This window comes from Pinus tabuliformis, chromosome 6, assembly GCF_031772625.1.
Source record: "Pinus tabuliformis cultivar Carrire ecotype Pingquan chromosome 6, CPIR1, whole genome shotgun sequence".
NCBI classification, from domain to species: Eukaryota; Viridiplantae; Streptophyta; class Pinopsida; order Pinales; family Pinaceae; genus Pinus; species Pinus tabuliformis.
The window spans coordinates 2065045397-2065189575 of record NC_142292.1 but is presented as its reverse complement, the minus strand read 5'-3'; the positions used below and the strand labels follow the sequence as shown (position 1 = coordinate 2065189575).

The 144179-nt window shown below is 37.8% G+C and overlaps 1 pseudogene; it reads left to right on the top strand.

Annotated features, from left to right (window-relative positions):
* The first annotated feature begins 45460 nt into the window (after positions 1 to 45460).
* On the top strand, positions 45461 to 129798 carry LOC149267507 (ribulose bisphosphate carboxylase/oxygenase activase 2, chloroplastic-like; annotated as a pseudogene).
* The last annotated feature ends 14381 nt before the right edge of the window (positions 129799 to 144179 follow it).

Below are 144179 nucleotides of genomic sequence, written 5' to 3'. Positions count from 1 at the left end.
ATGGTGTATCCCTTCTTTTCTCAAACCAACACCATAGGAATTTAATGTGAGCATATTTTAAACTACTAAAATAAGCACGAGGAGCTTCCATATTTCTTGCTCTATCCTCTTCTTGACACACACAACACTCAATCAATGTTGATGCAAAAACTCAACCCTTCGAGCTACCATAATAATTTTCTAATCTCTTTATATTACAACTATTGTACACTCTTATGGTAAATGTTACTAGAATCTCTTAGCTCCCCCAAGCTTCTAGAATCTTCCTGGAATAGTAATGTTCAATTATGTAAAAACTTATGCATGGTGCCATCCAAAATTAAGAAAATAAAAAGTTAAAGAAGGAAACGCCGCCAAGAGAAAAAGTTTTTCTAAGTATTCCTTTTCTTCTTTTGGTATCTTTGGAAAATTACCAAACACTCATGCAACTATAAGAAATAGACACTTTGAATTAGGTCATGAGGAGATGGAAATATCGAGAAGCCTAGACTGAAACACGTTGCAAAGAAGCATTAGTGTCATTGTCAGTGAACTTTCACCGATGGAATGGCCATTTATAAAATTAGCATTTTTTTTTTCGTTTTAAAATGATTTGGCATATGACTTGGATATTTTTTTATTGTTCAATCTACCATTAATAATTAAAATTTGTTGAGAATGATATTGTTGAATTATGTTATGCTCTGATGGGGACTAATAAAAAATATCACTTTTTCTGATCTCTGACATAATGTATTTGAGAAACCATGTACGTGGTGAAACTAGCCAACCCAGCAAAATCAATGACCAAAGTTAATGATTGATATTGTATTTGCTTCATCGCATCTCTATTTTTTGTATATTCCTCCACATTACGTGCCAACATGCCTTTGCTTTCATTTTGACTCGGTCACATTCCAACCATATTGCTTGTTAATAATTGTTCCCGTGAAAATGACAAAAAAATCATTGTGATTATTGTTGGCGATGTCATGCCTTCCTATGTTGTTATGCCATCTTCTCCCCATAAGTCAAATGGTAAGCACATTTTGTATACAAATGTTTTTGGCTCTGTATTGTAATGTAGTGAAGCACAAAGTTTGATATTTTTGTCAATCTTGATTTCTCATCTATTCAGAGTGGGACACACTATTTTAGACTAAAAATTTAAGATGTTATTCCTGAATTTAAAAAAGTATTTTTGTAGTGTGTTTTTGGAAAATAAACTTTTAATTTAATGTTGAAGTTTACTTGGTCTTTAACAAAATTTTCTTCTTTAAAACGAGAATAAAAATCCATGCATACCCTCTCCTCCCCTTGGTTATTTAAATACCTGGGTAGAGCACTAGCAATGCGAGGCATAACAGTGTCACTGTTAGTGTCAAGTCACAACACTCACCAATGGAAAGATAATTTACAAAAATAGTCATTTTTTAATTTAAAATGATTTGTTAGGTACTGACAAATAAGAAAATAAAAATGTACTCCACCAAGGCTATTATGGCCCACAAATATGTAACTAGGCCAACTAGAAAATGAGAAATTATTTTTTCGAAAATTGTAAAAAAAATTTAATAGTTGAAGAAAAAGCTTAGGAAAAAAACACAAAAAATAACTTGATTATCTACATGAAAATATTTGAAATTAATAGAGGGTCATTGACCTTTAACCATGAGGCAAAAGATCTTCACTGAAATAATAAATTCTTTAATTTAGAATATTATTAACTTGTTCACCTAGGTTGAGCATAAAGCGATCATCCGTCTTCGATATTTTCCTATTCTCTAGTCGAGGTGGAATAAGTATACGTTGTAGGTACGCTAATGAAAAATGCTTTCTTTAAAATCATTCTCTCCCTTTTAAACAGTTCTTTCACTAAGTTTGTCTTTCAAAATGTTTAAAATAGTTGGAAATAGGGTCAAGTCCCCATAAATGAGCGAAGCCATACGTAATCCCTTTTTACATAATAACTCTCTTATGATCCATTAAGCCTTCAACTTCATAATTTTTATGTATTCTATGCACAAAAAATTAAAATGACAATTCAACTTAAATATAATTTGTAATACTACAATTTATTTATAATTTAAAGTGTCCATAATTGCTTTGACATTAATCCAATTCAATGTAATTTTAATGACATAATCTCATAGACCTTTTTTCACAACCTAAATAAAATAAAAAACAAAAAAACTTGTGAGGCATTAAACCTTGCACTACTTAACTTTTACGTATAATCTATGAAAATATACATTTTTTAGTAAATTATATATTAATTGTGTGAAATATTAATTGTCAATTCAATTCAAATTTATATATTAATGGTGTAAAAGCTCAATTGCCATTCAATTCAAATAGTTTTTAAATTTTTGATGCTATTAATCCTTTGTGGTTGCTATATGTTACTCAGCGATTTATTCCATGCCCATTATTTTAGGAGAGGTGGGGAGAGAAGGAACACAATCTTGCTATAATGTGTATGCATTTGGAACCCATATTGATCCACCTTTTCAAATACATGTTGTTCATTTGATTATATGCACGTTTATTTGTTTCAATTGACATTACACCACATGTTTATTTATTTCAATTGAAATTGCATGTATCTGACAACATTCCACCCTAGAGTTACCACCACTTCCTGCATATACTTATCCAAGTCAAGGTTCAACTCACGCTCTCAAGAAGTACATAAGAAAAATCTATGGTATTTTTACTCACATACTTAATTTATGGGTGGACGAAGGATACTATATTCATCCAAGTAACTAGGATATGAATAAAGGCAAATAATCTAACCAATAATTATTCCCATATTATTGCACAAGTTCTTCCATTTTGGTGGGTGGAGGAATAAGTGGATGAGGAAATTTGAGTGTAGCCTTCCCATGCATCTTTGTAAGTGGGTGGAGGGAGTAATTGAGAAATTAATCCACTACCAAAGTGTAAAAAAAGGGAGGGTCCATGCCGCTTTGTTTCTTAATCAATTAATCTGGTGCGTTGAGAATCCTAGAATGCCTATTGACGTTGCCTACATGAGATAAATTCTCAGGGTTTGATGGGTAGAGTTGGTTGAACTTCCATCATTACTTTTTGAGAGCGACCTCATTAGTAGCTTAAAACAAACCACTCCATTCTTTGTTTGGGTTGATGTATAATGTTTGTTCAAAGGAGAAAAAATGAATAGAGGCCTCCATAAAGTTTTCAAAGAATGGGTTGATCAATTCTCCTTCATAAATAGAGTTTTTGAATGCACTTTGAATGAGAAGGCCTTTCGGTGCTCAACTCGAGTCTTAAATTTTATCACTCTGGTGACTTATTTATGGTGCTTTGGGTTAACCAATTTCACTTGATCCTCGAATGATTTATTTTTTTCCTTTATTGTATTCCTCTCTAGCATAAAATATACAAATGATGTAAACCCAAGAATTTTAGCTATTGTTGCATTGTTCAAGGGATCAACCAACTCCATGGCTTGATCTAGCTTATAGCACAGTCCCATTTATCAACCAATCAATAAAGTATGGAATAAATCTATCTAAGGAAGGGAAGATGGATTATTATGGAAAGGATCTCAAGGTAATATTTTTACCCCATGTATTGAGATTTGTTTGCACTGTTTTCTTTCTTAGCATGCATATAGTTATTTATTGCTTATGTTATCATGGTGGCTCCTAGGGTATTTGTTGTTGAGTCAATATATGTTGTTGACTTGGGATCAACAAACGCTTACTCAAGCTATTGATTTAGGTAAGTAAATCATGCATACATTCCTTTATAATAATTGATGAAAAAGAATCAAACACTTGGGTGGTTACTTCATAGCATAATATATTCATTGTAGGAAGTGAAGACAGAAAGAATAAAAATATTGTCTTACAATTGTGTTAGAACCGGTTTTACCTAGAAATTGTCTAGGTCTCATGCAAAACACAATACATTAAATTGGATTGAGATGTAGACCTCACCAATAGCTTGGAATTGGTTTTGCCTATAAATGGTCTAGCTCTCCATTCCCATGCTTCTAGCTTGAAATCATGGGAGTAGGTAGATCAAGATGAGAGAAAGGCATGCCAAGTAAAATGAAGGTGGAGAACCAAGGTCATTCCAAGTGGAGTGAAGAATAAACTACACTAAATGCAGTGAATAATTTCATTCAAACTTAGGTTATCCATATGTTATATGCATATTTAAACATTTTAATATTTAGAATTATTGTTACTTTAAAATTATTATAAATCTACTTTGTGATCTATAATAGAAATTTATATCTCCATTTACTAAGTTTTAAATCAGTTCATCTCATTTCTCAATATGTACTCAAATAAAATTTCAAAGTTTTCATTAGCTAAAAAAAATTGTTGTAAATATTTAATACATCATGAAACTTGATTTCATAAATAATATTTCATTTATAATAAAATCAAGAACCCATAAAATTATCTACCAAGGCTAACCCAACCAAAAAAAACTACTAATAATATCATGTAATAAATTACTAATAATCTGGTGTCATAAACAACAGAGACTAACTAGTTGCAGTAGAGAAGAAAACAAAGCATTATATAATAGTTAACTCGAAAATATAATAGCAATGAAACATTATATAATACTTAACTGAAAAATATAATAACAACAAATATGTTTGTTTATTGTCCATTTTTACACAATACGCATGGTCTATATTGAAGTTCAGCTTGAATAATTTTGAGTTTTAAATAAATGGGTGGACATGAATTTATTTCAATATAATATTCTTCGGTCTAATATATTATCCAAAGGATGATATGAAAAGTATGTGATAGGGTTTTCAGTTTTAAATCAAAGAAAATCAAAGAATAACATATTTAATTTTAAAAACCTTGAGGAATTTTGATTTTTAAATAAATCAGTGGACAAAATATGATTTCAAGATAATATTCTTTTTTTAATATACCATCTAAGCCATGATATGAAAAGCATGTGAAATGGTTTTTAATTTAAAATCAAAGAATAACATATTTAATTTAAAAAACTTTGAGGAATTTTTTATTTTTAAATAAATGAGTGAGAGGATTTGATTTCAATCTCCGTCCAGTGAGTGGTTCATTGGGTTTTAAGGAAAGAATAATGAATAAAGAATGTAGAATAGAAGATTATTAACTATAAAGTAGAATAGCTCCGAGAAAATTGATGAATTTAAGAAAATCAAGGTGCCTAGATGTGACAGAAATCGATGCAAAAACACGTACAGCGTTTGACATCTCATTTGCTCATTACACGAAATAGTGAAATTTAGATGATTTTTTGTGTTTCTTTTGTCATTCCATTTTTATGCAAATTTTAGGGTGCCAACTTTTTAAATGGTTAAATTTTAACTTTCTTTCATCTATTTTATATTTTGAATCCCCCTCCTAACTCTAATAAATTTTGTTTTCATTATTTTGACATCGTTCAATTTCAGTGAGTGGATCACAAGTAACCCTTATATATGGAAGATAGTGGGATATGCCAAAATAGTGTTATTTGACAATTGTTTTACATGCAAATATTGAAATTATAGTGTAAAGTATTACTGCTCATTCTATTTTTATGATCCTTGCGATAATTAATTAAAATATTTATTATGATAATAAAGAATAAAATATTTATTAAAACAAAAATCACCTTGATCTAGCTTGCTGCACAGTCCCATTGATCAACCAATCAATAAAGTAGGGAATAAATCTATGTAGGGAAGGAGAGACGGAATATTAGGGAAAGGATCTCAAGGTAATATTTTTACCCACATATTGAGATTGTTTTTGCAATATTTGCTTTCTTAGCATGTGTATCACTATTTATTGCTTATGCTATCATGGTGGCTCTTCGAATGGCTATTGTTGACTCAATATATCTTGTTGGATGGGACAAAAAATTCTTATTAAATCTATTGATTTAGGTAAGTAAATCATGCTTACATACCTTTCCAATAATTGATTAAAAATAACTAAGCACTTGGGTGGTTACTTCATAGCATAATATATTCAATGTAGGAAGTGAAACTAGAAAGAATAAAAATATTGTCTTAAAATTGTGTTAGAACCAGTTTTACCTAGAAATTGTCTAGGTCTCATGCAAATCAAAATACATTAAATGGGATTCATATGTAGGCCTCACCAATATCTTGGTATTGGTTTTTCCTAGAAATGGTGTATCTCTCCATTCCCATGTTTCTAGTTTGAAATCATGGGAGTAGGTAGACCGAGATGAGAGAAATTCATGCCAAGTAAAATGAATGTGGAGAACCAAGGTCATTCCAAGTAGAGAAAAGAATAAACTACACTAAATGTAATGAATAATTTAATTCAAACTTAGGCTATCCATATGTTATTTGCATATTGAAACATTTTAATGTTTAGAATTAATGTTACTTTAAAATTAGTATAGATGTACTTTTTGATATATAATATAAATTTATATATATATTTGCTAAGTTTTAAATCACTTCATCTTGTCAAGCCAGGAAGTAACTCCTCAAAGAAAATTATGATTTTTCATTAAGACTGGTCATAGATATATACATGGAGGGAAAGACTCTTAGGCTTCATCTCCAAATGTCTCTTCATATTCCAATTCTCCTTATATTCAATATACATTATTTTACATGGATTACCTAATCCCAAAGATTAGGTGTCAACATTCCCCCCCTAATCTAAAGCGATGTTGGTGAGTCCAAGCATTGTTATGAATCTTTCGAACTTTTCTCTTCCAAGAGCTTTGGTGAAGATGTCTACAATCTACCCATTTGTGCAACAACGGCATAGGGGAATTATCTTGGCCTTAACATGATGTCAAATCAGATGGTATGTTGTATTGATATGCTTTATTTGATCATGGAACTTTGGGCTTTGGCCAACTTTATTGCAGAAGTGTTGTCAATGATGAGAGGAGTTGAACGCACTTGATTTTCCTACAAATATTCCAGAATTTTCCTGAGCCACACAATTTCCTTTGTTGCTTCAGCTGCTGCCACATACTCTGCCTCAATTGTGGAATCTACTAGAACTTATTGTTTGTGTGACCTCCAGGAGATAGCTTTTGATCCAAGACTAATAGCATAACCTAAAGTAGATACCTTGGTTTCTTTATCTCCATCAAGGTTTGAATCAGAGTATCCAATCAAGTTGAAGTCATTGACCTCTGTATACTTAAGTCCAAAGCCTTGAGTTCCCTTCAAGTACTTTAGAAACCATTTCGCAGTAGATCAATGTCCCTCACAAGGTTTTTTCATAAACATGGAGAGGATTTCAACAACAAATGAGATGTCTAGTATGGTAGTAGTCAGGTAGATGAGACTTCCTACAAGTTGTCTATACTTCGTTGCATCCTCAAATTATTTTCCTTCAGTGCATGTGAGGTTTTAGTTATGTTCCATTGGAGTATTCAAAGGATTTCACTCAGCCATGCCAAAATTGTTCAACATATCTCCAATGTACTTCTTTTGAGAGAGGAATACAACCTTCAGATGTTGAGTTACTTCAATACCAAGAGAGTAGTGAACACACACCAAGTCTGTCATTTCAAAACATTTCCTCAATTCCTTCCTTATGGATGCAATATAGCTCTCATTTTTACCTGTCATCGAAAGATCATCTACATACCATTTAATAGTCCGATGCACAGTCTCGTGTTTTGTTTCATGCAGACATGCAACCAGTGTCTGGAGAGTGAGGGAGTGGTATCAAGAGTCAAGTGGCATGGGAGATTGGTATATGAGGGAGGTGGTTTGAAGGGCCACAGTCACGCCATATCAAACAACACAACACAGTAATACCATTCTATGGTGTGATACCATTCAAAACAACACAATCACATTAACCATATCAATACCACTTTCCTTCAATGAAATACAACGCAACACAGTCACGACAACAAGTGGTCAATATAAGTAAATGTTGAGTTATAAGACACAGTTTAGAATGCAGACACAATCATTGAAAAAATCGGCATACCGTTCACGCAGGAGAGGTTTCCTTTGGATTTAATGCACCTTTATTCAATTGTTCTCATTGTAACAAACCTCCTAAGCATACCTAGGAATTTAGCCCCTATGACGCATTAATTTAGCTAAGTTCTAAGTAGTTAGAGGTAGGGAATCATGGATTAAGATCGAAGATGTATGAGAGATAGATCTAAAATAGAAGCCTAAGTTTTGGGTCGTAGCATAGGTAGAGGCTCTTCAGCTGAGTGCGCAGAGGCCTAGAAGTCTGCAACTGAGTGCGCGGACCCCTGCCGCTAAGTGCGCAGAGGCCTATAAGTCTGCAACTGAGTGTGCGAACCCCTGCCGCTAAGTGCGCAAGGTGAGTCGAGTCTATAATTATCTGGAATTATCAATAAAGAATAGTATTCTATCATTTCTGCGTCTTTATTTCCTGTTTATGCATCTGAGATATTGGTGTTAGGATATTCCGACACATAGGATATAGTTAAGTTCAACTTGGTCTAGTATAGAGTTAGGTTAGAGTTAGGTAAAGTGTGTTTCTTTACCGTTGTACATTTTGTAACTTACAATCCGACGGTCACGATATGTAGTGATCCGACGGTTCACTCTCACCTCGGTATTACCGACACTTGATCCGTGGCTTGACACCCGATTGGTCCATGAGTTCTATTTAAAGCGCATGGAGGGTCATTGTTCGGAAAATCCGTGCATGAGAGAAGCTTATGTAAATTTTCATTCTTTGATTAATAAATTGTCTGTAGTACCCACGTTGGGACAGGACGTGGACTGTTTCCCTCCTTGCACTCTGAGGGTTTTAACCACGTCAAAAATACTGGTGTATTGATTTGAGATCTGGTTGTGAGCGGTGTCCTTTTGGTATTCTTTCTGTGGAACTTACCCTGTAAATTCCTACATGGTATCAGAGCTATTTGAGGGCCGCGTCCGTTGGTGATCCAAATCTGAAGCCGGTAGAACTGCATGCGGCTGTCGTTTCCTAGATCTGCTGTTTCTGACTGCTTTCGGGCCGAGAGGACTGCTCTGTTGCGTTCGGAGCATCTGTTCCAGTGAGGAACCCCTTTCGTTTCACGCGAAAAGGTTTCCGGTAGCCCTAGCTGCGTCATTTTTCAGATCGGGAGGTATACAGTGTTTTTTTTGTAGTTTACTGTTATTTTCTCTCTGCTTACTTCGGTCTCAGTTTATTTAGCCTTTTTTTTAACTGGATCTATACCTTTCATTTCTGCGTATGCTCTTTGCCCTGCGACTCTGTGCGATCTGGGCAAATCAGAAACAGAAAGGAAGGATTTTTCTCATGCGTATGCTCTTTTCCCTGCACCTTAGTGTGATCTCGGAAAATCAAAAACATTGAGAAAAATATTTAGTTTTTCGGCTAAAGCTAACTTTGAGATTTTTTTTTAAATTTCTAGTTTTTTGGCTAAAGCTAACTTCGAGCCGCAAGGTTCGTTTTTCTTTGCATATTCGTGTTGGGTTTTGTGTTTTGTGTTTTGTAGGGAAAAAGAGCTTTCTCAAGGCAAGCACGCAAACCGAGCGCCCCCCCCCCCTCTCTCTCTCTCTCTCTCTCTCTCTCTCTCTCTCAAATTTTTTGTATAGATCAATTGGTTCAAAGCTATTTTAAGAGAGTAGAGGTCTTGGGTTCAAGTCTCCATTTTGTGGGGGCGGATTTTTTCATTCCCGCACATTCGCGCACTTTGCCGGCTACTTCAACAATTATTTTTCAAAAAGCCATAACTTCTTCATCCGGAAGCCTTTTTCAGAGCCGTTTTTTTTAAAACCGCCTATTTTTTCGAGATCTATCCATTGGAACACCTACTTTCAGCATCTTCAGCTTCAGTTTTTTTTAAAAATGGAAAGTCCATGCCAAGTCATTCTTGACAGCACTAACTACTTCCAATGGGTAGCCTACATCGAAGATTTACTTAGAAGTAAAGGTCTCTTCAGAATAGCCACAGACCAAGAGAAGAAACCAAAAGATGAAGACAAGGCGGAAAAATGGGAAAATAGACAAGATCAAGCACGTGGTTTGATAGGGATGTCTATTTCTCCTGATCTTAGATTCCACATTGCGGAACTTGAGACTCCTCATGAAGCATTAGAAAAACTTGCTAAAGTTTTTGGGATTAAAAATGAAATTAGAGCCCATCAACTTGAAAATGAGCTGCTTACTTTGGATCCTAATAATTTTTCTTGCATTGAAGATTTCTTGTCCAAATTCAAGAACCTTAGATATCTCTTGGAAGGTGTTAAAGTTAAGAAAGACGATGGTAACCTTATTTATTCCATCCTTACTAAGTTGGGACCAGCCTACTCTGTATTTGTTTCCACTTTCCATTCTACAAGGGAAGCTTTCATTTGTCAAGGACAAGACTACAAGCCCCCTTCCTTTGACTCCTTTTGTGATTCCTTAATAAGAGAACAAGAAAAACTCTTACACCTTGGTCTTCTTAATCTTGGAAACTCTTCCACGAAAGCGTTAGCCGCCCAGCAGCAACCAAATTCAAAGAATCCTAAGAAGTCATATCCTCAAAAGAATGGTCCTAAACCATTTCAGCCTCAAAATGAAAGATCATTTCAGCAAAATGATAAGACCAATAAAAACAAATGGAAGAAGACTGATAGACATTGTAACTTTTGTAATCGAGATGGCCACTTAGAATCTAAATGCTTTAAGAAGATGGAAGCCTTGGAAGCCGCAATGAAGAAACATAACATCCATGTGGAGCCTACTTCAACTTCAACTTCCGGAATGGCACTTTCTGCATGTCATTGTCAATCATCTCAGTCTGGTTATGCATTAAATGTATCTTCTTCTTCTTCTCATTCTCATGAGTGGCTCATTGATTCTGGAGCCTCTTGTCACATGGCCAAAAACCAAGCCATGTTTTCTTCTTTAAATGATTGTAACACCAAAAATATATATATTGGTGATGATAGATCTCTTAATGTTGTAGGGACTGGAACTGTTCATCTAGACAATGGTCAGTTTAATGATGTATTATGTGTTCCAACCTTATCCTGCAACCTTCTATCTGTCTATCAGATAACTCATTCAGGTGAAGGTAAAATTGTTGAATTTTCACCTCATGATGTTGTAATCAAGGATCTAAAAGATCCTAAACAGATTCTAGCTACTGGTCTTGCTGATGATTCCAAAAGGTTGTATAAGTTTCACAACTTTGGGTCATCCAATCTTCCCTCAGTATTTGTTGCTCATAATGATGAAGTGAGCAAACTTTGGCATGAGCGATTTGGTCACTTAAACTATCGCTCCCTTCAGCATCTATGTAAAGAAAATATGGTGACAGGTCTTCCTATGGTATCTTGCAGAGATGGTGTTTGTTCCGGATGTGTACTCGGAAAACATCATCGGGACAGTTTTGACAAACGTGCCTCTTGGCACGCCTCAGCCCCTTTACAGCTTGTGCACAGTGATTTATGTGGTCCTCTTCCTGTTGCTTCATTCTCTGGCTGCAAGTACTTCTTAACTTTCATTGATGATTTCTCCAGACGCACTTGGGTATACTTCTTAAAACTCAAGAGCGAAGTATTTACCACTTTTTTGGCCTTCAAAGCATTTGTTGAAAAACAATCTGGACATCAAATTCTTAAGCTAAGAACTGATAATGGTGGAGAATATGTTAAAAACACATTCATCAACTTTTGCACCGAAAATGGAATTCAAATGCAACATACTGTTCCATACACTCCACAACAAAATGGTGTAGCTGAAAGGAAAAATCGCACCTTAAAGGAAATGGCTAATTGTATGCTGCAATCTAAAGGACTCAGTCTTAGTTTTTGGGCCGAAGCAATTAATTGTGCAAATTATATAATCAATCGCACTCCTACTAAGGTTCTAGAGAATATCACTCCAGAAGAAGCTTGGAGTTCCATTAAACCAGATGTAAGTCACTTTCGTGTGTTTGGAAGTGAAGCATGGGCCCATATTCCAGATGAAAAGCATAAAGCTTTAGAACCTAAAAGTGAGAAATGTACTTTTGTTGGATATTCTGAAGATGTAAAAGGTTATAGACTTATTCCATTTAAGTCCAAAAATGTTATCATTAGAAGAGATGTAAAATTTGATGAAAATAAATCGGCCTGCGAGCCTAGTCCGGCGGATGTGCCACCTCTTCCTATCTCTTCTATCTTTGAAAACATTTCTTCTTCAGATGATGAAAGCGAGGATGATAATCCTCCCCCACCTTCTCAGGATCCTCAACTTCCAAGATGGGTCCGTGCTACTCGGGATGCAGCAGGTGATCTTGCCGGTGATCCTACAGATCAGCGACGTACACGTTCTCAGTTTGAAAGAGCCTCTTCTTTACTGGCTCAAGCTCCAGTAAATCATGATCCTGACACTTTTGCAGAAGCTTCAGGCCATCCACATTGGGAAGCAGCTATGAATGAAGAATATCATTCATTGATGACAAATGATACATGGGATCTTGTTCCTCTACCAAAGGGACGCAAACTTGTTAGATGTAAATGGGTTTACAGAACCAAGTATGGACCAGATGGGAAAGTTGATAAACATAAAGCTCATCTCGTTGCTAAGGGCTTTTCACAGGTTGAAGGCATTGACTACACTGAAACCTTTTCCCTGTTGCCAAAATGAACTCTATCCCCCTTGTTCTTTCCCTTGCTGCCTCTTTAAAATGGGAAGTCCATCAGATGGATGTTAAATCTGCCTTCTTGCATGGGGACTTGCAGGAAGAAATCTATATGGAACAACCCATTGGCTTCATACAAACAGACTCCAGCCTTGTTTGTCGACTTAAGAAATCCCTTTATGGCCTCAAGCAAGCTCCTCGGGCTTGGTATGCCAAAATGGATAGCTTTCTTTTAGAATCTGGCTTTTCTAGGTGTCATTCTGACAATACTGTCTACACCAAGAAAGAGGGCAACTCTCTTATCATCCTTGTTCTTTATGTTGATGATCTTATTCTTACTGGTAGTGATCCCAACCTTATAAACCATGTGAAGTCCAGCCTTAAAAAGAAATTTGAAATGACAGACTTAGGACATTTACACTATTTTCTCGGTCTTCAAGTCTTGCAATCCAAGAGGGTATTTTCCTTTCCCAGTCCAAGTATGCTTGTGATATTCTTCGTCATTTTCACATGGAAGACTGTAAGCCAGCCCCTTCTCCCTTTCAGTCTGGAGTCAAACTTTCAGTCTCTTGTACCTCTCCTGAAGTTGATGCTACCTTATACCGTCAACTTGTCGGAAAACTCTGTATTTAACCCATACTCGTCCTGATCTTTCCTTTGTTGTTGGCCTTGTTGCGCGTTTTATGCAAAACCCCCGTGAAAGTCATTGGAAAGCAGCTAAAAGAATACTTCGTTATGTTCGAGGTACAGTACAGTTTGGGATTCATTACAGTGCCAAAGCAGCTCCTCTGTTAGTTGGTTTCACTGATTCTGATTGGGCTGGTGACCCTGATGATCGGAAGTCTACTGCCGGTTATGTCTTCACTCTTGGTTCAGGACCTATTACATGGGCTTGTAAGAAACAGGCTGCCATTTCTCTTTCGTCAGCAGAAGCAGAGTATCGTGGTGCCGTGGAAGCTAGTAAGGAAGCCTTGTGGCTTCGTCAGATCCTATCAGAGTTTGGCTTTGAGCAGCAGCATTCAACCACACTTTGGTGTGATAATCAAAGTGCCATTCAGCTATGCAAAGATCCAGTCCAGCATCAGCGCAGCAAACACATTGAACTACACATGCACTTCATCAGAAAGCTCATTCATGACCATGTTCTTGAAGTGCAATATTGTCCAACAGATGATCAGGTTGCAGACATCTTCACAAAGGCTCTCACAGAGGCGAAGTTCACTAAACTTCGATATATGCTTGGAGTTCAGGAAGTTGTCACTAAGGGGGGATAGGCTCTAGTGCCTCCTTCCTTCTCCTATTGTGTCATATTTGTAAATCCTTCAATCCTATCCCAAGTTGTTCTTAAGGGGGGATGTTAGGATATTCCGACACATAGGATATAGTTAAGTTCAACTTGGTCTAGTATAGAGTTAGGTTAGAGTTAGGTAAAGTGTGTTTCTTTACCGTTGTACATTTTGTAACTTACAATCCGACGGTCACGATATGTAGTGATCCGACGGTTCACTCTCACCTCGGTATTACCGACACTTGATCCGTGGCTTGACACCCGATTGGTCCATGAGTTCTATTTAAAGCGCATGGAGGGTCATTGTTCGGAAAATCCGTGCATGAGAGAAGCTTATGTAAATTTTCATTCTTTGATTAATAAATTGCCTGTAGTACCCACGTTGGGACAGGCCGTGGACTGTTTCCCTCCTTGCACTCTGAGGGTTTTAACCACGTCAAAAATACTGGTGTATTGATTTGAGATCTGGTTGTGAGCGGTGTCCTTTTGGTATTCTTTCTGTGGAACTTACCCTGTAAATTCCTACAATTGGGTATGAATTTCACTTCTAATTCTTATATGATGCGTGAATGTGTATAATTGTATTGGTTAAATGAATGCAACTAAGAACATCTATTTACGCAAAGCTAAATAAGATCTATTAACAAAATATGTAAGTTACATAGCCTAGTTTTGGAGATATCGCAGATCACTGCCCTAGCAACGTGAAAGGACTTCCGACCCTGGTTGGGGCTGCGCGAAAGCTAATTGTATCATTTTGCATAGGTACTGAAGGGTAGAGCAGAGGGATAAGCAACCTGCGCGAAGGCAGGTATAGTTGGAACAAACCAACATCATAACCATCTTAAGGGTGTGGAAACTTGGTTCCAGCATCCCCTCATACTGCTTCGGGTGAGACTTCAGACCGTGCTCCGTGGGTTGATGTCGAAAGTGCTAGTAGTGTAGGGATTTGTTTGGCTAACTAACGTTGAACCTGGGTCAGGCCCCCTCAAGCCAACAAATGGTTCTGTTGCCAGAAGAAGAATGCCACCGCAAGTTTCAATGACCATAGATTGAGAACCCTGATATAACCACGTCGGTGAAAAATAAATAGGTGAACATTGGTAAGGAGGCAAAACCCAAATTTGCGAAAATCGCGGACTACTGGGATGACGAGATTGTGGATAAGGTCGTTGAATTACTCCGGGAATATCAGCACTTATTCCTGACCAAGTTTACGGATTTGAAAGGAATAATCGGAGATCTAGGAGTAATGAAGATCACATTAAAGCTCGACACGAAGCCAGTTAAGAAGAGGCCTTACCACTTAAATCCGAAATACAAGGAAAAGGTCTGTGTAGAACTAGACAAAATGCTCGTAGCAGGCATCATTGAGCCTGTGGAAGAATCTGATTGGGTAAGTCCGATGGTGGTGCAAGAGAAGAAGCAGAAGGATGAGATAAGGATATGCGTGGATCTCAGAAAATTGAATGATGAAGTGTTGGACAATATAGGTGGTTAGGAAGCATATTCTTTCACAGATGGGTTCTCGGGGTACCATCAAATCAAAATCGTGCCAAAGGACAGGAGCAAGACAACCTTCGTGACTAAATGGGGTTGCTTTCAATATACTATCATGCTGTTTGGATTGAAGAATGCGCATGCTATCTTTTTGCGTGTGGTTGTTGCAGCATTCAAGGAATATATTCATAAGCTCCTAAAGGTCTATTTCAATGACTGGACTGTATTTAGGCTGGTTAAGCGCCATGTAGCGAGCTTGTGCTTGATGTTGGATACCTGTCAAAGATACCAAATCGCACTCAACCTCAAGAAGTATCTATTTCTCATTCCCTTTGGGAACCTATTGGGGCATGTAGTTTGCAGACAAGGGTTGATGGTAGACCCCATGAAGATCACGGTGATTCTCAACTTCGAAGGGCTGAGGAGTGTGAAAAAGCTACGCGCTACTCTTGGTCACACGGGATATTACCGAAATTTTATCAAGGGCTATGCCCAAATCACTACGCCGATGGAAAAATTTGTAGAAGAAGGATGTCACGTTCTGCTAGAATGATGACTGTAAAAAGATATTGGATATATTGAAAGAAAAGATGGTTACTGCACTGATTCTTATCTTCCCGAACTAGAAGAAAGAGTTTCATGTACATGTCGACACGTCGTGTATAGAGCTGGGTTCAGTACTAACACATGATGGTGGAGAAGGCTAAGATCACCCTATCGCATTCGTAAGTCACAGATTATCCAATGCAGAGAAGAACTATTCCACCACTGAGCGCGAGGGGATAGCTATGGTATATTTGCTACAGTAATATCGACACTACTTGCTAGGAGGCCACTTTAAGATGTATACAGATCACTCTGCGCTAAAGTACCTGGTCAATAAGCCTGTGTTGGGGGCACGAATTTGTAGATGGCTCTTATTATTCTAGGAGTATGATTTTGAATTTGTTGTAAAGCCTGGATGATTGAATGCGGGACCAGATCACCTGTCATGCATCAAGACAGGGGAAGAACCTACTAGTTTGGAGGAAGCATTACCTGACGCGCAGCTCTTTGCTGTGCGCATTGCGGATGGACATTTAGAGGATATAGTACACTTTATAACAACTGGAACTGCGCCGAAAGGATACTCTATCCAGCAAAAGAAGGAATTAGTGGTGCGCGTGGCAGATTTCTCTGGCATTACTGGGCATATATACAAGATGGGGAATGATGAGATATCGCAAAGGTATGTACCTGAGTTTGAACAAAGCAGCATCCTCGCAGATGCTCATGGGGGTGCCACAGGAGGACATTATGCAGGAAGAGCAACCGCGTAGAAGATTCTACGCGCAGGGTTGTGGTGGCCTTCATCAGGATTCAAAAGCATATTGCAAGGCATGTGATGTATGTTAATGAACAGGCCAACCATCGCGGAGGGATGAAATTCCTTTGAATCCACAAATGACGTTGCAACCTTTCAAAAAGTGGGAAATAGATTTTGTAGGACCTATTAAACCTCAAGGAAAGATAGACGCGGGGTATATTATCACTGTGACGAAATATTTGACTCATTGGCCAGAAGCGAAGTCAGTGAATGATTGCACGGGCGCAACTGCCGCAAAGTTTCTATCTGAACATGTACTGACCTAATTTGGAAGTCCGAGGATCTTGATGAGTGATCGTGGTATGCACTTTCTGAATGAGATGATCAGCGCAGTAATGGAGGAATTTCAAGTGTATCATAAAAAGAGCACACCTTATCACCCGAGGCTAATAGAACAGTGGAAGCGTTCAACTAAGTGCTTGAAAATGCGCTGACTAAGGTATGCAATGCTCAGTGAAGTGATTGGGACCTGGGCATACCTGCAGTTTTATGGGATTATTGGACAACATGCAAGAAGCTAACGGGACAGACACCTTTTAGGCTTGTCTATGGAGTGGAGGTCGTAATGCCTATGGAATACATCGTGCCTAGTTTGCACATAGAAACGCTCACAGGTATGACTCATCGCGGAGCCCTGGAAGAGAGGCTCGCAGCTGGATGAGCTCGAAGAAGAACAATTTTTGGTAGGATTTCACCAGTAGTTCCAAAGGCAGCGTGAAAAGGCATGGCACGACTGACATCAAGTTGCGTACATTCAAGGCAAACGATCTGGTTTTCTTGTATGATTGTAAGTTTGACCAATTCCCTGGAAAGTTCAAGATGCAATGGTTAGGGTCGTATATTATTAAGGAGATTACTGACGGAGGTGTAGTACAGTTGCTCAAGTTAAATGGAGAACCCTTCCCAGGAAAGGTGAATGGCAGTCGCTTGAAGCCATACACCGGCGATCCAGCAATGTGACTATATGAAAGTGCCACAGTCTTAGCACTCCATGTAGGTGAAAGGAGGTGCAAGACTATAAATTACACTGCCCAGGAGCTGCGCGATGTCAGGACTTTGGGAAGCAGTGAAGTTCCATAAGGTCCGTGATAGCACGAAGACAGCTGCGCTAGCACGCAGGTCTATTGGAAAGTGACCGGTAAAGTCACTATTCATGATTTGATGGTTGGTTTTAGGCCAAATGGAGCGGGCGTCAGGCATTTAAGGCAAACTTTATGGGTTAGATTCTTGAAATAATTTTCGCCAATCTAGCATTAATGGGTCGAATGTGGGGGGAACGGTCGAATTTAAATTCAAAAGGCCCTATAAATTACAAGTGGTTGTCCAGCAAAAAACACTTGGTAATTTGAGAATTGAGTTGTTGCGCACTCAAGTATTCATGAACCGAAACTTATTCGAGACTCTAAAAGTGAATTCATTGTTTGAGTAACTATCAAAGACACTGAAAGAATTTTGGAATAGAGTTATGTCAGCACCAAAAGAAGCCATGGACATAGGAGTAGTGATAGCCGAGGAAGCCGCGCAGGAAATTGCGGAAGTAGAAGCGCTAGAGAGCGCTGCAGCGATAGTTGAGGTCCCTAAATCACCTAGAACACTGAGACCTAGGAAGCATAAGCATGTTATGATCCCGATGTGCATCTCGCCCAAAATTCCATAGAGGACCAAACTCACATTACAGGAAAAGGGGAAGGGCATCGATCTAGAGGACGAAGAGGAAGAAGAATTTGAAGAAATCCTCGTAGATGAGGAGGATGTAGAGATGGAAGTTGAAACCCAGGGCGCGGACCCTATTACCTGGTTACTTTAATATCTTCCTCTATGCAAGGGTAAAGCCAAGGTGCTGAAGGATATAGATGAGAGCAAGAGCTCTCCACAAACTTCGCTACTCCCAGATGATATTATTTTTGAGGGACCGCACTTGAGACGGGTTCCTGTGTTGAAATTTGAAGATTGGGACCTCGCAAGCCACTAGAAGTTCCCGCATTTAGAGACTGATAAGCTAATGCACCAGAGGATCAACGCGATTGTTGGAACAATTAAATTGGAGCCGCGAACATGGCTCAAAGGTGTAGAGAAAGCCGAGTTGCTTAACTTGCTCTGGGTGCCACATTATCATCGCGCCCTAGTGATCGTCTTTATCATCAGGTAGTTGCTCTGCTTGGTACATGAAGGGTGCTTATGGCTAGAGGAGCCCATCCCTATCACAAACCATCCGATTCACTGGATTACATGGATACCTTACTCAGGAGAGGATCCAGCCAACATTTCAGAGGGAAAAGGTGGCAAGTTGGCCCTCGCGGAAGTAATGAAGAAGAAGTTCAAACTAGAGAAGAAGAAGTGAGGGTATGCCATCTCCAGCATTAACAACCCTACAATCAAGGTTGTGACAGAAATATTGGCAAGGAAGGTGATGCGGAAGTGTCGCGCAGATGAGGTGCCCGCACTAGTGGTTTCACTAGAGGCCCATGCGCAGAAGGAGTCCAGTTCAACTGGGCGAACAATCTATGCGGTGAGTTCCTTGCGAACTATCACGAGGCACAGGAGCAGGACAAAACGTTCATTACGCGTGGATCCTGTTAACAATTGTATTGGTGACATGGGAGTTTCCCGAAGATAGTTAATTCCCTTCGGCTGTGCTGGAACTTCCAGAGGCAGTGAAGTACGCTTCGCTATGGGTGACCAAGGACACGCAGGGTATCAGAGAAAGTAATATTTTCTGGGTGCTAATGGAGATGAATATCTAGATGGCGATCAATCACAAGCCGTAGTTATCACCCACAGTCTATGCTAGTTTATAGAGCTTTGCAGAGTTCAAAGCAGATTTCTGTTGGGACTCAGAATTGACCTATTTTGACCTTATCTTTTTGCCATAATATTATCCTTTTGCAGTCATAGGTTGAAAGCTTTTGATTTTATAATGACTTAATTACCCCAAGGTACGAAGTAACTTCCCGCATATCTATGTTTAATTGTTCATTGCATATTCGTGAGTATCTTTATATTTATCCTTGGAAAAGCTGACTAAATTGTCAAGTAATTGTCTTAAGCTTGCAGGAATTATAATGTATAGTTGTTGTAACACCAGAAACAGCAACTACGCAGTTGCTGCAACACCAGAAACGGCAACTACGCAGTTGCTGCAACACCAGAAACGGCAACTACGCAGTTGCTACAACACCAGAAGCAGCAACTCCGCAGTTGCTACAGTCAGCAACAACAATCATCTAAAGCAAGCTATTTTGCAACAGCTGCGAATAACAGACGGCAACTATCTAAAGAACTCTGACGCGGCATAATCAAGCAGATGTCTAAAGCGGGTAGAACACAGTCACCATTGCCTAAATCAGGAACAGCATGGGGAAACGGCAAAGGAATGCGAAGATCCCGAGAAGACGGTCGAAGTCAGTTACCAGCTGTGTAACAGCCAGAACCCAAGAAAGAACATATTATTATATTGTTGTAACAGCGTTCTGTAATTCTTATTTTTGATAGAATGGGTTAACTGAATGAACTGTAATCATCTATTGTAATAGATGTCTCCTCTATAAAGAGGAGACATCTACATGAGAAGGGGAGTCAGTCTATAGTCAGTCTGTAAGTGAGATTTTGAGAGACATCAGCAAGTCTGAACTTTATTGTACTTGAATCCTTTTGGCAGATGAATATAAAATTGTTTTGAGTACTTAATCCAGTCTTCGTGTTCCGGGGAATCTTGTGAGAGGGACTGGGCCCACCTTCCTCACAAGATTCACCCATTTACTTTTCTGTCAAGTGTGTAAGTGTGTAATAGTTTCTTTCTGCTGGTACTCTGTTTGGATTCTGTAGCATTACCTCTGGTATTTCTGTTTTGCTAGTACTCTGTTTCATTAATTGCTTGAAGTTGTTTCTCACCGGTGAATTAGAGTGCAGTGTGTATTAGCAATCTGATTACAGGGGCAGGTGCTGAACGTCCCCACCTGGAGGATAGGGTCCTGATCCTCTGCCAACAGAGCATCCATCACTTTGCTTTTCAGATTTGTAGTTTTAATTAATTACTTTCATTTTAACAGTACTGTGATGACTTAGCGTAAGAATTACGTATACTACAGCTTTTCAATGCTTTTAGAATTTAAGTACATACAGTACGCAGTAGCCTTTGGAATAAAAAGACTTTCCCTGGTTGACAATTAATGTGGTACTTGATTGTTTAATTCATAAACAATTCAACTAGCCAACATTTTGGCGCCGTTGCCGGGGAAGGCAACTAAATATTTCTAAAAGCATTAATGGTTTCTTCGTGAAAATAACAGGTGCATGAGAGGACGCAAGAAACCTAATTTCGCAGGCAGCAGGGGAGGAAGAAAGAATTTTATTGACGAGATCATCTCAAAGGCCGAAACATCACAGAGGACGAGTTCCCGGAGACCGCAAATCCAATACTCCTCACAGACGGACCAACAGACGGAGGAAGTACTGGGACCTGAAAGGAAGCTGGAAGCACCAGAATACACTGAGGAACCGGTGGAAGAACCTGAAGATACAGAAGACAAACTAAGTGATTCAGGAAAGAGACCAATGGAGGATAACAGAACAGAAGGAAGAGGGGAAAATTCGCTCTCTACCCTGGAATTTCCTATTGGGGAGCTCCCGAGAGGAACGACCCCTATGAAGAATATTCCACTCTCAGCATTACCCAACTTCCATGGGTTATCCTCTGAGGACCCAGACGAATTCCTCTTTGAATTCGACATACTATGCAGAAGTTATGATTATGTGAATCCTAATCAGAAACTTAAATTGTTTCCAGCAACACTAAAAGGGAATGCGCTGAGGTGGTTCATGAGCTTAGGAGCTCAGGTAATCACCACCTGGGACCAGATGAAAGAAGGATTCTTGGCCAAATATCAAGACTATTGCCGAACGAGAGAAAGGAAGGAAGAACTGTTCAAAATGGTTCAGAAGGAAGACGAGAGCTTAGAAGATTTTGTGGAAAGACTGCAGTATAATCTGCAGAGGTCTGACCATCCTAATATGAGTAAAGACATTCTAAAGACCATATTGCTGAAAGGGGTAAGAGATGACTGCTTGGACATGCTGAACATGCTAGGAAAAGGGGACATTTCCAAAGAATCATTTGATGAAATCATCAATCTCTGCATGAGATGCTCAAGAGGAGCAGGCAGCAGATCAAAGAGCAGAGATAATGTGTATTCAAGAGTTCAGAAGTCAGCCAGTGGAGGAGCAACAAGAGCCGAAATAGGTAACTTATTAGAAGAATTTAAAACTGAGATGCTAAGCTCTTTTGCTTCACAAATCGATGCTCTGCAGCTTAAGAAGAAACAGGCGGAAGCAGAAGCTGCTCTAGCTATCTTTTGTTCCAAATGCAGAGAAAATCACCCACTTAGGGAATGCCCACTGGATAACATACCTATCTGCACAATCTGCGAGAAGGACCATGAAACGCAGCAATGCCCCTCTCTGCCTAGAATCAAAGCAGCACTGCAGTCAACTGAGGAAGAGGCTGAAGCAGTGTACCTGATGACACAGAGGAGGCAATGGCCACAAAGACAAGGTATGAGCTCTAATACAACATTCAATCGTTGGAATAATAATCCTCCTTTTTACCCACCCATGAACCAAATGCAGTACCCACCCTATAATACAATGAACTTTCCACCTATGCAGCAACCAAATCTTCCTTTTCATGATCCTACTATATGGAATCCTTGGGCTCCCCAACAACCATATTTCAATCAATGGAATCCAAATTGGGCAGCCCAACAGATGCCATTTCCTCAACAACAACAGTCTCTTTCCCTACCATCTAATACTCCTCCAAATAATCAGGCAATTAGACCGCAGCTGCCTGTACAACCTAACCCTAATCCAAATAATAATAAAGCCCTGCAAGTAATTGACATTCACAATCAACCTGTCTCTCCCCTGCAATGTAACGATATCCATCTTCGCTCTGGGAGAATTGTTGAACCCATTATAGATGATATCACTGACTCTGACAAAGAAGAAGTTAGAAAAGAAAAATCACCTAACAACAATGCTGAAACAGCAGAATCAGCACCTAATAATAATGATCAAACGATAGATCCACCCTTTCCTGAACGACTAGCTCTCACGAAAACACTTGAGCAACCTACCTTTAACCTTTTAGGAGAGTTACAGAATTTGTATGTTAAAATCCCATTACTGCAAGCATTAAGAGATGTGCCTATTTATGCTAGAACCATTAGAGACATTTGTATAAAGAAACCAGGAAGAAAGGCTAAGGATCCCCTCACAGTTCATGTGATGGGAGAATTAACTGCCTTAATGACCGAAAAAGATTATCCTGTGAAGTATGGTGACCATGGTCACCCTACAGTAACAGTCCAGGTCGGAAAAACCTTTATCTCTAAAGTTCTAGTAGACTTAGGAGCTGCAATAAATATTATGACACTCGAAACAGCACAACTGCTTCAGTCGAAAAACTTAATTAGGGAAACTCCAACAATCTTAGAGTTGGCTGACCAATCTACAATTAAACCTGAGGGGGTCATTGAAGATATTATAATTTCTGTAGAATCCTGGAACTACCCGGCAGAATTTGTGGTGCTACAAACTAAAACAAAGTTGGGGGGTCATCTGTTGATTCTAGGGAGACCTTGGCTGGCTACAGCAGATGCTTTCATCAGTTGTAGATCAGGATCAATGACCATCTCCAATGGGCAGGAAACTAAACAGCTCACCCTCTATCCTCATGCCACACCCATGATTAATAGTGACAATTCTGTATGGGTAGACTATGAGGATGAAGAAACCCAACCAATACTGACTATTGGACAAGCCTTGACTTTTAAGGACTCCACCGAAGATGAACTAATCAGCAGCTTTATTTCTGAACCCTCTTCGGTTAACCCTGAAACATATAACCACTTCACTGCAATCTTAGAATCTGAATCCCAACAGAATATGAAAGATGAAAACTTATGCCAGACAGCATTAGGCAGCCCTTCCAAGAGCACAACAATTGAAATTGAACCTGGTAAAACACTAAATATAAATCCTGACTTGGCTGATAATGAAAGACAGCAATTAATAAAGTTACTCCAAGCAAATAAAGAGGCATTTGCATGGGACTACACAGACATGAAAGGGATCTCCCCTGAACTATGCACTCACCGTATTTATATTAAGGAGGGATCCTGGCCAGTCTGTCAACCCCAGCAAAGAATGAACCCCAATCTTAGAGAAATTGTGAAGGAGGAACTCCAAAAACTCTTAAATGCAGGATTTATATATCCAATATCTGATAGTGAGTGGGTTTCCCCACTTGTAATTGTACCGAAGAAGAATGGGAAATGGCGAGTATGTGTGGACTATAGATCATTGAATAAAGCCACCCAAAAAGACCATTTCCCTTTACCTTTTATTGATCAGGTATTGGATAATTTAGCAGGTAAGAAATTCTTCTCATTCTTGGATGGGTTTAGTGGATACAATCAGATTAGGATTGCACCCCAGGACCAGGACAAAACCACATTTACTAGCCCATGGGGAACCTTTGCTTACAGAGTACTTCCATTTGGGCTATGCAACGCTCCAGCAACATTCCAAAGAGCGGTGATAGGAATCTTTTCTGATATGTTAAATGATTCATTAGAAATATTCATGGACGACTTTACTCCTTATGGAGTGACCTTTGAGGATGCACTGCAAAACCTTGAAAAAGTACTTAAGCGGTGTATAGAAGCACACCTTGCCTTAAGCACTGAAAAATGCCATATGATGATGAATCAAGGAGTTGTATTAGGTCATTTCATTTCATTTTTAGGAATTCAAGTCGATCCAGCTAAAATTCAGGTGATTCAGAACCTTCCTATCCCCAAAACACAAACTGAGGTGAGAAGTTTTTTAGGACATGCCGGATATTATAGAAGATTCATTAAGGATTTTTCTAAAATAGCTTCTCCTCTGTTTGTGTTGTTAATGAAAAATGTTGAATTCAAGTGGACTGATGATTGCGAAAATGCATTCAATAAACTTAAACATCAGTTGTCCGCAGCTCCCATTTTGAGAGGACCTGATTGGGCATTACCCTTTCATATCTCCTCTGATGCCTCAGATACGGCAATTGGAGTTGTCCTGGGTCAGGAAGAAAACAATCTCCCCTATGCCATCTATTTCATTAGCAAAAACATGACACCAGCTGAGCTAAATTATACAGTGACTGAGAAGGAATTTTTAGCAGTTATTTATGCTATTAATAAATTTCGGCATTATATTACTGGCTATACTACTTTTGTGCATACTGATCACTCGGCCATTAAGTATTTAATGAATAAATCAATTACAAATGCCCGAGTCACCAGGTGGTTATTACTATTACAAGAATTTGATATCACAATTGTAGATAGGCCAGGAAAAGAAAATGTAGTTGCTGATTTCCTTTCTCGTTTAAAAACTGATGAAAATGCTCCAGTAGATGATTCTTTTCCTGATGAGTATTTATTTGCAGTATCTGCTCACTCACCTTGGTATGCAGACATTGCCAATTATCTAGTTGCAGGAAAATTACCATCACACCTATCACACAGGGAAAGAAGAAAGATCATCCAGCAAAGTGCTAGGTACAGCTGGATAAGCGGGTGTCTGTTCCACACAGGAATAGATCAAGAAATCTGGAGATGCATTGGGGAAGATGAAATTTATGATGTACTAAAAGCTTGTCACGATGGCCCTTGTGGAGGACATTTTGCAGACAAAAGAACAGCACACAAGGTACTTAGAATGGGTTATTATTGGCCATCACTTTTTAAAGATGCTAGAAAATATGTGAAGGCTTGCGACAGCTGTCAAAGAATGGGTCAGCCTAACCATAGGGATGAAATGCCACTTAACCCCCAGGTAACTCTTGAACCTTTTGAGAAATGGGCATTAGATTTTATAGGTCCCATTAATCCTCCATCTAATCAAAGAGTCTACATATTAGTATGCACGGATTATATGACTAAATGGGTAGAGGCCAAAGCACTCATTAAAGCTAATGAAGAAGCAGTACTAACATTCTTATTTGAAGAAATCTTTGTTAGATTTGGACTACCCAGAGAATTAGTCACTGATGGAGGACCTCCTTTTAATTCTCATGGCTTCAAAGACACGCTCCAAAAATATCATATTAAGCACAAAATGACTACACCATACCACCCCCAAGCAAATGGGCAGGTGGAAAGTACCAACAAGGTCATAGAAGCCATCTTAACAAAAACAATAAAGGAGAATAGAAGGGACTGGTTTCAAAGGTTGCCCGAGGCTCTATGGGCCTATAGAACCACTTGGAGGAATACAACAGGCTTTTCACCCTATGAATTAGTTTATGGAAAGAATGCTATTTTCCCTGTAGAGTTTGAGATTAAAACCTTAAGAACTGCCTTAGCTGTTAACCTTGATTTAACTGATGCACAGACAGCCAGGTTGCAGCAGCTTCAGGAATTGGATGAGAAAAGACTGGATGTCGTCCATCAAACAACTATGATACAGCAACAAAGAAGCAGATGGCATGACAGAACCATCAAGCAAAAGCAGTTCCAGAAAGGTAACTGGGCTTTACTTTATGATTCCCGTTTCGAGAATTTTCAAGGGAAGCTAAGAACAAGGTGGTTGGGGCCGTATGAAGTGGATGTTGTTTTTCCAAATGGAACAGTCAGACTTTTAACAATTGATGGGGACAGAACACCACTGTTAGTGAATGGCTACCGACTTCGGTTATATCAGCGGCCGGTTTCCAAAGAAGATTTTAAAGCCACTTGCATGGCAATAAAACAGTATTCTTTTCCAGGGGAACTTGTTGTCCCTCAAAGCACTTGAATTTTTATTATTTATGTAATTTTCTTAGGTTAGATATTCTTGTTTTTTTTAGAAACTAATAAATCCTGCCAAGGATTGCGATATTATATTTCAGTATTTTGCAGATTTTAGCCTGGGAAGTAGCTGAGAACAAAAGATTCAAAGGAATTACTGTGCGGACTCGGAATTCCCGTTGCTGCAACACCATCTCCCGTTGCTGCAACACCATTCCCCGTTGCTGCAACACCATTCCCCGTTGCTGCAACACCACTCCCTGTTGCTGCAACACCATTTCCCGTTGCTGCAACACCATTCCCCGTTGCTGCAACACCACTCCTGTTGCTGCAACACCATTTCCTGTTGCTCCAACTCCATTTCTGTTGCTGCAACACCAGTTCCATTACTCCAGCACATTCCCCGTTTTCACAAACGTCTTTTTCCCGATGATAGAACAGCAATTTTCCGTTGCTGCAACACCAATCCCGGTGCCACAACATTGCTTCCCGATCACGAAATATCCTTCCCAGCAAAATTCCCTCATGTACGAAAACGCCAGTCTTACCACTTCAGCCCCAAGGAACGAATCTTGATAAAATATACCACTTCTTGTGATGATTACAGCACCCTACTATCACTTCCCGTCATTATCATTACAAATCGCCCATATTCCCATACTTTCAGATCCGCGGTAATCATTATGATCCAGCAGAAGACAAGATAAGACTTTTTGACGCAGCAATCAAAAAGGTAAAATACGAAGGTACGCACGTTTATGTATGAGCATTAAATAATAGATAATGCGGAGAAGTTGATAGGACCATCAAATGATTGCATTTCCAATCATATCATTTACACGTAGGAGGGGGGGATTACCAAAGCAACTCTCATAATGACATACTACGCCAACTGCCGCCACCCTTAATTCTCCCGGTAATATGTAAAAGCCACCCTATCACGGCATGTTACCATTTGCGATGTTTTACTCTGAATTGAAATCGGAAGCTCGGCTCTGAACTCTGAAATTCACTGAAACAACAGCCATGGGAGGAACCCTCATTACACATGAACCTGGCACGACAGCAGTCCTGGAACTCTTTCCGGAAATTTATCAAATCTTCTTGCAAGCAGGATGGATAGAGTACTTCAGGAGACTTCCGGACTTTGACGAGCAGCAAGTCCTGGAATTCGCATGCAACTTAACAGAAGGATTCTCTGTCGTCCAGGGAGTTCAAATTCCAGTCACGGAGGAAATCATAGCCGAAGTTACCGGACTACCAGCCAATGGCACACGGTGGTTCAGCAGAAAGCACCTGATTCTGAATGCGCAGCAGGATTTTCTCCGACCAGGCGAGCAAGTAGAGACCAAGGGCAGAGGCGTAGCACTTCGGTCGTTACCTCAACCATGGCCGAAAGTCGCTGAATTCGTCAAGCAATATCTGACGTGCGAAGGCCGCTACCAGGTAATTTACCAGCACGATTTCGTCCTGTTAAATCATTTGAGAAATGGTCAGTTAGTAAACATGCCATATTATCTATTGGGTTGTCTCAAAAATATGTCACGATATGCTATGAAAGCGAAGCATCCACTTCTCTCCTTAAAACACCACCGCTTAGCCCAATTGCTGATTAATAGAGCCCTCGCTCTAAATAACCCTCCACCCCCCATTAATCCCCATCCGGAGGAAGAAATTCCACAGCCGGAACATGAAATTCCTCATCAAGAAGAGGAAATTCTTCGTCAAGCTGAGGACACACCTCAGCAAGACGAAGAACTTCCTCAGCAAACGAACGACATGCCTGAACAAATCCCTTTGGAAAACCCTCAGCAAGCAGAGCACATTCCTGAACAACCCCAGCAAACACCCCTGCACGTTGCTGAGAATGAACAAGCAGCAGCAGAAATAACCACATCTCCCAAAAGAACCAATCCTTCCATTCCCATACTTAGTATTTCTACTGATGATTCCGATGATAATATCCCAATTACTCTGCTTAAACGAAAAATGCAGCAGGGAAAGAAAACCCCAGCGAAAAGAAGAAGAACTAGGGTTTCAGCTAAAGCACCTGCTACTCCGACTACTGTCCCTATCTTAAAGAAAGCTAGCAGGAAGAGAAAAACGCCTGAATTCCCTGCTTCTCTACCAAAACGAAAATCGGTAGCAGTTGAATCTCCTAATTCCTCCAGTTCACCGCCCATCGCTATAAGAATCCGCACTCCCACCAGTCCTCAAAACTCCTCTCCCTCACCCACGGAAGCTGAGATGCAGAGTGTTCATAGCTTCGTGACATCATATCTTAAGACAGCTGACACACAAGAACCAGCTGCCGACACCCAAAGTGATAGTGACCAAGTGGCTGCAACACAAGAAACAGCCACTACCCCAGGTGACACACAAGAACCACCTGTGGGGAATACTGATCAAACTGACGAAACACAACCTCTGCCTCCACTGGAATCTACCGCTCCACAGGATCAGCCTACCATACCTGCCCTACAGGAAGAAATTGAGTTTCTGAAATCTCAGATTCAGGACTATCAGGAAGAAATAATAAGGGTCAAGGAAGCATATCAGAATGAATTCAGCCTGCATGTTTTAGCACGAGTAGCGTCTGCAGCAGAGAAAAGTAAAGATAATGAATATATGTGTACCAATTGTGGCGAAATATATACTCAGGCAGGATATAAGGTAGTGGCAGAACCAATGAAGGAAGCCTCCGCTGCTGTAGATGAAACAAAAGAGCCTGCTGATACACAGATGGAAATCCCACAATCCTCTGCTGAAGTAGAAGAACCTGTTGACACACAAGAACCAACAGGTTCTCCAGAAGAAGTGCAGACAGAAGGACCTGTTGTCACACAAGAACCAAAAGGATCTCCAGAAGAAGTGCAGACAGAAGGACCTGTTGTCACACAAGAACCAACAGGTTCTCCAGAAGAAGTGCAGACAGAAGGACCTGTTGTCACACAAGAACCAAGAGGTTCTCCAGAAGAACCTGTTGTCACACAAGAACCAACAGGCTCTCCAAAAGAAGTGCAGACAGAAGGACCTGTTGCTACACAAGAACCAACAGGTTCTCCAGAGAAGATGCAGGACCAAATAGAAGAGCTTACTAACACACAAGAACCAGTAAGTTCACCAGAAACTGCACAAGAGCTTACTGACACACAAGAACCAGTAAGTTCACCAGAAACTGCACAGGAACTTACTGACACACAAGAACCAGTAAGTTCAACAGAAACTGCACAAGATCAAGAGCTTGCTAACACACAAGAACCAGCAAGTTCTCCAGAGACTGCACATGAACAAAAAGAAGAGCTTGCTGACACTATGCAGGAAGAAACAAAGGATTAAGAAAGAGGAGAATATAGACTCACCCCGGCCTACCCAAACCGTTATGGAGGAAGAAGAAATAGTTTCAGGAGGAAATGAAGAAGAACTGGACTCATCCAGCCCTATTCAAATTGCCAAGGAGCAAGAAGAAGAAGAAGGAAATGAGGAAAAAGGAACAGATTCACCCCGGCCCACCCAAATCACCATGGAGCAAAATGAATTAGTACAACAGGAGGAAGAGACGCTAGTCAGAAATGAAGAGAAAGATGTTGGATCATCCCAGCCCACTCCAACAGAGCAGATTATCCTGGTTGATGCCTGTACACAAACAGAGCTTCCCTCTGTTAGTGATGTATGCACAGAAACAGAGAGTTTTCAGGCATTAAAAGGAAAGTGGTGGAGAGAATATGAGCAGTCTCAAGGCAAAGCATTCGACCAGCAAAAGGGGACCTGGTTCAATCATGCTTATAAGAACTGGGAAGCACTGGAGCAGTGTAGAGCCCAGTATAAAGAAATCAAGGAACTGAAAGCCAGACTGTCCCAAATGTTTGAGTTATTTCAAAGAATGCTTGCCACAAGGAAACCCTCTTTTAATTATGCCACATTTTTTAGGGAAAGACTCGCATTTCTACAGATAAAGGTTGTCAAAGAGGGAAGGCCTCATCAGGTAATCACATCAGAGCAGTTTATGCAGACCTTTGCAGAGGCACCTAAAAATGATCAAAACTTGCTATGTGAACTGTACCTCCATAATGAAGCCATGTCAGAAGAAAGGAACATGAATATGATACCTGTAGTTGGCGACATACAGCTGAGAGCCTTTATCTCCTTTTTGGCTAATCAACTTACCTGGCAGAATGCCTTTGTTTCAGCTCAACATAATGAACAGAATTGTCTTCTGTGGATTAGAGGTGAACCGCAGAACGTTGCCACTTTCATTGCACAACACCTAAAAATGGTAAGTGATCCTGATATGAAGGAACATATCACGCAACTGCAAACAGTGGTCCTAAGAGATTGTCAGCGTTATGTGAAGACTAAAGCATCCTTGGCTGTCAAAGCAAATAAACTGTTTTGGGAAAACTGCCCCACAGAAAGGCAGGAATATCACCCTTATAATCCATCAAATTTGCAAGTAGCACTCTCAAGGGTACCTCAGTATGTTAAATGCATGCAATATTGTGGTGAAAATTGGATGGGTTACAAATTTAAATTTCCACTTTTATGGTTATCTGGTGAACAATATAAGGGCCAGTTTGGACTATCCAACAAGGAAGAAGCAGCAGCATGGAAGCATATACAGACTGTTTGTGGGTTCAGGGAGAAGTTTGATGCCACTCCCTATAGCTATTGTCTCAGTAATCTACATTGTTCATCCCAGTTCTCCGACTCAGACTCAGAGTAGCCATTGCATAGGGACATGCAATCTCTTCAGTTGGGGGGGATGTTGGGACTCAGAATTGACCTATTTTGACCTTATCTTTTTGCCATAATATTATCCTTTTGCAGTCATAGGTTGAAAGCTTTTGATTTTATAATGACTTAATTACCCCAAGGTACGAAGTAACTTCCCGCATATCTATGTTTAATTGTTCATTGCATATTCGTGAGTATCTTTATATTTATCCTTGGAAAAGCTGACTAAATTGTCAAGTAATTGTCTTAAGCTTGCAGGAATTATAATGTATAGTTGTTGTAACACCAGAAACAGCAACTACGCAGTTGCTGCAACACCAGAAACGGCAACTACGCAGTTGCTGCAACACCAGAAGCAGCAACTCCGCAGTTGCTACAGTCAGCAACAGCAATCATCTAAAGCAAGCTATTTTGCAACAGCTGCGAATAACAGACGGCAACTATCTAAAGAACTCTGACGCGGCATAATCAAGCAGATGTCTAAAGCGGGTAGAACACAGTCACCATTGCCTAAATCAGGAACAGCATGGGGAAACGGCAAAGGAATGCGAAGATCCCGAGAAGACGGTCGAAGTCAGTTACCAGCTGTGTAACAGCCAGAACCCAAGAAAGAACATATTATTATACTGTTGTAACAGCGTTCTGTAATTCTTATTTTTGATAGAATGGGTTAACTGAATGAACTGTAATCGTCTATTGTAATAGATGTCTCCTCTATAAAGAGGAGACATCTACATGAGAAGGGGAGTCAGTCTATAGTCAGTCTGTAAATGATATTTTGAGAGACATCAGCAAGTCTGAACTTTATTGTACTTGAATCCTTTTGGCAGATGAATATAAAATTGTTCTGAGTACTTAATCCAGTCTTCGTATTCCAGGGAATCTTGTGAGAGGGACTGGGCCCACCTTCCTCACAAGATTCACCCATTTACTTTTCTGTCAAGTGTGTAAGTGTGTAATAGTTTCTTTCTATTGGTACTCTGTTTGGATTCTGTAGCATTACCTCTGGTATTTCTGTTTTGCTAGTACTCTGTTTCATTAATTGCTTGAAGTTGTTTCTCACCGGTGAATTAGAGTGCAGTGTGTATTAGCAATCTGATTACAGGGGCAGGTGCTGAACGTCCCCACCTGGAGGATAGGGTCCTGATCCTCTGCCAACAGAGCATCCATCACTTTGCTTTTCAGATTTGTAGTTTTAATTAATTACTTTCATTTTAACAGTACTGTGATGACTTAGTGTAAGAATTACGTATACTACAGCTTTTCAATGCTTTTAGAATTTAAGTACATACAGTACGCAATAGCCTTTGGAATAAAAAGACTTTCCCTGGTTGACAATTAATGTGGTACTTGATTGTTTAATTCATAAACAATTCAACTAGCCAACAATTTCCACCATGTCTTCATCAGGGCGCGAAAGGACCCTACAAAGACGTGGAATGATTTACCATACCTATCGACTGAAGATGTGATATTCACAGTCCCTGAGTCTTGGCAGAAAAGCTAAGGAAAGAGGAAGCAGCGGCTAAGGCCCAAGCAGCACGTGACGTAGGTAGAGGCTCTGTAGCTGAGTGTGTAGAGGCCTAGAAGTCCGCAACTAAGTGCACAAACCTCTGCAGCTGAGTGCGCAGGGCGAGTCGAGTCTATAATTATTAGGAATTATTAATAAAGAAGAGTACCCTATCATTTCTGTGTATTTATTTCCTTTTTATGCATCTGATATATTGGGTATGAATTTCGCTTCTAATCGTTATATGATGTGCGAATGTGTATAATTGTGTTGGTTAAGTGAACGCAAGTAAGAACATCTATTTATGAAAAGCTAATTAAGATATGTTAATAAGATAAGTAAGGTACTTAGCCTAGTTTGGGAGATATCACAGATCGTTGCCCTAGCAGTGCGAAATTACTTCCGCCCCTGGTTGGGGTTGCATGAAAGCTGATTGTAGCATTTCACGAAGGTACTAAAGGGTAGAGAAGAGGGATAAGCAACCTGTGCAAAGGAAAGTATAGTTGGAACAAACCGACATCACAACCATCTCAAGGGTGCGGAAACTTGGTTCCAGCATCCCCCCATACTGCTTCGGGTGAGACTTCAGTCCGCACTCCACGGATCTAATGCTGAAAGGGCTAGTAGTGTAGAGATTTCTTTGGCTCACTAATGCTAAACCTGGTTCAGGCCCCCTCAAGCCAACATTTAACTAATGAATCTATGCATACCTGCACACAAGGTATGTTATACACATCAACACACATTTCATTTTTCAACCTTGTAGCATATGTAGTCATACGATCTCATATGTACTATTGTACATAGTCCATTTGTGGTACGTCCTATAATACCATCCTCATGGTATCACCTGGATAACATAAAATTTATCCACATATTTTTCCACCTTTTAGGTATTAGGTGAGATTTTATTTAGCCATACAGTTATTGTACCATTCATTTAAAAACATAATATCAATTTTGCCTAAATTTCCTTTTATGCGCATCCAGTTTCTATCATGCATATATATGTATTTTACCTTCACCTCCGAAGCGCAATCTCCACATGCTCAAGCATGGATTTTTTGGAGAACTACATCAAAAGTGAACCCAATAACATAACCTAAAATTCCAGGTAGAAAATTTCCTCAGAAATCATAACGATTTAACTCTTCTATACAATTCCATTGAGTAGTTATTTTCTTAACCGCATGCAAACTACTTTTTCCATGTAGAATTTCCAAGTCTTGCCAAAGAGTTTTGACATCTATGTTGCACGTACCTCAACAATTCTAATTTTAAATATACAATTAAACCATTAATGAACTCATTCATTGTGCTTTGTGCATAATTACTCACAAAGCAAACATCTTTAGAAAACAAATTCTTCATGTTTTACGTGCTCGACCATACCTACTTCATAAGTTTTTTTATCTAACCTTGATCTCATGCTCCAAAAAATATGAGATTTTCATGCACTTTCTTGTCACGTGCATGATCACCTTCCTACCCCATCCAAACATCCTCATATTGTATAATGTTGCAGCAGATAATCCACTACAACCAAAAATCTCTTCATAATGGTGATGGAAATTTGAATATTTTAATTGCATCATTCTAAATCCATTCACAAGCAACTTCGTAGAGAGAAACTATCGTCTTGTGAAGATTAGAGACTACTTTTTGTATCAAATTTTCATTTTTCGAATCAGCAAACAATTTTCAAATTAAGCATACAATTCTGAAAAACAGAGAAGGGCGAATGCCTCCTAATTAATAATCGATTCCCGGAGAGTATCACTTTGAGCACGGCACAAAGAACAACTTGTAGTTTTCTTATCAGTGCCTCGCCATTTGACTTAGGTACTGACTCCCTTACAATTTCTGGGGTTCTCTCTTCCTTGATGACCTCCCTCAACGAGCTCCTACTGTTATTCAATTTCTCTTGATGAACCTTTTGTTTGTTTTTTATCACAGCGCTGCCGTTTCCACAGTTTTCTTGGTCTGAATGTGAACCAATAAACATTTGTTGAGGAGTTCATTGAACTACGGAAAACTACTATAGAGATTCCAATGATACCAATCTATTGTGAGAGATCTCAAGCTCGAAATCTCACTGGAAAGAATTAAGGTAGAAGGGGCGCGGCGGTATTTCACAGGGGCTCAATGCCTTGATAGCCACGAAATTCTGAAATCAATATCTCTTGATGAGTTTTACTCATTATCAACAAAACAACGCATTATATACATTTCAGAGAAAAGTTTTTCGTAATTTTAACTTTTAAATTTGTATAGAAAAAATTTGTATAGAATAATGGAATTTTAAGTCTCACATTGACTTAGAAAAAACACAACTCATATTTCATATAATATGGATATAAGAGAACATCGTAAGACGTACGAATATGGATATCTTAGGAGTATAGATATCTTATCTTGTAGAACAATTTATATTATTTTCCTGAATGGTTTAATCTTTAATATTATTAAAGATTATTTTTTTCTATGAATTTTTCAGTCTATTTGATTATATATCCTCCAGCCACTTCAAACATTTAACTTTTTGCTTATTTTCTTCTTGCCATTTTAGTTTGACAGTTTGCGAACCCACAGCCATTATAAAACAGAAGTAGTGCTATGCCATTTTCAAATCCATTGTTGGTTAAGGGAACTTATAAATCAATCATTCAATCAATCAAAGAGAAGGCTATTGATCGAAGCTCGAAGCCATCCACTGATTGGTGACAATAGACACCTTGCGTGGTTGGTAGTTTGTGGATCCTTTGTGGTGATATGCATCCATTAACCAGTGAGTTACCACAAATTCAAAAACACAGTGTCGCGAGTTGATATCATCCTTATAATTTAGTTCATTCATATATTTATATTTCCCCAGGTTTCACCTGAAACTTGTTGCTAGCATAGCACACCAACGAGTGAGAAAATAATTACGTTATTTCAGAACCATTGAATGGACATTATCATAAGAGGAAAATCTATAATCAACCCTAATAGGGTGTCAAAAAATAAAATCAAAGCGCACAACTCACAATACAAAATAGAAGAAAAAGTGTATACAGTAATCTAAGAGGATTCACCAATAAGAAGACCTAGGGGAAAGAATTTTTTTAGTTCAAACCCTATATTTTAAACAATGAAAGTACCTGTACTCATAGATACTGTGGTAATGTTTCTCAAAACACATGTATTTTTCTCACGTGTAAAACAATTTTCCACAACAGCTTGGACAAAATTCCACGGAAATTGCTTATGGAAACTGCTTTGGGAACCTCGTTTCCCCCTCCCTTTAAACAAAATATGATAGGACTGCATACACGCAATTGTTTTGAACCCGTGAAAAGGGTTGCGACTAATCCCTGAACAATGACACAAGCGTCATTGTTGCGAGAGGAAAGATCCATTCCCTCTCCATGTTTTCCAACCAGAAATGCATTTGTACCGGGTTCTTTATTCTATTCTCCATTTCTTTTTTCCCTCAAGTAGTTAAGCGGAGACTTTTGGTTAGACCAGAACAGGGGAATCGAATCAATTACTGAGACCAAAAACATACTGTAAGCTTCAACCTGCATCTATAAAGCATATTTTATAACCGCGGTCAGTCTCTATAAGTTTATATGTTCACCTTATCCAGCTGACAGAATTTTTAAGTTTAAAATGCTCACACTTGATTATCCATGCATAAGCAGAACGAAATGAATGAGATTTAACAATGACATTGCAAGAACACAATAACCTCAAACAGATAGTTGTCTGCTAATTATTTCAAAAGGGCATAACGTTAATTACCTATTAGGATAGTTGTGGGCTCGTTAATAATGTGAACAGTGTCGCAGGAGGAGGGGCGTTGGGATTCAAGAGCCTGCCGCAAGCATTTAGCAACTATGGATTTGTTGTTGCACAGCTGTCAGTACCACAACACTATCGTCAACTTCGTAACCTCGACATCTCTCATACCGAGAGCAGGCACAATGGTGGTTGCAACAATGAAACAACACTACAACCTTAGCTATCATTAGTCGAGTGCCATACTCGTTCTTCCCTTCCCGTAAAGTTATGATAAAATAGCAAGCATTACGTAAAGGCCCAAAAGAGAGAGTGCATATACAAGCTAATAGGTTCTGGCTTTTATAACCACTGGAACAAGGAAACAATATTACTAATCAATGAATAGCAGTCTAACCAGGGAAGACAACGCTCCCACTTTCTGTTATCCCTCCCTTATCGTTTGTTATAGCAACGTTATTGCTTTCAACATCTTTTTCTTAATTTATTATCACAATTAGGAAACCTACAGTTTTTTTTTTCCATTCCTTTCTTAAACAAAATTAGAATAATACAAAAAAACATAATGAAATCCATCGTTCTTACGTCTGCATGGCTTTATGGTTGCTTTTATCCATAATTCATGGTTTTAGAATCACCCAAACTAGTGTGCACGATATTTAAGAAACCTTCTACTCTCAACCAAAAACAAGAAACGTTGTTTTATCCCTTTAAACTTGTGATGTACATTCATAAGGCAGTGTTCTAAATGGAAATAATGTGAATCTTATCCAATATTTTTGCTTTTTACCAGCAGTTTAATGGATAGTGTTACTATATTCGTGAGCAAAGAGAAAATTGGCTTCTTCTTTTTTGGGGGGTCGAAGATTTTCTTACCTCTCCAGATTATTGGATGAGATCAAGCTCTCCTGGATGTTTCCCATCATATGGTGTAGCTACAGATAAGTACTGGTCCAATATCCACCACAAGTGCACTTCAACTATTGGCATATCCATGCCATGAAATCTAGGATTATATGATTAGGACCATTATTCGAAGCTTGAGCCGTAAACTTTGGATGAAGACCATGTCATCCTTATTACACACGTAGTTGTATAGTAACTCTATCCACATGTAATTTTATGTAGTGCAGTGGAAAACAGCATCAGCAGAGATTTTTTTATTTTTTTATTTTTGTTCACACACTATCCTTGGCGTTGATGATTAATTCAGCAACGTATGCCGATTCGGACTCCATTCCCCGTTGAATTTCCCCCGTGCAGGACTGGAGGATCGACTTCACTCCAACCCATTCTCCATCCTTTCGCCTGACTTGTAGCCCTCCAACATCTTCCTAGCTAGCACAGTCAGAGCCGCTTCATTTTAGTGGCGACCCATCCCCAAAGCCAGCTCTGGCGCAGGGCATGGCGAATCATGATTTAACCTCAGATGAGAAATGGAACCCTCACTTGGTATGGAAATAAATCATCGTCCAACCACCAAACACTGCAATGCTCTGGAGAGAGGAGGAAAAACCGGATCGGTGCCCAAACGTGCTTGGGAAGTGCTCTTAACACTCATTCTCCTTGTTGTGATATTCTACCGCAGAGAATATTACTTGGATGGTTGTTAACTAATGGGTATGCCCATACAAATCTTATATACCCAACGTATATATCACACTCGGATTCAATCTTGGGTGAGGCCGCTTATGTTATCTATTGACCAGAATTTTAATATATATTCCAAAAATGTATAACATAGAAATCAATCCATAATACGCGTATGGAAGGTAATTAATTTTTCAACTGTAAAAGTTAATTTTTATTTTAAGGAATAATATCCCCCTGTTCTGTGTTTCAAAAATTGAACTTACACCATCATCTGATTTTTAAGTATAAAATTTTAATTTTGGTGGCTTAACTCAATTTAATCACCATGCATAAATTAATTCGAACTTCATTCTTCGTATCAGGGTTTTTTAAAACCTCCATGATCCATTCGAATTAAAGATCGGTGTATGGACGACTATGCTATGCTCTTGAGTTTTCAACCCTGGCGCTTATAATCATCTAATTTTAGACCATATACACCCTCATTTACATTCTATAATATATCGGTCCATAATTTATATATGGAAGGGTATTGTTTCTTTCCAATTTCTATATTTTCTTTTATCTTAAGAATAATATCTCATGTTCCATGTTTCGAAAATCTACCTTACCTTATAGGTTTAAACTCTTTAGTTGTTCAACCTATGTTTGATTGAAGTAGCTGCATCTACCAGTGAAATTCACAAATACCACCTGAAAAAACCCTAAAAATTTAGCGACTTTCAATTGTTGATAACTTCACTTATCAAGTTATATCTTCAACATTTATTTTGGGGCATTGGGTAAGTTTTAAAGAAGAATTCATTCATTAGATTGTATTACTCATTTTTTGCATAATTTTTTTTATAGAAAACAACCGAAATGTTTCCATCCTTCTTTTTTTCATTAGAAATCAACAAAAAAATTCTTCCATTTTAGGCCCAATAAAGAGCTCTGATCATACTTGTAGTAAAAAATCAAATATATAAGAAAGAATCCACCATGAAAAATAAAATAATACAAAGAGAAGAACCCTTGAGGTAGGGTAAAACTGTTAAATACTCCTTATGGAAGGAATCATTCCACAAGGCATGCTTGCTACAAGACAATATAGTTCAACACAACCAATACTTCTATATGTTTATAGTTTCTCATGGGTATTCATAGGGGTCTTATGTCAAATACCCCTTATTAATATATTATTTCTTTTTAATTATAAAGTGGGTCTATTCCATTATCATGGCCACATTATATTCATTATCCATTTGGGTACCTCCTTGGGTACTCATATTATCCTCCATAGGTACATTACAGGAAAAGTAATATGTTGGTGGCCATGCATTATTATCTCTTGTATTGAGCATAGATATGCCTAACTTGGGGATGATCTATTTGATTCACTAATGAGTGTTATAGGTTCTAACTTGTTTCTATTGATTATAGTTTCATCAACGTTACCTATTCAGGCTCGACTAGATCTCTCATCTCACCACACTCAATTTTTCCCTCAATCTCACAATCAACGCCTCTAACACTTCCATGTCTATATTCTCCACTTGTGTTGTATATCATGCCTTACAGATCTTTGTTGTGATTGAAGAAAAAATAAAAGGGACTCCTTCCCTTTTTTCTCTAAAGAAAAGAGCATAGTCTCTCTTCTATAAGAGAGTACATCAAGTTGCAGTGATTATATTCAAGTTCTTTTCACCAAAAAGGATAAATATATAGGTGTTTTTTTTGTAAAAGAAAATGTTTTTCATTAATCTCTTTACCCATTGTTATATTATTGAGTCCAATGTCTATTTGTTCCTTGCATTGCAATCTTTATGTTACAATAAGTCATTGCCCTCCATATTCATTCTTATGTTACAATTAATTATGGCCCCCTTTATCATTGTAAAGGTCTTGAGAAATTATGCTCTCTTTGCCCCTCTTTAACATTTTTCCCCAACCCTCCTTATGTTCGTATATAATTGTGCCCAGACCCTCTTATGCTTATTTTAGAGGAGTCCAAAAATAACGTGTGCCTCCCTCTTAGACCTCGACCCTCTTATGTTTATTCTAGAGGAGTCCAAAAATAACTCGTCCCTCCCTCTTCAACCTCGACCCTCTTATGTTTATTCTAGAGGAGATAAGAAATTATGCTCTATTTTACCCTCTTTATCATTGTGCCCCAATGCTCCTTCTGTTCCTATATCATTGTGCCCAGATCCTCTTATGTTTATTCTAGAGGAGTCCAAAAATAACGTGTTCCTCCCTCTTTGGCCTTGACCTTCTTATGTTTATTCTAGAGGAGTCCAAAAGTAACTTGTCCCTCCCTCTTCACCCTTGACCCTATTATGTTTATTCTAGAGGATTCCAAACTCTTCAGCGTCCCTCTCTCGTGCCTCCCTCTCTCGTGGAAGTTTAATGCACACCCATAACCAAGGGAGGCCCACCGCACGTGTTCCAAGTCCCAAGACCATCAAATGAACCTCAACATCGTCGAATGAGAGAGGCAACAATGATGACATATGTACCAAGTGTTAAATTTTGCCATGGTGCATGTGGGACATTGGCTTCCAGTTTCTGAAAGGAAAATGTGAAGGTATCATATGTGTGTAATTTTTTTACAAAAGGGAACGTATTAAGTGTTGCTTATAAAATATTTCTCCTATACTAACTTTTGTGCACTCAGAAACATGTCCAAAACCATGGTTTATGGACATACAAACATTCAAGTTAAGATCTTGACACCTCCCAATGGACCTCATCATCATCAAATGAGAAAGATAGTGTCAGTGCTATATCAATGATATATGGCTCTGGGACATATGGTTTTAATATAAGAAGTCTATGGATATGATGCATTTCCTAAGTTTAAGTCAACATCCCTAAAAGGTGAGTTGGCTTCTCATTCTAAACATGAGTGCTTCAATAGAAAATCCACTTGGAGGCTTGCAAATGATCATCTACAAAAGGCACATACTACCTGTTTAGAAGAGAAAGTGCGAAATTTGAGTTTATTAAAATAAAAATTATTGAGGAAGCTATGATGTCGGGTAGCCTTTTAGGCCAAGGTGGAAAGATTGAGAGCGCATTTAATGCCCAATTATACACACATTGAGCTGCTGCCACTTTCCTTAAACAATAATTTTACCAATCTTTTTAATGTAGAAATAAGGGTCTTATTCGACTGAGATACACTAATCTTTAGTGGTTATACAAGACATAACATTAAGTGAAATTTTGAGAAATTTGATCATAAAATAATCATGTCTCTCCCTCTCTTCCTTCTTCATCATGATGGAGATTTAACGCATATTTATAAAAATGAATGCCCACTTCGCTTGTTCTAAAGCCTCAAACCACCGAAAGGATCTTCACATTGTCGAAAAAAATATGTGGAGACAATGGTTTATGTGAAATATATTATACTTTATTCTCAGCTTGAAAGGTCATAGATATGGTACACATGTTGTTGTTCAAAGCTAATTCTACATTTGGCGTCAATGCTTGGTCCAAGGCCCACAAACCATCATGCGATCATGTTATTGTTGAATGAATTTAGAAATGTGAGGGTGTTGTAGAAATATTTACACTGAAGGTGTTCCTATGATGGGTTTGCCTGAGCATTTTCAACAAATAGTAGAGGCTTAATTTCTTCCTCCACTATCCAACAATTTTTGAACACGTGGCAAAACACAACAACTAGAAAGTTTGGTGAAAACACAAAAATTAGAAATTACATCCAAAAAGATTCATTGCATATTTTGGAAATTACATCATGAGTAATACCTAAGAATACTAAATAAAACCAAGAAAAGTAAAACATCAAACTAGAAACTTTACTCTTGTATAGTGCACATGCATATACACATGCTTTTTCCATAGAGTGACGCTTTAATAAAGCTTTACCGTATGACTCTTGATTTTTGATATCCAAACAAAGCCAATTAAAAGTTTAATATTTTTTAATATTTAAAATATAAGTTACACAAAATTGAGATGAAGACACTCTAACAAAATATTGTATTCCAATGAACTTGTTATCACCGGGTTGGAGCAGGTTGACACAGCCCAACCTGCTCCAGCTCGGTGGCCCATTGATAACAAAACCAATTAACATTAAGAATTTGCAGGTCTTTAAATGATAAATAGAAAAAAATTATATATACATTAAGAAATAAAAGGAAAAATAAGTGTCACGACTCTTGATTTTTGATATCCAAACAAACCCAATTAAGATTTTAATATTTTTTTAATATTTAAAATATAAGTTACACGAAATTGAGATGAAGACACTTTAACAAAATATTGTATTCCAATGAGCCAATTAACAATAAGAAGTTACAAGTCTTTAATCCACCCCAAAATAATATTTCCTATTCCAAACCCACCAACCAGGCCTTCCATTTACAATAATTAAAAGTCTTCTTCCCCAAAGGACAAATTTCAGACTAAGCCCAAATTCAAGGGCCTAGCTTCAGTATTTTGCATGATCCAATTCACAACTTAAAGTACGCAGAGTGACCAAATGGAAGTTGATTGTTAGATGATCCAAGATACATAATTCATAGTTCACAAAGTTAGGATAGAATAATGTCGTATCTTAAGCTCCAATTTAGGAGTAGAGTTAGTATATTGGTTAGAATTGCATTTATTGTAAATAGACACTTGTTAATTTAATAAGTAGTCCATAACTAGAATAGGTTAGGAAATTAAGCTTATATATAGCTCATTCCCCTGATTGCGAGAGTGTTGGAGTGTGTGTGTAAACTCTTGCAAAATTATTACGTAATTTCTTTTCTTGATTAATAAAATTGTGTGTATGAGGACACTTATTCCATTATTGTGGTATCAGAGCTTCAATAATTCAGCTAATGTGAGGAGGAGATTCTAGGTCTATAAGTTCTTGGAAAATTCCATTGAATTGATCAACAAATGATTGGTATGAAAATTGTCCAGTTTTTTGTTTAAAAGGAACATAAATTTTATTATTGATTTTAGATTTTTTAATCTGAAAATCATTTTTTTTATTATTATCAAAATTTGCTTCTATATCTTGAATTTATGTTATCTACTCTGCTTCAACGCGATGTTTGGCCATGATAAGCACATCCTCCATAATTAGATCTAGCCCACTTTCAACCGCTGTATCCCATGATTGCCTTAGGTAATCCTCATTCTCAAACTATTGTCTTTTCTTTTTCTAGCTCTCGGCCTAGCGATTCTGGTTCTTGAAATAGACCCAATTTGTTTTCTTCGTAGTTCCATTCCTGGATCTCACAACAATCGGAGTCCATCTGTCCTTAGAAAATGAGAATCTCATCTAGTCCTCTGAGACAACAACATATTCTCTTTTGCCAAGCCCTCTGCTGGAATAAGGGTTCGACTTCTTCACATGTTTCTAATAGAACCTCAGCCTTGGTAATGCCACATTTTCTTTTGCTTCACCTCCCACTGAAATCTTTCCACAATGAATGAATTGCGTTCAATAGAAGGCAATGAGAGGTTGAAGCAATCAAAACCCCTTTGAAAAACGAACAACAACCCAACCTATTTTTAGCAACAACAATCACTATTTCAAACCCGCGTCGGACAGAAATTACATTGCCTCAGGATTGCGGATGTAGGTACCTTAAGAAATGGCTGGATGTGATGTTTTTAGCAATGACAATCACTATTTCAGACCTACGTTGGATGGAAATTACATTGCCTCAGGATTGCAGATGTGGGTACCTTAAGAAACGGTTCGATGTGATGGGCGCGTGGTGTTCTTGGTTTATTTTTATGCATGTTTATGTATATGCATGTGGATTTTGAAGGAACAACCAAGCAGTCCAGAGTGGTGTGAACCGGATTCGTCTTGGTGGAAAGAAGGCCCAACGTTTCTTTTTTATAGCAAGGAGATTTCGCTGTCTGCGGTAATATTGAATAAATAAGTATTGTGTTGCGAGAGAATTGAAGATGGTGTCAGGGACTGAAACAACGGAAGACGTGCTTTAGGTGGACGCAAGAAGGTTGTGGAACACCAAAGTGAAAGACAACCACAATTAGGGAGAAAAATTGTTCTTTCGTGCTTCAAGTGGACGCAAGGAAGTTGTGGAACACCACAGTGAAAGACAACCACAATTAGAGAGCATAATTTTTTAGAACAATGGATGGCATGAACCCAGCTTCAAACTTGAACGATTTGAAATAAGGTTTGTGCTTTTGTGGAAGTAATAAGTGAATTTTAAATTGTTAAACTTTGTAATATTTGTAATAAGGAGGAATTTTTATTTGGAGAGATAAGGAATTTATTAGTAATTCTTGGAGTAATAAGGAGGTTTTATCTTTTGTAATTTTGTAATTTTGTAATTTTTTATTTTTATTTATTTATTTATTTATTTATTTTTATTTTTTTTAAATTTTGGAGAGATAGAGTGACATTGTAACTCAAAGTAATTTTTTTACTTTGAAGGGGGTTAAAGTACATTTTGCATAAAACTTTGCAAGGGAATGTAGATTAGTCAAAATTTTGAAAGACTGTAAATTTTTTAAGAGAAATTGACTAGAGCCAAGTGCAAAACCTAGTCATTTTTCTCCCCCAACAACTATACGAGGGTCAAGGTCAAGCCCTGATAGATTGTTTTTGTGTGGCGTGTTTCGTGTGACGTGTTGCTCATCTTTTTCTTATGCTTGATTCTTTTTGGTGCAAATCTTCAAAACTACAATGTCGAAGTTAATTAATCCGTTCTATGATTCTAATAAGCTTGAAGGGGTAAAATCATACAAGACATGGAAACGTCTCATTGAAAGCACTTTAATATATAACGAACTATGGCAAGACATATGTGATGGAGACATTAAGCCTAATAAACCCACAGATGTAACTTCACTTGCAAAATGGGAAGTTAAAAATGTCAAGGCACTAGCTCTTATAAAGTCTTCAGTTCTTGATGAGATGTATATTCATATTGAAAACACCTTAGATGCATGGTCTGCTTTGCGTACTTTCAAAGATCTATTTGATACACAACCTTAATAAAAAAGGTTGATCTACAACTTAATTTGCTTCAAAAAACTAACTAAAGGAGGAGATGTCCTTGAGTATATCTCCAGGCTTAAAAATATTAAGAAAGAAATAGTAAAGCTGGATTTCCAACAGTAGATGACAGTTTCATGGCCACAATTCTAATTTTTGGATTGCCTTCTTCTTACACGCATTTTTTTGGAAACTCTACAAGTGACCGAAAAGTTAGATAAATTAAAATTTGATGAGCTAAGTGAGATGTTGGCTCAACGCGACAAAACTTTTGGGAAGAAGAAACAATGGGAAGATGTCTTCTTCACAAAGGCCAACACAAGTAAATCATCAACTGACAATTCTAGAGACAGAGGAAGAGGACATTTCAATCAATATCCAGCAGCACATAGTGGGCAAGGTCGTGGAGGAAGCCAAAGTAGAGGAAACTTTCAAGGAAGAGGAAACAATCAAGGCAGAGGAAACTTTCAAAATAGAGGCAACTTCCAAGGCAGAGGAAACAATCAAGGAAGAGGTCAAAGTCAAGGCAGAGGGAAAACTCAAAGCAGAGGCAGAGGACAATATCAAGGAAGAGGCAGAGACTTTAATCAAATTTCCTATAGAAGATGTAATAGAGTGGGCCATTTTGCAGAATATTGTAGAACTTCCATTAATAAAATTCCAAAGTTCCATCAAAATACAACTCAATTTGCCACTGATCAAGATAATGATGGTTCAAAATATGTCTTCACATCAAGTCAAAGATCAGAATCAACAGCATTAGTTTCCACTTTTCTTAAAAGTGATTATGAAGATCCATGGATTTTATAGGAGCAACTCAACACATGACTTTTCGACAAGACTTCTTTTGGAACTTCCAACCATGCCACCTTAGTTCAATCTTTCTTGTTGATGATACAAAACATACTCCTTATGGAAAAGGTGTCGTTAAATTTTATCTTCCTGACATTAGAGAAAGATTGATTTCAAATGTATGGTATGTACCCAACTTTAAAAAGAATTTGTTGTCTTTAGTCTCGATCCGACAAGTTGGACATCAAGTGGTTTTGGAGGATGGCCTAGTTAAAATTAATTCAATCAAACAGAACATGAAAACAATGATGACAGGATATGAAGATGGAAAATTGTTAAGAATGAAAGGAACAATTATTCCAAGGAATTCTGACTTTGTAGGGGCAGCAAGCACAAACATTTCACCTATCAGATTATGGCATGTGAGATATGGACATCTAAACTTTGATAGTCTCTCTCAACTGCAAAAACAAGGAATGGTTAAAGGAATTCATACTTTCAAGAAAGAAAATGCAAGATGTGAAGCTTGCATTTATGGAAAACAAAGTCGAGAGACTTTCCCGACAAGTTCATGGCAAGAAAATAGGTGTTTGCAATTAGTACATAGTGACATTTGTGGACCCTTGCAAGCTTCTCTAGGAGGTTGCAAATATTTCTTACTCTTTATTGATGATTTCAGCAGAATGACATGGGTTTACTTCTTGAAGCATAAGTTAGAGGCATTTGAAAAGTTTAAAACTTTTCGTCAACTTGTTGAAAATGAAGTTAAAGAAAAGATTGGCACTCTTAGAATTGACAATGGAGAAGAATTCACTTCAAATGAATTCCAAAGTTATTGCATAGACAATGGGATCAAACAACATCTTACAAATGTTTACACTCCACAACAAAATGGAGTAGTAGAAAGAATGAACCACACTTTGTTAGGAATGGTGAGATCTATGTTAACTTTTAAAAAGTTAAGTCCTATTTATTGGGCAGAAGCAATCCATACAGTGGTTTACTTAAGGAACAAGACTCCCACTACTTCTTTGTATGGAATCACACCTTATGAAGCATGATTTGGTTTCACACCTAAAGTTAAACAACTTAGAGTTTTTGGTTATGTGTGTTATGCCTTAGTTCCAAAAGAAAAACAAACTAAGCTTGACTCGTGAAGTTTGAAATGCGCAATGATTGGATATTCGGATGAGAAGAAAGGGTACATGCTTCTGTCAAATGGGAAATTTATTGTCAGCAGAGATGTAATCTTTGATGAAACTGAGAGTAAGAGTGCTAAAGAAATAGAACATCTTCTTTAAAAATTGGAAACAAAAGGAGATAAAAGGAAAGGAAGCATTCAAAGTCAACCAAGTTCACAAAATTGGTATGAACTTGATTTTTCTTCCTCTGAAGATGATTCATCCAGTCCATCTACTTCACGAACACAGTCTGGGTCTTTTAGTAGTTCATAAGAATCTCCTAGTAGCAGTAGTTCTTCTGACAATGATTCTTCGCCCCCAGAATTTGCAGTTGATCAACGTAATTCTGTTTACATTAATCCTCTTTATAATGATGGTGACTTTTCAGAATCTCAAACAAATGAACATCAATTGCCAAAATGGGTTGTTCAACTTTTGAAAGATGGAAGGACTGATAAGAAAAATAAAACAGGACCAAGGGGGTCAACAAGGAATGAAGGAAATTTTGCCTTGACCACGAATGATTTTACTGAACCCTCCACGTACAAAGAGGCAATAAAATATAAAGAATGGAAATAAGATATGGTTGAAGAATATAAGGCAGTTCAAGACAACAACACTTGGAAACTTGTTGATTGTCCTCAAAGTGTTAAACCCATCGGATGAAAATGGGTTTACAAAATTAAGTACAACCAAAATGGAGAAATCGACAAGTACAAAGCTAGACTTGTGGCTAAGGGTTTTGCGCAGCAGGAAGGCATTGATTATGAGGAAACTTTTTCTCCTATAGCAAAATGGAACACCATCTGCTTAACACTCGCATTAGCAGCACAAAAAGGATGGAAAGTTCATCAGATGGATGTAAAGAGTGCTTTCCTCAACGGAGATTTACAAGAAGATGTATATATGACACAACTGCCAGGTTTTGAAATTGAAGGGCAAGAACATAAAGTTTGTAAACTGATTAAGGCTTTATATGGGTTAAAACAAGCTCCACGAGCTTGGTATGCCAAAATGGACGAATACCTTCAGAAAGTTGGCTTTCAACGAAGTGAATCTAATGATACTTTATATGTACGTCAACAGGGTAAAAATCTGGTGATTCTTGTTATGTATGTAGATGATTTGATCATTATTGGAAACAATGATGATCATATTGTACAGGTGAAAAAGGAGTTACATGCAAGATTTAAGATGACAGATTTGGGACTACTTCACTACTATCTTGGAGTTGAAGTATTCCAACGTCCACATCATATTTTCATTTCTCAGAGTAAGTATGCAGCAGAAGTTCTTCAGCGATTTGGAATGCAGGATTGCAAGCCCGTTCTTACCCCCATGGAACAAAACTTGAAACTTTCAAAATTTGAAGGGGGGAAAGGTGGACAACACTACTTATAGACAGTTGATTGGCAACCTGATTTATCTGACAACCACTCGACCAGATCTATCTTATGCAGTTAGTATTCTTTCACGCTTTATGCAGGAACCACGAGACAACCACTGGAATGCAGCCAAAAGGGTTCTACAATATATCCAAGGAACAAAAGATTTTGGTCTTCTTTACAAAAAGACTAAAAACTTTGTACTTGGCGGATTTTCAAATGCCGACTTTGCTGGCAGTATTGATGATCGAGCATCAACCTCCGGTTATTTAATGAACATGGGGTCAGCTGCAGTATCTTGGAGTTGCAAGAAACAAGCTACAGTGGCCACTTCTTCAGCCGAAGTAGAATACATATCAACATGGGAAGCAGCATGTGAAATTGTTTGGTTGTGTAGAGTTTTGCAGGATTTGGGCATTCCTCAAGCAGAAGCTACATCATTATTCATCGACAGTCAGTCAACCATAAAGCTTGCCAAGAATCCAGTTTTTCATTCCAAAAAAACACATGCGGACACCAAGTAACATCACATCAGATCTCTCATTGCCAAGGACGTCATCAAGCCAGTTTATTGTCCTTTAGAAGATCAGGTCTCTGATATTTTCACAAAACCACTTGGTGGGATCAAATGTACTAAGTTCAGAGATGAACTTGGTATCTGTTGTAATGTATCTTTGGATCATAGGGGGGTAATGTTAGATGATCCAAGACACATAATTCATAGTTCACAAAGTTAGGATAGAATATTTATTTATTTAGAATATTTAAATAAACATTGGAGACACTTAGAAATAGAATATTGTTGTAAAAGATATGACATCTAAAATAATGTTGTATCTTAAGCTCTAATTTAGGAGTAGAGTTAGTAGATTGGTTAGAATTGCATTTATTGTAAATGGACACTCGTTAATTTAATAAGTAGTCCATAACTAGAATAGGTTAGGAAATTAAGCTTATATATAGTTCATTCTCTTGATTGCAAGAGTGTTGGAGTGTGTGTGTAAACTCTTGCAAAATTATTATGTAATTTATTTTCTTGATTAATAAAATTGTGTATCTAAGGACACTTCTGCCATTATTGACCTCAAAGTCAAAGCTTTAGTTCAATATTGCACAGATTTTGTAGTATACACGGTGTCTAGATGCATACTAACCCCAAAATCAAGGTCTTAATTCAACTATTTTGCAGAGCCCATTTTACAACAAGTATCCACAATGGGCACTGCTAGATGCAACAAGCATCTTAGAACTCATATGTTTTTCATACATAACTAAAATTAAAATTACCCAAATGCAAATATACAAAAATCATGAAGATTTGTAAGTTCTTAAACAAGAGAGCACCCAAAACCAACCAATTTTGTTCAGATTTATGCTATTTTACTTACTCTAATCTATAATTTACCTTAATTTTACTTGTCATCCACCATAATGATATGTAGTATATTAATTTGAAGATGATGGCTCACTCACAATCTCTTTGATTGATAAAGTAATGATCCGAAAACATACACGAGCCGCTGGGAGGACCACGACATCATTGGGGCATTGGAGACGGGAATCGCGTCATAGATTCGGGAATTGACGAGGATTTTTTCTGGATGCCAATCAACAATGAAGTATTAAACTAATTGGACAGTTTATCTTGGAAATTATGGGGTATAGGCAGTTTTAAATGCAATCTGCCACTAGCATTTGTGACCATATGCAGCTTGCTCTGGCGTGCACTTATAGGAAGAGGGATCTGTTCTCTCTACTTCCATTTTCCTTTGCGATTCTCGGTGCCCAATTTGCTTCATTGTGTGGGGTGTTTTCGAGCATATCAACAGGAAGCATGGGTGATATTTTAGAAATTAGGAATGAAGATGTTGTTGCTCCCAAGTTTCCAATATCGGGGAAGAGGAATGTGTTAGTAATGAGTGTGCTTCCTTATGTGAACAATGTTCTACACCTTGGAAATATGATATGAAATGCAACTTGCTTTGGCCTCGTCTCAACTCAGTTGTAGATACACCAGAACCCACGCCACATGCCTATGGAGTCGTCGTCGTCTTCCTTATCTATTGTAGTCGTCGAGGTTCCCGGTATGGTGAGAGTCTACGAAGACAACAGTTAAATGCTTGGTCCTCCTAGGTACAATTCCCCCTTCTTCACTAGTGATTGGCATAATTACGGCTTCTTTTTCCATTGTTCTTTGTCTCGAAGACCATGGCGGGGAAATTTCTTCTCTGACGCAACAGTTCTTTTTTTACTGCGAAACAACTCCACCCATAAAACTTCTAATCAAAATTTTTGTTTCCCTCAACTCCCAGGCAGTTTCAGACTTTCAGTGTCCAGTCCCACAAAATATATTGCAGGATTTTTATCGTGCCACAAAACTTTTGATCCCATCAATTGAATTTCCATTTGAATTAGTAGAATAATAAAGCCAAGGTTAGGATTGACTAGGAATTATCATTTCTTGTTTCATTTTCACAGAATTACTCAGTGCAAACAAATACCAGCCATGGTGGATTAGAAATTACAACTGTAACAATGAACTTCATGCTCTTAAACCATGGGGCAAATTTTATTGATGTCAAATGCACGTGAATGGTACTGTGCATCTTGTAATAAGTCAATACATATGCATGTGTTAGCTGGGTAATGAAAATGGAGTAACTATATGTCTTCCAGTAGATCTAGGCCTTAAACATGGGCTAACCATTAAATTCTTTATTTCCTATTCATACAAGAATATTATATTGAACTTCAATTAACTTGTCGCTTATCTTCGAAAAATGTATATTAATTTTCTTAAAGTTCCAGAAGATTAGTAGTTGCCCTTTTAATAGTTTCAAAAACCTTTTAATAATAATAAAAAAACAACAACAAATTTGCAGACTATTTCCCTATCTCCATTAAACTAAACTAAACAAATTTGTCAACTATTTCTATCTAACACCAAATGTTTTGCTAACAAATTTCTTACTAGATTTGAAACTTGGAGAGAAGTCAAACATCTCCATTTTAAAATGGAACCAAAAAACCTATTGAATGGAAGACATATCAGTGGAATTTGGAAGCATAGGAAATTGGTGAATGGATGTTGGAATGATATAGGGTGGGCAAATATTTTGACATAAATTGGAAAAGCAAGATTAGAGCAGCCAAACCCATTGTGCGGCCTGTGGATTTGTTAGTATTATCGATCTTTATATAATATTTACTTTATTAGAAATAAAAAAATTTAATGTTTAGTGATTTCGATTTTCAAAATAATCGAATTCCAAATCTGTTATTCCTTTAGTATACTTTTGCACCTTTAGTAGCAATTGCTAATAGCTAATTTCAATGTGACTACCAGTGTGAGTGGAATTCAGAATTGTCCACATTTAACAGTATTAACTCTTTCAATTATTTTGCATAGTATTCTGGTTTCATTCTTTACGTTCTTCATACTCAGAATTTGTTGTTGTATATCTTTATTTTCTTTTATGAGCTTTCTGGTTTTTACTTAATTTTGTATATATATACTTACCTTAAATGTGAATGTGAAGTTGTAGTGCATGTACATATAATTTTTTTGTTTTATATATATGAGTCACTCTTTTGTTATATCCCTTTCCATGTCGACTTGAATAAGACTGTTAGCGGCATATTTAAAAAATCTAGATACTTTGCCCTTGTTCACACATACTTTGCCCTTGTTCTTCATACTTTGCCCTTGTTCACACATATGTGGTCCTTTATTTGGTTGGAAGGCATTTTGTATTTTAATGTATATTGAGTGACTTTATTAAATAATATTTCTTATTTAATACTAACCCCCTTTTTTATATAATTTGTTCAAGTTTTAATAGTTACCTTTGATTTATTTCTTAGGTTTTAACTTTATGTTTTGTATATATATTCGTTTAACTTTTTTATTTTTATTTTTATTATTGCAATTAAAATAAAATTATATATAAAAAAGACCAACATAAAGCTATTTACTCGTAATGTATTTATTAACATTTTGATATTTTGAACTTTGTTTTGCCTCTTCCCACTAAGTTTTACTTTCATGTACATATTTTATTTGTTAATCCTATTTTACTCTACATTTATATTTGTATATTTTTTAACCTTTTATTGTATTTTACATAAAACAAAAGAATTACAGAAATTATATAATATATAAATGAAAAAACAAGAACTTAAGCAATACAAGAATGAAACTATCACTCATAATCATTTTTAGACACTTAATTAATTATAAAGAGGGTTATTTGGTTTTTTAGTGTAAATATTAGGATATTAGTTATATTCTTGTATCATCCTTCTCCCTTTTGTCTAGATTGTTGGCAACATGATTGTTGCTAGTGAGCCACGATCTCCCTGACGAGGAAAAGTGGATCGAATTGCACCAGTATTGGTGTGGACTCACTCTTACTTGTGCAACTTGAAACAATTAGTGCTCTTGACACTTCTCGCAAGCCACTGAGAAGTTCAAGGTGTTGGTGTCTACAGCGACCCATTTAAAAACATCAATAATTTATTATACTTCAACCCCTTCCTTGTGCCACCATGAGAATTGTAGTATTGTAATGTGTTTTGTTCATCATTTTCTTGACCTCACACATTAGGGGACATATGTTACAACCTTATTTGTCATCTTGAGACTTACCCACTTAGTTACTAGACTGAGACACTAGTTTCATACCTTGGGAAACCAAAAATAGCACCTTCATCACTCCTTGCACACTCGCAAGGAGTGACACGTCACTTTTTATTATCCTAGAAAGAGTGACAATCTGAATAGAGAAATATGACCCTTTTTTTTTTGTTGTGGTTCACGGACACCTTGGTCAACGGGTGGTCGCTACATCCACGGAAAAATCTGGGCTGATCAACCCCGAAGGGAATCTAGCCCCACGGCCCACTAGCAAGGCCTAACCCCAAGGGCTTTGGGCAGAATGGACCCTGTGACCTCCCGAACGACGAGGCACTGATTTTGACCAACTGAGCTAACCCTTGGGGCTAGAGAAATATGACCTATATAGGCTTATTGACTTATTAATTCGCAAGGAGATCACTTTGAGAATGATTGAATTGCCTAGGAATTTATGCAAGACTCTAAATTCTTTAGGTCCTAAGCATCTAGATTCATCGTCTCCTCTTCTCATCAATTCTATATAATGAAACCATTCCCAAGGGAGAAGGAGGGAGAATATATATGTAACTAAATGTTGATGAAATTCTCTAGGGGTGGCAAGAGGAGGAGGCGTTATATTGCCCCAATGAAACAATATAATTGACTTTCTCATGGGGTTTAGGATATAGATCAAAATAACCATGCTGAAGCATACACCCTTCTTTAAAGATTGATTGTTTCCAAGGAAAGACAAATATCTAATCTCTTGGTCAATGGGGATTCATAGCTTATTATTCACAACTTAGTTAAGGAGAATCTTCCAAAAGATTTGGGCTTAGAGGCAATCCTTAAGAATATTTGGAGGGTACTAAAACATTAATTTTTTATGAGTTTCATCATATATTAAGATAGCATAATTCTCTTTCAAACTCCGTAGCTAAAGTTGGTACTAGATTAGCAAAAGGAACACTCAAAATTATTGAAATCCAAGTTTTAATGCCCCTTCCATAGTTTGATGGGAAAACCTATCATGGGTTGGGAGTGCCAAATGGAACTCAAAGAGGGGGGTTGGCCATGAAATCGTCTTTATGATTCAAGTTGGACTTCAGGGAAGCGATAACCCTTTGGCTTGGAGCATATTATAAATTTGAGATGTACCATCCAAAGATGGGTTTCGATTCTTCCTTAATTCTATTGGTGAGTGAGATTGTGACAAAGTGCAGAAGAAGTGAGATCTTGGAGATACTTTGATACCTTAGAAAAGAAAATGGAAGGATGAGTTTTAAGGGCAAAATGAATTAAGTTTTATGACTTAATGTGGGATGATTACTCTTGCGTGAAGGCACTCTTGGTGATGCAATTCACATGATGTTGGTTGATCATCATGAGGGTACTTGTAATTAGGCAAGCAAGCAGATTTAGATGCAAAATCCTTAAATTTTAAAGGGCAATGAGTTGGTTGATGGTACTTTTTTCTTGAAGTTGGTAGTCAGATAGGAAGGTGTAAGGAAAGGTGCAAGAGAACCTTAATTTCCTTGAATATGGTGGTGGCGAGCATCGTGATCCTTCGCATTAGTAATTCCATTAGATGGTAAATTGATCTATAAACTGCGTGGATAATCCACTGGATAGTTCATCACAACAGATATGATAATATTATATTAAAAAATATGAGATTCTACATTAATACAATTTTATTAAACTTTAAGATCTGTAGATTCAACACGGTGAAATCAGGTATAATCTCCTCCAAGAACAACAAAATCAACAAGATTGGAGTCTATGGAAGGCAACCTGGAAAACAAAATGTCTTCCCAAAATCCAAATTTTTCATTTGGACTCTACTTAAAGGTAAAATTCTAACCTCTAAAAAAAATTTTAAAAAAAGGAATACAAGGGCCTTCTAGGTGTGTTATGTGCCAAATGGAGGAAGAAACAATCCAACACCTTTTCATGAATTATAGGGTGGCTAGAGAATGCTGGACCCAGATAACAAGTCCACTGGAAATAAATATAAATTTCTCAAATCAGCCATCAGCACTTCATAAAAATTGGGAGAAAAGCTACCCGTATACAAAGAGAAACAAGGCCACAATAAGCAGGATCTGGAATTGCCTCTCCTCAATTCTGTGCTAGCAGATTTGGTTAGCCAGAAACAAATGTATATTCAAAGAACAAAAACCAAGTATAGGTAAGATTCTTTCAAAAACATGGAGCCTAGTATCAGAGATAATAGGCACTAATGGAATATCAAATATGAATCAGAGCAGCCTATAGCAAGAAAAACAAATTGGTATATGATGCCAGGGTTACCCCCGCTTACACCCACAGTATGCATGTAAAATGCATAAACACACTTGTCCCAGGTATTTAACTCACCAAGGAGTCAAATCTTCAACCATCAATGGTAATAATTTATAGACTAACCAACATAGTCTAACCCTTAGGCAATATCCACTTATCGGGACCTCAATCAACCCTCAAACCTTCACATAAGACTTTATTAAAGCCTTTCATCTATGACTTCCTATCGGGACTTTTAAAACCCTTCATAACCTTTATAAAACCTTCGCTAACCCTTTAGCCGCACATATATAACCTTTTCCTCTTTAAACCTTGGTTACATATATTTTAACGCATAACCCTTCTATCGGCACTATTTTCTTAATAAACCATTTACAAAGGAAATATACACACACTATACCTTTTCCACCTTGGTACGACCTTGACACATTTACCGAGGTTTACTTTTTCGCTTATCGCAATCGCTATAGTTCGCGGGCCACATTAACATGTGGTTCACCATCTCCTCCGATATGCGATTAACCTTCGGAACTCAAAACATATTAACTGCGCCATATAACCCCATCGGTTCTGATCAAGCAAACTTGCACGACACTTGTCGACCATTGATATGGACTTAAAGGATTGGACGGTTCATGATGATTTCGGATAGCCAACAAGTATGGGGTTTAATCGCCCGATAAAGCGGTTTCCCCTCTCCACTTCTCTGCTACGTGTCGCGTTATGAATGGAATCGGAGTCAAACGGAAGAATACCGCTTGCGGTCTTTCTTCTGCCCGAAATCCACTTTCCTGCCTTTGCAAACTTCTCTTCGCCGATTATCCTCCGCGCTCCTTCAGCATTCGATGACCGTCGATCTATGAGATTGATGGTTCTCATTCCTTGTTGCCTGTGTCGTTGATCTATAAGATCCAACGGTACTTATGCTTCGACGACTCACTTCTTCCTTCATCCTTTCCTTTATGGTTTTCGCTGTTTCTTCAGCGTTTCCTCTGTGGTTCAGGTTTCTTCAAAGGGTTTCATTCTTCCGCTTCCACTGCTCAACTTCTCTGAGCTTAACTCCTCTGCGAATTCTCACTTCGCTACTTCTCTCCAGAGCTTCACTCTGTTTCTTCAATTGGATTCTAAGACCCGTGATGATTCCTCTGAATCATTCTCTCCTCTGCGTATCTACAGAACTCTGCCTGCAACCTTCTGTTACAGAACCTACGAATTCACAACTTACATGTAATTCATTCATTAAATACTCATTCCCCACAATTACACAGTTAGGAATAAACCTCTGCATATATAAGTATAAACAAATGATTACATTCGAGACTCTTTGTCTCTCACAAGTCTAATCTTCAGTATTAGTGGCTTCCTCCCTTTCACTCTACCCATAGGCTTACATTTATACCAGAAAGGATTTTTTGAACTAATTTTGGTTCCAATCCTAAATCTACTGAACTGACTCCTAAATCCTCTATGTCCACTTCTAACTTCATTTAATTCCTAAGAACTCTCTCTAGCTCCTCGAATCATGAAACTACCTTTAAGAGTTATAATTGACTTCTAACTCTCTTGTCATTATTAACCACTCATGTTCTCTTTTATTCGAGAGCATTTACAAACATCCTCACATTATCTAATTAATTCTTATCCTACTCACTCAAAAGCCTAAATGTTACATTAATTCATCACTTAGGAATCCAACTTCCTTAAAATACATGACCCCCTATGTCTACTAAAATACAATGATTTTCTCTTGGGTTGAATGCTCCTGCATCAGTATAGCAAAGGAATATTAGGAAAAAAAATAGAAGCTACAGCAAAAAATAAAAAAGCTTCCACAGCCAAGAGCTGGAAATCAAGATTGGATAACAAAGAATTTGAAGAATGGATGAAAAACAAAAAAGATTCACTCTCTTTTTCGATGGGGCTTCAAAAAATAACCTAGGAAAAGCAAGGGCAGGTAGAGTAATAATAGACCCAAATGGGAAAAAAATAATAACATATGAATGGAGTCTTAGATAAATGACAAACAACAGGGCAAAAGCATACAACCTTCTATTAAGCACAAGGCTGTTAAAAAAACTTGCGATCAAGGATCCTATAATTATAGGAGACTCGATAACCATCATAGTAGCAATGGAAAATGAAAAGGATTTCAACAGTATCGCCATCAAAATTTGTCAAAGGGTCAGATCAAACATAAAAAAATCTGGAAACATAACACTCAAGCATGTGTTGAGAAATCAAAACAAGGAAGCAGATAACTATGCAAACAAAGCACTTGAAAGACTAGTTGGGACTGTAAAAGAAAACAATGAAGTCTATGTTGAAAACATACCATGAATTCCATAATTATGATGAGGACTGAGAAAGGAAAAAATGGAAAGAAGCATAACAAAAGGAAAAAAAGGATGATCAAAACTTCACTCCAAGAGTCAGATTGTCTGTAGAACACAACGAAGATTTGATAACAATTGATCTCAAATGCAATCTACATGGCTCAGAGCACAAAATCTACTCAATCCCAAAAAATCTACAAAGCACGTATGATCAGGAACACATGCATCCTTTACTACTGAGCAAAGACGGTAATGGTCATATCAATTACAAGCAGCAGGATCAAAATTGTCACACAAGATCAAGGTTTGTTACAACGGGCAGTTGTACAAGCACAAGGTCAATTCACATCATGACTTTTACCTACAGCAGCAGGTTATCCCTCCGCCCTGAGTTCAATAAATCGGTAGCAGAGCTCAATAATCTCCACCACCTACAAAAATGAGCCTATCCACACTCAAGCCTTCTCATAAGTGATCCCCTCGCCCGCAGTTAGCCTGAAGCCTCTCCACAGTGCTCTCCCTCAGAGGTCTTCTCCTCTGGTTCCCTTTACGCCTATAATTCAAACTCCCAGAATTCTGTAATAGTATCTCCCCATATCAGCGTTGCCTTCCCTTATTTAATACACATGTTGTCTCATATCCCCAGCGTCCTCATGCCTCAGTTTCTTTGTCTAAGAAGTACTCTCATACTGAAAGCAGTCTCTCCTCCTCAACGTCCTCAAGCCTCAGATTTTCTGGAGCCAAACTCTCCATCTACGTTTTACATTTCGCCAATCCATCATCTCCTGGCCAACACCACAGATCAAGACCACTCCATGGATTGATTTTGGAACATAAAGCAGGGTCAGAGCTACATAGTTTCTCTCAGAGATTTGGAGATTTGTCTTCAAGAGGCCAATAATCAGAACTCCACCGTAAACAACAGAGGAACAAGCAGAACATATCAAAGTAAGAGGGCCACCACTGGGACCAAAAAAGACACAACCTCTACAGCAAATCAAAGCAACAGAATGGCCTGCAATCCACTAGAGAAAGCAGAAAAGAACGACAGATGCCCAACTTACAGGGCCAATAGATTTATGATTGGAAGGTTTAACCAAGCTTTAAAGGACCTCAGGGCAAAGATGAAGACAACCAATGTGTACAAGCAAAGAGACATAGATTTACAGAGAGCTGAAATAGAAGATCTAAAAGACAAATGCAAACACTTGGAAGAAATAGTCGAGTACATCAAGACCCTCAATCAAAGCCAGCAAGGGGAAACATCCTCCAGGTACAACAAGAAGCACTTCCCCCAGCAAGAGGAATCAATAAATCAGTTCTAGTGATATTGTCTTTTCTATTAATGCGGTGCAAATATAATTTGTTTCTAAGACAGTATGTAAGGCAATATGCCACTATAGTTTTTTAATTTTATAGAATCAAGGTTGAAAGTGTAGATGCAGGGATTGTGCTCCCATTTTGTGCATTACATTTGAATCATTCTTCTTCCGAATTTACAAGAAGCTCACCCCTTTTCTTTTTTGCAATATAAAAAAAATACCCAACTGTGTTAAAAAAAAAAAAAAAAAAAAGATCTGTAGATTTAATTGTAATTGGTGTATGCATACGAATGGAAATTATGCAGAAAAGTAGAGAATGACAAAATAAGTTCACACACACACATAAGACACAAAATATGTTTTGGGAAACCCTTTCAGGAGAAAACCCAATTGGAAGGTGAGGTTGCTTCACTCTCTTTCTCTGTCTAGAAAATAAGGCTGCAGGTACAAAGAAGTAATGCTTGTGGCCCATCGGCTACCACAGTTCCCAAATCCTCTATGTGTGCTCTAACTCCTATCTCTTCTAGATATCTTTTCTTAGCTATGGAACAAAATTCTCTCGAAAGAATGGAATGCCTCTTCCTCCTAGTGGCTTAGTTATAACACAACCTGATAGCCTACTAGTGGTTAAGTTTGACTACATCAACTCTTAACTAGAGTTACAATATAGACTCTTTTAGAGTCTTTGACATCAAAAACATGTGGCTCGCCCATTTTCCATGAATAATAGGAATTGATGCAACATCTTCACGAACTATAGGTGTGAAAATGGGAAGGTCAACTTCTAAGTGACATCATTGTTGTATACAGACTCTGATTGACGCGCTTCTTGCATTGTTGGAAATATCTTTGTGTGTAGGACAACATGAAATGGTTCCACACTAAAAAAATAATGTTTTACCCCCAAAAAACATCATTTAATGCCTCAAAATGCTCCTAAGAGGTTTTAGCCCCTATTTTGCCAAACTGGGTCTCGCCAGTAAAAACGGTCTCGTGAGCTGATTCCTCCACTTTTTCCACTCCAAATGCATCGATATGGATGAAAAACAATATAATGATCCAATCTGGATCACACCTCCCCATTTTGGGGGGCTTTGGTTCCCCAAAAGCTTCTACTGAATGAGGAGAGGAAATTATTCCTCCACCTTCTCTTTGGTGTACCACTTAGTTTTGCCCAAAAGTTGTCCCTTCAACCCAAACTTCCAAAGGTCATGTTGCTCCTGTCTTGTAGTTTTGGACCTCTTTTGCAAAACTGTATCTTTTGTCAACTATGCCTGAGCTTCTAGTGCCAAATCCTCCATAGAAGGTAGGACATGTTCCTCTTCCTTATCTAGCATGGAAGGCTTATAGAGTTTCAAATTCTCTAAATTCACAACTAAGTAAATGTGCATATATGGTGGTAAACTAAGTCAATAGGCATTATCACCCACCTTTTCCAATATCTAAAAGGGACCATACCTCAGAGCCTTGATTTTCTTACTAAGCCCCTGCAGCCTCTCCTTGTTCAACTATAACCATACTCTGTCTCCAACCTTGAATGACTTCTTTGTTATGTGTTGATCATACTTGGCCTTATACTTCTCCTGCGACTTTTGCAGTGTTTCTTGTACATGTAGATGGATCTCCCTAATCTTCTCTATAATTTTTTTCAGCCCTCAAAGAATCTCCTGTAAGATCTTCCCTCATTCCTCCTTGTTTCCCATATGAAATATCCAAAGGTGAAGGTGGAAAATATCTAAAACAATTTTCAAATGGGGACTTTCTTGTAGAAGTGTGGACTGCTTTGTTATAAGAATGTTGTATATATACCATATTTTCATCCCAGGTCTTCAGATGCTTTTGGTTGTATCCCCTTAGAAGCTACATCAAAGTCGTGTTGTCTACTTCTGTTATCTGTATGTGGATGGAACGTTGTAGATCTCTTCAACTTTGTGTCCATCTTTTTCTGCAATGTAGTCCAGAATGCACAGAGAAATCTTGCATCCCTGTATGAATTGATGCTTCTTGGTATCCCAAAGTGCACCCAGACATGTCCAAAGACAAGTTTGTTGCTTCCTGGTCGCTGATGGTCTTTTTATAAGGCATTAGAACACACATCTTGTTGAACATGTCAACTACCACGAACATGTAGTCATGTCCCTTTCTGGTTGTCAGTAAACCTCCCACAAATTCCATGGAAATTATTTCCCAAGGACGAGTAGGTACATGTAAGGGATGATATAGACCCTATTTCATATTGCTAGGCTTGTTGGTACAACAAAGCAAGCATCCTCTTATGAACATAGCTACCTTCTCTTGCATCTTGGGCTAATACACATACCTTTGCAAATTAGCCACATTATTCCCTACACCAAAGTGCCTTGCAACCTTGGAGGTGTGAGCCTCTTTAATTAGCTATAGTCGCTCACCTTTAGGAACACATAGCTTATCCAGTTTGTTGAGTAACCCATCCTGGAGATGGTAGTCAATGGTGTTGTCACCATCATGCACATGACTCTGACTCTACAACTGTTGATACACCTCCTTGAAGTCCTCATCCTCTGAATATGCCTCTTTGTATGCATCATGGGTGAATGTCTCCATGTGCATAAGAGTCCAAAAAGTTGTAATATTTGATATGGGTGGCCTTGAAATCATGTCATCCAACTTGTTTGTGTTTCCCTTCTTATAATTGATCAGCAAATGAAACTACTGTAAAAACCCCATCCACTTGTAATGTTTGGTTTGTTGTAGCTTACTCTGGGCCCGCAAGTACTGTAACGGCTGATTCTCTTTGTGGATTGTTGTCTCCTTTCCCATCAGATAGTGCTTCCACTTCTTCACATCTTGCACCATGGCATAAAGCTCCTTGTTGCAGGTAGAGTTGAAGAATCTAGGGAAAAGTAGTGTAGTGTGATCCTTTGTTACTTGATAACAATTTGTGGAGTCTTTTTACTTTTCTTGTTAATTATTATTCTTCTTCTTCTTATTAGTGCATATGTGTGTACTTCATCAAACTGCTACCAAAACAAAATAACAAGAACCCAAATTTTAGCTCTCTGCCAGGGACAAACCTCTCCACTCTTGAGAGGAAAAACCTTTGTAAGTTTTCTCTTATTGAAGCTTCTTATTTGAACAATTGCCAACCCGTAGAACTTTGACTAAGTTATCCTCCAAGCATGATTCAAATCCTTCCTCTTTTTGTACTATCTTCCAGCACATGGACCTCTTCCTTCTTGCACTTTACTCCTTAGTACTTCGTCCTTCTTTTGTTGCTTGTCCAAGTCAAACTTCTCTTCTTCTTAGGGCTTCTTCCCCGTCACTAAAAATACTTGAAATTAATATTTAATGCTAAATTATTATTTTTATATGTACAAAGTTAATGATGATTACATACTTTGAAGCATGTTGTTGTTAAGATGGCTCCTCCTATGATGCAATTATGGCCATTTCTTTGACCATTTACTTATACACTTTTTTGGAAATTACTATTAGCATGTTTCGCATATCAGCGTGTTGATCATTTGAGCTTTTCATAATCTTCCTGAAAAAAAAAAAAAAAAAAAAAAAAAAAAAAAAAAAAAAAAAAAAAGGTAATAAATTATTTTTATAATGATATATGAAAAATAAATATAGAAAAAGTGATATTAATAAATGAATGGTTTGTAGTAACATGTACATATAGTTCTAGAAAATCATTTTATATAATTAGGAATATTACCTTTGGAATGATTCTTTTTTGTATGTTCTTGTTATTGCAAGTCTGACAGTGTCTCATTGACCATTGCTCTGTAAATGCGTCCTGTAGTTTAGATATAATTTGGTTCCTAGAATCATTGGATTGATTTTTGTATTGTAAGTGGAAAGTACATCTCCACTAGATCCCTCATGGCTATGTTAAAAAAATCCACATTTCATTAACCTCCAACACCACTTCAAATGAGCTAAGGACCAATTCATCATCATTTACATATTCTATAATTTTTCTTTTCTTAAAATGACATTAATCTTTTTTATCGTTGTTGCTCCATGTAGAACACTAAACATATATGAATTAATAGATTGTTTGAAACATGTTATCTAATATTTTTAAGTATATTATTAAAAAAATATTTAATAATATTTTTTCATACATTTGATTCATCATTTTGCAATATATATATATATATATATATTATTTATTTATTTATTTATTTATTTTAGGCTTTAAGCTCTTTTACACTTAGATTAGAAATAATTTTATCGACCTTGTTTATTTTGTGGCTCTCCATGACACACACCAACCAATACATATTAGTTAAACTTACATATAGTTCAAACATATTAATTTTGTAAAGAATTTACTAAGAACTTGTCTTCTCTAAAAATTTTATGTGCTATTATTGTGTCGATCAATATTTTTGTTACTTGAGACCTTCTAAGACATTTTTTATCAATATACAACCTGGACCAGTCAATACAAAAGCCACTAAATACATTTTACAAATAAATCAAATAATATTCAGCCAAGATTTTTTATGGTAACCAGTACATTTATTTGCATCAACACACTAGTGTGTTTATAACATTAAACGCATTGGCACGTTTATAACATTAAAAGGCACCAGGCGTTTAATTATTCAGCACTATCATGGATTTTTTTTTTAAGTAATTTAAATTATGATGATGCGATTGGTAAGGATAAACACATCGGTGTTATTTGGCAGAGGTGAGTTGGTGCATTATATTACACTGGGAGAAATGATCAATAAATTGGACAGAATCAAAAGTATCATAATATATCGGCGTGTTGTATTACACAAGGAGCATTGATGCATTATATTACATAGGGTGTACCACAAAACATATAATTGCTTAGCCCAAAAAAAAAACCGAAAGGGCTAACAGAGTTTGGATCTAATTCAATAAGTGATTCTCCTACTTTACATGTGAAACGTCCTATACATAGTAAGTACACAAACCCATAAAATCTAAAATGCCTAAATTGAAAAACCCTAATTGTGAAGTGGCAGAGAAAGTTAAACCCTAAGGTGAAATTTTGCAAGAAGAAACAAGGGTTTAAGAAAATTATTGATTTTTTTTTCTAAATTTTAATTAATTAAATAGGAACAAATGTCGTAAAAAAATTACAATAAAATCTATAGTAATTTTTTTATTATACGGATATATATATATATATATATATATATATATATATATATTCTAAATTGTAAATAAATCTAACAAAAATTGTTAAATATTTTAACAGTAAAATTTAAGATTTTTGTTATCGAAGGTTTTGAGTGAATCACGATACCTTTCAACTTCTGATCTTTTGGTCAGTCTAAAATAGTTTATAGCTCCACAGTGCTTCTAGTATGTCTCTCTTGCAAATGATCTCTCTTTTAATTAAACCCTAACGGAAATTGTAAATTTTTTTATTAGAAAATAAATAATAAAATTTTAAATCTCTACTAAGCAGGTTTTTTAGTAAACCACCATACCTTTTAGCTTATGATCTTTTGAATAGTTTTGCGGCTCCAAAGAATTCTATTGCTACAGAGTGCTCCTCGTATGTCTCTCTTGCAAATCACTCCCTTGAAATTTTGGGTAAAATAATGAAATGGTGAATAACTTTTTACTATTTAAAAGACTTTATGAAATTAAATTTCGAAAAATCAATTGTTGCTCATTTTTTAATTTAAAAAAAAAAATCGTGTTTTTTGTTTTCAATTTCTCCGCACATTAGTATGTTCGATAGTCAAGTGCATTGGTCGGTTATAAAACAAGTACACCGATATCGTCGAGGCACCAAATTTTTTCAACGCACCGACATGGTACATTTTTTTTTAAATCTCAAAACGGTGTGATTTTTTTTTTAATGCAACGATGTGGTTTCTATTTAAAAGCATTGGTGCTCTAATTGTTATAAGATCACCGAGTTGGTTGAATTCGTTTTTACTTTTTTAAATATGGAAATAGGTATGTAGTGGTGCTTTTTTTTTAAATGCATTTGTGCATTTTTGTAGAACATTGATATGATAACATAATTTTTTCAAAACGTTGGAAACCTGCGCGAGTTATTTGAATGTCCTGGTGTTGTTCTTTTTTTAAACGCATCGGTGCGCTTTGTTATGATAAGCACACAAGTACAATTTAAAAGTTATCTGAAACTTTAATTTCACATAAAATGACACATTAATCTCAAATTATCCTTTAGGATGCATCTACATGAATTACAGTAGTTCACAATATACATTTTTCGCTTAAAGTCGTCTTATTCTTGAAAAATGATTTCAAAATTATATTGAAATTCAAATTGTGGTTATATGGTTCTCGAATATAATTTTAGATATGCACACAATTTTATTTCTGATTATTCTCAAATGCAGGGACTAATACGTAAGGTGAGACGTGTGTACAGTTGTAGGGAAACGTGTTTGGTACAGTAAGGCAAGGTACCTGGTATATTTGTCTATATGTGTATATTAATACCTAACATATGAGTATATGTGGCAACACATAGCAAGACTTAGTGGAAGTGAAAAAAAACATGTATCGTGGCATGGTGCAGTAGGATATGGACCAAGTTTGTCAATGACAAGAAAGACGGACATCCTTCCAAAGGAAAATAACCTTCATGCATTTGGAGGTTGAGCTCAAAGGCATAGAGGCTGACCTAAATATTTGCAGGGCATAACTTAGAAAACCCACTAGGAAACAACAAGAACTAGCTGAGTGGAATGGTGAGTTGCAAAAGTAGTTGTGGGAAATGAAATGCCAAGTTGAATCCTCCAAAAGGAAGGATGGTAATAGCACGAAGAGGCCTCGTGAGGCTAAAAAGGAGAAGAGGATAATCTCTTGTTGGTGTCGTGGAGAAGAGAACCTGAAAAATGATTGTCCCCATGTGAAGAAAAAGACAGGAAATTTCCGATGTGGGCCACAGGAACACGAATTAACAATGCATGACACAAAAAAGGAGGAGGGGGGATTCCCTCAAACTCATTGACATATATATCTATGTGTGTGTGTTGAAAAGGTCCCATGTGAACTTTTAGGGAATGTAAGACTTCAATGTTGTTGTGAGCCTTGTGAAGAAGTGTTGAACTGATGTTGGTACATGAAGATGCATGTGTACACATATACCTGTGTGCATTGTATGATGGCCTAGAGTGCCATGAATGTTGGACCCATGGAAATTGAGTTGATTTTCGGGTATTGCTTTATTTAAGACTTATGTGTTGTGGCCTTGATTGCTTGACTTCATGGATTGATATCATTTTGAATTTGGACTTGTGCATGGCCATGCTGGTTGTTGGTCTTGGTTACAATGTTGTTTTACATGCAATTTTTTTTTTGAACTATTTTGTTGTGAATTTCATGTCCTTTTGCAATAATTGCCTTTATTTTTCCTCTTGCATTAGTTTTCAATCTTTAAATCTTGAATTGCATGCTTAGGGATCTTGGAATGAGGAGGTGGGAGTGGTAGGAAGGCCACATAATCTTGAAAAGGGCAGTGCTTAATGGACATGAAGGAAAACATTTCAAGTAAGTCTCCAGGAAAAAATGGAACGCTATTGGGCAATGGACATGAATATAATAGCAAGTAAAAATGAAACAATAGCAATGTGAAAAGGTTGTATAATGCATGCTTGGCCTCAATCAGGGAGTCATCTAAACGACATATTTACTTGGAACAAGCTAATGGTTGCTTAGGCATGATTAAGTAATGTAACAACCTAATGGGTTGGTTGAGTCCATGAGAATAATGGACAGAGATATGTGTAGCCAGGAAAATGGCTAGAAGGGAGTTCTCTTAAACCTTGACTATATTTTCATGTGCACTTATGTCTTGCATACATTACTATGTTGATGAATGGTGGCATATTACAAACATAATCAATTTTATCGATATGTGTGTGTGTGTGTGTCTATGAAAATTCCATTGTGTCTGACAAGGTTGTCAAAGGTCATTTGAATGAAGAGATGACTGCTCAAAATAAAAAAAATAAAAGATTAAGGATATGGATGACATGAAAGGATTTCCACTGTGATGAGGAATTTATTGGGAAAAAAGGAAAAAAATTTAATTACACCAAAGGTATTCCTCTGTGGGGTTGGGCTGGGCGAATCTGACTAATCAAAAATTTTGATTTTAGTCATCCTACATTGAATCAATTTTACCATGTGGCACGTGAATCTATTAAACAGTGCCCTGAGTAAACTGTGTTGAAACCTCCTTCGTTGATCACGTTAGACGTTTCAAAATTCCTAGTGGAATCTTTGATCTCTGAAAGCATGAAAAACTCTAGTCTGGTTCTTGAGTTCAACGATTTATACCTCTACAACAACTTCATTCATTTCGTTTCCAAGAGACGGGACTTTCACTATTTTAAACACAGGTAGATGCTCAATCCAACTATTCCACAAAAATGATCCCTTCGGTAGCGCCCTGGATAAATTGTGTTGAAACCTCCTTCATTAATCATGTTAGACGTTGTGAAATTCCTAGTGGAATATTTGATCTTTGACAAGATGAAAAAAACTAGTCTAATTCTCAAGTTCAACGATTCATATCTCTGCAACCACTTCATCTGTTTTGTTTCCAAGAGATGAGACTTTCACTATTTTAAACACAGACAGATGCTCAATCCAACTATTCCATGAAAATGACTTATTTTTTGTAATGAGAGATCACCATGGTCAGTTCTATAGTTGTTGCTTGCCCCATCAATATGTTTCATGTTTTCCTGTCTATTGCATCATCTCTTTATTTATTTTATGCTTATACATGTTTTGTGAACCCACTATCTATTTACCAATTTTGGAACAACCCAATTCAACATTTATGGTTGGAGCACAAATTTACATATATACATATACATGAAAATATCCATATTCTGCAGAAACCCAATTCAATGTTTGGTTGTTTAAGTCTCTGAAAAATTATACATATTGGTTTTTAGTTGTGGACAAACTGACATTTTTAAGCAAACAGGCTTCATGCCCAAAGCTTGTAGGTAACTCCTCATTATTTTTAAGTTGCAATGTGAAGAACTCGACCACCCCTCCAATCAATTATTCCAATGTTCTAAAACCAACAACCATAAAAGAATTATTGTTGGGACAAATGAAAAAATGAAGCAAAGTAAGAAGGACGGCTGGAAGGGACTTGCCTTTGATATATCAAATGAACAACGGGATATTACTTGTTGAAAGGGAATGGTAAAATCTTTGTTTCAAGCTCTTATTAGCTCAGGTACCCATAATGTTGTTATGAGCTCCTATGAATATGCCAACACTGTTCAATGTAGGTAATATTATCAACTTCATTCTATTTCCATTTTCACAACCGTGATGTGTGTCTCAGGAATAGGTTTAGATGGGTTTGTTCTATTGTTCATATTCCGTAGAGTTAATGCATAGTCTATATTTAATGGACCTTTACACAAATATGGACATGAAGAATTGGGGTTGAGAATAGAGAATGTAGTTGGCTTAGCTTAGTGCGAACACCATCCATTACCTAGTCCCATCATATATTTCTTGGGAAAAAAATGGTGGAGCTAATTGAGTTTGTAAAGCTAAATTTGATAACATTAGCAGGTTGGAAATGGACAACACTTAGGATGGTAACTACATTGCTCCTATTTTCATGGATAACTTAGCTGTTCACATTGCAAAAAACTTTATGGGCTTGCCAAATATTAAGATATTGCAAATTGGCACATCTTTAGGTATTGTTTTAGTTTCAAGGCCCTTGAATTCATTAAGTTATTTCAACCTAGGGCATTTTTAAGGATTGTTTTAGTTTCAAACCCCAACATTTATTAAGGATTGTTGACTGAGGCATCATTTGGGGTTGTTTCAATTTTATGCATTATGATTTTCTTTGGTTTTGATTCGATGTTTCTTCATTTTAGGGTCCTCTTACTCTGGGTATATGGGGAGGCAAAGGCCAAGGGAATTCATTCTAGTGTGAGATTGTGTTTTCTAAGACGGGGATTGAGTAAATTTCCACTTCCTTTGAACTCTTAGGATCACATTGTCTAAAAAACTCATGCTTGGGTTTATTATTTCAATACAAAATAGGAATATTGAAAATGTTGACATGTTATAGGTGCATAAACTCTAGAAGGGTTAAATTTTATGGAATTCTATTTAGGTTTCGACTAAGTTTTGATATTTTATTTGCAAAGAGTTCTGTCACAATTTATGTTTGTATGCCCTCCTTTTTTTTTCTATTTTTCCCCTGCAGCCCAATCATGATGAGTGTTGGGGAAGTTGAAAGTGGAAATGCAGGAGAGCCTACAAAATTAATCTGGTAGAGATACTATGAAGCAGTTGATATTATCAAGAAAGAGAAGATGTGTGTCCTCTTCATCAATGATCTTGATACAGGGGTAGGAAGAATGTGAAGCATAGCTCAATATATAGTAAACAATCAAATGGTGAATGCCACTTTCATGAACATTGCAAATAATCCTACAAATGTTCAACTTCCTGGGATGTACAACAAGCAAGTCAATCCTCATCTTGTTGGCATTTTATAATATAATTGGTAAGATTCATAAACGTTTTACACGTTTCTTTTTTGTAGTGGAAACAATTTTACAGTACTTAAAACTAAGTATTTCCAATTGGGTACATTATCTATGATAATAAGGATTCAAGGTCACAACCCTTCTCAAATAGGAAAATGAGAACAAAATAGTGATTTTGTGATGGTGATTAAGAGGCATTTGTTTGACTATTAAATAGACTTGGTGATGCATTTTTGTTTCTTGTTTAGATTATGTGAAATTAATATCCATTTTTTTATGTATTTATAACTAAATTATTTAAAGTAGACATGTCTTTATCATTGTGAACCTGATGTAATATTAGCTTGGAGAAATGTGAAAAACATGAATTTTAGTGGCTATATCGTGACATGTGGAAAAAATAATATTTTTTGAGTTGTCCATTAAGAAATAATCAAATAAAACCAATAGAGTAACATATCTACTCTTTCATATTGCAGGAGATGAATAACAATTTCCGTTGCATACGGCTGGCTGAACCGCACTGTGATCTAGGGTTGGCGACTGCTGAACCGCCGCCTCGGCCCTCTGCGCGACGTTGTTCCACTCTATGGTGATCCGGATCCTGCCCCTTGATCAATTTGAGCTGATCTGGGGGCTATGCCCGCTGCTCAAGGTTGAGCTCGGCTGAAACGAGCTAAAGTTGATCCAATGGAGCCTCTTGCAGCCCCTTCTGAAGTCGAGGCTTTTGTTAACCTGCTGAGATCCCTTCCTAAAAAGAAAACGTCTGAGGCAACGAAATTTGTAAAACGCTTGGATGACATCCCTGAGATCTCGCTTCCTCCCGAGAAGCCGATCCAGGTCGCCCTCTCTCTTGCTGAGCGTGCATTGGTTGGACAGTTCACTGGGCTCTGGCCCTCTCCCAAATCCACAGAGAGCTGGGTCACAAGGAACTGGGCGCCGCTCATTAAGAGCAGAGTTACCTCGTATTTTCTCGGGAAGGGTTTCTTCCTGTTTGAATTTGCTGAAAAAGAAGACAAGGAGCTGATATTCCGCGATGGCCCTTATTTCATGGGCCCTCAAGGGCTGTATCTTAATAAATGGACGCCTGATTTTGATCCAGCAGTGGACGTTGTTGTTGGGAAAAGTATCCAATACGGAATGACCCTATCCCACTCTAAGGGTGATAGTACCTCAGCAACAACTGAATGCAAAGCTATTCAAGATTACTTCTTTATGAGATGAGAGAGAGAAGAGAAGGATGATCCACTAACCGTTATCTTGCGCTAATGGTTGATCCAATCTTCACTCCTTGCTGCTTGCTCCTAGCTCCTTGCTCTTTCACCGGCCCAGCTACACAAAGATCCTGTAAAAGCACAAGAAAAGGAAACTACAAGAAGCATACATCCATAATCGATTCAGGGATTAGCATAAATCAAATATACAAGCATCAATTCACCATAGAGACACATGCATATAGAAGAACCTCAAATACTTTATTAATAGAAGAAGTAAAGTTCTGAGAATGTTACAACCATAATAGGCCCAATCCAGCAACACCTCCCAGCAGAAAGAAATCTCCTCTTCACCTCCTTCAAAGCAAACACCCAATAGTTCTATACTCAAACCAACAGCACTTCCTTACTTGCACAAAATTCCAGCCTCCTTAGACCTCATGAGAGAGCTCTATATATAGGAGATTTGGAGAAAGGATGAGTCATCTTGAGACTGGCATGAAGCTGACTAGTGTCCTCTCCCACTTTAGTTAATCTTCAGTTATTGAGTCCACTTGGAGATTCTTGCTTCCACTTGGAGATCAAGACCCTCTTACTCATCACAAGGCGAATTCCTTGACCCAAGTGTCAGTTTGGAAGCTTCCTGGGCAATTGACACCTTGCAGAATGACTGTGCCACTTGGCCAATCTCGCCCAGCGCAGGTAGCCTTCATTAGATTTGACATTCAGCACAGGTACAGCGTGGAGCAGTTGACATTCAGCGCAGATGCTCAGTGGAGCAGCTGACATGATCCAAAAACAGCTTGTTTTTGAGTGTTTTCAGGTGGAGAACTGATTTTCAGTGCTGTGGTTTGCTGACCTTGTTCCTCTAGGGGTAGGAACAACATGTTTAGGGACTTTGGATCCCTCAGATTATTGAAATTTCATGCTTCATGTTGTTAGGCACAAAAATGTCTATAACAGACGTCCCCTCAGTCGTCCCTGTGTGGGTTCGTTTGCCAAACCTGCCAATGCATTGCTGGAACTGGGAATCCCTCATGCACATCGGAAATACCCTAGGTAAATTCATTGATCGTGCCAACAGTAAATATCAATTCGACTGCGCTAGAATCTGTGTTGAAGTTGATATGGAGGTCAGTCTGCCGGAAGCGATAAAGATTAAAGTGGGTAGCTGGTCGCATGTCCAAAAACTAGACTATGAGCAGCTCCCATTTAAGTGCAGGAAATGCCACGTCTACGACCACTTTGCTAGAGGCTGTCCGAAGAACAGTGATACAGAGAAGGGTAAGGAGGAAGGATGGACTCAGGTTAAAAGAGCCAAAAACAAAGCTCCAAGATCCGGCAATAACAATACCAAAGCCCCACAGACCGGCTCAGGGCTTCAAACCCCTCACATGGAGGATCAAGGAAATAAATTTATTCAATTAAGTTCAGCAACAGAAAACTCTCAAGGAGCAGAGATACAAAATGAAGGACCATCTCACAATGAGCCCCCGCCGGAGTCAAAGCAAGCCGAAAAAAATACAGTCATAACGGAAGAGATACCCTCAGAAGAGACTGAGGATGGGCAAAGTTCGGAGGATTCAGAAGAAGAAGGAGAAATAGCAGGTGCACAAGCTTCGCCCAGACGATCAATGAGAGGCCGAAAATCCGCCCGAGAAAAGAGAGAGCAGGAGACATACAAAGACAAAGTGCAAGGAAGCCAGCCCACCCTCGAGAAACTCTTGGCTAAAACTCCGAAGATGACTAGAAACCAGATCCAGAGCTCCAAAGGAGCTCCCCATTCCAAAAGCAAATGATGAAGATCGTCTCCTGGAACTGCAGGGGTATGGGGAGCAAAATAAAAGAAGAAGCCATTAAAAGTCTGATAAGATCCGATTCTCCTGACATACTCCTCATCCAGGAGACTAAAATGGAGGATAAGGCCTTCCTCCACATAGGCAAAAATCTATGGAAAAGAAGTGAAGGGCAAGCAGTCTCAGCCCGGGGTGCCTCAGGAGGCCTGGGCACTTTATGGAACACAAACAAATTCACGAAGGTTCAAGAGATCGCCAACTCTCACTAGTTGTTCACAAAGCTGAAGCATGTGGGCTCAGATGAGACCCTTTGCCTTATTAATGTGTATGCTCCAGTCAGCGCTGGAGAGAAAAAGATCTGTTGGGAATCCATTAGAGGATTGGCAGATTCTAAAACTCTGGAAAATATCATCATTGTCGGAGATCTAAACCTCACCTTATCCTTGGCCAAAAAACGCAGAGGAAGCATAGTAAGGGACCCGGCACGCGAATGGGTGGAGGACTTGCTTCAGGATTGGGACATGATCGACATCAAACCCTCATCGGGCAAATACACCTGGTCCAATAGAAGGCTCGGCCCGGGTCACATTGCTGCAAGGTTAGACAGATTTTTTGTTCAAAGTTCTTTTCTTCTTCTTGGTTTAGAATCTAGAATGTACATTCTCCCTTGCAGCGTGTCTGATCACAGACCCATCAAGCTAGACCTTGTGGCCCATATGGATTAAGGCCCCATTCCTTTTAAATTCAGCCCCCTGTGGGTCAAGGAGCAAACCTTCATGCAGCTAGTAAAAAATACATGGAAGCAGCCTGTCAACGACTCTGCCTTCTTTGTTTGGAAGAAAAGCTCAGGAGAGTGAAGGCTGCTCTGAAAACTTGGGCTAAATCCCTTCCCAATCCAGCAGTGGAAAGGAAAAAGATTCAAAAATGCCTCGAGATCCATTAGTTGAATGCGGAAAATGAAGTGATCACAAAAGAAGTCCTGGATAAGGAAGCTGAGCTCCAGCAAAATCTTCTAAAAGCAAGCTTGGCCGAGGAAGAGTATTGGAGGGTCAAATCTCGCAGGCTTTGGCTCAAGGTAGGAGATAGGAACTCTGCTTTCTTTCACAAGCAATCCCAGGCTCGAAAAAATTTTAACTCCATCTCTGAAATTAAGGACGAGAACAATACCCATAGAGACATTCAAAGCATAAAAAATGTCGCCTTCCATCATTTCAAAAGCCTGTATAGTGAAAAAGAGGACCAAGGGCAGATGCCATCCTTAGCGAATGAGGTACCAATGTTGATCTTGGCCAGAAAGAACCAATTATTGGAAGCAGATGTCACTAATGAGGAAATTAAAGCCGCCCTATTTTCCATGGAGCCTGACAAGGCTTCGAGCCCAGATGATTTCACTGCCAGATTCTTGCAAACTTGCTGGCAGATTGTGGAAAAAGATTTAGGCAGAATGGTTTGAAAATCTCAAGCTTTCCAGAAAATAGGAGGAGGTACCAACTCGCCTTTCTTAGCCCTTATCCCTAAGGAAAAAGGAGCCAACACTTTCTCCAGATTCTGCCCTATCTCCCTTTGTAACATAGGTTACAAGCTGATAATAAAAGTGATTGCCAATAGGTTGAAATCTATTCTTCCTTCCATCATTCCAGAGAACTAGGGAGGCTTCATACAGGGAAGACAGATCGTGGACAATTTTATCCTGGTCCAAGAGGCGATCCACTCAAGCCTGACCTGGAAAGAGAAAGGCATGGTGGTCAAATTAGACCTTGAAAGTGCCTTTGATAGGGTAAGGCACATATTTCTGCTGGATGTCTTGCACAAATTTGGGTTTTTTCCCAAATTCATCACCTGGATCAAGGCTTGTATCAGTGAGCCTTGGATCGCCCCTTTGGTGAACGGAAGGGCCACAGACTTTTTCAAGGCCTCCAGAGGGCTAAGGAAAGGGTGCCCCTTATCACCCTTGCTCTTCGTTATCCAAGCCTCCGTCCTTAGTTTCCTCTTGAACAAAAAGCAGACTGACCAAGAAATAATGGGAATAAACATCACAAGAGGCGTCAAAAGTATAAACCATGCTCTGTTCGCGGATGATACTCTTCTCCTGGGCGCTGCCTCCCTTCCTTCAGCTAAAAAATTCAAGGAAGTGCTGGATGTCTATTGTGAGGACTCAGGAAGTAATCTCAATAAAGGCAAATGTCACACCTACTGCTAGAATATAAAGGTCAGAACGATCCAAGCCATTTCTAACTGTTTTGGTTTTGCAGCTTCCTCTGCTTGGTCATCCTTCAAATACCTGGGACTCCCTATCTTCCAGAAAAGAGCCCTCAGCAAAGACTGGTTGCCTTTGCTGGAAAAAATCAAGTCAAAAATCTGTTCCTGGGGATACAACTAGGTCAACCTAGCAGGTAAGACTGTGCTAATAAAAGCTTTACTAAATAACCTTCCTATCTATCAGGCTGCAGTGATGATGGCTCCTCTTGGCATCACAAGTGTTATCTCAAAATCAGATCCTGATAGGCTGCTGGTCAGGTTGACTCTAAGTAACTATTTCAACCTACTTTAGGCTGAGGCTTAGCCTCCTCAACCTGAGAGGGCTCTCTCTTGATGGATTAATGATTTTGATTAAAGATAAGATGGCTAACTCTTATAGAACAACTGTGAAAAATATGAATGGTGGAAACACATTAAACAAAACTATCCATTGGGCTTATGGAGTCAACAACACCTCAATATAACAATGAACTCAACCCTACATGGAAGTCAGGGCATTCAGCATTTAAACATTCAGAACATAAACTCATATGGGACCACACAGTTTATAAATGTATACAGGAAGTCAGAGCACATTCAGTGAATTCTGAGTGATTATACATCCATACCGCTGTAAGAATTAAGAAAAGGACAACATCACATATTCTGAACATAAAAAATCCTTCATGAATCCTGAGAAGTAAAGTCAAACATGTATTACTGAAAATGAGTCTTACATAGGCCAAATACAAACTTTTCCATAAAATTTTCCAACCCCGATTACCTTGCTGTTTCAGCTATATATAGAGCTCTTATACTAACTGATCGAGATTCCTCCTCAAGCATGAGGGGAATTCGAAAACTACTTCTATTACTGACAACTCTTAAACTCTAACTACTTAATAAATACAACAAAGTGTTGACTGGAGTTTTTTAGAGATCTAAATCAACTATGATTCTAACTCCATATTACATGCATGATGGCTTTAATTAAGATGATTCCTTTCTATGACATCTGGTTCTCTTTCAGTTTGGCTGAGATGGGTGTTTAATGCTCCATGTTAACATTGGATGTTGTATCTTCTTCACTGTCCAGAAAAATTAGGAGACTATCCTTGCTTCTCGGTTGTATGATCTTTGAATCTTCATAAGTCGGTTTTTTAATTGTTGTCCCTCAAAATATGACGGTGGCCACGTTTTGATGTGTTGTCCGCTATTATGAAACCTGATTTGATGATGTGTCATCCACTGTTTCGAAAACAAAAAGGAAAACGTATTCAAGTTGTCTGATACATGCTTCAATTTCCTTATGATATGACAAAATGCCACTTTTTGATTCAAACTATTTATTTCCACTTGTGCTAGTCTGATTGGCTGTTGTAACTTCAGGTGTTCTCGTTGTATACAACTGTCCTTCGAAATTTTCCCGCTTCAACTTCAAAACTGCTTGATTTATGTTGAAATCATCACTTTCAGCAGTTTCGTAGCGCGCTACAAAACTGCTGAGTTATTTAAAACAACTTGTTTTTAACCTGAGACCTTTATTAACCGAGTGCTTGATTGCCAAAAACTTCTTTAGACTTTCTAAAGGCCGAATAGTGATTTATATTTCTTCAGAAAGATAAGATCAAGCAAACTTATCAAAATTTTGAAATAGAATCTTACTTGAAATGAAAACTCATTTAGCAGGTCCTTTAAGCTGGCTTCGCTGTGCCTTCAGATCTTCAATTTGTTTCTTCATAACCTTATTTCCAGCTCTCAGTTGCATATTGATCCTTCTGATGTACTTGGCTTCTTTGATTGCTGGTACTGTCCAAGTGTGAAATTGTGAATGGCCATCAACCACTGAATTCACCTAGGCTTCTATAGTTGCATTCCCTTTCCATAGAGTTTTATAATAGTTTGCTTGTATGACTGCATGTCTTCTAGCAGCTTTCTTCAATTTGGCAATCTCATGCTTAGCTGATTCTAATTGGCTCTTCAGGTCTGCTATATTATCTTCTTTAGATGTGATGACTGTTTTGCCTGTGTTTTTCTTTTGCCAACGTTGTGTCCCTTCCCCTGTTTCCTCTGTTTTTTACAGTGCTTCCTGTACTTGCTGGAATCTCCTTGGCATAGGTCTTCTAGGTTTAAAAACAAACTCTTCAGCTGGCTCATCAAATTTAAGCATTTTTTAGGCCTTGGCTTTCTTGGTGCTTTCTTGTTCTGACTGTATCAACTCAATTTGAACTGGTAGAGACTGCTCAAAGTCAATAGCCTGTAATAAGGCATTTAAACTTCCCTTGGACACTGGACTTTCTTCGACTGCTACAGCTTTACCTTTTTCCTTATTCATCTGGCTTCTTGTTCTTATCCTTGAGACTACTTCAGATGTGCTTGTTTCAGGTATAGTCTTTTTACCATGAGCTTTTTCCTTAGTTGATTGCTGAGGTTGATCTTGGATGATGAGTGGCTTCACTTGTTTTCTTACTTGTGAATTTGGAACTCTTTTAGCTCTTGCTTCTGTTTGGAGCTCAGCTATTGTAAAATCTCTAGCAGGTAGAGGAGTGAAGCCAGTTTGGCTTTTGAAGCCAGCCATAAAAATGAATGAATTCCAATCTCTGTCTACCTTTTGGAGCCCATCTAAAACCAGTAGTTTGATCAAACCATGATGAAACAAAAAGGTTTCACAATCCTCTTTCCTCAGCTGTACCTTATCACACATCTTACTCAAACTACGGAAAAGATAATAAGGTAAGTCTATGGAGACCTTCCCAGTGAAATGCAAAAGGAGTTTAAAATGGTAAGAGTAAACCTTGTTATACCTTCCTTCACAAGTCAGATATTTCTGTATGCAGGTGAGTAAATGAGCATAATATTCTTTAACATAACTCCTGGGCACTGCCTTACTTAAATCTTCATTTACAAATTCATCCTTCAAAAACTCCTTGCAAGGATTCATGTCAAACTTGAAATTTTTAAACCATTGCTCTTGTCCTCGTGGGATCTCTGTCACGGTAGATATCACTTCTGGCGAAACCTACAATTCTATCATGGCTACTTTTGAATTCAAGCTTGTGAAGTTAAGTGCAAATTCTTTAGTTACCTGTGCGTGCCCTCCTTGTAACTTTTTGCAAAAATTCCAGCACCCGGCCTTTTTAAATGCTTTCTCCACCTCTTTATTTCTCAGCGTTATATCTAAGCCTTCAGCCTCAGTCCTTAGACATTTGCCGGATCTGTGCTCCTTTTTCTCCATTGATTCTTCCAAATCTTCGCAAACAATGACTACCAGCTCCGGTTGGAATTGTGATTCAGCTTCTATTTGAATTCAGCCTCGCTTGATTATCAGCCTCGCTTGATTATCTTTGTAGTTGAATTTTAAATTTTGCCGTTTAAAATCTTTCAAGTTGTAATCTTGCAGATTTGTCATTTCATGCAAGACTTACGACCATCATTAAGTTTTATGCACAGTGGTCTTTCTTGGAAATGATGATTCATGCGTATCAACAGATCTAGTGGTGGTGATAGTGGCAATGAGTGGTGAAATGTGATAAGAGGGGTACATGAGCTGACATGAGAAGACATGGCCTATGACTCACCTAACGGATTTGACATTTCGGGAAAGATTCGCTGCGAAATGTACGAATCCATGATTTCGCAGCGCTGTCAGTTTTAAATTTGAATGATGCGCTGCGAAACTGCCTAATCAGGATTGCGCTGCGAAATTACAAAAAGGCACGGTGACTGACATAAGATAACAGGTGGCTATAAAACAATGGTAGATGGAGGGGAACCAATGGGAGCTGAGAATAACTTGACTCAAAAACTCTTCAAAACTTCAGATTCTAAGGGAAGAAAATTAAAACAAAAATAAACTAGCACTGACCTTTGTCATCAGGCTAGGATGAAAAGTTACATATATCAATTTTAGTTCTAAGTGATAACAGTGGCTCCACTTGGGATAGTGTGCTCCTGTAGTACACTAAGAACTCGTATGTCCAGTGCTTTTTCCAATTTATGAAAACATAGATGGAGTTGACAAGCATCCTTTTCTAGCTTTGTGAGCCTTCACCTCGGGCTTGAGCTTCCTATTCAGCTTGTCATTTATTTGCAACAAAGAAAGACTAATAAAACGGTTATATACAATGTTGTGAGAAACTTGGCAGAGATTTAATCAATTGTAATGCTTTAGGAACCTGCCATTAACAGGTCCTCCAGCATACAGTGTTCCATCAATCTCTTGTAGAATGTAGGTGTTATTCCCATGGAAAGCAGAAATTTGATATGGCCCTTTCCACAAATTTTCAAATTTACCATGTTTCCCTTTCTCTTCAATTCTAGCTTCCCATTTCAAGACTTTATCGTGGATCTGGAATGTAACTTCTTTGATCTTTTTGTCAAATGCTCTCTTGATCCTGTTCTGGTTTTGTTGATGACTGTCAAACACCTCATTTCTTTTCTCTTGCAAAGCTATTAGCTGATTGATCCTTCGTTGTATAGCATTTGGTTCCTCTTCTAGTCCTTGAATCAACTTCATTACTGGTACTCCAAGGGATGTTGGAAATATAGCCTCTGCCCCATATACTAGCTCATATGGTGATGTTCCAATGGACCTCTTTGTGCAAATCCGGTCAGCCCACAAAGCATATCTCAGTTTCAAATGCCAAGCTTTTTTATTTTCTTGCAGCAGCTTCTTAATGATTCTCACAAGGCTCTTGTTTTATGACTCAGCCAAACCATTTCCCTGTGGATAATAAGCAGTGGAATGTCCAAGGGAGATGTGATACTGATGACAAAAATTAATCATCCTTTTGGACTTGAAAGCTTGAGCATTATCTGTAATGATCTTAATTGGGCAACCAAATCTTGATAGTATATTATTTTCTAAGAAAGAAATAATCACTGAATCATTTGCTTGCCTTGTGGGTATTGCTTCTATCCATTTTGTAAAGTAATCGGTGGCTGTGAGAATCCAGCGATGCTGTCCTGATGAAGGAGGATGGATTTCCCCTATAAAGTCTAATCCCCACTGCTGGAAAGGTGCTTCAACATAAATAGGAACCAAGGGCAGTGGCATAAGCTTTCTCTTTCCTTCAAACACTTGACATTCATGACATGTGGCTATCTTTTTATAGATATCTCTAAACATAGTTGGCCAAAAATAGCCAGCTCTCAAGACCTTGTTTGCAGTGGCTTTCCAATAGTGATGTCCTCCACAATCCCCTTTATGAAACTCATCAATTACTTTATTAGCTTCTTCTTCAATGAGGCAGTTTAATAATATTCCTCCTGCATCTTTCCAAAACAAATTTTGGTCATACACAAAATATCTGAGAGATTTCAATTTGGTAAACCGAGCTTTGGATTTTGAAAGATTATCAGGAGCTCTATTATGCTGCAAAACAAATGCTATATCCTTGTACCATTCTGAGATCAAGAATTTCTCATTTATTTGGACCAATTCCTCTTCATTTTCAGAAATTTCTGAGATTTCTGTGCTTAAATTAATATCAATACAGTCCAAATTTGACTGAGTCAACAATTGGGCTAGGCCTTGAGCCTTTACCAACTTTGTGGGTTTGATCTCAATGTCATACTCCAACAGTTTTGCTATCCACTTTCCCCTTTTTCCATCTGGATCAGCTTGTGTAAGAATATCTTTTATAACAGCATTTGGGACGTAGGCAACAATGTGAGAGTGCAAAACATAGATTCTGAAATCCTTAATTGCTTTCACCAATGCATAGGCTTGTTTCTCTAAGATATTATATTTCAATTCAACATTGGCTAATGTCTTGCTAAAGAAAGAAATGGGTTGTTCAGTACCTTGACTTCCTTTTTGCAGTAAAACTCCAGCAATTGTGTCTTCATAAGCGAATGTGAAGATAAGGAACTCCTTGGTAAAATCTGAGCTAATAAGTATTGGTGCTTGAGTAAGTGCCTTCTTGATCTCTTCAAATGATTTCTTTGCTTCAACTGTCCATTTAAAATCTGCTCCTTTCTTTAACATCTTTGTTATGTTCTTGACAACTTCAGCAAAATTAGGAATGAATCTTCTAACAAAGTTAACTTTCCCAAGAAATGATTGAATCTCCTTCTTACTCCTTGGTAGATCTAACTTTTGAATTGCACTAACTCTATTAGGATCAATCCTAATTCCTTCTTCAGAAATAATATGACCAAGCAGTTTGCCAGAAGTTAAAGCGAAAATACTTTTGGTTGGGTTTAGAGAAATACCAAACCTCCTACACTTCAGTAGGATCCTTTCAAGGTGCTTTAAGTGGTCTTCTTCCCTTTTTGAAAAAACTGTGATGTCATCAAGATAAACCACCACTGATTTGTCCTTTTCTTCAGCAAAAGCAATATCCATTGCTCTCTGGAAAGTGGCTCCCGCGTTCATGAGGCCAAATGGCATTTTTGCATACATGAATGTTCCCCATGGTGTAGTGAAGGCCGTTTTCTCCTGATCATCTGGGTGAACAAGAATCTGATTGTACCCTGAGAAACCATCAAGCATAGACATCCTTTGTGAACCAACAATGTTCTGCAGAATGAAATCCATTTTGGGGAGGGGGTAATTATCTTTCAATGAAGCTTTGTTTAAGTTTCTGAAGTCTATACAAATTCTAATCTCTCCATTCTTTTTTCTGACTGGTACCAAATTAGCAAGCCAATTTGAGAATCTGATTGGAACAATAATTTTAGCATCAAAGATCTTTTTCACTTCTTTTTCAATCAGTGGCATTAGAAGAGGATTAATTCTTCTTAACTTCTGCTTAAAAGGCTTTTCATTCTGCTTAATAGGAATGGTATGTTGTATGATTGAAGAGTCATATTGTTTCAAGTCAGCATAACTCCATGCAAAAACATCAATGAATCTTTTCATCATCTCAACATATTTAGTCTTCATATCAGCTGAAAGGAATTTTGAAATCTTGACTATCTTAGGCACAACCGAGTCTCCTAAATTAGCTTTCTACTTCTTCTTCATTAGCTTGTAGTCTTGGTGCTTTGAACACATCATTTTGATCAAATAATTTCTCAAGGGGAATGAGGCCTTTAGGAATTAAGTTGTTTTGTAATTGTAAGACTTCAGAACTTTCCTTTGACTCTATTAACATATTCTGCTGATCTATCTGATTGTGTTCAAACTCTTCTTTTAATTCAATGAAGTTCCTTACATGCTGATCATCCTCAAAAACTTGCCAATTTGTGATATTATCTGGTATGACTGGTCTATGGTGAACCTCCACTTCATAATTTTCAGAAGAGTGTTTAGGAATGATAAAGAGACTGGCAGAAACAGCAAGAGAATCTGCAATAGAGTTTTGATCTCTAGTTTTGATGCTAAAAGAATAGGATTGAAATTTTTCCAACATCTCCAACACTAAGTTTCTGTATGCTCTCATCCTTGTATCCTTAGTTTGATATGCACCTTCTACTTGTTTAATTACCAATTCAGAATCTCCACAAACAGCAATGTTTTTAGCTTTCAATTTTATCAAGGCTTCCAAACCTAAAATCAGAGATTCGTACTCAGCCATATTGTTGGTACAATCAAAGTTTAATTTGTATGAGAGAAACTTACTTTCTTCAGTTGGACTAGTGATCCAAATCCCAGCTCCTGCCCCTTCTTTTCCTACTGATCCATCAAAGTATAATAACCAGCAGCCCATGATGTCTCTTTCATCTCCTTGCTGACCTTCTTGACACTGATTTTCCGCAGGTTCATCTTGTGATTCTCTTCCAACTGATTCATTGAAAAGGATAGATGATCCAAGACCAGTATCACATGAATAAATAGGAAAATTCTGAGGCTTGTCTTTGCTGCTTACCATGTAGGCCATCCTTGTCTCGCGATACAACCTCCTTTGTTCACCAAACACTGGGATGGTAGCATATGTAAGATCCATCTGCATTGTGCCCTTGATTTTTGTTGCCCATGACCTTGAAAGAAGCATCCCAAACTTCGATGGAATGTCTGCAACAACAATGTCCATAACAATTGTTTTTGCTGGAATTTGCGTGAGCCCCACAACAACATCTTTTTTCAAACCAATGCATTGGACTCTTTTTGAATCAAAGGAAATAAATCTTTATATGGCCTAGTTACCTCTAACCCCAGTCTTTCCATGATTACCTTAGGCATGAGATTATGTGATGCCCCCGAATATAACATAGCATTATGTAGAGTCATATCATGAATGCTAATGCTTATGTAGAAAGGGGGAAACTCTTCATTTTGTTCATCCTCAAGTCTTGGACCCAAACAGATAACAGGATTATCTTCTTGTACATTTAGGATATTAGCCACTCCTGGTTGTGAATTAAGCATTTCAACAATTTTGCTTCTGTATTTGTCTACCTTGAGAATTTCATTAAAAGGGACTGATATCTTAATTTTTGCAATCTTGTTCTCAAGATTAAAAACAGAAGTAGTCTTGTCAAATTCTTTAGGAGGAGAAAGAATTTGAATATCCTTTTTGACAAGAGGAGAATCATCCTTACCTTCAACCACCTTTGAGTTTTCCTTTTTATCTTCAACTGTCCTTGAGGTATTCTTCTTGGGCTGTGCTTTGTTTGCTATAATAGGAACATCTCTATTCCTAAGATTGTACTACTTTTGCATCTCAAAGATAGTGTGCTGATAGCACTTTAAAAAATCTGAAGGCTCTTCTCCTGATTTTATCATACTGGACTCATCATGTTCCTCCTTAGTCAAGAAAATCCCTGACACTTCTTCATCAAAACAATGGATTGATTCCTCAGGGACTTCAGGCTCATCTTCTTCATCTACCAAATTTTGTTGGAAGGGAGGTCTCACTGGAGGATCTGATTGCTGATTTCTGTTGTCTCTTGGCCTTTGCTGATTCTGAGGTCTTCTGTACTGAGGGTTCCTGAATTGAGGTTCCTGCTGTGCTGGAGGAGCAGAAGCATTCCCAAGAGCTAGTCGGTCCATCAATTTTTCCATGGTTTTCATCATTGTTTCAAACTTGTCTTCTGGAGCAGAGGTAGAAGGTTTCTCTTCTTCCTTCAGCTTAGTCTTTGCCATCTTTGATTTCTTAGCAGCCATCATATTCACCTCCACCTTAATTGCATCATTTTGCATGTCAGCAAGAGAGGTAGACTCCCTTTCTCTGAGTAAAAGAGAGAAATATGAATCAAATGATTCAGCATATATCAATTGTGCCAAAGCTCCAGGAGGTTTCAAATGAGCTGGAATAGAATTGTATATTTTATTAAACCTCTTAGAGAAGTTTTGGACAGTTTCCTCTGGAGCTCTTCTAAGATTGTTGTATTCAGTAAGGGCTTGGACAGGGTTGGTTCTGTTTCCCCATTTCCTTAGAAAGCTATCTTCAAATTCTACCCAACTATGAATGCTTCCGGCTCTAAGGGCTTTAAACCATTTTCTGACTTCCCCAATGAAAGTTTGAGCAAACAATCTTAGTTTTACATCTTCATCTTCTTCCCTGTCAACAAAATCATTGAACCTATCCACATGTTCCTCTGCTGTAATATCTTCATCTCCTCCCCATGTTGGAATTCTGGCAGCATATTTGCTAGGAAGATCATGTAAAACAGCAGGGAGAGCTAGTGGAGCATACCTAGCAGGTATAGCCTAATGAATGGAGGAGCAGTGATAATAGGTATTGTATGACCGGTGGGACCAGAACTAGTGTGAGATAGTGTCTGAGGACTATTTGGGCTAGCAGAGGCAGAAGATAAAGTATTAGTACGAAAAGGACTATTTGGACTTTGCAAACCACTGACAAAGGAACTCCAATTTGGGAGGGGTAAACCAGTTTTGGATTTGAGCAAAACTTCAAAAGGATCAAGCTCTTTGAGTTGATTCAAATCTTCTTCTTCTAACAGTAATTCTGAAGTAACAACCTCCCAAAACTCTTCCTTATCATTTTGTGACACTAAGGATGAAGTATCAATGCCTCTTTTTTGTAAATCTAAAATAATTCCAATAAGTTCTTCTTCGTTCTCAGACCTCAAAAATACCTCATGAATTTTATCATCTACAATTTTATCTTCAAGACTTCTAGAAAATTCAGGGAACAAAGATTTCGAAAAAGATGAAGTACCTGGTATATCAGGAAATCTTTGCCTGCTCCTTGAGATGGTGTTTGGATTATCCACAGGAGTAGGTGGATCTGGGTCAGGATTACTCCTTGTATATCTTCCTCTCGAAGCCACCTTTTTAACTTTAAGATTGTATGGAGTCACCAAGGTAGAATGCAGCCTCGAAAACCTTCTGAGCTCCTGCTACTTTCAGAAGTTCAGCTTCATGATTTCGGGAATGAATAATCTTCAGGCTCCCAGCAGACGCACCAAAATGTTATCTCAAAATCAGATCCTGATAGGCTGTTGGTCAGGTTGACTCTAAGTAACTATTTCAACCTACTTTAGGCTGAGGCTTAGCCTCCTCAACCTGAGAGGGCTCTCTCTTGATGGATTAATGATTTTGATTAAAGATAAGATGGCTAACTCTTATAGAACAACTGTGAAAAATATGAATGGTGGAAACACATTAAACAAAACTATCCATTGGGCTTATGGAGTCAACAACACCTCAATATAACAATGAACTCAACCCTACATGGAAGTCAGGGCATTCAGCATTTAAACATTCAGAAAATAAACTCATATGGGACCACACAGTTTATAAATGTATACAGGAAGTCAGAGCACATTCAGTGAATTCTGAGTGATTATACATCCATACCGCTGTAAGAATTAAGAAAATGACAACATCACATATTCTGAACATAAAAAATCCTTCATGAATCCTGAGAAGTAAAGTCAAGCATGTATTACTGAAAATGAGTCTTACATAGGCCAAATACAAGCTTTTCCATAAAATTTTCCAACCCCGATTACATTGCTGTTTCAGCTATATATAGAGCTCTTATTCTAACTGATCGAGATTCCTCCTCAAGCATGAGGGGAATTCAAAAACTAATTCTATTACTGACAACTCTTAAACTCTAACTACTTAATAAATACAGCAAAGTGTTGACTGGAGTTTTTTAGAGATCTAAATCAACTATGATTCTAACTCCATATTACATGCATGATGGCTTTAATTAAGATGATTCCTTTCTATGACATCTGGTTCTCTTTCAGTTTGGCTGAGATGGGTGTTTAATGCTCCATGTTAACCTTGGATGTTGTATCTTCTTCACTGTCCAGAAAAATTAGGAGACTATCCTTGCTTCTCGGCTGTATGATCTTCGAATCTTCATAAGTCGGTTTTTTAATTGTTGTCCCTAAAAATATGACGGTGGCCACGTTTTGATGTGCTGTCCGCTGTTATGAAACCTGATTTGATGATGTGTCATCCACTGTTTCGAAAACAAAAATGAAAACGTATTCAAGCTGTCTGATACATGCTTCAATTTCCTTATGATATGACAAAATGCCACTTTTTTATTCAAACTATTTATTTCCACTTGTGCTAGTCTAATTGGCTATTGTAACTTCAGGTGTTCTCGTTGTATAAAACTGTCCTTCAAAATTTTCCCACTTCAACTTCAAAACTGCTTGATTTATGTTGAAATCATCACTTTCAGCAGTTTCGTAGCGCACTACGAAACTGCTGAGTTATTTAAAACAACTTGTTTTTAACCTGAGACCTTTATTAACCGAGTGCTTGATTGTCAAAAACTTCTTTAGACTTTCCAAAGGCCGAATAGGGATTTAGATTTTTTCAGAAAGATAAGGTCAAGCAAACTTATCAAAATTTTGAAATAGAAACTTACTTGAAATGAAAACTCATTTAGCAGGTCCTTTAAGCTGGCTTAGTTGTGCCTTCAGATCTTCAATTTGTTTCTTCATAACCTTATTCCCAGCTCTCAGTTGCATATTGATCCTTCTGATGTACTTGGCTTCTTTGATTGCTGGTACTGTCCAGGTGTGAAATTGTGAATGGCCATCAACCACTGAATTCACCTGGGCTTCTACAGTTGCATTCCCTTTCCATAGAGTTTTATAATAGTTTGCTTGTATGACTGCATGTCTTCTAGCAGCTTTCTTCAATTTGGCAATCTCATGCTTAGCTGATTCTAATTGGCTCTTCAGGTCTACTATATTATCTTCTTTAGATGTGATGACTGTTTTTCCTGTGTTTTTCTTTTGCCAACATTGTGTCCCTTCCCCTGTTTCCTCTGTTTTTGATAGTGCTTCCTGTACTTGCTAGAATCTCCTTGTCATAGGTCTTCTAGGTTTAAAAACAAACTCTTCAGCTGGCTCATCAAATTTAAGCCTTTTTGAGGCCTTGGCTTTCTTGGTGCTTTCTTGTTCTGATTGTATCAACTCAATTTGAACTGGTAGAGACTGCTCAAAGTCAGTAGCCTGTAATAAGGCATTTAAACTTCCCTTGGACACTGGACTTTCTTCGACTGCTACAGCTTTACCTTTTTCCTTATTCATCTGGCTTCTTGTTCTTATCCTTGAGACTACTTCAGATGTGCTTGTTTCAGGTACAGTCTTTTTACCATGAGCTTTTTCCTTAGTTGATTGCTGAGGTTGATCTTGGATGATGAGTGGCTTCACTTGTTTTCTTACTTGTGAATTTGGAACTCTTTTAGCTCTTGCTTCTGTTTGGAGCTCAGCTATTGTAAAATCTCTGGAACTATGATCCATAAACTGTGTGACAGAGCCTCTGCTTTAATCAAACAGCACATGCATTGGATCCCTGGAAACGGGAAGCGTATTAAAATATGGGAGTACCGCAATATGGGCAGCGACCCCATCATGGATGACTGTTCTCTAACCCTGCTAAAAGAGTGGATGGACAGTGCTGGAGTCAAAACACTATGGGATTTATCACAGTGGGAGAACAACATTTGGCAGCGCTGGAGAAACATTGAGGTGCCATCGCACTTGTCTAAAGACTATTCCAATCTCCTTAATCAATTAAAAGGCAAAGATCCTCTAAATATCAGCAAGGCAGATACACGAGGATGGGGATTGATCCCAGGTAAGTATACAGTCTCGCAGGGTTATAAGCAGCTCACTCAGCAACCGAACGCGCCGCCTGACCCGAGACCCTGGCAGGGGATTTGGTCCCATCCTACGATCCCCAAGATAGATGTTTTCTGTTGGCTTCTTGGTCATCACAGGATACTAACGGAAGACAGATTGCGCAAAAGAGGAGTCAATGGTCCCTCACACTGCTCACTGTGCCAAAACTATGAAGAATCAGCTGCCCATCTGATGCTTTCATGTAATTTTGCAACTGCTCTTTGGAAGGCGGTGTTAAGTCCCCTAAACGCTGACTTTAGCATGCCTAATCATTGCTCAGATTTGTTTGCTAATTGGTTACGCAGGTATCCTAGTGGCACTCAGAACCTGCAGATTAAAATCACCTGGCTCGCTCTGCCTAAAATCATCTGTTGGCACATTTGGTTGGAACGAAACAATAGGATTTTTAATGACAAAAAGAGTGACCCTAAAATGATCTGGATCAAAATAAAAAGCCACCTAAAGGACTGTATGGGAGATCAGATGGACAGAGAAGGCCTTAGTGATCAAGACGCAGCTTGGGGAGATTCCCTGGGCCTCCAATTCGTTGACAAAATCAGGCCTCCTCCTCCCCTAAAGCAATGGCAAATCCACCTCAATACTGAAGAACTCGATGAACTATGCAAAATAAAGGCAAAAAAAAAAATTGTTCTTTGACGGAGCCGCAAAGGGAAATCCCGGCAACTCTGGAGCAGGTGGGGTCATTAAAAATGCAGATGGCAGAATCGAATCTAGATATGCCTGGGGAGTGGGCTTCAACTCCAGCATCCAAGCTGAAGTCTTGGCTCTCCTTCAGGGACTCAAGATGCTCACCTCTCTGGACATCAAAGATGTAATCATCTTTGGAGACTCTCAGTCCATAATTAAGGTCATGGTGGATAAAACCTCTCCATCAGATTTAAGATTAGCAAGACTCCTGAGCAGAATTAGAGTTTTGATAAACACTTTCCAGAATCTGGAGTTCCTGCATGTTAAGAGAGAAAATAATAAAGAAGCCGATGCAGAAGCCAACAAAGCGGTGTTTCTCCCCCCTGGAACGCTCCTAAGAGATGGAGAGGAAAGCTGGGACCCCATCCCTTAAATCAGTCTGTTTAAAATGTTTTATTGTCTTTTAATGAAGCAGTTTGTTTGTATCAGCAGTCTAGGAAAGATAGATAAAGTTGCAAGAACTACAGCTAGTAAAAAACGCAAGCTCAGTGGAGGGAAAACCAACTGGATCCTGATAGAAGAGAAATCTGATCACTGTGCATCTCTATGTAAACTGAATTATGGCTTTCCAGCCAAGAATTAATACATAAACCTACTCGTTTCTGCCAAAAAAAAGAAGAAATAATCAAATATATTATTTGGCAAAAATTTAAATCTAATATATTATCATTTTGTATTATTTAACTCATATTTATTATTAAAAAGAGTTAAATTTAAACCATTACAATAGCAAATAAAGAACCAAAATAGCATCAAAATGTTATATCTTTATTACTAGAAAAAAAAAAAAATTTACTTGCCTCTTTAAGGGAGAACTTCCAATAGAGCAAATCCCCAACTACGCTTCACTTCACATGAAGGCTAATGTTACATTTCTTTATGCTCGTCTTTAGAGAGAAATTTCTAATTTAAATTGGTAAGAGTTGTTATAAATATAAAATTTAAATTGTTTGAAAATCTCCTAACCTTAGTAATAATTTAAATTTTATAAAATTAGAATTTTTTAAGTTATATTAAATCTAAATTAATTGCGTCTAATATGGGAGAGATGTTGTCACGTAACGTTACATTTAAAAATAGTAAAATAATAATTTAAACTAACAAATTAAAAATAATATTAACAAAAGAAATTAATGTCGACGATAATTACAATACTTCTATTAGCGCTTGAAATTTCACCTCAGGCTGAGAAAGGTAAACCTCAAGGCAACATCAAACCATTTAGCCTCGTAGCTAGCCCTACGGGGCAGGAGAAGGCTCTCTCCGGTCTATCTCGGTAAAATCTTCAATGGATGAGATGACCAATATGTTAACACTGATTTTAGGCTAGTAAACTGATCAGAAAGGTTGTTTTGGGGTTTTTAGGGTTTTTGGTGGCAAATTGAGGAGAGGGCAATTTTGGGTGCGGGGATTGGACACAGTTTCTGCAGGGGGTTCCTTGGGGCGAGGTAGGAAACAGTATTGATGCCTTTGATTGAGGTGAGTGGATGGAAAAGACCGGTGAGGAGCTAAGGAGAGCAAATAATACTTTGAATTCTCCTTAAACAGTAGAAAACATAGAAATTAAACAAATTTAAAAGCAGAGCATGGCAAGCATGAATTCTTACTTTAACACTTCATTTGTTTAATATGCAGCAGGAAAGAAAGGAGATGAATCACATAAACACACTTACAAGAACATTGAGAAACACACCATCAACACATGAGTCCACAAGAATCCCAAAGAGGACTGCAAAACCCTGGTCTTCCTTAGCCAAAAATTGCAAAGATACAGTGAAATAATACAATGATAGCTTCTCCCTCAAGAGTCCAAACATGAAAATGAGCAAGAAAGTACATAATATAGATGATCTAACCTCTTTCCCTGCCTCCATGGGTCGAGCTCACTATCCTAGGAGCTGTTTCAACCACTTCTAAACTAAGCACTACAAACTAGGCAGTCAAAACAACTTGCCTCTATAAACTTGGAAACCAATTCATACATTACATATTTACCCATTACATGAATGAATCTTCTAGAAGTGTTAAACAAGAGTAAAAGTGTCTTAGAGTTACAAAAATTACATCAAAGATAATCATCTTCAACCCCAAAAAGTCAAACTGAGTCAAATCTGCGTTTTCTGGGTTGTACAGTGCAATCTGGCAAAAAATTGTCTGACAGGTCGCACCCCCCTACCTGACGGGTCACGCCCCTTTGGAGTACTGTTTGGGGTACTTGTAGGTGGCCAAATTGAGAAAAAGTGGGCTTGTTGGAAAGGTATGTGAGTCTACTTTCCAACCCAACTGGAATTTTTGAATTTGGAGTTCATTTTCCCTGTCAAAAACCAATTCTCCCAAGACAGCTTTCTGCAGTTCAAAAAAGTGGCAGAAAGTCAAATTTTTCATGTATTTTGACCTTCTGGAGGCCCAAAACTCCATAAAAACTCAAGTCCATCCATGGGCATATGTAACTTTGCATAACAAATCAGGAAATGCTGAGTTTTTGTGAAAAGGAGCTGCCATGACAAAGGGTCTCACCGGGGGTGAGACCCGTTAAAGAGCCAAAACCTGTAAATTACCAAAAAATGCCAAAATTACCCAAAATTCTCAAAAAAATTTGGGATTTGAGTTGTGGCTAGGCTATTGAGTGCCATGATCTTTGAGTGAAGCCTCAGCCAAGATACGGAGTGGATTGGTCTTCTTCTTCCCTTTTAGGGCCTCGGACAACCGCCTTTGAAACATCTTCATTTTGGCCTTGCACACATGCATTCTTGCCCAATAATGGTTTTTCATGTTCCTCAGCAATATCTTCTCTTGGTTGGCCTTAGCCAACAGCCTTTCCAAGTGTGCGTCCTCCTGGATAAGCATAGACTCTCGGTCAGCAGGCAATGGGTCACCGGGTCTTCTACGGTTCAAGGTTCGGTCACTACAAATCCTCCATAGCTCATCAAGTGCTTTCTCCTCCTCCAACTGTTTGTTGCGCTGCTCCAGGTAGGTGATGGTCCATTGGGCACCCTCAAATCTCCTCTGAAAAGCATCATTTTCAGCTCTGAGATGCTGAATGATCTCCTTTGCCTCTCGGCTAGGAGAACTGGCCTCAAGATCAATCACCTCAGTGTCTGGAACTCCTGATGGACCCTCATCAATCATGGGCTGTTTGCCCCTCTCTGGTACCTGTGCTGGTGAAGAAAGCGAGGCCCCTTCCACTTGATGTGGAGATAACACTCGTTGAGCCGATGATGAAGGCGAGACCCCTTCCACCTGATGTGGAGATAGTACTCGCCGAGCTGCTGCAAACAAGGCCCTCTGGCCTCTCTGATAAGTGAGCTGAGATGAGGAACTAACATGTCTAGTGACAGGGATGTGATGCCGGTGTGATGGTCCTTCCTCCTCGTGAACAATCTCAGGATGTGGTGGTGGTGTTGTGCATGACATATACATCATCATACAATTTCATTTGCAAGGATGTTATGGGAGGTAGGGTTAGGGTTTAATTTTTTGATTTCTTAGGAAGAGGGGTAGGGTTTAGGGCTCTTAGCAATTGTGGAAGGGAAATTTAAATAAAAATGATAGGGAATATGGAATGGGAGGTGAAAAATAGGGAAGACAATGGATACCTCAAAACAGCATATAAAACCCTAGCAATTTGACAACTTCAAGCCAAAGCACAATGGAGACTTCTACTTGCAAATGGAGACCTCTACAAATATAATCATGATCTTCTTAAACTGTAACAAGCAACAATTTTTCATGATTTGAGGGCCTACCTTACAAAATTTGGCAATTTGTGGCTCCTTGGCAAGTTTACTGGCAAATTTCTGTGGAGAAATCCCCAACGGGTCGCGCGCCCCTGACGGGTCGCGCCAGTGTAATTTTTGCACTGGCAGAGGGTGCCTGACGGGTTGCGCGCCTCTCACGGGTCGCGCGCTTTTGCAGGAGGCTTTTGGAGAACTTCCCGGTGTTAGAATCAGGTGCAGGATAGCTCGTTAGAAAGGTCTTTGAGTCTAATTTCCAACCCAACTAGAATTTTTCAATTTGGAGTTGATTTTACCTGTCAAAAATCAAATCTCCCAAGACTGGTCAAAAAGTTCCAAATGAGGCTGCCTCAAGGAAGAGTGTTGTTGCAGTCAACTTTTGAATGTCTTCCTCAACCCCAAATTGAGCTCATGATAGCTCATTGGAAATCTCTTTGTGTCTAGTTATCATTTTACCCATCAAGAAAATCATTTGGCCAACCAAGCTAGCAGAAAACTTGATTTTCCCAAGGTCACTTCAGAGGTGTCTTTGATTCTCCTGAGGCAACTGTATTCTTGACATTTCTCTCAAACCATGACACCTGTGCAAATATTGAAGGAGGTGTTTCTTCTTTGGCATGTTGTGGACAAAAACCTCTCTCAGTTTCCCAAAATTCATCTTTTCTTGCTCTAAAACATCATTTGAGTGAAACTTGTCCCGATGTGTGAAACAAGGAATTTTGTCGAAATGAAGCGAAATGAAGGGGATAGGGGGCTTCTAAATTCTTGGGGAAATTTTTCGGAGTAGGGAGGGATGTTAGGAAGCAGGGGAAAGTGGAATCGCAGAAATTGAGTGAGGGGAAGGGGTCCAAAAGGGCAAAACACAGGCCAAACCTAGAAAATTGCCAGGTTGTAGCTAGAAACTAGGGTTTGTGCAAAAATGAGGAATTTGGCGGATCTAAGGGATGGGAAGTGTTTGATAAGGTACTTTAAGGATAGGGGAAGGTGTATGAACATCAGGAAACAAGTTTTTCCGGTGATTTGACCATCCAAGAGAAATTGCCTCCAAAACCCTAAGAGAGGGAAATGACCTTGCCTAGGCACAACTGAAGCATGAATAAGGTGTAACATGACCCAATGGAACCTAATATGATGATAGAAACCCTCTGAATGATGATAGGCTCAGCTGAATGATGACATGGACTGACATTTGGACAACTTTGAAAAGTGTGAAAGCAAACCCTAGACCTAATGCCTAGTGACCAAATTTTGCTTTGAAGACTCACTGAAATGACAAAATTTGACCTTGACACTTCAAAATCACTTTGTAAGAGCATATTTGATCACTGGAGGAAGGCTGGAAAGACTGACACTAACAACTTCAATTTACACCTTAATCTTATATAACTTTAAAAAGAGATATAAAGTAATGGAAAGTAAAGAAAAAAATATATCTCACAAGATTGCATCTTCTTCGTGTCCAATATATCACCCTGATCAGTGCAGGGAATTGAACCGATGACCTCACATGAAGGAGTGCCTTAATAGAGCGAACCAATGACTTCACATCAAAGAGTGCCTTAACATCTAAGACGTGGTGGACAAATATAATTTACTTTTTACTACAATAAAGAAATGTAATTTTTTCACATGGAAAGAAATAGTATTATTGATATTACATTATGTGTAATTCATTCTATGTTTCATTTTATTTAAAACAAAAATATATTTATAACAAAAAATATTTTACTGATAAGTAAAATATTTCAATGTCCATATTAAATAACATAATTTTATAGATACTTTATATGGAGAAAAGTAAAGTAATTTAAATTGAAAAAAATCTTATATTTTCACTTTGAAAAAGATTGAGAGAATTTTTATTCCATTAACAGTTGCTTTCTAATTCAATGTATGAGATATATTTGTAAAATTTTCAATGTTTAATATGAATTTGATATATAATAGTTTAGAAAATAATAATAATAAAAATAATTAAATGTATACATACACAAAAATTATGAGTGGGCATATTTTAACATTTTAATGGGGAGAACATGAATTATAAATAAAATATTTGAATGTCAACTACATATATATTATACCAACCTAGATCCATCTTAAATCTGGATCTACCAAGTTCCTAGAGGGATCAAATCTCTTTTCACTCCAAAAAATGTTTGCATCTCAGGCAATTTGATCTCTCTTGGTGCTTGGTAGATCCAGAGTTAAGATGGATCTAGGCTGCAGGTTATAGAAAATTGTGACCTGAGTTTTTTTTTTTTGGTTGATGAGTGGGTGAATCCTGAAATCACGCTTACCCTGTGGCTGAGAGGCCACGACTCAGGGGCATCTAAGCCGTCAAAGTCACCCAGGGATCACACCTGGCCTGAGCCGCACCAGCAGAAACCATGCTGGATTTTTGGTATCGGCGAGACTAGAACCGATGATCTTTGCTTACGAAGCGCCTTAACAACGTGCTCCTTCACCGACTGTTTTATATCTCTTTGATGTGACCTGAGTTTTTTTAATTTAACAATAGATTGAGTTTTATAAACCAATATTGAATTAGTTAAATTGTATTTTTGAATCATTTATTGTTAGTAATATTTTATATTAAAAATTGAATGAGTTTCACATTTCGTCTTATTAAGAGCTAACTAAATTATTTTACCTTTGATTATTTTTTCCGTGTCAATATTGAAATATTTTACTAATTAAGTTAGATTGAATATCAATGAACTACCTAAGCACTAGAAAAATATTTATCGTAATTTTACAATCATAGTTTCAACCATACTAAACTTTGTAATCTATAAAAATATCTTTGCAAAATTTTAAAGTAAGTCATTTTGCATGCAATTTCATATATAAAAGTTTGATATAAGTTCACCAATGCATCATCTATAATAAATATTATTTCATAAAAATAAACATCAAGATGATAACCATCTAACAATCATAAACATCATCTAAGATACACATTCGAATTCACTGCCATCATCTAATTATATACACCTCTAACACATATAAACGCCATTAGCTAGCACAGAAATCTAATAATATAGTCGGGCATCATCATCGTAATCACATCTAAAAAACACAAACATTGTAATCTAGCATCATCACCACACACATCCTCGAATTAATATAAATCTCATGTCAAATAGCTACTATCACATACACATCTATCTGCAAGCACATTAAATGAACATATCTAACATGACCTATATATATATATATATCTATATATATATATATATATATCTATATATATATATATATATATATAGATATATATATATATATATATATATATATATATATATATATATATATATATATATATATATATATATATATATATATATAACAACTCAAATAACTACATCAAGTCAAATACGTGCAATGAAATATTGAATAAAACAGATGTAATGCCAAGCTGGTCTGTAGTAGAAGACGATGAATGGTCAACTACTGCATGATCAAAGATTTTTGAACTCAGCTGAGGTGGATGAAGATGTGGTTGGTCTGCATGAGTAGAATACGGTGGATGGTTAACTATGTCTATGCCCTCGATGTAGTTTGGCGAACTCTAAGGTGGAGGAGGAGGTGGTTGGTCTGCTCTGTCAGGAGAAACATGAGGCACATCCTCTAGCTCTGGCATCTCACCATAAGGTGACTATGGAGGTGTACTTCCAAATGGATCATCGACACACTGATGGACATGATCTGATGGGGTGGTACTACCAGAAGCATCATGATTACCACCCTCATCACCATGATCATGATCATCAACACCCTCATTTGATGTATTTTTCATTGCAAGATGTTGGCTTGTATCCCTCATCGATATCAGTACCCTATTGGCTCTGATGATATGTCGCATAAAAGACATCATCTCGTGTGGACAGTCCCTGTATAGACCCACAAAACTAGGATTCGCAGTGATATCTCGATCCCTCGAAGGGCGAACTCCTGCATCAAACAAAACTTTGCCTAATCTGTGGCAGTAGTCCATCCGAACTCGCAGACCATCCCTACGACCTTGGCTACCCACACCCCCCTAAGGATGTGCCTCACCCTCTTAGGCCTCACCCATCTCTTCATCTCCTCCGACATCCAATGGGGGAGGAGGTATGTCCCCATGTCTACAAAATATGTAGTATGGAAATATAATTAGACAATTTCATTAAATAATTTAAAAAAACAAGTTAAAGAACATGCTAGAATAAATTTTATTCTAATTCATTAAAACAAGAAAATGAAACTAAATTAATTTAAAGAAAACATTAATATTACCTCTATCATCTAGAGGCTCAACTGTTGTGAAGAAGATGTTGGGACACCCTCTCCAATCAATCCCTGCGTATGGAAATGCCAACGTGACAAACACATGGTCATCCTCACTGGCCAATAGAGCTAAAGCCTCGTGAGAAATCTTGGTCAAATACTCTGATAGGCCCCTCTTGGGCATCATCTTCCCCCACATGCGCATCTGAACCTCAGTGATCAGCTTGTGAGGGCGACGATCAAATGCAAGCCTCATCTCTAGAAACCTATCAAAAAATAAACAAAAATTCTCGAAAGAGAAAGGGAAGGACTCCCTCCCATGTCTTAATGCATGAAATCTATCTAAAGCCATGCAAAATTGCCTCAAAAAAATGGCAGACCATCTGATGCAACGTGGCACCTGAATCAAAGAATCAACATAATACAAAAGAGGGAAACTAATGTGTTTCCCATCACTACTAGAGTGTGAAATGGTTGTGACTAATAATGAGAGGCACCTAACCTCCTTTATAGCAAAAGAAGAAATATTTAGTTGTTCACCATGAACCTGAAAATATGATGGACGGATCGCATGAGGCCCGACATATCTCTGAGTTTATGTAAGATGACTCTCAGTTGCAACACCATGGGGGACATCAGGGAACTAGGGAAAATCCCCCCTCTCCTGGATAGGCCAATGATAAATTATATGTCCTCCTCTATGGGCCTATACCATGCCCCGAGACAGACAGAGAAAGCCTACTCCTATGCACTCCATCGGCAGATCAGATGCACTAATAAGATAGAGTGTGCCTTCAGCGATGTAGCCTCCTCATAGTAGTTGAGGAGGCCTACATTCCTCAAGAGCGCTCAGGTCGCTGCACTAATAGTGCGAGGGTATAAATCTCTCTCCCTCTCTCTGGTCTTCCATGTTTGGACTGTATTGTATGGGTCCACCTACTACTCCTACCCTTGTTATTACTCCCTCTGTTGACATCTCTACTACATTATTGGCATATAAAATACATCAACCTCATACATCAAATACCATTTTTTTAATTAAATGACATATGTATTTATAAATATGGAAACATAACTTTCAATTAAAAAAAAATCACAAGTGTGCTTAAAACACAATCATGCACTGGTGTCGGTGCTCTTTCAACTATAACCACCCCAGTCTTGGTGCACACAAAAGTATGACACACTATTGTTATTTCACAAATTTAAATTTGATAGCAGTGCGGCACACTTGTGCACTGGTGCACACGTATAACGTTTTCGCATTGAGACGGAACATTCAGGTTATCAAACGCACTAATCTATATCAATATTTTTAAATATTATTTTTGCGGTGCGTTTAGTAAATATAAACGCACCAAGGGTGACGCACTGACGCACAATCTATCACATCTTTCCCAATGTGTTTTCATTTACAAAGCACACGGCAACAATGACAACATTTTATGTTCATGCACTGAGATGTGTTGCACCTTGTAAATTTACAGGGCACAGTGCACCCGGTGCAAGCTGAACATATCGAGTGCACCACGCGATGATTTTTTTTTCAAAAGCAATGGAAAATTTAATCTAATTTGAAATTTTAATCCATTAAAAACTTAAATTAGCAAGAAACATATACATTACCCAAACGTTTGGTCGTCGAGGAGGCATTGTAGACATGTAATGGAGAAAAAAGAAATTTTAACACCATTTGAAAAAATTGGAAACTCAAACAGTGAGCATGGTACAAAAAGACGGTGAACAAGAGAAGCACCAACATCAGGGTTTTTCCATGTGGCAAGAGTGGCACTAGTGCTTCAAAGATCTCCTGCATTATAGATGGTAAAAATCAAAATTACGGCCAAGAGGGATTTTTTATTTAACCCCCCTCCGGTGCGTTTCGCTAACCACCCTAAGGTGGGATATATTCAAAAGCACCACATTTTTTTAAATTAAAAAAAAAAATCGTGTGCTTTTCTTGAGACGCCTCGGGGCATTTTTATATAGGTTTTGCACTAGTGTTGTGGTTTTACTATAGCACCACTCCTTTTTTTAGAAATTAAAAACCACCTAACGGTGCGCTTTAGAAGATGCCCCAGGACATTGGGATAAGATTACCGCACCAGAGTGTCGTTAGAACACCACTTTTTCTAAAATTTAAAACTATAGCGGTCCTCCTTAGAGGTATGCACCAAGGCATTTTACTATATGAAAGACATCGATGCTATTGACTATTCAAGCACCGATGCATTTTGTTATTTAGAACATCGTGTTTTTTTTTATATAAAAATAAATTTTCCACAGTGCACCATGTTATATGCAACACTGGTGCATGTATGGATGATAAAGCACCTGTGCGTTTGTAGATTTTAGACACGCCGTGAAAAAAACATCCGCTAAAATGTCCGCCCACCCACCTCTGCTACAAACAGATTTTTGGGATATTTTTATAGGGGCCTCCATAAGAACCTTCGCTAGAAGGTCTTTTCCTTGTTGTGGTGGCTTATTCAGATTTTTGAGGATCAGTTCATGAACATGAAATCTAGTGGATGAGGAGGTAGTCAGTTAACATGTGGCAGAGGTTCTCAAAGCAGAATATCAGGGTTAATCCCATATTCTCATGCACAAAATCATTGTCAGTTAAAGGATAAGTGGCAGAACATTCCTATTTCTAAGGAATTTGGATCCATTTTCAACCATTCGAGACACATTTTTTTTTTTGACAAATTCGGTTGTTATTATAAATCTGAAAAAAAAAAAGAGGGAGACTGAGCTCCTGAAAAACATGCTGAGGTGCCAAGAAGAGCTAGGGAAGAAGGAGTTACAACTTAAACAAAATTCCTCCTTAATCCTGCCTTTTGGGCTTCTAAAAACCAAAGACCAAAGGTAAATCCTAACAAACTGCAGTAGTAAATAACAGCATTTACAAAGCATATCAATCTATATTACTGTGGCTGATGTGTCGAGCAGTGGACTCTTCAGGTTTGTCGTTGGTGCCGACTTGCTTCAAGCTTGATGAACTTGTTGGAGCTACGTTTTTCTTTTCTGCTGTTCCGTTTTTTCTGCTGTTCATTTTCTGTTGTTCCTTTTCTGCTGTTCCTTTTCTGTTGTTTCTTCGAGAAAAAGGAACAGCAAAAACCAAAGGTATATCGGATGAGCTAAGATGTTGTTTGAATCCAGGAGGTCTCTTCATTATGGTATATGCTGAAATGATTCCACGCCATTGCAAATAAGGTTGCCCAGTGATCTGGCACAAGCTTTGTTGGCTTGACTGTCAGCAATTTTATTGAGCAATCATAAAACATGATAGTAGCGCACATCTTTCATGGTGTGTACTAAAATTTGGCACCGTATGATAATCTGCTGAAGGAGAGCATTGGGAAGATCCCTATTCTGAACCATTGCACTGACGACTATCATCGAGTCTCCCAATATCGTGACTGTGTCTATACCAAGCTTCCCAAGTTGGATAAGACCTTGGTAAAGGGTCAGGGCTTCTGCTATGTTATTGGAAGAATGGCCAAGACCCCACTCGTATGAGTGTATGGTTTCCCCATTAGCATTAAAAATCACTCCTCCCACCCTACTGCCCCGGGATTCGACTTTGAGGCCAACAGAGATAATGCCTATTGTTGTTTTTAAGCCAACCTGCAAATTCTTCCTCTGTTAGCCTGATCTTCCAGTTAGGGGAAACATTGTTGTTTCTGTTGCTAGCAATGTTGCCCTTCTGATTGCTGGTGTTTTGGTCTAACAGGTGTCCAATGAAAATGCATTCTTCTATGCTGAGTTCACTGACATTTATACTTCTCGGATTCTTAACTGAGATGATCTCAAGGGCGAGACTCCTTGCCTTGGTGCAAAGGCTTCTAACAGTCGAGTCCTTATCCTTAAAAACCTTCCGATTTCGTGCCAGCCAAATATTCCATAGCATATTGTGGGGAAGAATGTCCCAGACTCTCTTCACTGTGTTATTTTTCCTGTGCTGCCAGGGGTAGTTTTTTTTCCATTTGTAAAGAATTTCTCCTATGGTGTTTTGGGTGTTCCATGGGATTTGATTGTTATGAGACAATTTCCTCCAGTAGTTGATGGAAAAAGGGCATTCAATAAAGAGATGATGCATTGATTCTTCAGCAGCTAAGCAGTTAGGACAATGAGAGGGGCCATTAATTCCCCTCTTTTGCAAATTTTCGGCCATGAGGACTTTCCCTTTGAGGAGGGTCCAGAGAAAAAACTTGATTTTTGGAATTGCCTCGGATTTCCAAACCACCTTCCAGTGGTGCCAACTTGGCATGGGGTAGCTGATGTTGCAAATATAATGGTGAGCAGCTTGGATGGTGTAAGAGGATCCGGATGGATCCCAACGAAACCCATCAAGATCGTTCTTTTTGACAGGGGCTATACTGTGCAAATGGGATTGAAGGACAGAAAGACTTGCGTTAAGACTGTTGGGTATGGCTGGGAAGGCCCAACCTGACCAAAGAAGGGTGTGAGGATCCCATTGGGAGATCTGGTCCAGGTAATGAATGCCTATTCTTTCAAAAAAGGAAAGGATAGGGTGGACTCCCCCATGTCTATTTATTGGCTGCTGACCCATGATTCTGTCTGCTCCAATATTGATGCTTGCACCTCCCTTGGGGATTTTTGAAGTATTTTGAGTGATTAGTGGAATTTCTCTCTTGCATAATCGCCAAATTTTGGAGGATTCTCTATTGGGAATATCTCGATCAAGAAGTTGTTGTCTAGGAAAATTGAGGTATTTAATTTCCAGAACTTTTTTCCACCATGTTGGGAGTCCAGTAATGAGTCTCTATACAATTTTGCCTCCAAAGACTAAATTGAGAAATTTACGAGTTCTAATTCCAAGACCTCCTTTGTCTTGGGGCTGGATCACCTGCTTCCAATTAATCAAGTTGAATTTCTTTTTATCATTTTCCCCCCCTGCCATAGGAATTGGCGAAGGACGATTTCCATTTTGTTGTGGAAGGAGGCCGGAGCTTGAAGAAGAGAAAAATGATATAGGGGGAGAGAAGATATACCTGACTTAAGAAGAGTGAGGCGACCAACTGGGTTGAGCCAAATAGATCCCCACTGCTGCACTTTTCTTTTCATTTTGTCGACTATTGTGTCCCAGACTTCTGCTCTCAAAGGTCCAACACTTACAGGCATGCCCAAGTAAGAGAAGTGAGTCCAATCATACTTGCATGTGACTCCAAAGATGTTGGCGATATTGTGAAGCACCTGTACTGTTGTGTTCCAGCCATATATGCAGCTTTTCAAATTATTTACCATTCCGCTAGAGTAGCTCATGTATTTGTCAAGGAGAGATTTGAAGCGCTTGGCTATTGTGGTGGAGGCCCCTCCAATCAACAGGGTGTCATCGGAAAATTGTGAATGATTTATGTTCTTGACCCTGTCCCCAAATTTTATTCCTGTGATTAAGCCAACTCTTCGGTTGAAGTCCAACGCTCTACTGAAGGATTCAACCATTAGAATGAAGAGATAAGGTGAGAGGGGGCAACCTTGTCGGAGGCCTCTGGAGGATTAGAAAGCTTCTCCAGGTCTGCCATTTACAAGAGGGGAGATCCATGGCCCCGAAATGCAGGCTCGAATGAGGTTGAGAAAGCGGCCATCAAATCCCATCTTCTTCAAAGCTACCAAGAGGAAGGAGTGTCTCACTCTGTCAAATGCATTGGCCAGATCAAGCTTGAGGATAAATCCTTTCTTATTTCTGGTTTGACTTGAATGGATGGCTTCTTGCACAAGTAAAATGGAATCAGATATTTGTCTGTTGGCTAAGAATCCCCCTTGATTTTCGGAAATGAGAGAAGGGAGCAAAGGCTTTAGGCGGGTAGCAATGATTTTTGTCAAGATTTTATAGGAGTTACAAAGTGATATGGGCCTGAAACGAGCAAAGGAAGATGGCCTGTTTTCTTTGGGGATGAGTGATAAATGAGTAGCATTGGTATATCCTCCTATTTTTCCTTTTCGTTGGATCCAATTGAGCATTTTTGTCAAGTCCTTTTTAATAATTCCCCAGAATGCTCGATAAAAGCAGATGGGAAAGCCATCTGGTCCCGGGGCTTTATCAGGTTGAAGAGTCCAGATTGTTCTCCTGATTTCCTCCTCATCTATATCTCCTTGCTTAAAATTTCATTCATTTCCCTGCTTATCCCTGTTGGGAGATGCTGCAATAAATCTGTATAATCCTCTGCTTCCTTTGTTTCAGTTAGCAAGTCCCAATAGTGATCTGTAGCAGCTCTTCGAATGGCTTCCTGAGTGCTTTGTCTATCACCTTCTACATCTAGGATGGAGCTAACATTATTCCTTATCTTTCTAGCTATCGTTTTCTTATGAAAAAAAGTTGAGTTCTTATCACCCCCTTGTAACCATAATTGTCTCGACTTGAGCCTCCATTTTGTTTCCTCTTCTCTGTTAACTCGGTATAGCTGTAAGTAGAGTTCATTTTCCTGCTGTTTTTTCTCTTGGGAAAGGCCATTTTCCTCTATTGCTCTTTGGATTCTCTCCAGATTGTTCTTAATTTCTTTTTTTACCTTCTCTGGTTCTTGATACTTTGTTTTAGCCCATTCTTTGATGGCTTGTTTTGTTTTTTGTAGTTTTGTTTCCCAAATGAAACCGGGAGATCCTTCCACATGTTGGGCTCAAGAACTGTATACAATTCCTACAACTGCTAGTATATCATTCCATAGAGAACTGTATCTGAATGGGATCGGCCCAAGTGGCCTATGATTTTCCAGTGTTAGAGTTATTGGGAAGTGGTCGGAGGCAGAGCACGTTAGAATGTTAGCATATCCGACGGAGAAAGCAGAGAGAAGTGTAATACTGATGAGAATTTTGTCCAACCGCTCCATGATGTTACTAGCACCCATCCTGTGGTTGTTCCAGGTGTATCTACGGTTTTTTTGAGGGACATACATAAGTTCATGCTCCTGCATGATATTTTCCAACTGTATTCTATATGGCTTAGGTGTAAAATTGCCTCCCCTTTTCGCATTGGCGTGGAGGATTAAATTAAAGTCACCTCCTAGAATAATGTTAGTGTTCTCTTCTACAACCAGACTGTCTTTTAGATCATGCCAACAACTATCCTTATCTCTGCAGTGATTCGGAACATAGATGTTGTAGATGATAATGGCTTGTTGATCTGCATTATTTTCCAGAGTTGTTTTGATCCAGTGTTGATTTATTGTTTCCGAAATACAGTTCCATATACCTTGATTCCAAATTGTTGCTATTCCTCCTGAGGCTCCTCTTGCCTCACTAATGCTTCCTCTATACTGTCTCTGCTGCTCAATGACTTTACTCATTTCCTTGTGGTTTTGTTTTGTTTCTTGTAACATAATAATTCTTGGCTTCTCAGAAATGATAAGATCCCTTAGGGCTGCTACCTTGGAGGGGTGCCCTAGTCCCCTGCTGTTCCATGAGAGGATTTTAATCATTTCAGGTGAGAGGTGCAAGGAGTTGCTTTCCCTCCCTTGTCTTTGTTTGCTATGTCTTTGTCTATTGGTCCTTGAATATATGATTCAATGGGGTTCTGGAGCCCCAATGCTATGTCTTTTTGCGCATTTTCATCCCTGTGTTGTTTGGCAGACTTTCTTCGAGGCTTCTTTTGATTGTCTAGAATGGATCCATGCTCCTTGGAATTGCCTCTAGTGATTCTGAGAGGGGGAGGATCAGACGAGAGGGAAGAGGAAATGACCTGGGGAAGGGGAGAAGAGGTAGGATCAGATTGAATCAAGGGAGGGGATTCCTCGGGAAGAGAGAGGAAGTGAAAGGGATTGGAAGAGGGAGGAGAGGTAAGGGGACCCGGCTGGCAAACAAAAGATAGGGGAGGTTGAGGGGAAGAAGGGGGAGGAAATGAAGATAGGGGAAAAGAGGGAGGGGAAAATGGGGGAGGTCGAGAGGAAGGACCTGCTTCATGGGATGGTTTAGGATTAGGGGCTGTCTTTTTCTTTTTAACGGTTTCCCATTGCTCTTCTTGTGGATTATTTTCTACATTAGAAAGTTTAGTGCAACGATTAGCAAAGTGATCGTACTCGTGACATACCTTGCACTTGAAGGGGATCTGTTCATAGTCAAGCTACTGAATGTGCGTCCAGTCGTCAACCTTGAGCTTGATGGCTTTTGGCAGGCCTTTACCCAAATCAACTTCTACACAGATGCGGGCACAGGCCTGCATGTTATCTTTCGGTTCACTCCGATCAATGTATTTCCCAATAGCACGCACAGATTCGTCTCCCCAACAATGCAAGGGGAGGTGAGGAAGTCGGACCCAAACAGGGACCGCATTAGGAGTATCAAGCTCCAGGTCAAAATCCGGAGTCCATTTGTTTAAATATAAACCTCTAGAATCCATGAAATAAGGCCCACTACGGAATATTAAATCCTTGTCTTCCTTTGTCTCAAAATGAAATGTAAAATATCCCTTTCCACAAAATCTGATAGAGATTTTCCCTTGTATTTGTCTGTCCAATTCCTTTCCACCCACCTCTGGACTGTTTTTGGAGAGGGCCAAAGTCCTGTAAATTGCCGAATAAGTCCTTTTTCTGCCAAGGCAAGAGCAGCCATTCTGGGCAAAGTTGGAGGGAGAGAAACTTCCTATAACCCATCAAGTTTTTTCACGAACTTTGAGACTGAAGGGCGAGCTCGCTGAGGAGGCATGGACTTGATCAAGGCAGAGAAGGCATGTTGGTGAGTTGCCATCCCGAGCGGCCGAAGATCAGTTCAGACATAAAGTTTGCAGGCGACGGCGGGAGCAGAGCGTGCGATCAATCTATTACAACCATTCGAGACACATTACTACCATGTTAGATTTAGTTTTATTTTTCAGTATTATTATTTTATTTTTTATTTTTTTTCCAGAAATATTGTAACAAATTAGATATTATTTTTTAGTTCACTATTAATATTTTTATTCCTGAAAGCTTGCAACAACTTCAGGATCTTTTGATGCCAAAACCCTGTGATTTATTTGTAAAGTTTGTTGTTACAAAGAGTTAATATTGAAGGTTTTTGGCTTCAATTTTATGACAGAACTTGTTCACATGTTTGTGCTTTCTATATTACATATCTTTTTATGCATATGTTTGAGGTTGTATAGGACATTGGGTAGGCTAGGTTGAGTATCAACCTCCTTGACAACCTAACGCAGAGTTATTTTCTTTACTAAGTAGATCATGGTGACTATGTGTTACTGTTGATCCCTCTAAATCAATAACTTGTTGCATTTATACAGATTCTTAAATGTATTGTTGTTTGTTGTAGAGATCTTTATACATGCTTCAATTCTTGATTAGATAATTAGATATTCAAGGGGGATATCTAATTCTCTAATTTCTCCTCCATTCCTCCATCAAAACCTATGAAGCTATGTTATTCTACCATAGCTAAACGTTGTAACTTTGATAAGGCCTCTACAATAGAGGCCTTTGTTTGTGAACAAGGATTTGTGACTCGTCAACAACTACCTATACAACAAAACCCTAGATCTAGCCATTGTTCTTCATAGGCTTTTGTTTAGTGACAGTGAAAAACATTAAAAAGCATCATAACATTTGAGGGAACCCCCTCTGGTTTGAGGGCTAGCTCTGGTTGAGTTGGTTTCTCAGTGCAATTTCATAGCCAATAATTGCCTTCGAGAAATAGTTACAACATTTGGCGTCGTTGCTAGGGAGCGAAGTAACCCCGAAGAACGATCAAGACTAGAACTATTCCTTCATGGTGAACAAGGAGTAGGCATTTGATATTGGTTGTATTTATTTCACCAGACGACTCCACTTTGTCTATATGGTGATTCCATTGGGTTAACAACTTTACTAGTTTGAGATGTCAACTGCATCCACTAATGTGATAGCTCAAGGCTCATTTATGGTTGCATTCAAAAGCATATTTTACTTCCTCTTGACAGCGATCATAAATTTCAAACATCAGCAAAGGATGCAGTATTTAGAGTTCAATTGTAAGTATCATTTGCCATTGAAGTTGGAGTTTAATATTGTAAATATGTTTCAAATTTTCAATTGCATACAAGGTGGCCCATCAATGAATCCAATCCTCACCTTGTTGCATTGGAAGTTTGTGTACACCTAACAGTGTAGAATTTAAGTTCATTTTAAGTAGAGGTGTATAGGACTGAATAAGTGTATTTTCACATTTCAATGTGCAGTAGATCAGTTGATTCTAGTATGCAACATATGGATTGATTTAGTTTCAGTAGATCAGTTGCTTTAATTTGCTTCAACATTCTTCAATAGTTTTAGTTTACATCATATGGATTGTGTCAATTTCGGGTTGCGGGTAGTTTTCAAATTTACTAGTTGCTCTATTATTATAGATTGATCAGTTCATACCCCAATGAATAAAGTACTGCTACCAAATTCTTTTTCTTCTCAAATATATCAGTTAACAAATTGTTGAATCGTCAAAGAAAATGAATTTTACAACGCTTAGTAGCAGTTAGTTTCAGTTTAAGTAGTTTTTAGTTTTAATATTTCAATATGGGGTCAGTCTCAGGCTTGGTTCTAGTTCACAGTTGCAGAACACATGTTGCAGGTTACAAATTATTACAGATTGCAGTATGGTTGTTGGCTATAAATTTCAAGTTGCATGTTGTCATTTACATATAAAAGTCACAATTGGTCTTAATCATGTGACTCCGTTCCCAATGGAAAGGCACAAGTTTACAAGTTGTTTGAATCCCACAAGGGGAAGCAGACCCCAGTTGGAGGCGATGTTGTAACATTTTCTGACCCTCTTAAAATGTTATGAAATTTTTTGAAGTGTGTCAGTTTGTTTCTTGGCACAACTCTCGGGCAAATGCAAATTTTCTTAATAAAATGGATCTTATAAAATTTTCTAGCCCATATTTAATAATGGTTTAAATTTTAAATAAATTTAATTTTATAAAATTATTTTTTTATAAAAAAATTTATTTAATTTGTAAAAACTTTTATTAAATATAAAATATTGGCGCTAAGGGGCCCAATCTCCAATTTAAGATATGATATTTCCAATCAAGTTGCACATCAAGTTCAGAGCCACCGGAAGTCCACATGGGTATTACCACAGCTCAAAATCAAGTTAATGCAACAAGCACCAAGCTAATGGAGGAGAGCATATTTGCACTATGCATCGAGGAAATATCAAAGCGTTCGTGTATATAAAGAGCATTAAACTCCTCCACTCGTCGATGTGGGATATCTCCCATAACAACAAAACAAAAGTTAGCTCATTAACAAAGTCCACTAATCAACCTAATGCATCAAGTGGTCCACCAAGTCACAAGCTCGATATATTAAGCACCAAGCCACGAGACAAGGGAAGAGCACAATGAGTATATTGTGCACTAGGCATCGACAAGATTCATAGAGAATGGTGTATATAAACACCAAGATGTTGTTTCACCATATCAATGTGGGATATATCCCCATCAATAATAAGTAAAAGTGCGCACGAGTGTCTGAGAGCAGCATAACTAACAAAGTGTCGAGTGTTTCACAATATTTTTGACAAGTGTTTGGGGAAAGGTTGCAACTACTGGTTGGATCCCTTCATAATTGGAACCATAAAAACCCCTTGCACAACCTAGGGTTTTTGCATTTCATCCCATAGATATGTCGACTTAGGATGGGGTGAGTAATATGAACAAAATATCAATTTCTTTTCAAAGGTGGTTGCCTCAGAAGTCAAATAAAGGGCATGAATTTCTTATGTTGCTCAGACGTATGTGAATGCTCAATTGATTTAAGCATGGTAATAAATGAAGTGGATTCATTAATAGATGCTTTGAAATCCTTCACCAGGGTATAAAATGTTGATAATGATCCATCTCAAGCTTTTGAGAGGTGATGGAATTATTTTGTTCCCTCACTACTTTACGCAGAGATAAAATCCTTAGATTGAATAGTCACCCAATAAATCGTTTGTAGCAATCAACAATGAGTAATGTTACTTGGAAATCGATGACCTTAGTTTAATTGTGGAACCCTCTGGATTTTCGAGCTTTAACATAGGAAGGGCGTTCATAATGGGTTATTTCCCAAAACCATTTTTGTATGCATGTCAACCTCATGTTGATTGTGCACCCCCTAGATTTAAAACCAATAACTGTTTAGACACCCCCCCCTCCCGCAAACCACTTGTGGATTTCTTCATACCATTTTTTGACAGAGGGATATGTGTCATCAAAGAAAGAGAATGGGTTAAATCACTAGCCTGGTCCAATTAATTCTCATGTTTCAAAGTTGTCAAAAAGTTCATCTCATATTGAAGGTTAAGAAAGCTTAAAGGGATCAGTGGTGATGGATTTGGGAGCTTAGAACAAACCTCAATTTTTCAGAAGCAAGCTTTGACCATTCTTTGTTTTAGCTTTTCAACTTTGTTTAATGCCCATAGAAAATGTGGAGAACCATCTTGGATTAACTCTACTCAACGTATGGTTATTTGTTGTGTCTAGCTACACGGGTTATGACATTTTTAACAACAATTCTTCCATTTGCATGATATGGCACGATATGACTTATGCATTTGTTGAAGAATATCTACACTCTTGTCAGTTCTTTCACAAATGCCAAGGTTGCATATTGATGAGATGTAGAGTGTGCAAAGAGAGGATTACCTTGATTCTTTAAGAAGAAAAGTATTGGATTTTCAAGGGGAATGTCAAAGTACTGCAAAGTGGCAATATCATCACAAAATGGAAGGTGGGAGCCAAGATGTTAGGTCCCTATAATACTAGTGATTACCCCATTACTAATGTAGTTGTATCCCTTATTAATATTTTTTTGCCCCTATTGTCCCCATATTGTTATTATTGTGCCCCATAGAATCCCTCTATTGTTATTTTTGTGCCTTTATATTATTATTGTTAGGTCGGTTGGGTTATATTGTGACTCCTTAGACTCCTATATATAGAAAGGAGGCTTTGTCATTTGAATCATCAAGGAATCATTCATTTGTGTAATGTAAAGGAGGTTGCCCCCTCGAAGAGGCTGAATTCTAAGGCGTTGATCTATCTTTTCTATCTTTTTGTGAGCTGGTTTCATAACATTTGGTATCAGAGCTTTTGGATTCTAGGGTTTCGCTGCTCCAAATAGGTCATTGTGGTATTTTCGGTATAAATTTTTTTCTATGACGTTTCAGAAACCAAAAAAAACCCATTTGAGACGAAATTGCACTGAACCTCGGGTCTGAATTTTAGAGCTTTTCGCACTATATTTGTGGAGATATGATCTGAGAAAGTTGGTCTTTCTGCAGACTCCTAAATTACATTCCAAACAGGTGACCTGGGGAAAATCGTCATAACTTTCTCTCTGAGCATCAGATTGAAATTTCGTAAGAAGGTGCAAGAAGAGGACGGACTGTAGTTTCTTGTGTATATTTTTTAGAGTCAAAGGTCGAAACAGGGACACGTGGCATGTCGTACAAGTTCGCTCTACTGAACTAGTCTATAATCAGGTCACTGTGGGAGATTTAGCATAACTCTTCCTTGGAGAATCCAATTTGGATCAGACTAGTGGCATTGGAAAGAGGACACAAAGGGTTACTGCAGGTCGCAATTTCAAAACTCGATGATCTAAAATTACAGAGATACATCAGAGGCAATATCGAGCTCCTACAAAGTGAAAAAAGGTGTGTAGATTTTTTTTAAATTCTTGCTTAAGCTTGGTTTGAAAAATTATTTAAAGGAATTCAAAGGGCATAGTAGATCATTATTATCGGTAACTGATGCCCTGAGGAAAGAAAATGTAAACACTTAGTAAGAAACCTGAAATCTCTAGCATGACTCATGAAGAAGAGGAAGAAATGCTACATGATATATCAAAATTACAAGACCAAGTGTAACAAATGTCACTCTCACAAAAGCTAATAGAAGCTAAGATAAATGGCGTGGAAGCTAAGATGAATGGCATGGAAGCTAAGATGGACAATTTGAAGATAGATTTGAACACTAATTTGAAGACAGGCATGGCAGATTTGAAGACAGATTTGACAAATTTTCTACAAGAAATACTTACTAATGGTGAAAGGGTAGTAAAGGAAACTCATGATGCAAACAAAAGAAATGTTAATCACGATGTCATAGACTCTAATGTTGTATTAAAGACCTACCATATTCCAAAAATAGATATGAGGAAGTTTGATGGCAAGGATTCTGCAACATGGATATTACAGATGGAGCAATTTTTCGATCTCAATAATGTGCAAAACACACAAAAGGTATGTATTGCAACTTTATATTTGGAAGCAAATCAGTTTGTATGGTATCAGTGGCTTTTCTCTCGTAAACAAATTATCACTTGGGCAATTTTTACGAAAAAATTGACAGCACATTATGAGGATACAAAAAGCAACACTTTTTTTAGCCAATTAATAAGTCTCGAACAAAAGGGTTCAATAATGGAGCACATTGAGGAGTTCCAAAAATTGAACATAAGGGTAAAAAATATTCCAGATGAGCATAGGATTAATGTGTTCATAGGGACTTTAAAGGATAATATCCAACATGATTTTCCCCTTTGGGAACCTGATTCATTAGAGAAGGCATTCAAGTTAGCAAGAAAAATGGAAAGCAAAATTATGGCAACTAGGAAGCATACCACTCACAACTATAAAGATGGAAGTGTTGTTGCCCCTAGTCTTCCACAACCTATAAGGTTGACACCACAACAATTGGAAGAAAAAAGAGAAAAATGGCTTTGTTACAGTTGTGATAGCAAATACACTAAAGGTCATAAGTGTGCTGAGAAGAAATTATTCTACATAGATTGTGAAGAGGAAGAAGAAAAGGAGCAAGAAAGGTCAAAAGAAGAGGATATACTCCAGGAAAAAAACTTAGATAAAGAGGAAATGAATCCGACCATATCTTGTAATGCATTGGCTGGAAATACCACTCCTCAAACCATCAAGATAGAAGGACAAATCAAGAAGAAAAAGGTAATAGTGTTGATTGATTTAGGAAGTACACATAATTTTATTCATTGTAAGGTAGCAAAAGAATTGAATTGCTTCTTATATCCAGCACCAGAGTGTCAAGTGATGGTTGCAAATGGAGGAACAATAAATTGCTCTGGAAAGTGCCATAATATCAAGCTATCCATGGGAGAATATGTATTGACTAGCCCAATGCTTTCCATTCCAATGGGAGGTGTTGATGTTGTACTAGGAGTCCAATGGCTACAATCCTTGGATACAATAGCTTTTAATTTTCAAGAACTTTTCATGAAATTTTATGTGGAAGGAAAGGAAGTTGAATTAAGGGGTATTGCAGGGAAACCAGGAAAGATAATCAGCTCTAACGGTATGACAAAGCTTCTAAAAAAGGAACAAAGAGGTGTAATTGCACAATTATGTTCACTAGATGTTTCCACATCGAAATCATCTATTTCTCCAGATCTCCAAAAAGTCTTGGACAATCATTCCAAGGTATTTGAGACTCCCAAAGGTCTCCCACCTATGCGTGATCATGATCATGCTATTCATTTGATTCCAGGAAGTGTTCCTCCAAACATCAGGGCGCACAGATATCCCTATGCCCAAAAGAGTGAAATTGAACGTATGGTTGCAGAAATGCTAGAGGCTGGTATAATTCAACCTAGTCAAAGTTCTTTCTCGGCTCCAATAGTATTGGTGCACAAGAAGGATGGATCATGGCACATGTGTATGGATTATAGGGAGCTCGAAAAGCTCACTATTAAAGATAAGTTTCCCATTCCTGTCATTGATGAATTACTGGATGAATTGCATGGATCAATTTACTTCACCAAGTTGGATCTTCGTTCAGGATATCATCAAATCAGAATGAAGACTAAAGACATTTGGAAAACAACATTTAGAACTCATGAGGGTCATTATGAATTTTTGGTCATGCCTTTTGGCCTTACCAATGCACCTTCTACATTTCAAGGTTTGATGAATTCCATTTTCAAACCCTTCCTTAGAAAATTTGTGTTAGTATTTTTTGATGATATACTAATCTACAGCAAGTCTTGGAAGGATCATGTTGAACATGTTGACAGGGTGCTACAACTATTGGAGGAGAAACAATTATATGCAAAAATATCCAAATGTTTCTTTGGAGTACAAGAGGTGGAATATCTGGGTCATATTGTATCTCATGAAGGAGTTAAGGTAGACCCTAGCAAAATTAAAGCCATTAAGGAATGGAAAATCCCCACATCCATAAAGCATCTGCGAGGATTTCTCGGGTTGACAGGGTATTATCGCAAGTTTGTTAAGGATTATGGGAGAATAGCAGCACCTCTAACAACATTATTGAAGAAAGATTCATTTTCATGGACTCCAAAAGCAACAAAGGCCTTTGAACATCTTAAAGAGGCAATGTGCCAAGCACCGGTCCTAGCTACACCAGACTTCACAAAAACCTTTATTGTGGAATGTGATGCTTCAGGAAATGGAATTGGTGTTGTTTTAATGCAAGATGAAAGACCCATTGCTTTTGAAAGTCGTCCAATCAAGGGAAAGTTTTTACACAAAGCTATTTATGAGAAGGAAATGTTGGCAATACTACATGCACTTAAGAAATGGCGACCCTACCTAATGGGAAGACACTTCAAGGTAAAAACCGATCATGATAGCCTTAAATACTTTTTAGAACAAATATTATCCTCTGAAGAGCAACAAAAGTGGGTCACAAAGATGTTGGGTTATGACTTTGAAATCATCTACAAAAAAGGGAAGCAAAATGTGGTGGCAGATGCACTCTCAAGAAAGGATGAGGATGTGGAAGCATTGTTGTGCGCCATTTCTATTATCCAACCAGATTGGATAAACGAAGCAAGGGAGGAATGGAAGAATGATGAAGAAGTGTGGGCACTTATTCGAAAGTTACAACAAGATTCCAGTACATCTGATACATTTAGCTGGAAAAATGATTTGTTATGGTACAAAGATCGCTTATACCTCTGTAAGAATTCCCAACTCAAACAAAAGATTCTTATGGAATTGCACACTTCTCCCTTAGGAGGGCACTCAGGATTTTTAAAAACTTACCACAGGGTTAAGAAGGAATTTTTTTGGGATGGCCTTAAATCGGATATTCAAAAGTTTGTGGCGGAATGTTTGGTTTGCCAACAAAATAAAGTTGAAACAATTAAGACCCCAGGTCTATTACAACCTTTATCCATTCCAAGCCAACGTTGAGAGGAGGTTTCAATGGATTTTATCACAGGTTTACCCAAGTCTGAGGGAAAGAGTGTCATCATGGTGGTAGTTGACAGACTTACCAAGTATGCACACTTTTGTGCATTATCACATCCATTTAAAGCCAGTACAATTTCTACTGCATTTATGGAAACAATTCAAAAGCTACATGGAAACCCAAAGATTATTGTAAGTGACAGAGATCCCATTTTCACTGGAAATTTTTGGACAGAATTATTTTCTTGTCTCGGTACTCAATTAGCTCATAGCTCATCTTATCATCCTCAATCTGATGGGCAAACTGAGATAGTAAACAAATGTTTGGAAGGATATATTCGTTGCTTTGTATCTGATAAATAGACACAATGGGTCAAATGGTTGCCTCTGGCTGAATGGTGGTATAACACTTCCTTCCATACAACAACAAAAATGACCCCATTTATGGCACTTTATGGATATCAGCCACCATCCATCACATCATAGTTAAAAGAAAATTCTAAGGTTCAAGCAGTGGAACATCACATCGAGCATCAACAACAAGTCCTCCAACTCTTAAAGGATAACCTCGTGTTGGCGCAGAATAGAATGAAACAACAGGCAGATCAACATCGCATGAAAGAAGTTTTGATGTAGGTGATTGGGTATTCCTATGGCTACAACCATATAAACAAATGTCCCTCAAGCAAGCTAAGAAGGATAATAAATTATCACCAAAGTATTATGGTCCGTACAAGGTGTTGCAAAAGATTGGTACTATGGCATACAAATTGGAGCTTCCTGCAGCTTCTCGAGTGCACCAAGTTTTCCATGTTTCATGTTTAAAGAAGGTTATAGGCGACAAGCTCCCAGTTCAAACAATATTTCCAGAACTTGACGAGGAAGGAAAAATTATATTGGAACCGGAAGCAGTCACAGAAACAAGAACTCGACAGCTATGAAATCGATCAATTTCAGAGTATCTCATCAAGTGGAAGAACTTATCCGCTGAAGATTCCACATGGGAGGATGAGAATTTTATACAGAAGCATCCAGAACTACTCAAGCGTTGAGGACAACACTTTTTTGAAGGAGAGGGGCATGTTAGGTCCCTATAATACTAGTGATTACCCCATTACTATTGTAGTTGTATCCCTTATTAATATTGTTGTGCCCCTATTGTCCCCATATTGTTACTACTGTGCCCCATAGAATCCCTCTATTGTTATTTTTGTGCCTTTATATTATTATTGTTAGGTCGATTGGGTTATATTGTGACTCCTTAGACTCCTATATATAGAAATGAGGTTTTGTCATTTGAATCATCAAGGAATCATTCATTTGTGTAATGTAAAGGAGGTTGCCCCCTCGAAGAGGCTGAATTCTAAGGCATTGATCTATCTTTTCTATCTTTTTGTGAGTTGGTTTCATAACACAAGATTGGCCATATTGTTATTGATAACAAATATTTTAACATGGAAAATGATTGTGAGGATGTGCACCAAGTTACAAGATAGGGCCAATATCTCTAGCTCCTCACAGAAGTTTCAGTGCAACACCAACATTAACTTAAGTGCTTACATCAGATGGTGGAAACTTAATAAAATGAATGATCACGTTTAAGTAAATAGTATTTGAATCAAGAGCAGTGAATGTGGAAGAGCCAAAAATGTTAGAGTTTCATGAAGCTATATGAGCCATATCAATTGTCTTCTTTGTAGAAATTCTCACTGTAGATCACCTGATAATGCAATGTACTAAAGGAAAATACTTGATCTACTTCTACTATCAAATTTTGCAGAAGCTTAATCAATTTGAGCAAGATCAATCGGAACACATATAACAGAGAAGAAGAAATCATACACATGAAACACAGAATAATACTCTGGGGAAAGCCTCAGCTAAAAACCCCGCTATCTATATTATCATACAAGTGGAAATATCTTAGGATTACACAAAGCTTTAGCTCTCAAGCTATCCAGCTCTCAGTACAATCCATCATTGTTGCTCATAGACATAAGAGACAACACATATGCCTTCCTTCAATCCTCCAGGCCTCCTATTTCCTTACACAGTTTCTCCTGGGTCCTCCAGCTGCAACCTGTGTGATTCTCACCTCACACACAACATTGACCTCTGAAATAACTGCACAATCCTGAAGGAGATGATTCCTTCTGCATGGATGAGTTTCCTTTATAGGAAAAATCCTCCAACTGTTAGTACAATGTCCCGGTCTTTAATCTCAACTGGGTCTTTCTCTGAACTGACATGCATTGGTTATTTATGAGAGAATATTCAGTTATCTAGAGTACACTAGTTGCATGCATGCATTAACTGACTGAACTCACAATTAGTTCCTCCAATTGTTTGGAAATAATTTAACTGGACTTAACTTAGTTAACTGAGCTAACTAATTACAACTCAAATACAACTCATCACTATCCCCTCAATTAAAGAATAACTTCCTCAATCAAAGGGATAATTGTTGCATGTCTTCACAAACACTTCATGTTTGATTTTCTCCAACTAATTAACTCAAGATGAATTAATTAATTATTTTTCAAACAGCTAGTGAGACTAAATTTTAATTTTAATTCAAGGACAAATTAAAATTGGAATATACCCCGAAATTCTTTTTATAGCAATGCTAATTTTAGAATTTCTATTTTTTGCTATTTCCAACAGAGTTGGAGTATATCCTGAACCTTTGGAGTGTTCTACATGCAACACTTCTCTCAAGTGTTGTTGCTCTAGCAACTCTAGAAACACAAAAAAATATCCAACCTGAATCAGAATGATGCCTCTGTCATCAAAGTCTTTGACTGCTATTGCCTCTCTCAACTAAAAACTCTGCACCTTTGTGCTCTTAAGTATCTAATTTCTCTAGCCTCTGTCACTTTGATCTCTAGTTGCATCAATCACATTGATTCCTTTTGTTGCATTCGTGTTTTTGTTGGTCCTATCTCCCAGCACTGAATCCGCACTGCACCTCCTCTCATCATGTTGCATCGTGATGCCCAATGTTGCACTGCAACTCAGTTACTGAGAAGTAAGTAACTAACCTCCCTATTGGGCTAGAAACATCCTCTGATGTTGCAGCTCCCTTTGCTTCTCCATCTGCATCTGTCTCTACCCACTCAGCCAGTCCTGCTACTCCTTGTCGGGGCTCCCGTAGCAAGGTCTAATCAAAGAGGTTGGGTACCTCAAGGATCCTACCCCTATTTCAACCTTCTTGGGACTATCACTTCACATCGCCCCACCTCACACTTGGAGGTATGGCTACATATGATCCCTCTACCCACTTGGCTCAAAATGTCTCCCTACTTGAGGTCTCTGCATGAGTGGATGCCTCCACTCAATCTCCTCTCAGCTTCTCTAGTTATGGTTGTTCCACAACCTCCTGAGGCTGCTTCACCAATTGTGGCTCCTCCACAACTGTTTGAGACTTATTTTGAGGCTGCATGTTGAGAGGTAATGTACTCTCCCTCTCAACCACCAAGTCTCTAACAGTTGCCTTGCTCCTCAAGGCTTTGCATGCATCTTGAACCTCAAGAGCATACAGGTTCTTGACTCGTGAACCGATCAGTTTAACCTAACCCGTGGTGATGTGTCTAAGGAAAACCTTTCCCTTACTGAAGACAACATCGTAGCCTTTGTCCTCCACCATCGTGATCGATACCAAGTTTTTCTTCAGTCCAGGCACATACTTCACATCTGGCAAGGTGATAGAAACTCCATGCTCCCTCTGAAAAGAAACCGTGCTCACTCCTGAAACACTATACCTTTCATTGTCACCCATCTCTATGAGTATCTTGAGGTCTTTCTCCCCCAAGGTACTGAATAAACTCTTATCTCCGATCATGTGGAATGAGGCTTCACTGTCAAGAAACCAACCACAACCCATCATCGATGAAACCATGCATGCGATGAGGATAAAATCCAATTCGAACTGAGAGGCCAATGCCTCACCTTCAGTTCCTTCTGAGGATCCCTTATTGGATTTCTTCAATGGACAATTAGTTGCATAATGGCCCACCTCATGAAAATTAAAGCATCTCACTTTAGATTTGTCAATCTTCTTCCCACCATGAGAAGAAATCGATTTGGGATGAGAATCCTTCTCCTTCCCTTTCCTTGCCTTACTGGATAAGGCTAGATTTTCTTCATCCTCCTTGGATGAAGAACCATCTCTGGTGCTCCTCCTGATCTCCTCCTGCATCAGATCCGACCACAGTCGTTCCCAATCTGGAAGTTTCTCTCTTCCATTCACTGAGTCCTGGTAGCTATGCTAGCTCTTAGGAAGACTGAGGAGAGCAAGACTCACCATGTCATCATCAGCTGTTGTGATTCCTACACTTCCAAGCTCATCTCTGCAAGTGGTGAGCTTGTTCAGATATGTAGAGATCGTGTCGCCTTTTTCACACTTGATTTTCCGAAGCTTGTCCTTTAGCACCAGCTTCCTCTAGTCGTTTTTGTTATGATATAGATCCTTCAGTGTCTTCCACATTGAAAACAGTGTCTCCTTCCCATGGAGACTCGAGACAATATGTTCTCGAACTCCCTCAAGAAGAATCCTCCTCGCTCTCGCCACACATTTCTTCCATTCCACCAATTCCTAGGCATTAGCTACTGCTGGCTTGGGGACTTCTTGATCAAAGTCCTTCAAACCGTTGTCCTCTAATACCACTTCCATGCGATCCTTCCAGGTTATGTAATTCGCATTGCCATCCAGGGCATACTCGAGTCTCAAGCCATTGAACGCCATTGGTGAACTTTGAGATGTGATAAGAAATCGGTTTTGTACCTATAATCAAGAACTTCAAACTTCGAACTTCGAACTTCTTTGTATACTATTCTCCGCTTTGATCACCTTTGCTCTGATACCATGTAGAAATTTCTCTATAGATCATCTTGCTCCGATACCATGTAGAAATTCTCACTGTAGATCACCTGGTAATGCAATGTACTAAAGCCAAATACTTGATCTACTTCTACTATCAAACTTTGCAGAAGCTTAATCAATTTGAGCAAGATCAATTAGAACACATATAATAGAGAAGAAGAAATCATACACATGAAACACAGAAGAATACTCTGGGGAAAGCCTCAGCTAAAAACATCGCTATCTGTATTATCATACAAGTGGAAATATCTTAGGAATACACAAAGCTTTAGCTCTCAAGTTATCCAGCTCTCAGTACAATCCCTCACTACTGCTCATACACAGAATACACAACACATATGCCTTCCTTCAGTCCTCCAAGCCTCCTATTTCCTTGCGCAGTTTCTCCTGGGTCCTCCAACTGCAACGTGTCTGATTCTCACCTCGCACACAACACTGACCTTTAAAATAACTGCGCAATCCTGAAGGAGATGATTCCTTCTGCATGGATGAGTTTCATTTATAGGAAAAATCCTCCAACTGATAGTACAATGTCCATGTCTTTAATCTCAACTAGTTCTTTCTCTGAACTGACATGCATTGGTTATTTATGAGAGAATATTTATTTATCTGGAGTACACTAGTTGCATGCATGCATGCATTAATTGAATGAACTCACAATTAGTTCCTCCAACTGTTTGGAACTAATTTAACTGGACTTAACTTAGTTAACTGAGCTAACTAATTACAACTCAAATACAACTCATCCTTATCTCCTTAACTAAGGGATAACTTCCTCAATCAAAGGGATAATTGTTGCATGTCTTCACAAACACTTCATGTTTGATTTTCTCCAACTAATTAACTCAAGATGAATTAATTAATTATTTTTCAAATAGCTAGTGAGACTAAATTCGAATTTTAATTCTCAATTTTAATTCAAGGACAAATTAAAATTAGAATATATCTTGAAATGCTATTTATAGCAATGCTATTTTTAGCATTTCTATTTTTTGCTATTCCCAACAGAGTTGGAGTATATCCTGAAATGCTATTTTTAGCATTTCTTATTGCTATTTTCAACATTCTCTCAGTGTTTCTCACAACAAGAAACACAAACCTCCTTCAAAAAACACTCTTAGCATCTTGTTTAAATCTCATTTGTTCAACCAAATGTTTGAGAGAGCGTCATTGTGTTACATGCTTTGAATTTTAAATTATTGATTGAAGCTTTGTTACAGGTTGATAAGATGCAGATAAATTTTCCTTAAGTTGGTTTAATTTGATGGAAAATAAAGTTTTCAAGTTTTGAGGAACCAATAAAGGGAGCTTTCTACACATGTTCCCAAATTTAATCTCTGAGTTTAGAATAATCTAAGTGATCATTCAACAACACTACAAATTTTTCTAGCACTAATGATATTCAAAAGCTACAAATGGAGGGGACACCTATTTCACTAGATGGTATTGAGTATGGGAACAACAGAAACCAAAATATATTTCAACTGGATCAAATTGCCCATTATCAAATAAAGAAATTGTTTTTTTTTTAAGAATTCTCCAGCAATATTTTGGCACAATTATTTGGATCTTGTAGCAATAACACTTGAAGATGATGCACAAAAACAAGCATGTTTCCAAGAGTGTTAAATATTGGGTAATAAATGAGGGGTTTACTGAGGTTGTATGTTGATTAATGGCATAGCATTTCTTGGGCATAACACTTTTCGTTGAGATTGATTGTGAAACAATTTTTACTTGATTATATCTTGTCAAACACGTTGTTTGTCTTTAAATATGCCTTTTTCATGGGTGGTGTTGTTCATCATAAGAGATAATAGGTTTTCTATAAGGTTGCTTCTGTTGTCAACTCAAAATTATTATTGGTGGATTCTTCGAGCTATAATGCATACTACACATATATAATTGCACATTTGATAAACCAGATACAGGAGTTGGATGAGAAATCAAGGCAAAAACCAATTGAGCAAAGTTGGAGAATGGTATTATCAACCATGTGATGATCTGTGCATTATACATGGGTCAAGCTATTAAAATTTATGTCACCTCGTACCTATGATATTGGGCAATGATCAAAGTTGTGAAGGCACCAATGCTATATGCCATTAACACATTTATTTCAACCACAACATTCCTCCCTTCTTGATGTGGTTTCATTAAATGCAATAATGGATATTCTACAGAAAAGTCACTAATATCTATACTATAGTCCTATTTTATGCATCTTGATGTCCATTTTCAAAGAAGTGTAGACTCATTTCCAAGTTTTGTCATCTATGTTTCTACTAATTCACTATGTTGCAGTGGAAGAATCTGCTAGTAAGCCCAATGTGTTTTCAAGACATGGAATTTACAGTTTCCTAGCACTTTTTCTACAAAACAAGACATCAAGGGTGTGTAATCTTGGATATATATAAAAAAGAGGTTGAATTCTATCCTCAATCCCAAACACTCTCTGACATTTCACCTAAAAGTATTCATGATCAATTGATGCTTGAAAGGGATCGTTATGGAAATGTGTAAGTTGCAAACATACATATTGAAAAAATACTTATATTGGTCGTTGAAATGGAAAAATGAAGATAAGAGCTTGCAGACCTCTATGGATCAAAGGGAATTTCGATAGTCCTAGAGACAACCATCTATAAACAAAAATTGTCACAATATATATCACTCTCAATTTCCATTAAGGCTAGATGATAATTACAAGTTGATAAAAGTGTTCAAGGTTTCTCTTGAGTCTTTGAGTCAAAATGTTCTTTGTTTTTATTATTTTGAGAAAATAAATCTATTCATCATATTCTTCATCAATTGAAAAGTGGCAAGTTTTTTAGAATAACTTCAACCACATCAGCTTTCCAAGTAGAATATTAGTAATTGTTATGAGGACAAATCACAGGTGCGAACACAAGCAATCTCCCTAGGTTTCTAACAAAATCTAGTAACAAACAAGCATTCAATCTAATTCCTTCCCTGAATCTATCTTTTCTTGAATCATAAGATAACGAGGTGAGAAAATAAAGTTCATACCTTATTATGACATGCTTGATGAAAATCCCCCTTTGTGCTTCAGTGCATCTCCTCCATGCTTGAATCCAGACCTACACACATGGAAACAACAAAGGATCAAAGGCATACACAACATAAATGATTCAATAATTCAAACTAGTGATCAAGGAGACTAGTAACAAACATCATTCAATTGGAAAAATACAAATAACATAAACCATCCATGAAATTGATTAATTAACCCATTAAATAATGCAGTGAGAAGAAATGCATGTTTGTATTAATTTCATAAACATAAAAGAGCTACAAAACCTGTGCCTTTATGTGAAGCTCCTCCCATTGATCTCAATCCTTTCTAAGAATGATAAGCTTTCCAACCTAATTCCTCCAGCATAAACTTACTCTCAGTAGCCTCCCCCAGCTCCCCCACCTATGGCTTGATTAATAGGCCAAAAGGAAGTAGTTTGAGATCCTTAGTCCAAGTATGAGATCCACTAAAAGAGGGAAGAGGGCTCCTTTAAGAATGGGGATTAGTTCCATCAAAAATGAGGTTAGGCTCAAATATGCATGAGTTCGAGGCTTTCTATTGGGAATGATTCGCCCAACCATGCTTCTAGATCTCACTTTTTATTTTTACTTTTTATTGAGTCATGTGTGCACTTCACAGTGGAAGACAGTGCATAGATCTACGTAGTTTATAGTGGAAGAAATTTTGCATGTGTGGATAATGCTCCGAAAAACTGCGCAGATGCTCAAAAACAAGGTTTTGTACCATGAGATATAGAAATTCCACTTTATTCAAGGTACATAAGTTGTTGACTTCCATGGGAGTGCTTCATGACACTTGGATGGATGGCGAGAGATCCAATTTGATGATCATTTGTCATGGTGACAAAACGAAGTGTAACAGTAATCAAATCCAAATCTTAGATTTCAAGCCATTTTTGTAGCAATCAGATCCATAGTTGAAAAGATTTTGTCTGGCAATTTTGAGTTATCAAAAGTAAATGGCATGTGTTAAGATTTGTTTCTAGATACTATATTTATTTCCATATTCTCAGGAGAAGACCAAAAAACATATTTGACATCATTTAAAGGGGAGTTGATAGAATTTGAGTAGTTAATCTCAACAACCCCATATTCTAAGGCAGAGATGTAGCAGTCATTGGCTGATTCAAATTTTCAAGCATCAATTCAAGAACATGAAATCTAGTGGATGAGGAGGTAGTTAGTTAACATGTGGCAGAGGTTCTTAAGGCAAAATATCAGAGTTAATCCCATATTCTCATGCATAGAATCACTGACAGTCAAAGGATAAGTGGCAGAAAATTCCTATTTCCAAGGAATTGAGCTCCATTTTCAACCATTCGAGACACATTACTACCATGTTAGATTTAGTTTTATTTTTTAGTATTATTTTGATTTTGTTTCTAGAAAGTTTGTAACAAATTAAATATTATTTTTAGCTCGCTATTAAGATTTTTATTCCTGAAAGCTTTCAACAGCTTCACGATACTAATTTTCTATATATTGTATCATTTGTAATGTAATGGGGTTGGCTTTTGATGCCAAAACCTTGAGATTTATTTGTAAATTTTACTGTTACAAAGAGTTAATATTGAAGGTTTATGGCTTCAATTTTATGATAGACCTCATTCACATGTTTGTGCTTCCTACATTACATATCTTTTTTTACATGTGTTCAAGGTTGTATAGGACACTTGGAAGGGTTAGGTTGAGTATCAACCTCCCTAACAACTTGCCGCGGAGTTTTTTGTCTTTATTGAGTAGATCATGGTGACAGTGTGTCACTGTTGATCCCTCTAAATCAATAAATTGTTGCTTTTATATAAATCCTTAAATGTATTGTTGTTTCTTGTAGATATCCTTCTACATGCTTCAGTTCTTGATTAGATAATTAGATATTCAAGGAGGATGTCTATTTCTCTAATTTCTCCTCCATTCCTCCATCAAAACCTTTCAAGTTATGTTGTTATGCCATATTTGAACGTTGGCACTTTGATAAGGCCTATGAAATAAAGGGCATTATTTGTGGGCAGGGATTTGTGACTCCTCAACAACCACCTATACAACAAAAGCCTAGATATGGCCATTGTGCTTCATATGTTGTTGTTTAGTGAAATTAATGAAGGTTAATGTTCTTTTTTAATTTTGAAGGTTGATTTTAACAATTAATAATAAGGGTCTCGGTAAAGAGGTTGATAATAATCAATGTTGATAATTTCGGGTAAAGTTATGAAATTTCGTCTAGTAAAGACATGATTATGCATGTAATGATGTTGATGTATTAAAAGGATTCTAATTAACTCCTTAAGATTGCAAACGCACTAGTTACTAACCTTCATATAAAAAATGCATTTAAGTTATTGCTTTGGGTCTCGATGCAAATACTAAATGAATTGAATAATGCTTATTTTGGCATGGTATCTAGTTTCAAATTATAACTAAGCTTGATAAGGAAGTTGGAACCGTTTAAATGCATGGTTATGAATGAGATAATATGTGCATGTGGAAATTATGGCCTTAGAAAATTAAATTTATGTTGAAATGTTTTTTCCTAGATTTTGAGACATGTGACTAATATGTAAGTGAGACGTGTGTACAGTTGCAGGGCAGCATGTTTGGTACAGTAAGGCAAGGCAACTGGTATATTTGTTTATATGTGTATATTAATACCTAACATATTAGTGTATGTGACAACACATAGCAAGACTTAGTGGAAGTGAAAAAAAACATGTATCGTGGCATGGTGCAGCAGGATATGGACCAAGTCTGTCAAGGACGAGAAAGAGGGACATCCTTCCAAAGGAAAAGAACCTTCATGCATTTGGAGGTTGAGCTCAAAAGCTTAGAGGCTGACCTAAATATTTGCAGGGCATAACTTTGAAAACCCACTAGGAAACAACAAAAACTCGCTGAGTTGAATGGTGAGTTGCAAAAGAAGTTGTGGGAAATGAAATGCCAAGTTGAATCCTCCAAAAGAAAGGATGGTAATAGCACAAAGAGGCCTCGTGAGGCTGAAAAGGAGAAGAGGATAATCTCTTGTTGATGTTGTGGAGAAGAGAACCTGAAAAAGGATTGTCCCCATGTGAAGAAAAAGAAAGGAAATATCCCCTATGGGCCACAGGAACACGAATCAACAATGCAGGACACAAAAAAGGAGGTGGGGGAATTCCATCCAACTTATTGACATATATATTTGTGAGTGTGTGTGTGTTGAAAAGTTCCCATGTGAACTTTTGGGGAATGTAAGACTTCAACGTTGTTGTGAGCCTTGTGAAGAAGTCTTGAACTAATGTTGGTACATGAAGATGCATGTGTACACATATACCTGTGTGCATTGTATGATGGCCGAGAGTGCCATGAATGTTGGACCCATGGAAATTGAGTTGATTTTTGGGTATTGCTTTATTTAAGGCTTATGTGTTGTGGCCTTGATTTCTTGACTTCATGGATTGATATCATTTTGGTTTTGGACTTGTGCATGGCCATGCTGGTTGTTGGTCTTGGTTACGATGTTGTTTTACTTGCAGTTTCTTTTGTGAACTATTGTTGTTGTGAATTTCATGTCCTTTTGCAATAATTGCCTTTATTTTTCCTCTTGCATTAGTTTTTGATTTTTAAATTTTCAATTGCATGCTTAGGGATCTTGGAATGAGGAGGTGGGAGTGGTAGGAAGGCCACATAATCATGAAAAGGGTAGTGCTTAATGGACATGAAGGAAAACCTGTCAAGTAAATCTCCAGGAAAAAATGGAACGTTATTAGGCAATGGACATGAATATAATAGCAAGTAAAAATGAAACAATAGCAATATGAAAAGGTTGTATAATGCATGCTTGGCCTCAATTAGGGAGTCATCTAAACCCCATATTTACTTGGCACAAGCTAATGGCTGCTTAGGCATGATTAAGTAATGTAACAACCTAATGGATCTGTTGAGTCCATGAGAATAATGGACAGAGATAAGTGTAGCCAGGAAAATGGCCAGAAGGGAGTTCTCTTAAACCTTGACTATATTTGCATGTGCACTTATGTCTTACATACATGATTACGTTGATGAATGGTTGTATATTACAAACATAATCAAGTTGATCGATATGTGTGTGTGTGTGTGTATGCTTGCGAAAATTCCATTGTGTCTGACAAGGTTGTCAAAGGCCATTTGAATGAAGAGATGACTGCTCAAAATAAAAAAAAGATTAAGGATATGGATGACATGAAAGGATTTCCACTGTGATGAGGAATTTATTGGGAAAAAAGGAAAAAAAATTAATTACACCAAAGGTGTTCCTCTGCGGGGTTGGGCTAGGCGAATCTGACCAATCAAAACTTTTGATTTTAGTCGTCCTACATTGAATCAATTTTTACCATGTGGCACGTGAATCTATTCGACAGCACCTTGAGTAAACTGTGTTGAAACCTCCTTCGTTGATCACGTTAGACGTTGTAAAAATTCCTAGTGGAATCTCTGATCTCTGAAAGCAAAAAAAAATCGAGTCTGGTTAGTGAGTTCAATGATTTATACCTCTACAACAACTTCATTCATTTCGTTTCCAAGAGACGGGACTTTCGCCATTTTAAACACAAGTAGATGCTCAATCCAACTATTCCACAAAAGTGATCCCTTCAGTAGCGCCCTGGATAAATTGTGTTGAAACCCCCTTCGCTAATCATGTTAGACGTTGCGAAATTCCTAGTGGAATCTTTGATCTTTGATAGGATGAAAAAAGTTAGTCTGATTCTCAAGTTCAGCGATTCGTATCTCTGCAACCACTTCATCTATTTTGTTTCCAAGAGATGAGACTTTCTCTATTTTAAACATAGGCAAATGCTCAATCCAACTATTCCATGAAAATGGCTTATTTTTTGTAATGAGAGATCACCATGGTCAGTTCTATAGTTGTTGCTTGCCCCATCAATATGTTTCATGTTTTCCTGTTTGTTGCATCATCTCTTTATTTATTTTATGCTTATACATGTTTTGTGAACCCACTATCTATTTACCAATTTTGGAACAACTCAATTCAACATTTATGGTTGGAGCACAAATTTACATATATACATATATATACATGACAATATCCATATTCTGCAGAAACCCAATTCAATGTTTGGTTGTTTAAGTCTCTGAAAATTATACATATTGGTTTTTAGTTGTGGACAAACTGACCATTTTAAGCGAATAGGCTTCATGCCCGAAGCTTGTTGGTAACTCCTCATTATTTTTAAGTTGCAATGTGAAGAGCTCGACTACCCCTCCAATCAATTATTCCAATGTTCTAAAACCAACAACTATCAAAGAATTATTGTTGCGACAAATCAAAAAATGAAGCAAAGTAAGAAGGACAGATGGAAGGGACTTGCCTTTGATATATTAGATGACCAACAAGAAATTACTCGTTGAAAGGGAATGGTAAAATCTTTGTTTCAAGCTCTTATTGGCTCAAGTACCCATAACGTTGTTATGAGTTCCTATGAATATGCCAACATTGTTCAATGTAGGTAATATTATGAACTTCATTCTATTTCCATTTTCGCAACTGTGATGTGTGTCTCAGGAATAGGTTTAGATGGGTTTGTTCTATTGTTCATATTCAGTAGAGTTAATGCATAGTCTATATTTATTGGACCTTCACACATATGTGGACATGAAGAATTGGGGTTGAGAATAGAGAATGTAGTTGGCTTAGCTTAGTGCGAACACCACCCATTACCTAGTCCCATCATATATTTCTTGGGAAAAAAATGGTGGAGCTAATTGGGTTTGTGAAGATAAATTTGATAACATTAGCAGGTTGGAAATGGACAACACTCAGGATGGTAACTACATTGCTCCTGTTTTCATGGATAACTTAGTTGTTCACATTGCAAAAAACTTTATGAGCTTGCCAAATATTAAGATATTGCAAATTGGCACATCTTTAGGGATTGTTTTAGTTTCAAGGCCCTTGAATTCATTCAGTTATTGCAAACTAGGGCATCTTTAAGGATTGTTTTACTTTCAAACCCCAACATTTATTAAGGATTGCTAACTGAGGCCTCATTAGGGGTTGTTTCAATTTTATGCATTATGATTTTCTTTGGTTTTGATTCGATGTTTCTTCATTTTTAGGGTCCTCTTACTTGGGTATAGGGGGAAGCAAAGGCCAAGGGAAGTCATTCTAGTGTGAGATTGTGTTTTCTAAGATGGGAATTGAGTAAATTTCCACTTCCTTTGAACTCTTAGGATCACATTGTCTAAAAAACTCATGTTTGGGTTTATTATTTCAATACAAAATAGGAATATTGAAAATGTTGACATGTTATAGGTGCATAAACTCTAGAAGGGTTAAATTTTATGGAATTCTATTTAGGTTTCGACTAAGTTCTGATATTTTATTTGCAAAGAGTTCTGTCACAATTTATGTTTGTATGCCCTCCTTCTTTTTTTCTATTTTTCTCCTGCAACCAATCATGATGAGTGTTGGGGAAGTTGAAAGTGGAAATGCAGGAGAGCCCGCAAAATTAATCTGGTAGAGATACTATGAAGTAGTTGATATTATCAAGAAAGAGAAGATGTGTGTCCTCTTCATCAATGATCTTGATACACGGGTGGGAAGAATGTGAAGCATAACTCAATATATAGTAAATAATCAAATGGTGAATGCCACCCTGATGAACATTGCAGATAATCCTACAAATGTTCAACTTCCTGGGATGTACAATAAGCAAGTAAATCCTTGTTTTCCTACCATTGTGACAGGAAATGACTTCTCTAATTTATATGCCCCTTTGATTCGAGATGCTAGTATGGAAAAAATTCTACTAGGATCTAACCAGGGAGGATAGGATATGTGTATACAGGGGTATATTCCATACAAATGATTTCCACCTTGATGACATTGTCAAAGAATCTAAAAACATACATCGTTTTCTCCCTAATCCAAAAAACAAAAGATATTCAGTATTACAGATGATTAAATTCAGTATTGTCCAATTTTTTTCTCCTTCATATCTGGTCACTAAAATGTCATTTAAGAGTTGAGTGCAGAAAATGGAATATTCTAACTTGAGTTAACTACTATTGCAGATTTCTTTGGTGCCTTGAGAGTAAGAGCAAACGATGATGAGGTAAGAAAGTGGGTACCAGAGATTGGTGTATCGAATATTGGCAAGAAACTAGTGAACTCAAGGGAAGGACCCCCAACCTTCAAGAAGTCTGTAATGACATTGGAGAAACTTTGAGAGTTTGGAAACATGTTGGTCCAAGAGCAAGAGAATGTGAAGCGTGTGCAATTGGCAGAGAAGTATCTCAGGTATGCTAATGAGGATGATGTTATAAATGTTGCCTTAGCATTGGTGTTTTTTCTTCTATAAAAAGATCTTCCCAAATCTTGCATTCCTTCAATGTACCTTTACACCTTAAGGGGAAATTACTAGTTTATAATTATGTGAACATAACTCTTTCATGTGCCCATGTCAAGATTAAGATCACAGGAAAAAAATGAGGCAGTATGGACCTATTGATGCCTCTAAAATCCTAGCACCAACATTGGGGATAACCACCCGGTCCAGACCTTAGTACAGCTCCTTTTCCGTTTGGTATGGTGGCTCCAACTCAATATTATGGGACCAGTTTCCCATATAATGAATGGTTTCATGGATTATTGTTTTGTAATGTATAATAAGGATGATAAGTAATTTTAACCTACAACTCAAAAATATACAAATATACTTATCTAACCTGATAATGTATTAACAATGCGATTTCTGATTATTTCTAACAGACAAATAATCATATAGATGAATTATTGATCGATAGAAAGATGCATTCATAGATAATGATTACTTTGTTTAAGAAATTAAACAAAGTAATTATAAATAAAACATATTGCATTCATAACAATGTATATCGCTGACATATATCTTTAAAGTATAACAATTCTAAATCTTCAAAAATGACATGATAAAGAATTATTTGAAGAGCATACATATATCAACAATAGCAAAATGAATGCTTCATCACATAAGGAAACAAGACAAACACCTCCTGAATGACTATATGATATTAGATGACATGTTGGTGAATCTGATCTTTTGAAGGCGGGAACTGAGCTCTACAACTTTCAATGGCGAACTCTCCTTTTCTACTTGCAGGGATCTTCCCCCAGGCTGACAATAGATTGCTCGAAGGTGGTCGCAAGTCGGTAGGCGTTCCCTCTCTCCTGGGAAAAGAACCATGTCCGGATGAGGTAACACTTTGTTTTATTCATTTACAAAATGGGTTTCTTTGGCCACAAACACACCTGCAAGCACTCGGTCTCCTCAGTGAGGGCAATGTCCTCCAGTTTACTTTACCTAAGCGTCTTGCCACTGCTCGGTTGGACGGTGGCTTGGGTTCCTGGCACGTCGACATTTGTTGCCATCATACCACCTCCTGTCCTGCCAACGCCACCCCTTGTCATCAGATTTATCACCAACGGCCTGCTGCGAGCATGGATAAGAGAAGAAGGACATATAACGTCTTGGCTCCAAACTGTTTTGGAGAAATCCTGTGCACGTGAATGGGCGCCGACTACAACGGGCCACCTAAATATTGCCGCAGTGACAGAGCACACAAAAAATGACCTTCATAATCCAAATCTGAAAGTATCAGGAAGTAGAAAATATATAAAAAGCTGGGGTACAATGAGGTTTGAAGAAAAAACACCCATTTCTATGGTTTGTGGCTCCAAAATCACAGATTCATTCGGCGTGGGTGAAGAACGGATTAATATCTTCATCAAAAAGACAGGGGGCATCCATCACTGTATGAGGCTCAGAAAGGGGCTGAATATATAGGGGCTAAAGAAGGAAATACAGAACCAGCTTGGGACTCCCACCAAATACCAAAACCTGATATTCTCTAGTCGCAGTCTACAAGACCTCCTCTCACTTCAGGAATATGGTATCAACATTGATTCAACCATTTTTCTTAATATACGACTGCGTGGAGGATGCAATGGAGACAACTCAAAAAACACAAGCTCTTTTCGAGACGCAGTCAAGGGAAAAGGAAAAATGCAGCATAAATCAGCACCAGCACCAGAGTTACCAGGTCCCTATATAGTGGAACAAAAAATGGAATCCCCAACGCTCCAAGTACATCTACCAGAGGCAACTGAACTACACACTGAACTATCCAAAAATGCTGTCATTTGTATATTTAATGGTTTCTGGCCAAAATCCGATGCTCTGCATCATTGGATTTACTCCACATGGTCACCAAACTGTGATATACACCTATGCTCAAAGTGATTTTTCATTGTTAGCTTCAGCACAAAACAAGAACGAGACAGTATTATCAATCAAGGGCCTTGGTTTTGGGGCAATGTTGGCCTCTTCATCACTCCATAGTTTGATGGATTTGATGCAAACACTATGAAAATTTCAACAATGCCTGTTTGGGTGAGGCTCCATAACCTCCCTCTACACTTTTGGCATTACAAATTTTTATCAGCCATTGGAAATTCATTGGGGAAATTCCTAAAAATTGATGAAGACAGAGTTAGCAAGGGAATCGTCACATTTGCCAGAATATGTGTCGAAGTGGACCTCAGTCAGGGATTGCCTAATCACATCACATTAGAATACAACAATACATCGAGGACTCAACCGCTCGACTATGAGAATATTGCTTTCAGATGTCGTAGCTGCCTGCAAACTGGACACCTCCAATACAACTGCCCGCTGACTAGAAAGGACTCCAAAGGAAAAAAGAAACAACAAAAAAAGCCCAAAGGATGGCAGCAGACTGACCTGATGGAAGAAGAGGAGGACATGCAATCAGAACCTCCAGAGAACCAAACGGAAACTGATATTTACTCGGGACAGAAATATAATCAGGAAGAAACTACCCCAGATGCTCATATGGGGCCAATTAATATACAACAACATCAAGAACCTCAGCTGGAAGTAAGTGGAATAAAAAGAACTCATGGATCTGAAGGATCTGAATCTGACAAGGAACTACCATTGAACACACTAGAAAACCAGCTGGCCATAATTTCACCCACTCCCGAATCGGAGGGTTGGAGAAGGGTGGAGAAGAAAAAGGGCAGAAAAGCATAGGCCTGCTGAAATTTTTCTTTTTCTTTTTATTGTAATTTATCCCTTTCATGGACAACCATCTGTATATGCTTATAGCATCTACAACATGTAACTTTTTCATGAATAAAATTACGGACTTTTTCCACGAAAAAAAAAAGGAAACAACACAAAAGAATAGTGATAGAAATACCGCATGCATTTGAGTCTTTCCAATGTAAATAACACTTTGTTCCACTTTCTTATTTGAAATAAATTGTAGGAGATACAAAAGTGCAGGTCTTGAAAAATTTTCTTCACAAAAATGTAGAACCTTGATCCACTACTAATAAAAAATATATTCAGAAGTACAAAAGTGTAACTTCTCAAGTCAAGTTTTTAATGCAAATTGAGGACCCTTTCTTAAAATTCATGAAAGGGTTTAAATAATAAAAATAAAAACTAACTGTCAATAAAAATCACTTTGAGTTGTTAAAACTGCAAACATGAAAATCTGGGATTTGATTTATGAAAATAACAGTGTGATAGCCTTTGAACTGATTCATTGTATCTACTCCTTCTCTTGCACTTGCAGCTGACAAATTGAGAGCATTTCATGAATTTCTGGAGGATGACTCAGCCTAGAATGTAGTTGACCGGTGTAGGTGGCATCTGACAACTCGGGAACCATGCAATTGATAGTGTTGGCAATGCATTTGGTGGCCATCTACTGGCTGTGCGGCTTGACTAGGAAGAACCAAAATGCATCCCAAGTCAAGTTTTGTAATTTGCCGATTTGTTCTTCTCTGCTAGCCAGATCCTTTATCCATTGATTTTCTGGCGCTTTTTCCTTTGGGAGCTTTCCTGGGGAGCAATCGGAGATCAAGTTAGCTCCATATAAGTTGTCATTTACCAACTTGATCACACTGTTCATTGTAGCCCTGGCTCTGGAAGTAGCTCTTTCGGCCTTTATTAACTATGATTGCCACTCTGAAAACAAGACTTCTTTGTGTGATTCTTAGATTTTTAGTAGATTAGCAACCATGCCTTCTTGTGTACTTTGCCAAGAGAGAAATCTTGTGACCTTATCATCTGCGTTTTCAAATTCTAACCTAGTGTCAACTGCCTGTTCAATGAGTGATGCAGTGATGATGCACAATGGGTCAACCAATGATATTTTATGGCAAATGATATCTAGTTGTCGAGATAAGGCTTTAGTCACTTCCAGGGCTTCATTCTTGAATTCATCGATGCTCGGATAACCTTTGAATTTCTTTACCTGTACTTGCAGTTGTGCGATTTGTTCTTCTTTGGCCTTCTTTTCCTGCTGAAGTGTCACTTGAAGCTTGGTAATTTCTTGAGACAACTTTTGTTGTTTCTAGAGAACCTGTTGATCGATATTTTGTTTCTACAGATTTAACTGTTCTTTCAGTTGCTCATTTCGTTGTTTTTTCTCCGCTAGCTATTGCTCAAGCTGACTGATCTTTTGTTGTTCCACTGTCGTTTTCTCTTCAAGTTGAGTGATCCTTAGATCCTTTTCTTTGATCAGTTGGCTAACTCGCAGGCCTTGTCCATTGTAGCGGTTGTATAAGCACTTGCACATTGAGATAATTTAGTTAAATCCTCAAAAGGATTAACTTCTGAGTCTTTCCATACCACATTCATAAGTTAAGCTTGAGGAGTTGAGAATGGTCCCTGGTCAATTTTCCTCTTTTTCCTCTGTCTTTTGACCATATCCCTATGCTTTGGACTGTAAAATACATCCACAGGTGGTATTTCCTCAACCTTCAATACAATCTCTTTGGAAGGATTCTCTGGAGTTATTTCAATATCATGCTGAGTGTTAATTGTGCCAACTGCCCCTTCAATTGTAATACTAGTAGCAATAGGCTCCTGTGTTACGGGCGATTTTGGTATACTGATGTTTTGGGAGTCATTCTAGTTCTTGATCTGCTGATCAAACTGCTCCCATTCCTTGATTAAGTTGGCACCAATATGCACATTGGTATCTAGGAGCTCGTTGGTCTTTTCCTTTGTCTGCTTCTTTTTGGGAATCTCCTCAGTAGTGTGTTCTTCACTGTGGTTTTCTTGCTGCACCATAGGGGTAGTGTTCAATAAATCCAGAGGTAGTGTTTGTAACCTCTGTGTCTTGAACTGCATGAACTTATCTATCCCCCCTGCTCCCAATTTGATCCCTGCTAGATGTTTTACTTAGATTTACCCCTGCTTTACCCACAGTATGCATGTCAAATGCATAAATCCTATATGTCCCAGGAATTTTAACCCTCTAAGGAGTCAAATCTTCAATCTTTAAGGTTTAAGGCCCCTTTCTTAACCTCTGCAGAATTATTTATAGACTAACAAAGTCCAACCTTTAATACATCCCTTTCCTTTTGTATCAGAATTCATTCTCCTTTATAAACCTTCGTTAACCTTATTATCGGGACTCATTCACCCTTCTAAACCTTCATTTCCCTTAGCCGCATATATAAATCTTCCCACTCTTTACCATTAGTTATATATGATTAACTCATAAAACCACCTTCATTTGCATCTTATTTCTATTATAATGCTATATAATAGAAATACACTAATAAACATACGTAACATACCTTTTCCGCACTTTTCAAAGCCTCTACACAGTTCTCGAGATTACCTTTATCACTATCGCAATATCGGGTTCTCCGCGATCACACTACACGCTCTACCTTCCGCCTCTGATATGCGATCACATTCTAGATTTCAAACACTATATAACTGTGCCTATACCCTTATCGGTTCCGCCTTCATCGCATGTCGCCTTCATTCTCCGATCCAACTCCATATAACATTTGCAATGCAAATTAATCTCCGCCGTTGATCTTCCACCATCAGATCAACGGCTAATGTCTTCTCCGAGCAAACACAACTTGCTCGATAGTCCTCCGTCATTGATCTGCAATTAGTGGATCTGACAATCCATGATGATTTCAGATGGACAAATAGTATGGGAATTACCCATCCGAAAAGTGGTTTCCCTATCCCCTCGGCTGCTACGTGTCGAACAGTTAGTGGAATCGGGTGCCCAACCCAAATTACCTCTTACCACTTCTGCCTCGCCCGAAATACCACTTCTTGTTGCTAAACCACTTCTTCGCGAATTAACTTCCACGCTCTTCCACCATGCGATTTAACCCTGGTCGTTGATCTATGAGATCTAACGGTTGCTGTGCATTGACACTTTACTCTTCTACTATTCTGTTGGCTTATGATTTTATGCTATTTCTTCAGCGTTTCTGGGGTTTTGGGTTTTCTTCAGGTTCTGGTCCTTCTGATGTTTCACTGCGCACTCCCTCCTGAGCTTCAACTTTGATCCCGCTAATGGATTCAATGATCCATTATGGTCCCCCTCTTCATGTATTTATTTGTGTAATCACCAAACTTCACCTACAACTCTTTGTTACACAGAATATTCTAATTCATCATTCAATATTCAATAACACACTTATAAAAATTGGAATTTGAATCTCTGTGCATATATATATATATATATATATATATATATATATATATGCACAGAGATTCAATTTCTATTTGTATAAGTGTGTTGTTAAGCATAAATGGCGAATGATGAGTGAGTTAGTATATTTTGTGTAACAGAGTTGCAGGCGGAGTTCAACGATTACACAGAGAGGAACATGATGAGGAGGATCATAATGGATCGTTGAATCCATTAGAAAGATCAAAGCCAAAGCTCAGGAGGAAGTGTGCAGTGAAACAGCCAAGGGATCATAACCTTGAAGAAACCTGGAACCATAGAAACGCTGAAGAAATAGTGTAAAATCATAAGCAAAGAGAAGAGCGGAGAAGTGAAGAGGTGATGTACAGCAACCGTTGGATCTAACAGATCAACGGACCAGATCCAATCGTAGAGGAGATGGAGGAATATCGCATTGGCGGAAACCCTTCAAGTGTTGTCAGATGGTCGAAGGGAATAAGCGATTGCAATCATGCGATTAATTGTCAACCGTCAAATCGCGAGCCTGATCGACGATTGAGCTATAATCGCATATCGCAAAGGTTAGGAGCTGAAGGATGGTGCAATAGCCGATAGCGATAAGCGCTAATTGGAGATCGAGCAGATCGGAGATCGGAGGTCAGGGCGATCGGAGGACGGGCGTTTTGGAGATCGGAGCAACAATGCGAAAAGACTTGGTATTAACGAACCCAACGATAAATATGAATGCGGGTGTATAGATTTTGAGATCCGGCCCAAGGGTTTGTAGCGGGGTTTTCCTTTGTTTCCCGTGTATTTCCTTTGTATTCCATTAAAGTGTTGTGCCCCGAGTTTTAATGCAAAAGCGTTATTTAAACGCGTCCGATAGTCGCATATCAGAGTCGAGGGGGTGATAAGAGCATATATGTGGTATGACCATGGAAAACTGCGATGAGCGATTGCGATAAAGGCAATTCTTGGGATATATGCAAACGCTTAGGAAAGGCAGAAAAAAGGTATGTTATGCATGTTTTTACGTGTATTCTCTTATAGGAGAATTATAATGGATTAAAGCGCCGAATGAAGAGTTTTAATGGTTTTCCAATTATAACCCAGAGCTATAAAGCGGGTTCGATTATATGTGCGGCCATAGGAATTAACAAAGGTTTATAAGGATGTAAAGAGTCCCGATAGGTAAAGGATATAAAGGGTTAGACTATGGGGTCAATGAATAAATGTTCCCATATAAGTTCTAATTAAGGGGGACTTAACCATTGTTCAGTTATAATGAATCTTTGACCGGATGGTCATATAACTTCCTGGGCAGAAAATGGTTTATGCATAGGTCTATATGCATACTGTGGGGAAAGAAGGGGTAACCCTGTGTCATAGTGATGATGCACAATGGGTCAACCAATGATGTTTTATGGCAAAGGATATTTAGTTGCCGAGATAAGGCTTTAGTCACTTCCAGGGCTTCTTTCTTGAATTCATCGATGCTCGGATAACCTTTGAATTTCTCTACCTATACTTGTAGCTGTGTGATTTTTTCTTCTTTGGCCTTCTTTTCCTGCTAAAGTGTCACTTGAGGCTCGCTGAGTTCTTGAGACAACTTTTGTTGTTTCTAGAGAACCTGCTTATTGATCTTTTGTTTCTCCATATTTAACTGTTCTTTCAGTTGCTCATTCTATTGTTTTTGCTCCGCTAGCTGTTGCTCAAGTTGACTGATCTTTTGTTGTTCCACTGTCGTTCACTCTTCAAGTTGGGTGATCCTTAGATCCTTTTCTTTGATCAGTTGGCTAACTTTGCAGGCTTTGTCCATTGTAGTGGTTGCATAGGCACCTACATATTGAGATAATTTAGTTAAATCCTCAGAAGTACTAACTTCTGAGTCTTTCCATACCACATTCATAAGTTCAACTTGAGGAGTTTAGAATGGTCCCTGGTCAATTTTCCCCTTTTTCATCTGTCTTTTGACCACAACCCTATGCTTTGGATTGTAAAATACATCCAGGGGTGTTATTTCCTCCTTCAATACAATCTCTTCGGAAGGATCTCTGGAATTATTTCAATATCATGCTGAGTGTTAACTGTTCCAACTTCCCCTTCAATTGTAATACTAGTAGCAATAGGCTCCTGTGTTATAGGTGATTTTGGTATACTGATGTTTTCGGAGTCATTCTGGTTCTTTATCTGCTGATCGAATTACTCCCATTCCTTGATTAAGTAGGCATCAATATGCACATTGGTATCTAGGAGCTCGCTGGTCTTTTCCTTTGTTTGCTCCTTTTCAGGAATCTCCTTAGTAGTGTGTTCTTCACTATGGCTTTCTTGCCGCACCATAGGGGTACTGTTTAATAAATCCAGAGGTAGTGTTTGTAACCTTTGTGTCCTGAACTGCATGAACTTATCTATCCCCCCTGCTCCCAATTTGATCCCTGCTAGATGTTTTACCTGTGAAAATGACTCAGCTGAAGCGAACAAGTCATCATAGTCATCTTTCTCATGTTCAAATTTGGCAAGTTTCACTTGACTGGTGAAGTTGTAAGCCACTTCGTTTGGGTCATACTATCTCTTAGGGATGACTGCTAACTTCAGAATTTTTATCTTATTTGTTTCTTTCTCGGCATGTTTGAAATCATGCAGTGAGTAAGTACCACAACAGAGGGGAAATGTAGGCCACATTTGTTTCTTGGACTGTTTGAGGTTGCTAGACATTCCTTGTTCCATTATCTGGTAAGTTATTTCTTTGGCCAATAGCTTATCAGGAATGTATAATGGGAGAACATGCGGATCTGTGAGGCTGCCAAAAAGTCTGACATAGGTGAATTTTTCTTCACCGAACCAACTGTCGATTGATGTTAGGTCAATGCTGGCCTCATCGGATAACCGAGGAGCAGGTCTATTGAATATGGCCTGAAGGACGAGTAAAACAAAACTATGGAAAATTATATATATATGATATTTATAATGAGCCTTCCACAAATACTTATAATAAATGTGAATAGGAGTTGGGTCTTGAGGAGTCCATTTCCAACCTAGGATGGGGAAGTCAGAATTGAAACAGATGGTATCCATAATGTAGGCGCTCATATAGAATGGGGGTATTATCCGGGTAGTTACATACCTATTTCTTCTATAATCAAGGATTTAATTGGCCATTTCATCTGATAAAATGGTTGCCCAATCCATGATAAAAGAGTTAATTGCTGCTTCCATTAGAGGCACCATTTCTATGGAAAATCTAGTTGAATCAGAGGCTCCAAAGAGTCTACATATCATAGCACCAACATACTAATAGGGAGATGCTAAGGAGTCCACAGAGTACATACCAGAAGAGTCATGCTTATGCTTGTTTGGGAAATGTCTCCATTGCTTGATAGGGTCTGATTCTACATCGTTCTCCTTGGCAAAAGCTTCTAAAAATGCCTTGTTGTAATGTTTCTCGGGGTTCGACAAATGATACATCTTCTTGACATCTTCTGGCTTGAATGTCCCGAACATCCTTCCGTCGGTTGTAAAGAATGCTCTGTCGGTTATGTTGATACTCTCTATTACCCATCTCACCGGGTCATTGTATGGTAATACTTTTGCACAGGCTGCTATTTTGTGGAGGAAGGAGCTGGCTAAATCCTTAAGAGAATTTTCTGATTTATCACTTGAATGAGTCGTTCCTATTTCTTCTTCAATTACGGTTGGGTCCTCGGCTTCGAGTAGATTATATATGCCCTCCCATGAAGTCTTGCCAAGGCCTGAACAGGTAGTATTAGCTATCAATACCAACTTTGTTGGTTCATCTTTCGCTAGGACGGGGACCTTTGCTTTCCAAGATTTCTTAGACATTTTTGCTAGACTGATGATTTTAGATTCGCTCTGCAAAATGAAACAGATGGATGTAATAGTGGAAAAAACTTGTTAAATGCTAATACACAGCGCGTAAGAATAACAACAATTAAGCGTAGTAGATGCTATGGATCTATGATATATTAAGCCACCACGGATGAAATCCTTGAAGGATTCAACCATAACTGCTTTTTAATTATTTCCCCGTAACTTCCAACATTAAACATTAATGCCGTGATGGTATGTCGCATCGCAAATTTATAACAGTCCTTTTTAGAATGGGTATCATGACTTTTCCGATCGGCGATTAGAGATAATCCCATATCGCAGATCGGGAGTTACAAGTGGCATGCTTAAATGGTTCCTCTGCATGGTTGCAATTGCAATCAATGGTGACCTGGCATGGGGAGGTGACATGCTTTAAAATTGATAAATTGTTTAAATTTTCTTATAATTTACTTATAACTTTAAACCACACATGTTCACGATACTTCATATTTTACCTTTATCGACAGTGCGTTATACGATAATGAAATCGCATCGGAAGATTTCAAAGGAGTTTTTTGGAATGTGTCTTATGATTTTAGCGATGCGCGATTGCGATCGGTTTATCGCATCGGAGGTTTTCCATGGAATACATGGGATGGTTTCTTAACGAGTAGTGATATGCGGTTTCCGATAGAGTTGTCGCATCAGCGAATCTCAATGGAACACTTTAAGTCCACCATTGAGATAAAGGATGTGCGTGATGCGACAATTCGCTTTTATAATTATTTCCTTTGATAAAGCTTTTCGATAAGGTTTTATTATGAATCAAATCGGATCGGATTTTCTTAAAAGGACTTCCATGAGTTCAAAAGTTTTGCAAATTGTGATTGCGATTTAACCTACCCTAAAAACAAATTTTTATATGACCTATTATAAAAATTTATTTTCAAACGTTTCATTGATTTTATTTATATTCTAAAGGGGACCCATTTCTTATTAAAGTCTTTTATGAAAAATTTTGAAATGGGGAGGGTTGTTGTATAGCACAACAATTGGCGATTCACTAGGAGAAACAGTTATCTCTGAAAAATAATGTAACATCTAAAACTTTCTTAGTTTGGAAACAATTGAGGATAAAGAAAACCATCTAAGAATAGCTAAACAAAAATTAACTCTGAATAAAATAACAATTTTTTGCAATTTCTTTTACAATCCCTTAAAAATAAAACATTTTTGGTTTCTTCAAGCTATGATTGGTTGATAAAGATAAAGTAGGGAGCTCCTCCAACTTAGCTTTTAAATTTACTCTTTTGTCACAGGTAGTGCCTCTGCTGCTAGCGAACATCTATAGTCTCGACAAGGTTACCTTTTGACCATCAGTCATTCATTGTCCCATCCATCTAAGACTATAATTTTTGAAAGATAAATCCATAAAGATATGTTTACATATATATATTTTTTGATTTTATTTCTTTTAATTTTTTAAGATAAAAAGCTATTGTCCTGGTTTGGGAGCCAGCTTATAACAATATCATTCACTGGTTGTAATTGAACTGAAAAAGTTGGCTCGTGATGAGACCCCTTATCTTATGATTATAAGCCATTACCCTATTTTGATATGCAGTATTGGTAATGTCAGTTTAATTAGTTCCCTATGATCATGGTAAGCAAGCTCATGATGGGACCTCTTATCTTTTATATCAGACATATTTTATAATTACACTCTGAAAAATCACAAACTTAGTGGATGGGGTGAATGACTTTCTCCTTAAGAGTTTATGGATGACAATTTTTAGAGTTATGGATGCTAAGTTTGGAAAAGTCTTTACTTTTTACAAATAACCTCTCTTAACTTTATAAAACTTAGAATGATTTACAGGGTTTTCAAGGTTTTAAAATATCTTACAAACTCTAAAGAGCTTCTCAAAGTTTCGTGTTTTATTCAACTTTCCAGAACTGTAATTATTTCCTTAAAAGTTTCCACCTGTTGAAAGCAAGTATTCACAATATTCTCTCAAAGAGCTTTTCAATAGTAAAAGGCCAATGGAAGACTATTTACAACATTATTTTCTAAAATCAACAAACTTGCATAAAGAATATATATAGGTAAGAAGGGGTTACCTCCTTAAGAAAATAATTTCTTTAAGATAAGCCCATTCACAGGAAGAGAATCTCTCTTTCCTAATAAATCTTGCAGTATGAATGTTGATGAGCCTATCTTTTCAATGATTTGAAATGGTCCAAGCCGCATTTTTTGAAATTTGGTATGTTTACCTTTATATTCATGTGCTTTGTCCCATTTCAACACGAGATCACCAATTTGTAATGTTTTTGAGCCAGTAGAACTTGCATCAAAAGAAGATTTAATGACTTGTTGATGTTTAGCATGAGTGATTTTGGCCTTCTCTCTTTCTTCCTCCAATTTGAGGAATTGGTCAAATCTTAATTGAATAGAGGAAGAAAGATTTTCTTCAATAAATTGTATTAGGGATAGAGATGGAAGTGCTAAGTTTCAAGGAATTATAGCCTCTTTCCCATATACTAAGTTAAAAGGAGAAGTACATATTCAAGCCTTATGAGTTATGTGATCTGTCCATAATGCAAATATTAAAGATTCATGCCAATTCTTTTGATTTTGATCAACATTTATTTTAATAATCTTAATGAGATTCTTATTAGTTGACTCTGCCAAACCATTACCATGAGGATAGTAATTTGCAAAATATTTTAATTTAAAACCTCTCTTAAGAGCAAATTCAACTATACTACTCGCAGAAAAATAAGATGCATTATCAAAAATAAGGGCATTAGATACACCAAACCTGGTAATGATGAATTGATCAATGATTTCAATGATTTCATCAGAATTGGATACCTTTAATGGAATTTCTTCTACCCACTTTGTGAAATAGTCAAAGGTTGTAAGGATGTATCTGTGTCACTTGGAAGAATGTGGAACAATCTCTCCTATGATATCAAGCCCCCACTATTCAAATGGTTGCTCAATGTTTACTGGTTGTAAAGGAAAGGTTGGTTTCCTTTGTCTCCCACTAGTAGTTTGGCATATCTTGCATTTCCTGACATAATCATGGGCATCTTTAAACAAAGTGGGCCAATAATATCCAGCATGTATTATCTTGTGAGCTGTAGTATCTCCTCCAAAATGTCCACCTGCTGGACCATCATGTAATTCCTGCAAAACCTTTTGTGCTTCAGTTTTTTCAAGGCATCTTAATAAAATTGAATCATAATTTCTTCTAAATAACACATCATCAATGATTTCGAAGTGTTTTTCTTTTAATCTTAAAGCACGTTTGTTTTTGTAACTGAAATTAGGGGGAGCATATCCATTTTTTAAATAAAAGATTAGATCAACATACTGAGATTCAAAATTTATGATACTTATCTCATTCACTTGAAGAGTATTATTTGAATCTTCATTTTCTGGAATATTAGAAGCTCCTGCTAATAACTTGCAAAACCCTTTCCCTCTAACAATTTTTATTGGTTTAATATCAATATCATACTCTTGTAAGGTTGTTACCCAGTTAGCTCTTTTCTCTCCTACTTCCCTTTGAATTAGCAATTGCCTCACTGCAGAGAATGGGACTATTACTTTTGTGTGTGTTTTTAGGAGAAATGGTCTAAAGTGTTTGATAGATTTAAACATAGCAAAAGCTTGTTTTTCTACTTCAGAATAGTTGATTTCAACACCCTGCAAATTGGAACTAAAGAAGGGTATAGGTGCTTCTACTTGTTCATCATTGATTTGTGTTAAAACAGCAGCATAAGATGTTTCAGTGGCCAAAATAAAAGGATTAGAAAAATTGGGAGTATTCAATGCAGGAGCATTAATGATTGCCTGTTTGATTGAGTCAAAGGCTTCTTTTCTGTTATGTCCCCATTTGAAAATTGAATTTTTCTTAATCATAGTTTGTAAAGGCAAGACAATATGAGAAAAATCAGGAACAAATCTTTTTACAAAATTTATCTGTCCCAAAAATGATTGCATGAATTTCTTGTTATGTGGCAAAGGAATATCAGAAATCTCTTTTATCCTGTCAGGATCAATATATATGCCATCTTTGGATACAATAAACCCTAAGAGTTTGCCTTCATTAAGAGCAAAGAATGATTTCTTGAGATTTAGAGAAATCTCATACCTTCTACATCATTCAAAGATCTGTTTTAAATCATGTAAATGATTGGCCCTTTTCTTGGAAAAGACAGTTATGTCATCTAAGTAAACAACAACTGACCTATTGATCAAACCTTTGAAGGCTATATCCATGGCTCGTTGGAATGTAGCTCCAACATTTATCAAACCAAAAGGCATTTTTTGATAAGCATATGTTCCCCATTTAGTTCTGAATGTAGTTTTTAGTCTATCATCTGGATGCACCAGTATTTGATTGTATCCTGAAAAACCATCAAGAAAGGACATTAAATCTGAACCAACTACTGATTGAAGTATCTATTCCATTGTTGGTAATGGGAAATTATCTTTTTGACATGCCTTACTGAGATTTCTAAAATCTATGCAAATCCTAATATCACCATTCTTTTTCCTTACAGGTACCAAGTTTGAAACCCATTTAGAATGTCTGACTGGGAAAATTATTTTAGCTTTCAGAAGTTTATTCAACTCTGCTTTGATTTGACTTTCAAGATTTGGGTGAATTTTCCTTAACTTTTGTTGTATAGGTTTCTCATTAGAAATCATTGGAATTATGTGTTGAATGATGGAAGTATCATAAGTTCTCAGGTCTGTAATTCCAAGCAAAAACGTTTTTGTAATTGTTTAATAATCTGATGAAAGCAAATCTTTCTTCTGATGTGAGTTCAAGTCCTAGATTGACATTTTGTGGTTTGGCCTCAATGCCAAGATTTACTAATTCAAACCTTAAAGTAGAACTTTGAAGTTTAGCATTAGTGACCTTTTTGAATCTGTCTTTGATATCATAGAGATCTTCTAGCTTGACCACAGATTTAGGAATATAATTCTCATTTAGTCTTTGTTTTAGTTGAAGATTATGATCACTTTCATCGATAATCTGATCATCATAAGATTTTTCAGAAGTCAAGAAATTTAAGATATCTTCATCATGATTAAATACCCACCAATTGGTGACATTGTCTGGGACAGATGACCGAAAAAATAATTCAATTGAAAACCTATCTGGACT